General features: G+C 43.6%; 2 protein-coding genes and 1 pseudogene across 2 annotated transcripts; 2 read left to right on the forward strand and 1 right to left on the reverse strand.

The window, feature by feature from the left end:
• The first annotated feature begins 20,113 nt into the window (after positions 1–20,113).
• On the forward strand, positions 20,114–44,126 carry PLAT (plasminogen activator, tissue type). The gene is made up of 14 exons (XM_044225307.1): positions 20,114–20,207; positions 31,235–31,332; positions 32,060–32,102; positions 33,989–34,126; positions 34,496–34,606; positions 34,978–35,152; positions 35,825–35,916; positions 37,122–37,296; positions 37,957–38,042; positions 39,240–39,435; positions 39,550–39,686; positions 39,850–39,990; positions 41,490–41,656; positions 43,207–44,126. Exons 2-14 carry the CDS (start codon positions 31,270–31,272, stop codon positions 43,363–43,365), a joined length of 1,683 nt encoding a protein of 560 aa, XP_044081242.1. The 5' UTR covers positions 20,114–20,207; positions 31,235–31,269; the 3' UTR covers positions 43,366–44,126.
• A 2,759-nt stretch (positions 44,127–46,885) lies between these two features.
• AP3M2 (adaptor related protein complex 3 subunit mu 2) lies at positions 46,886–66,527 on the reverse strand. The gene is made up of 9 exons (XM_044225308.1): positions 66,480–66,527; positions 63,804–64,146; positions 60,510–60,681; positions 55,792–55,929; positions 53,432–53,517; positions 52,655–52,788; positions 50,920–51,127; positions 50,506–50,650; positions 46,886–49,166 (listed from the first exon to the last, which is right to left on the reverse strand). The coding sequence occupies exons 2-9, from the start codon at positions 64,074–64,076 to the stop codon at positions 49,066–49,068; spliced, it is 1,257 nt and encodes a 418-aa protein (XP_044081243.1). The 5' UTR covers positions 64,077–64,146; positions 66,480–66,527; the 3' UTR covers positions 46,886–49,065.
• Positions 66,528–131,671: 65,144 nt separating this feature from the next.
• LOC122890828 lies at positions 131,672–131,790 on the forward strand (annotated as a pseudogene).
• Positions 131,791–144,179: the final 12,389 nt, after the last annotated feature.

Here is a 144,179-nt window from a genome sequence, read left to right on the forward strand (position 1 = left end):
ATACTCAGGTTGAGTATTCTAGGCAATATTTTGTGGGTGCTTTTGTGTGCTTTTTGCATTAAATTAGGAGGCACATACCCAGACTGTCACACAATTTGGGAGGGTGATTTCAACTGCTTGATTAAAGTGGTGATCACCAGGGGCGCCTGGCCTGCTCAGTCTGTGGAGCATGTGACTCTTGATCTGTAAACACTGTAAGTTCAAGCTTCACGTTGGGTGCAGAGATTACTTAAAATAAAATCTTTTAAAAAATAATAAGGGGACGCCTGGGTGGCTCAGTTGGTTAAGCGGCTGCCTTCGGCTCAGGTCATGATCCCAGCATCCTGGGATAGAGTCACATCAGGCTCCTTGCTCGGCAGGGAGCCTGCTTCTCCCTCTGCCTCTAGCCTGCCACTCTGTCTGCCTGTGCTCGCCCTCTGTCTCTAACAAATAAATAAAATAAAAAAAAAAATAATAATAATAAGGTGGTGCCCACCAGATCTCTCCGTTGTAAAGGTATATTTCTCTTTATGTTTATGATTCATAATTATTCTGTGACCAGGACTTTGCTGCCATGAAAATATTCTGTTCACTAAAAATCTTTCCCTTAATGGTTTTAGCAACTATTGATGATCATGATCATTGACTGAATAAATGATTACATTTGGGGGTACAAATTGGTAACTTTAAGAAAATGACTTTAATATTAGAGAATACATAAGCCAAGACCCTCATTAGAATTAAATGTTTTGGGGCACCTGGGAGGCTCAGTTAAGCATCTGCCTTCAGCTCAGGTCTTGATCCCAGGGTTCTGGGATCTGAGCCCCACATCCGGTTCCTTGTTCAGTGGTGAGCCTGCTTCTCCCTCTCCTATTCTTTCCCTCCCTTCCTCCTCCCCCGCCCATCAAAAAAAAAAAAAGAATTAAATACTTTACCATGCTTTATCCTAAACTAACAAAAACAATGCATTTTTTGTTGAAGAATTGCTAGTAATGGCTTAAAACTCAAATCACGTGTGGTTCTTATATCTCTTTGAGAATCTGTTCTGTAATTGGTAATCTTCTACTCCTGAGTTTCTTTACCCCCATTATCAGCAAAGCTTTCATTCAGCAGCAGAATAAGCACAAGTATAATCATAAAACATAGCTATAAAATCACCTGAAGTTATGCTTTGCTACAGACACAGCATGCAAGCGTTAGCATTATAATTAAACTCAAGTGGGACAATGGAAATGCCCAGATGGGCTTCCTGGGCTTTCTCAGGAAAAAGGTGCAGCATTTGGGTTAAGAATAAATCAGCTATGTTCTCTAGAGCACAGAACTTATGAAAGTCTCCAAGGAGGATCTAATAATTAAGGAAAACTCTATAGGAGCATCTGGGTCGCTCGGTTGGTTAAGCATCTGCCTTCAGCTGATCCCTGGGTCCTGGGATAGAGCCCTTTGTTGCGGGGGGGGGGGGGGGGGGAGCTGGTGTCCCTATTTCGTGGGGGACTGCTTCTCCCTCTCCTTCTGCCCCTCCCCCTGCTTGTGCTCACTCTCTATGTCAAATAAATAAATAAAATTTAAAAAACGAAAAAGAAAAACTCTATAAAGCCCTCATACATCACTTCACTCTCTCCTCAAGGAAAAATATGTACAAATCCAATTTTCTTATTTCTTACTGTCCAGTTGTTTGTTAAAGAGTATTGGTTGATTATCAGAATTGAGCCACTTAATTGATATCTGCTGTTATGTTCACCAGGAATTTTTGGCAATACAAACATAAATCATGTATCCCATTCAGACTTGTAGAGGAGATGAGTCAGAGCACGGTAAGGAGACTGAAAGGTACACTTGAATGAACCCAGCTGTAACTTATTTATTTGGGGGACTCCTAATTACTCCAGACTCACCCTTGTCCTTTTCTAAGTTGCATTACAGTGTGCTTAACATTTCCTCAAACATTCAAGTTCACTCATAGAAATGAAAAAAAAAAGATGGAGGATTTTAAGAAAGTGCTGTAAGAACATGGCAAAGGAATTCTGAAGGTAAACAAAAGCTAAAACTTGCAACTTTAGCATAAAAATTAACCAGAACCATACACCCCAAATCTTACCGGTTTGAAATCCCGTAACTAAGTGAACAACTCATGAACAATTAATACCGTGAAGTCATCTATGTCGCAATATAGTGAGAGGGGTTATTAGTAAGGGTGAAGGCCAGCTCCGCCTGGAGAGAGTCAACTATCTAAAATGGGATTCAGGTTAAACTTTACATGCACTTTCAGCAATAATGACCTCAAGTCTAATTTAACAGAAAAAGAAGGTGGAGGGCTTTCAAAATAGGATATATTCTTTTTTAATAAATAAAACTGCCAAAAATTCCTAGTAGACATAACAGCATGCATCAATTAGTCGCTTAATTCTGATAATCAACCAGTACTCCTTAACCGACCATTGGATACATTTATAGAAGAAATAATGCTTATGTAAGTTAGAAATAAGAACATCGGAATTGTGGGGCGCCTGGGTATCTCAGTGGGTTAAGCCTCTGCCTTCTGCTTAGATCATGATCTCACGTGTCCTGCGATCAAGCCCCGCATTGGGCTGTCTGTTCAGCAGAGAACTTGCTTCCCCCCGCACCCCCTGCCTGCCTCTCTGCCTACTTGTGATCTCCGTCTGTCAAATAAAAAGATAAAATCTTTAAAAAAGAAAAAGAAAAAAAAAGAAAGAAAATCGGATTTGTAAGCACAACTTTATTAAGGAAAAGTAGGTTAGAAGGCTGAAGGTGAGCTGGGGATCAGGCAGTCTCCCATAGGTAGCAGGGAGCCAATGAATGTTCTGGGGGAAGGTGACAGTCTGAAGAAGGCTTTATTGGGAGATGAGCGAGAACAACTGTCTGGGCAATGACAGCAGCTCATTTGGGGCATCCTGGATGTGCAAGGCTCTGTGCAGGCCTGGTGGATATTCTTTCTCTGAACCTCACAGCCATTTTGCAAAGTGAATATTGTTCCCATTTCACAAACGAGGAACAGCCACAGAGAGCGTACACTTCACCCAAGGCAACAGTGCTGGCAAATTGGGAAACTAAGATTCAAAACAAGCGTGTTGACCCTGAAGCTGGCGTTCTTCCCTTTATCCCAGGCGATGGCCATGAGGAAAGCCTGTCTTCTGTGCTTAGGAGCTGAGCTGAGGACTGTGCTTAGGAGCTGAGCTGAGGACCAAGGACCGTAGGACTTCTGCTGTCTTTCCAGGGACAGGGGTGCAATAGAAAACTCTCTTCCCCCTGCCCAGCCTTTGCCACTTTACTAGCCGTGTGAACTTGGACAAGTCCCTTCACCTTCACTTTGAACCTCTAAAGGTTTGGCAAAGGAATCCAGAAACAGGACACAGGATATACGTAGCCTATGAAAGATGGGAATTTCAGTGGTGAGGTATTTGGCTCTGATTCTCAAATGTGTCACTTTAAAATTTTCTACTCTCACTTCCTTCTTACCTAGCCACCCTTCATTGTCACTAGAAGCAGGAAGGGGACAGATACAGGCAAGGGGAAAAACCGTGAAGGGGGAGAGTTTTGTGGGGGTTAAGAATGTCTCTGGACTCAGACTAGATCTGGATTCAGAATATATGAAGAACATTGCTTTTGAGGTTAAAGTCTGGGGTTAGACACCATTATTTTTTTAAAGATTTTATTTATTTATTTGACAGAGAGAGATCACAAGCAGATGGAGAGGCGGGCAGAGATGGAGATAGAGGGAAGCAGGCTCCCTGCTGAGCAGAGAGCCCGATGTGGGACTCGATCCCAGGACCCCGAGATCATGACCTGAGCCGAAGGCAGCGGCTTAACCCACTGAACCACCCAGGCACCCTAGACACCATTTTTAAGTGCAGTTGCCAAATCATGTACTGCTGTTTCTCAAACTCAAATGTGCATACGACTCACCTGGGGAATCTCATTAGACTAAAGATTCTGATTTATTAGGTCTGGGGAAGGGCCTGAGGTTCTCACACTTGGTGTCCATGCCTCTTGGGGTTGGAAGAAGTCAGGCTTCTCTAAAGGACAGACCTCCGTGAATGGCTTCAGAAGGTCTCATGGGGAGCAAGCGTGGAAAACCCAAATAAAAGACATTTGTACGAATGATATACTTTAATATTAATTGCTGAATTCAACACATATTTACTGAACACCTACCAAATAAATGCCTGGCGCATATGGTGGAGGAAAAAGAGACCTGCTCTGGTGAATGACCCTCACTTTCAGAGAGCGGACCCAAAGAACCAAAATGTTCAGCAACCAAGCAACCAAGTAAAGTCAGCACAGGAAGGAGATGAGCCAGGGATGATGGCGCAGCAGGAATCTCTGGAATTCCTCTCACTTCATGACCTCAGGCAATAGAGAACAGCAGCTGGGCTCTGCGCCCTTTCCAGGGCTCAGACACTGGAGTGAAGGCACGCCCTTTCCCCACCCTCCCCACCCCCAAACCAGGCTTTCAGCTGGCTCCAGGCCAGCCTTGTGGGAACCCTTTGGTGCCAGGAGGGAGCTGCTGCCCTCCCCACCTGACTCCCCATAGTGACTGGCCTGTGCCTGGGCTTCTCAAGAACCCATTTCCCCCACCCCTCAGGAGATCTCCCCCACCACCCAGGGGTTCCCTTGTTCCCCCATGAAGTCCTGTTCAACTCTGAGAAATCAGTGACTGTTCTCCAAACCCTTCCTGCTAGTAGGGGGAGGCCGTTGGCCATGGTGTAAGGGGGGAAAGTCTCTGCTGTGTGGGGAGCTCACAAGGGAGAGCAGTGGTGGGGAGAGCCAGGGGTCTGGTACCACAGACATCTGGGTTTGAAGCCTGACTCTGCTGCTTCAGGGAAGCAGAACACTTGAACTTTGGGCAAGTGTTCTTATCACAAACTAATCAGTCATACCAGATTATTAATAATTATGAGTTAATAACAGCGTGTTGGTAATATAATACTGACCTCACTGTGTTTGGCGAGGACAAAAGGAGATTATTTCTGTAAACTATCTAGAATAAAAGCTAGAACAGAGAAGTTTGCTCCTCTTCCACCTCTGCCCTGAGGACAAAGACCAAAGTCTTCAATGTGGCTCTGACTCTCAGAGCTGGCCCCCCACTCCTCTCTGGCTGGCCCCCCACTCCTTCTCTAGCATCATCACTGGCACCCTATTTCCCCCATCCCTAGTCACATGAACTGGTGTGGCCTACTAAACCCTTTGCTTTACCATGGGCCTCCCTTTCCAGTGAGGCATCCCCGCCCCCCCCCCACCCCAGCCCAGGTGGCAAAGTCATACTCCTCTTGTTCTACTCAGCAGCAATGCCTGGTTCACCAAAACTGTTCGAGTTAGCGTCTCCTCTGTGAGAGTGACATCTCCCTTCTCTGAGCTGAGCTGCACCAGGTGCTTCCTTCCATCCTGTTCCACGACATTTTCGTCCAGCCACCAGGCAGGCTGCAGCCCATGGGCCAAACCAACCCCCCACCTCCTTTTGTAAGTAAAGTTTTATCAGCCAACAGGGGTTTTTAGCACACGTAGTTCAGGTCCTTACCTATTGTCTATAGCTGCTTTCATGCTGAAATGACAACACCGTGTAGTTAGAACAGAGACTGCATGGCCTGTTAAGCCTAAAATTTTTATCATCCAGCCCTTTACAGAAAAATTCTGCTGACTTCTCTAGTATCTAGTACAACTACACTGGTTTAGTAAGTATCATTAAGGGATCTGCTGTCATTAGTGGTGTTGACTCCTGTGCAACTGGAAAGTCTGAGTATAACTTTTGACTCTCCAAAAACTTAGCTACTAATGTAGCCTACTGTTGACCAGAAGCCTTACCCATAACATAATAGTTGATTAATACCTAGTTTGTACATTATTATATACTGTGTTCTTACACTAAAGTAAGCTAGGAAAAAAGAAAACGTTATTAAGAAAATCTTAAGAAGGAGGGGCGCCTGGGTGGCTCAGTTAGTTAAGTGTCTGCCTTCAGCTCAGGTCATGATCCCAGGGTCCTGGGTTCGAGCCCCACATCAGGCTCCCTGCTCAGCGGGGAATCTGCTTCTCCCTCTCCCTCTGTTCTCCTTGCTCGCTATCGCTCTCTCTGTCAACTAAATAAATAATTTTTTTTAAAAAGCAAATCATAGGAAAGAAAATATATTTATAGTACTGTACTATATTTATAAAACAAACCAACAAACCCTGAGTCTCGATAGACCCACACGGTACAAACACATGTTGTACGAGGATCGGCTGTCTAAACTTGTGTCCCCTCACCAGACTGTGACCTGATGGCAGAGTCACTTGGCTCTCGAACCCCAGCACACTGGAGCACACTGCCTGACACACAGCGAAGGATCCAGTAAATGTTTGAAAAGTGAAAGACTGAGCTCGTCAATCAGTGAATGCCTGTGTCTTCTTCTATCTCCCTGATCCCTAGGTGGAGTGAGGACCCACCATATGGTTTGAATTTAGAGGCGCAGGATTTGTTTGACTGAGAGGAAGTTTCCCAGATCTCAGTATGTGTATCAGAATGAAATGGTAAAATGAAGTAGCTTTAGGGATCTGGGTTAGGAAACGTTCAATCACATGAAAAAGATTCAGCTTCTCTGTAAAAAGCTCTGAGCATGGCCCCTAGGATACCCCAGAAATATCAAACAGACAGTCTAGACAGAAGAACGTGGAAACCCGAAGCGGTGTGCACCTGCTTCTGTCTCACCTGTCCGAGGAAGAGTTAGTCAGACTTTATAAAGAGGGAAAGCAAGTGATCCAATGGGGCAGCCATCAAGTGATAATGACTTTGTGCATTCTATTGGCTGGGGCTTTTTAGACCTATATTTGTGGAGGGTTATACAGAGCCTTTCCTCAGATAGGCAGCATCTTTTACCCTGTGATCGTATTTAACTTTGCCTAATTTCATTTCTTTGGGGCAGTAAGATTTATTTCCTGGTGTTCTGCAGGGAGAGGCTGGGCAGAGGCACCCTGGTGTCTCAGGTCAGCCACCAATGGGTAGAGTACTGGTGGATTGAGAGCAGTGAAAGCGCCCAAGGTAGGCTAAACCAAGTGAAATCTAGGGCTTTTTCTAATTCTGTAATTCTGCCAATCTTATTTGGTTACCTTGGATTTGGGAGTACAAAACTCCCTTCACCTCCATAGACTCAGGTAAAGGATCTCAGTTCAGAGAGAGACTAGTATCTGTTCTCAAGGAGTAGCATGTTGTATCAACTGCCTTTATCTTTTTTTTTTTTCTTTTTTAAAGATTTTTATTTATTTGAGAGGGAGAGAGAGAGAGAGAGAGAGAGCATGAGCAGGCAGAGGGCCAGAGGGAGATGGAGAAGCCAGCTTGCTGAGTGGGGAGCCCAATGTGGGGCTCGATCCCAGGCCCCTGGGGTTAATGACCTGAGCTGAAGGCTTAACCTACTGAACCACCCAGGCACCTCCTGCCTTTGTCTTCTTGCACCCCTTTCTGCTTTGTCTGGTAACAGACCTCACTCTCCAGGCTGCAGAGACAGATAGAGGACCCCGGCCAGGCCAGTGCCAGAATCTTCCTTAGATAATGGACTGTAAGAATTTGAGCCGGAACTATTACGCCCACGTACCCTGGAGACAGGGAGCACCTGTCAGAGAGGAGCTGTCATGCAGAGAGAGGAGAGGAGAGACGGCAAGCAAAGACCAGGGTGCATTGCCCATCAGGCCCGCTGACCCCCCAATAAATCTCCTGTGCTCAAGGTGGCTTGGGGTAGGTGGGTTTAGCTCACCAGCACAGGCAGCTGGCTTGCGCAGGCCCAAAGTGCTGCCTTGTTAATGACCTTTCCGTTCTCTCTGGGACAGTCCTGTTGGGGAGCTTCTGTCGTCACGGCGGTTGCACAGGCAAACGCTGGAGTCCCACTGGACTGAATGCTGTCACTCACCAGCTGTGAAACACTGGGCAGGTTACTGCCGCTCTGGGGGCTTCAGGATTCTCATCTGCAAATTGGGGACAGTCACAGCACCAACCTCACGGGATTGAATAAATACATGTGACGTGTCTGGGCCCAGAAAGGGCTACGTAAGAGATAGTAGCTATTCGCATGCAGCACAGTGACCTCATCCTCCTTTTACTAACATTTAGAAAACACATTTTAAAATGATAGCCAGATCAAGGGAGCCAGGGGTGGCGAAATATTTGACAACTGACCGAGAAGGGGGGCAGGACCCCAGAGGAAGGGGTCACCTCACTGGCCTGCAGGGCCACAACAGGTCATACAGGATCACAGAATGGCACATTTGCGAGTGGCAGAGTCACTCTGGGATCTAAAACCTCAGGAAAAGAAAAATGCAGCTTCCTGGGTTCCCAGAAGTGTCCTTTCCCAAGGGGTGTGCTGATATCAGCTGCGGGGTCCAGAGCCTTCCTGGCATCTATTAGAGCTCGGAGATGTCAGAGCGTGATACATGGTCCCCTTTCGGTCCCGATGGCGTCAGGACATTCCTAAACGATCGTGTCTGACTTTGTGTCCAACTCGAGCCGGACAGAACCACTTCAGATATATATATATTTTTACTGCTTCATCTTGCATTATTTATAGAAATTCAGCATTCAGGCCCCATTTCCTGTTTAGGACCTGCAAAGTGCTTAAAGGAAATGATACATGTTAGCCTTTTGTGGCCCTCTGCTCCCTACACGCTGACCCTCCAGATAGTTAACCCCACCTACGTGGCTGCCTGACCCTGGGGTGGCCTGAACAAAGTGCCCCGAGCCGGGTTGCGGGGGGAGTGTGCAGAAGTAGCTCTCCTTCCTGCCCCAACTTCCCTTCCACCCACCCGCCTTTGTGCTCTGTCCTCTTCACGAAGCTACTTCACAGGGAATCATCTTCCGTCTTATGCGGCCTCCAGGCTGGCTCAGTCCCTAGAGCATGTGACTCTTGATCCAGAGTCATGAGTTCGAGCTCCACCATGGGCATAGAGCTTACTTCAGGGGGAAAAAATTTGACTTCTGTTTACATAACAGTGTTTCGCCAATTTTCATTCAACCCTCCAAAACTCCTCTGAAAATGGGCAGTGTTGGATTTCATTCCCATTTACAGATGGGGAAACTGGCTCCAGGAACTCAGGGTGCTTGACCTCTGGAACGTACCGGGGCTGTAACAGGCCGTCAGAGCCTCTGGACGGCTACAATCCAGACGTGAGCCTGTTCATCCCACTGTTTCCTGTTGTCTCTCTCAGCTAGAGGGCGGCTTCCCAGCCTGGCCCCGTGGCAGCAGGCAGGGCTGTTGCCTGAGCAGAGGCCAAGAGGCCCGGCCACCATGGTGAGGCTTATGTCCAATGGGAGGTCTCATCTACAGGGACAACTTTAATTACTCTGGCAAGGGCATGCCTCTGGCATCTCTAGGGATGGAAAAAGAGTGATCCGTCCCCAGGCTCGACAGGGTGGAGGCAGGTGGGAAGGGGGAAGCGCCCCTGCAGCTGCAGCTCCCGGGTCTTGAGCCCCTCTCCCCTGACCAGGGGGCTGTGGTGGGCTCGGATGAGGGGTTCCTGGGGGGCGCCCCCTAGATGCTGGGATCTGAGCTATGCAGGGCAGGTCACAGGACTATTCCCATTAGTGAAGGAGACAAGCAGGGGAAAATGTAATAGGCAGTCTTAGGAACATTCTGTGGAGACAAGAGCCCGACCCACGGCCCCGCCTTGAGGACTTGAAGAGCTCAGGGGTGGCGTGTGCTACAGGAAGCCACGAGGCCTGCAAGCTACCACAACAGGATCCCTCTGACCAACGTGCCAGGAGAGTCTGTTTCTGATGTGGTGTGGGTTCTCCTGCTTGCAGGACAGACAAAAACATCAACAAACTCAATCATCGTTTTGAGATGCCTCTTATGGGAGGCCGATGCTGGGTTCTCTGCTTGGCCGTTGACAGGGGCCAGAAAGGAGGACGGCAGCTCTGCCACGTGGCGTCAGGGCTGAAGCCCAGATTTTATTCTGGTTGACCTTATTGGGCTCCCTCATGAGCGAGCAGTTCTGTGGCCACAGGCAAGTCCTCTCCGGGCCTCAGTTTCTTGCTCTGTGAATCAGGTGTAATACCTTCTCTGTCTCTCTCCCAGGATGTCACATGTTTGAAGAACAGACGTGAGAGCGTATATGAAAGAGCTTTGTAGCACACAGAGCACTAGGCCAGATCAGTTATTATCACAACAACATGGCGGCTCAAGCCAGGCTCCCATGGGAGATTTTGGCTACTCCTTGTTTGAAGTCTCCTTCCTCTCACTATCTTTTCTCCAAATAGGTACCAGCTCTGGGTATGAGAGCCGTGATATGGTGACATGGAGGGCGGCATGATCGTCGCCACCCTTCAGAAATAATTCGTACCTCCCTTTATGACTCAGATTACCTCCCACTTCCCCAGCGACCACCTTCCTTCTCCTCTTCGTGTTACCTGCCCCCACAGCCTTGCGGTTCGCCACCTCCTGCTCCTCGGATCTCCTGGCTCTTTGGCGCCAGTCCTCCCTGTCCCTGAGCACTTTGCCTTCAGCCAGCCTGGACACAGAGCCCCACGGCTCAGGGCCTACCAGCTGCTAGAAATTCTTATCTTAGAAAATCTTACTCTAATTCCAAGGTTCACACCTTGGCACTCTCAATGCTCTCTAAGGAGAGACTTTCCTATTCCCTTGGTTTCTAGTATTATTTCAAAGCAGTTGCTTTTCAGATCTTTAGCTATTACCTCTCCTATGCTGTTAACCTTTTGGGGAGTCTGGTTTTCTTAAGTTGGAATCACAGGGCACCTGGACGGCTCAGTCGGTTCAGCGTCAGACTCCTGATTTCGGCCCAGGTCATGACTCAGGGGCGTGAGATGGAGCCCTACATCAGGCTCCATGCTCAGCCCATGGGGTCTGCTTAGGATTCTTTCCCTCACCCTCTGCCCCTCTCCCACCCGCTCACGTGTGCACTCTCTCGTTCTGTAAAATAAATAAACCTTAAAAAAAAAGTTGGCTTGATAGTGTTTTCTAGCCTGATGTACACATTCTTTTTTTTTTTTTTAAAGATTTTATTTATTTATTTGACAGAGAGAGACCACAAGTAGGCGGAGAGGCAGGCAGAGAGAGAGAGAGGGAAGCAGGCTCCCCGCTGAGCAGAGAGCCCGATGCGGGACTCAATCCCAGGACCCTGAGATCATGACCCGAGCCGGAGGCAGCGGCTCAACCCACTGAGCCACCCAGGCGCCCCTGATGTACACATTCTTCACATTCCAAGGTAATTTCTATATTAGCCCAAACACATGAAACTGTAACTTGGTGGGTCTGTGACCCTGACCCTGTTACAGCTGTGATGGTCATGACAGGTAAGTACAGATTTATTTATTTGTTTTCGAGAAAGAGAGAGAAAGAGAGAGAGAGAGTAGAGAGGAGGGGCAGAGGGAGAGAGAGAGAGCAAATCCCAAGCAGACTCCCTGCTGAGTGCAGAGCGCGACAGGGGGCACGAGCCCACAACCCTGAGATCACAGCCCCGAGATCATGACCTGAGCCGAAACCAAGAGTCAGATGCCCAACTGACTGCGCCACCCAGGCGCCCCCACAAAGTCTTTCTTTTTAACTGGAGGTCAAGTCAGAATATTCAGATCAACAGGAGCTTTGTTGAGTGCCCTGAGTTCTGGCAACTTCCCTCAGTTTCTAATAAAAGCTGCGGACTGAGCCACCTCATCCCTGAACCAACACAGTGAGATAGGACAAGTGACATTTGGAATGTGTGTGACTAAAGGCATCAATCTAAAATCAAACAGGAAACCCTGTATCCCACAGATAAAGGCTGGGGGAAAATTTTGATCTTAGATTTGCACAGATTGGTACAAATCTGTCACAGGGATTAAAAAAAAAAAAACTGTACATTTCAGTCAGTCATGATTTCAAAAAGCGTCTTATAAAACATGCATCATTTCCCTGAGGTGGAGTCTGGAGACGCAGAGAGCTGTGGAAAGCTACACCAGAACTTTATTCACTGGGCAAAAATGTTTGACTCAGGAAGAAGGCCACCAGGGCACAGTGCTGTGATGGCGCAGCGGGAAGGTGGGTCCAGTGTAAACAGTATGTTCCTGCTGCCCCAAACACGTGCTGTTCCCCAGCTGGTGACCAGAACTGATGCAGAGCCTACCCTGTGTAATCATCCCGCCTCCCCTATCACCGATGATCTCATCGCAGAGGTGAGGGTTGGGCAGCTCTCTCCGAGGAGCCTGTCCCCACCACACATGGCAAAGACCTCACACTTTGGGGTCAGCCTGGGGGCAGAAGGGATGGAGGGATCTGTGACCATTTGGTTTTGGTTATTGCTTTTTGTTTCAGAACAAAAAGAAATGACAGGAAAGGCTGAGAGGAGACAGATCAAAGACTTCCAGGAGGCTAAACCAGCACTCCAACATTGGCCCCTGGGGCAGCCACTTCTCGGTGTCCTCAAGTATAAAGTAAGGGATTAGAGTAGCTCAAGTCATTCGAAATTAAGCTGAACACAGACACCCTTAAAATCATAAGATTTGGGGGACACCTGGGTGGCTCAGTGGGTTAAAGCCTCTGCCTTCAGCTCAGGTCATGATCTCAGGGTCCTGGGATCGAGCCCCGCATCTGGCTCTCTGCTCAGCAGGGAGCCTGCTTCCTCCTCTCTCTCTGCCTGCCTCTCTGCCTACTTGTGATCTCTGTCTGCCAAATAAATAATAAATAAAATCTAAAAAAAAAAAAATCACAAGATTTTGACAGAATACTTACAGCTATTGATGAAATAAGATATGCCTAGATATAAGCAGACGGCAGTGGATGGTTTCACAGACCAATTAGTCTCTGGAAAATACCCCATAAAACTAAGTTCTTCTGTATACATAAATATAATATTAAGATACAATTTTATAATATCAGAAATGGCTGTATTTTGCATTTTCAAGTAAATATTCTTTTAATTAACGAACTTTTTTTTAAGAGAAGTTTTAGGTTCACAGAAAAATTGAGCAGGAAGTACAGAATTTTCCCATATACCCTCTCTTCCCTGACACAGTCTCCCCCACCATTAATTTGTGTTTAATGTGATTTTTTTTTTTGAGAGAGAGAGTGAGAGCGAGAGCGAGAGAGAAAGAGAGAGAGGCAGTAGTGGGGGTGGAGGAGCAGAGGAAAAGGGAGAGAGATAATCTTAAACAGGCCCCACACCCAGCACAGAGCCTAATAATGCAGGGCTCGATCTCACGACCCTGAGATCCTGACCTGAGCCAAAATCAAGAGTCAGACACTTAACTGACTGAACCACCATGGTGCCCCTGCAAAACTGCTTTTAAAAGAAAAAAATATTATTAGCATTGGCTTTTTTTCACAGGAGTGCCACTAATATTGCTTAGAAGAGAGTACAGAGTTGCAAAAAATGTTTACAAAATGGCTTATTAAATCACCAATTTGGGCCACCTGGGTGGTTCAGTTGGTTAAACGTCCACCTTTAGCTCAGATCATGTTCCCGGGGTCCTGCCATTGAGCCCCGCATCGGGTTCCCTGCTCAGAGGGAAGCCTGCTTCTCTCTCTCTCCCACTCCTCCTGCTTGTGTTTGCTCTCTCCCTGTGTCTGTGTCAAAAAAACAAAACAAAAACCAACACCTGAAATCACCAATTTTATGTCACTTTTCTCAAAGTGTTTTCTTTTCTGTGTTACCCTACTTGAGCCAAATAATACTCCCATGAGTTTATTGCTCTCAAAGAAGCTAAAGCAGAGGGCAAACTGGCCCAGAGTCATCCAACTAATTTTGGAGAAAAGAGACAAACTTCCTGATTTAGAGCCGCAGGCCCTGGCCAGCAGCCCTCACCAGGGAGCCAGTGCAGGTGGATAGCTGCTTGTTTACCCATTCTAGAAGTCTGAAACTGGAGGTCATGTCTCAGAGGTGAAAGAGGTAGCTCAGAACCAAGGACAGGAAGTTGTTCTAGAGAATCAGGAGGGAGAAACTCAATCCGCTCCAAAAGGGAATTGACTGAAAGTGAGATGTATTGAAGAAGATTTAGAACAAATGCATGGGTGGGCGCCTGGGTGGCTCGGTGGGTTAAAGCCTCTGCCTTTGGCTCAGGTCATGATCCCAGAGTCCTGGGATCGAGCCCGCATCAGGCTCTCTGCTCAGCAGGGAGCCTGCTTCCTCCTCTCTCTGATTGCCTCTCTGCCCACTTGTGTCTCTGTCAAATAAATAAATAAAATCTTAAAAAAAAAAAAAGAACAAATGCATGGGTAACTTTGTAACAGGTTAAGGAGGATTCCTAATCTTCCAACACGTTGTCCTAGACAAGCCTGTCCTTCCGCTGCCTGTGTCAGAGAGACTAGACACAGTCACACTAGCTTGGGTGCACTGTGGAGTCAGCGAGTCTCTTTTTATTAAAACAATTTAAAAGTACCAGGAGAGGAACTGACCAAAAAATCACCAAAAAGTACAACACTCAAACATTTGATTTTCTCTTCCAGTCTTTATTAGTACATACATGAGGTGTTCACCTGGTTTATATTATAGTGCATAATACAATTTGTTTTCTACTTCTTTGGGGTAATTGATAATCAGCTTCAATTTTCTATATAATTGTATTATTAATCATCATAATGGCTATGTAATATTGCATTATACTAACATACTAGTACTTTATTTTTGGACATAAGCTATTCTTAGTTTTCAGATGCCAAAATAAAGTTTTATACCTACATTTTCTTCTTTAGGAATTTAAAAAAATTATTTCTTTGTGCTACATACAATTGACCCTTAAACAACGTGGGTTTGAACTGCATGGATCCACTTACATGTAGACTTTTTAAAAAATGCAGTACAGTACTGTAAATGTTTTTTCTCTTCCTTATGATTTTTTTTTTAAAGATTTTATTTATTTGACCTAGAGAGAGAGCGAGAAAGGGAACACAAGCAGGGGAAGTGGGAGAGGGAGAAGCAGGTCTCCCACTGATCAGGGAGCCCGATGCAAGACTCAATCCCAGGACCCTGGAATCATGAGCTGAGCTGAAGGCAGACTCTTAATGACTGAGCCACTTTGGTGCCCCTCCTTATGATTTTCTTAATAACATTCTTCGCTGGCTGACTTTATTGTAAGAATGGCGCCTGGGTGGCTCAGTGGGTTAAGCCGCTGCCTTCGGCTCAGGTCATGATCTCAGAGTCCTGGGATCGAGTCCCGCATCGGGCTCTCTGCTCAGCAGGGAGCCTGCTTCCTCCTCTCTCTCTCTGCCTGCCTCTCTGCCTACTTGTGATCTCTCTCTGTCAAATAAATAAATAAAATCTTTAAAAAAAAAAAAAGAATACAGCATATAATACATATTACACAGAAAATATGTGTTAAATCAATTGTTTGTTATCGGTAAGGCTTCTAGTCAACAGTAGGCTATTAGTAGCTATTTTGAGGGGGAGTCAAAAGGTATACAAGGATTTTCAACAGGGTGGGGGGGTTGGCACCCCTATTCAGAAGTAGAATTACTTCCCCAAGAAAATAACCCAATTTTTACCTTTTTATTTTTATTTATTTATTTTTAAGATTTTATTTATTTATTTGACAGAGAGGGAGAGACAGTGAGAGAGGGAATGCAAACAGGGAGAGTGGGAGGAGAAGAAGCAGGCTTCCCACTGAGCAGGGAGCCCAATGCCGGGCTCCATCCCAAGACACTGGGATCATGACCCAAGCGAAAGGCAGACGCTCAACAACTGAGCCACCTAGATGCCCCTGCCTTTTTATTTTGAAATAATTTCAAACTTATAGAAGAGTTGCAAGAATAGTACAAAGAAGTCCACTACCATCTCGTGAATTATTCTTTTTTTTAAAAAAAACATTTTATTTATTTATTTCACAAAGAGAGAGAGATCACAAGTAGGCAGAGAGGCAGGCAGAGAGAGAGGGGGAAGCCGGCTCCCCGTTGAGCAGAGAGCCCAATGCAGGGCTTGATCCCAGGACCCTGATATTATGACCTGAGCTGGAGGCAGAAGCCCAACCCACTGAGCCATCCAGGCACCCCTTGTGAATGATTCTTAACAAAACAACCATATTTAAAGGTACTTCTCAGGGCGCCTGGGTGGCTCAGTGGTTTAAAGCCTCTGCCTTCAGCTCAGGTTATGCTCCTGGGTTCCTGGGATTGAGCCCCGCATTAGGCTCTCTGCTCGGCAGGGAGCCTGCTCCCCCCTCTCTCTCTGCCTGCCTCTCTGCCTTCTTGTGATCTTTGTCTGTCAAATAAATAAATGAAATCTTTAAAAAAAAAAAAAAAGTACTTCTCAGGATGCCTGGGTGGCTCAGTTGGTTAAGTGTCTGCCTTCGGGTCAGGTCATGGTCCTGGGGTCCTGGGGTGGAGTCCTGTGTTGGGCGCCCTGCTCAGTGGAGAGTCTGATTCTCCCTCTGTCTGCTGCTCCCCTGCTTGTGCTCTCTCTTGTGCCCAAGTTTCGTACCGGAGAGACCACCAAGGAGCCAACACCTATGCGATCACACAAGGGTTTAATCAGCAAGCTTGGGGTTGGGCCCAAGTGTACTCAATGCAGCGGATAGGGACTTGGACCCCGAGCTCCCTTAAAGCAGGGGTATTTATATGTTATTTTAGGGGATTGCCAGTAGGGGGTGTGGACCCTGTGTCTCAAGGTCCAGTTTCTGTTATCATGCGGAATACCTGGTTGGCTACTACTAGGGCGTTCTGCGGTTTTTCTCTCGTAACTGACTCTTGTGCCATTTTGCGGTTTTTCCCGGAACTAAAGTTCAGCCCCTGGTAGCAGGGGCCTGAGGTGGCTGCCAGAGCTAAGATGGCTGCACTTGTCTTAAGGCTAAACTTGAGGCGGGTCGGCCTCATTTTTCTTGGCCTCCACACTCTCTCTCTGTCAAAAAAATAAATAAAATCTTAAAAAAAAAGAAGAAAGAAAGACAGACAGACAATTCTCAGGCTTTCAGTCTATTTGATGTTTCTTGGTGTTTATGTGGTATTCAGGTTACTGATACGGCTGAACAATCTGAGAGTCTCTAGTTGGGGTGAAGGCACAGTCAACGAATGTCATGTAGCACCACCTCACATCTGTTATGATATCAACCCCACTCCCCCCCTTTTATTTAAGATTTATTTATTTATTTGACAGAGATCACAAGTAGGCAGAGAGGCAGGCAGAGAGAGAGGGGGAAGCAGGCTCCCCGCCGAGCAGAGAGCCCAATGCGGGCCTCGATCCCAGGACCCTGGGATCATGACCCAAGCCAAAGGCAGAGGCTTTAACCCACTGAGCCACCCAGGCACCCCTCAACCCCACTCCCTAAAAACCTCGATGGCTGGGGTGCCTGGGAGGCTTAGTCGGTTAAGTGTCTGCCTTCAGCTCTGGTCCTGATCTCAGGGTCCTGGGATCGAGCCCCATATCGGGCTCCCTGCTTGACAGGGAGTCTGCTTCTCCTTCTCCCTCTGCCTCTGCTTGTGTTCTCTCTCTCTCTCTCTCTCTCTCTCTCAAACAAATAAAAAATAAGATATTAAAAAAACCACGCTGATGGCTAACAAAATTAAATCTCCCTAGATTGCGCACAAAATTTCTGTCTTCTGGTCCCAAACCATCTTGTCCTAAGGCTCTTGCCCATTTCTCTTTTCTTGGACTTTCCACAGACATCACATCATTTCTTAGTCAGACCGCTGGGGTCTCAGAGCCGACCTTGTTCTCATGCGCCATCCCTGCGCCCACTCCCGTGATAAGGGGTCCCCACTTGTGACTCACACAATCTTCAAGGGATGGGGGCCGCCAAGAAATTAGGCCAGCCTGAGAAAGCGCTATAGCAATATTTCCTTCCAGTTTCCCTGAGCCCATTTTGTCTCCGTGTTACTTGGGCCTGCGTCTTAACTTCTCTTCCTGGAAAGCAAAGGGCTTGGATAAAATTTTCCCAGGATGTGATTTCACCAAGATTTCTTTTTTCTTCTTTCCTCCTCCGCAGCAGTCCCTTGACTAGAATCAAGGCCCCCATTGTCATTGTATCAGTTTCTCTACACCTACCTCCTCCTGCCCAGGCTTCCCTGAAGAACAATCTCTTTTTTCATAGGAACACAAAGGCTCCAGTTCCTAGGTTCCTAGGGAAGTATAATCTGCTCTGTCATTTGGGTGTATTGTAGCAAAGCTGCAGGGTACCTCTTGGTGACCTGAAACCTCTCCTCTTAATCTCCTGGTCCCTCTTGGTGTACCCCTCTCTCTCTCAAGACCTCAGGCCTGCAGTTCCCTGGAGGCCAACAGACAGCTCTTCTCGGCTGGAGACTACTTTGAAGGCCTCGATTAAATTAGCATTTTAACTGGGGGCTAAAATTTCTTTTTTCTTTTTTTTTTTTTTTTAAGATTTTATTTATTTATTTGACAGAGAGAGATCACAAGTAGGCAGAGAGAGGAAGGGAAGCAGGCCCCCTGCTGAGCAGAGAGCCTGATGTGGGACTCGATCCCAGGACCCTGAGATCATGATCTGAGCCAAAGGCAGCGGCTTAACCCACTGAGCCACCCAGGCGCCCCAAAACCTACCGGAATGCATTTCTAAAGGTGGAATTGTAGGTACCCTGACAAGTGGTAGGAAAGGACTCTCCCTGTCCCCCCCCCTTGGATCACACCCTGTAATATACACCATGTAACATACATCAAGGTATACAGACCCTACCCCACTGCTCAAGCTTAGGAGCCAAAACCCAGACTCCAATCTCCATATGATCTAAGGATTTAAACGTAATTGTTGAGGAGCAAATCAGCCCCCACAGGAGTTCAGATGAAAGACCCCTCCATCCCTGCGGAAACATAAAGGGCAGAAAAGGCCTCTGGCCCTTATCACAGCAACCTATATTACAGGGAAATAGGACAGAGCCACTCTCTTATCTGGTGTCCTAGCTCTAATGCTCTGCAGCTAACCTGACACCCCCCCACACACAGCTAGATAAAAATATGGAAACACAGTTTGACTTCGGACACGCCTGCCTTACTTCCCCACCTCAAAGTCAGCTCACATCTCAGCTCTCCTCAGAATCTTTGGAAATCTGGCCTCTCCTACAAGAGCCGGTCCTCCCTCAATTTCTGCTGCCTGCCTCAGCCTTCTGATCCCTCTCCTGGCATCTCTTCCTTCTTTCTCTCACACTGCCTTGTCTAGGCCAGACCTCAACCAACACCACAGATGCCCCGTCTCGAGGCCTGAGATACACTGGGGAGCTTGTGTCCGGGGCCCTGCTCTAGTCCACGCACGGCACCTCCGATGCGCTAGCTCGGATCTAGAAAGCACTGGCTCAGGTCACGTCCTTCATTACTGGTACCGCTGATTCAAGCCTGCTCCTTTTCCTTATCAGTCATCTGCAGAATTCTAACAGGTCAAACAGGTTGTGCATTTCCAGGAGCATTTACATTTAAGAGCAAATTCCAGAACAGGGGAAACTCTCCCTCAGTCTAAGGGATGAAGAGCCAACATTAGAATTGCCTGTAAGGCTGTGCAGAGAAAGAGTTTAGACAGAGCATTGGCTCAGGGACCCCCTGCCTTTATTCCACAGCCCCACCCAGGGAATGCTGGAGCCGAGAAGTCCTCAGCCATCTTTGAGAGAGAAGTGAAATGATTTTCTCTATGTTTGTAGGGCGGGGGAGTGGCAGGGCTGGTGGCAGGGTCCAGATTCCAGGCTGGGGTACTTTCCACAGCAGAGGAGCCCGGCCCACCTTTATCAACCCCCACCCCATGCCCCAAGTGGCCCAATGCCCCTCTCCCCAGCCCTTCTGTGCCTGGAGGGAACTGGTCCACCTGTTCCGTCCTTTCTTCTACCCTCTTGTGTCTCTAGGGGCAGATTTACTGCTGGAGATTCCAGAAGAAGCCCTTGGGCCTCCTCTGTGTGCATTTGTTTAGAACTGTAAATTCCTTTTTCCATGATAAGCTTACAGCCAGTTGATCCTGGGGGTCTCATTTAGGTCATAGACCAGGGCCTTCAAGGAAGATGATTGTAAAGGTTCCATCGAACTCCCAAATTCCTGTGATTTGATGACATCAGGATTGTGAATAATCAAGCTGGCCCTAAGCCAGGTCGCGCTGCGCTGCTTCCATCAGAAACTTCCTCCCCCTCTTTACAAAAACAGGCCCGCCCCGTTGGGCTCCCTCCTGGCCCTGTCCACTGGGCATCCTCCTGCTGCAGAGAAACCCGCCCACCCATGGCCACTGACCCCACCCCCTGCCTTGAAATTTAAAGCAGGCCAGAGCCGTGCAGGGAGATTGGAGCTGAGGTCCTGCAAGAGCCCAGGGCTGAAGAGAAAGCTGTCTCGGAGGGAGGGAAGGAAGGCAAGCAGGGGCGGTAAGTTGAATTCTGTGCCTCTCTGTCTGTCCATGCCCTCCTGCCTCTCTTAAAAATCTTTCTGGCAAACGGCGCCAATAGAAGAATGCCTTAATGAGGGACTGACTTTGTAATTCAGGCAAAAAGCGGATTAGCAAGAATCCGAGTCCCAAGGGAGCCTGCTTTTTGTAGCTGCATTTCATTGGGATGGGCTGAAGGCTTTTGAAGGGGTGAGGGTGTTCGGGGAAGAGAGAATAGGAGGGATTATTTCTTGGAGAAAAATCTCAGCAGAGTAAAGGAGAACGTACAAAGAATTAGAGACAAATGCTCTGAAGAGACAATGGGATCCCCTCATGAATAATGGGCAAAAAAAGTGCCATCAGCTGCCTTCGGGACTTGTGGCTAGCAGAGCCTGGAGGGTCCACGGTGTCTGGCTGCGGCCCCCCCCCCTCAGTGAGCCTGTTAAGAAGCCGAGGCTGGAATGGGGGAGTGAGGCACAGGACTCGCCTCAGAGCAGAATTAAGTAGGTGGAAAGTGTTGGGAAAGAGAAGGCCTCTGCTCTCCCTCCACACATCCCCAGCCTCCATCTCCACTGGTCAGTTTTGGCCCAATGTGCAAGTGTGCGGTCCTCTTTAAGGACTTTGCAATTATGGCGGGGGAGAATAAAATGAATGGTTTTGCTTCCTAAGGTGCTCTGCGCGATGCCTATCAGGGCTTTCCAGATTTTCGCTGTTATTATCTTTATTTTCTTAACCTCCCTGGGAGGGAGGGCGGGAGGGAGCCAGAGAAGTAGGAAAACACGCTGAGCTCCCAGGTAACTAGCGACAAACTCAAATGCAGAGAAGTGTGGAAATGATTTACCCGGTGGTCAAGTCGGATTAATAACGGTGATCTCTTGCAGAGGAAAAGTGTGTGTGTGTGTGTGCATTTGCAATTCCATGAAGGAATTCTGCAAATACAACTAGTAAGCAGAGTCCCTTGAAGGTGACTTCCTCAGCAGTTCCTGCCCATGGGCAAGAAGACACGTCCTGGGATGTAGACGCTGACTTGTCCAGAATCAATATATGACGGTCAGCTTGAGGGCTTCCTGTGAGAGCAGAGCGAGGCTCGGGAACCAGCAGGGATTTGTGAATGTTGAAATAGAAAGAGCCCCATGCCACCCATTACTTTATTCTACCTAAAGTGTTCTCAGAGATGCTGACCTCAAACCTGGATCTCATCAAGAGTAAAGGGTAGCTCCCCTCTGCCCAGTGGCTTAGTCTCTGTCCAGACTCCCCAGGACCAGCTCAGTTTATTTTGGGATGCCTCCTATTAGATACTCCTGGAGTCTGGGCTACTCTTCAGTGGCTTCCTCCTGCAGAGGGACAGCAGCCAGGGGGTAGCTGAGGGACAGTAGTGACTTGGGTTACAGTAGAACCATGCTCAGTACAGTTCAGACTATAGTAACCAGTGGCCCGGCCGTACTCAGTGACCATACCCATCTAACACTTTTGTAAATGACTGGCTGGGACCACAGAGCATCGGGGGAAACTTTCTGTCCAGGGGAGCCCTGGTACTAATCTGCAAACAGCACCTTTTCTGGTTAGGGGGTTTTATAGCAACGGAAGGGGCCCTTTGACTAAGATCATCGTTTAGAAGGAGCAGCATTTCCAAAGCTTCTAAAATGTGTACCGGTTCTTTTTGATCGGACAGGTAAGCGGGCAACATGGTTCCCAAGAATGGTGGTGAACTTAGCTCCAATCCAAACTCAAAGTCCATGCACTTCTTTGAAATACTGAGTGCCGGTGCTGAGGAAGAATTTAGGTGTTGACTTGGAATGTTCAATCTCACTTGATTATTTGGCACCATGTGTCTGCGGTTTTAGAGTAAAATGTCTACTTTCTGTGAGGGAATTTCAGCTCTGCTCTGATAAGGTGGCTACGAGGGACAATGAGCGGCCAGAATATTCTCTTCATTTATTCTTTGGGTCATTAGCTTTGCACCGAGAAAAATTCTGTATAGAGTTTCAGGCTATAAGCCAACCAGCTCAAAAAACTGGTAGTCTCAAATCAAACCAGATAAAAGAATGAGGACAATTTAGACTCATGGGAAGTCAGAGCCAGAAAAAATCTTAGCAATCCTTCGCTCTAGTCCAACCCCAGGTCCATCCACATGGTCTCCTAATACTGGCTTCGTTGTCTACTTACACATAAGAATAGCCTATTTTTTTGACGATCTTTTGTCCATTCTCCTCCTTGAGAAATTGACTTCTGGGGAAGAGGGTAGAGTGACAGACAAGGCTCTTGATCGCCTGAAAAGTAACATGAGTGCCAGAAGGGAAAATGAACAAGGTGTTAGCCACACAAGAGGCATTTCATAAACATTTTTAAAAGGGACGACTTGGGCAAGTTTGGGTGCCTATTACCATTATCCAGGAAATACCAACTAGCTGTTCTTCCTATAAACTTAATGCAATTGCATGTTCTTCGCAGCTACCCAGCACCGTCTGTGTCAACAGTCACAATCCTCAGGGTGACTCTTGGCTAGCGGGCCCATGCGCAGGTGAGCACAGCTTGCCTATGGGATGCTCTGACACAGGCATCAGCGGCTTGGAGAGGTTGTCTGGGGACTGATCTAGAAAACCTGATTCTACCTTGAGCTCTCTGAAGTAACCCACTTCAAGGTCAGGCTGAACCTAGACACTGGGATACCTTCATATGCCAAGCCTTTTCTGTTTATTACATGGTCACAGATAGTCCATTAATTTGCAACCAGACGTTAGGGAATCGACACCGAACTCAGGCCACAAAGGATCCTGTATCCTTAGAACTTTCGGGCTTTCCAAACCACACTTCCTCCTAGGAAAGCCCTCGAAGGGAGAGCCTGGGATGTGTGAATCGAATTCCTTTGTCCAGTGGAAGGTGTTTGCTGAAGAGTAAAGGGCTCTGGCTGCTGGCTGCTATTACCCAGACCACAAGGCTTTGTAAACGACTGATCGTTTACAAAATGACCAGTTTACAGCATTTATTGACCATTTACAGCAATGGTCACCTCTTGGCCCTCTCCTTGACCAGCTCCTCACCTCACCAAGAGGAAGTAGATCTCCTTCCTCCACGTTCTACTAAGACCCCTTCTTCCTCTGCATTTCCGCCTTCTACCCCTACCTCCCTGCATATACCGCAGCGTTGATCTCACTGTACTATGATGACCTAATTACCTGTCTGTCCCATGCCTAAGCTATGAGTTTTTGAGGACAGAGCATATATGTCCTTATACCATGGAGCCTGTGCATGGGCCGTGGTGGTGCTCTGTAAACATTTGACTGTGAATACATAAAGTTGTTAGAGCTTTGCCCATGAATCCAAGAAAGGAGGAAATTAGACTGAGCTGGGGCTTGAAGGAGAGGGGCTGGGGTCGCGGATCTGACAGATGTTGCCCAAGGAGGACACGCAAAGCGGCCCTAGAGCCCCTTCGAGAGAGAGAGCATTGCATGAACAGCTTGATGTCAGCTGAAGCCTCTGCAGGTAGGGGGACAGGACAGTCAGCGGGGAAGCTGAGCCCAGTAACCTGCTATGAGTAATCTAAAAGGGAAAGGCTGCCCGCTGGTCAGCTGGATTCCTGCTGGCTTTTCACATTTTGTCCTGTTCATAGAAAAGAGAAACTTGCTTTTGTTTGCCTCATCGGAGCAACAGCAAGTGTCTGCCCTCTGGGCTGCAGAGAGAAAGGGAAGTTTTTTTTCTTCTCTTTTTCTGGGAAGCTCCGATTTCCTTATTTTTCTAGCCTCCTGTCTCTGGTTTTTAAACATCCATGTGGTCTGCTTCAGATGGGCCTTATCAGTAGCAGCGACCTGATTTCCCAGCGGTCTCAGGCGCTAATTCCAGTTTCCTCGGAGAGTCCGGCATAATCCTGATGTAAATAGGTCCTGGAGAGGCAAATTAAAAAAAAGAAAGAAAGAAAACATTAAAAATGAGGTGAAAGACACCACCTCATATATCCAGAAAATAATGATTCCTGTTCATGTAGATGAAAGGCGCGAACTTTTAGATCAGTTGTGAAGAATCTGGTTGCGGGTTATCACAAGATGTCCACATGATCGAGGAAGGAGATTTGGGTATTAATGCTTGACCACAGTGGGGAACCCCGTAGATGTTAGCATCTTTCTGTCTTGGTAGCTTTCGGTTGTTTTTCCAGGGAGAAGCTGTTCATGTCGGTGCCCCTGTTATTGAAGGACGCTCGTGACTGCCAGTACAGTTGACCTTACCGTGCTCTGGCCATTGTGTTATAGGGCCTTTGCCTGCTTCTTCTCTAATTCAGCAAGGTGGGAGTGATTGGCCCATTAAAAAATCCAGGAAACCATACACAACCTGTGTGTCATGGTTGTGTCATGGAACTTGAATTTAAGACTATGCCCCTTGCACTGTAACATGCTGTCCTTCCCAAATAGCAACTCTGAGTGCATGAAAAACATAACGGTCTAGCATCGGGACGCAGGAAGGAGGGTTGGAAATAGTGTCGGTTCGAGTCTTGACACCACCTCTCACCACGTATCTCGCCTTAGGGCCAAGGTCCTGATGCTTTTTGGAAGTTTGATTCTCTCATTCATAAAAACAAGAGAATACTATTATTCTATTATATATTATAGAATACTATTCTATAGTATTACATATATTATATATATATTAAGGTTCTGTTGACTGCCTGGCGAGTGGTAGGTGCTCCAATGCCCGTGGAGCAAGGGGCATTAACCCACACACAGTTCTCGCAAACACACCATAACATTGCTTTCCCGTGAGCCCAGGAAAAATGTGTACGCATTCGGTAACAATACAAGGAAAGCTTTTGATCAGTTTTCTGACTCATGGGTGTCGAAATCTGGAGGTAAACTAAAGAATTACCAAAGGATTGTGTATTTCATTGCTTTGCAATGATGTTGACTTTAGGGAGTGGGAGGAACATGAGGAACTACCTTCATGCTTAAAATGAGACATTGTTTTAGATCAACCTCAGATTGAGGGGTTTGTTTAAATTCAGACTTGGGGATTAACATTTTATTGCACTAATTGCATTAGCATTTGTCAGCTAAACCTTGTTTTTTTTTCTTCTCCGGGTAAAAAGTTTATTAGGAAAGGGTTTCTTTTGTTTTTATCCTTAAAGGAGGCAGGATGGACTTCTGGTTTCCTAGACCCACAAAGAGCTCTCCCCTATTTCCTCCAAACAACCAGGATTACCTGGCAAACTATGGACAGCGAGTAGACGACAGAGCTCAGTGCCAAGATTTGGAGTAGCCTGGTCAGTTTCACATAACTCAAGTCACAAGTCATCTCCCCGCCTATGGTTTGAAGATGTTTTGGAGAGAATTCTGCCCTGAGTAACTCATGAGATGGGTGGGAGCTAGCAGAGGATTCTGTTCTATTCACCTCATTGGAATGGATCATATTAGATAAGAAACAGGCTCTTCCTCTCTTGTCCGTTATGAAAGCAGGCTCTTCAAGAAGAGAGAAAATAAACTTTGACACACAGAAAGTTAAGGATTGAGAAGTTAAGAATTGTTCACATGATGGCAGTTTTTGAAAATGGTTTTTATTCTGAGAGCACAGCCTCTATAAAAAGCGGGACCTGTGTAAATGAGACAGGGGCTACGAGGCTAGTGGCTCCCGTCCCGTGTTCCATCTGGAACCTGCAAAGGTGAGCTTTTGGGGGGGTGGGTCCCCGCATATGGGGGCAGGACTCCTCTTGCCCTTTCACCCCCTCTATTGTCCCAGTGAGATGCCTTTGCTACTCCAAGGAGTTCTTCCTTGGGCCATTTCTTTTCTAATTTGTTGGCATCCATTCTGGGCCATGGTGGTTGGGGGGGGGTGGAAGGAGGGTGTTGTTTGTTTTAAAGCTATGAGTCACTTTAAAGTATTGGTATTCTTGGAGACCGACTTTTTCTTACTCAGATTTCCAGAGAGAAACTTTGCAAAGCAGTAATAATCTGAGAATCTCATTTACTAAAGATTAAGCTAGCAAACCTTGCACACGGTGTAAAATTTGATCATAGTATCAACTTACTTTTGTCTTTCCCTTGCAATTTCCCTGCTCCTCTAGCTCACTCATATTTCTGTCTTCTTCCTGCTGACAAGAGTAAAAACAGTCCCTGAGTTCTATACCAGCAGGGGCAATTGCATTGTTTGTCCCTAGAACCACAAAACTTGGTCGAGTGACTGTATTTGCACAGTTCTTCTATTGCAGATCAATTTCATGCATGTGGTCATGTTTAAATAAAAGTACTAATGCACATTTTTTAAGTGTTTCACAGTTTATACCCATTATATCCTTTGTTCTCACAATAGCAGAAACCACAGTGTGTCAACCCTGGAGGAAACCTCAAGAGTCCATCCCACTTGATTTTGCATCCCTGGGAGCTGATTTTTTTTTTTTAAAGATTTTATTTATTTATTTGAGAGACAGAGATCACAAGCAGGCAGAGAGGCAGGCAGAGAGAGGAGAGAGCAGGCTCCCCACTGAGCAGAGAGCCCGATTCAGGGCTCGATCCCAGGACTCTGGGATCATGACCTGAGTCAAAGGCAGAGGCTTTAACCCACTGAGCCACCCAAGTGCCCCTGGGAGCTGATTTTTGTGCCTCAAAATATAGATACGTTTGGGAAGGGCAATGTATCAACTTTTACTGTCAATGTAACCTTATGTGAATGAACATACCAGTCCCTTTCTGGAAGGCAGATTTTTAAGGGGGAAGATGGAGAAGGTAGGAGAGTGGAGAGAAAAGGGCAATCAATGCAAAGGGACACGAGGGGCCCCTGGGTGGCTCAGTCAGTTAAGTGTCTGACTCCTGACTGCAGTTCAGGTCATTGTCTTAGTTCATTATCTCAGGGTCATGAGATTGAGCCCCTCTCTGGGCTCCATGGGGCGTTTGCTTAAGATCCTCTTCCTCTGCCCCTCCCTCATCACTACTCCCCCACCACTTGGGCACATGCTCTCTCTCAAATGAATAGATCTATTTAAAAAAAAGGGACATGTAAAGGCACTGAGGACAACAGTTCATCTACTTTCCCCCAGGATTTCTAGCTATCCTGCCGCTGTTCCAGCGGCCTCACCCAATGCAGACCCAACACCTATGAATGGGTGCCCATCAGGCAGCCTTGCCCCATGTTACCGCTGCCAAAATAAATACCGAGTTCTGGCTAGTGTGACCACTGACTTCTCAGCCACAAGGGCACACTTCCTTGGCTCTGGCAGAGTAACCCCCTCCCTGGTTACCAGTCCATTGTTCCTGTTTTTTCCCCTAGAATAGTCATCACTCATGGTTATTCAGAGGGACCAGGGAAGGAGTCACTGTATTGCTGTTGCCAGCAAGACCCAGCACAGCTTCCAGACAGAAGGTCAGAGAAGCTCTGGAAGCAGATGAGGCTTTCGCATGCAGACATGCAGACTGTGTCCCTCACCAGGATTTCTGCCCGTGTATCCTTGAAATCCAGGCCATGCTTAATTTGCCAGGCCCGTGTCCTGGGTTTTGTTTTTGCTTTTGTCTTTTTTTGTTTGTTTTGTTTTGTTTTAGTTTTAGTTTTTTTTTTTTTTTTTTGTTTTTTTTTTTTTTTTGCACAGTCTTTGTCCATTTGCCAAGCTCTGTGCCTGCTGAATTCCATCCACCAGAGAGGGCGTCTTTTGCAAATCTGCAGAAATCATCTTCACGTGCTAACATGGACCTGACAGGCCTGGGGCCCTGGGACCTTGGGGTCCCCAGGCCTTACGCCATTGCAGAATCCATTACTCTCCCAGGACAATGTCTTCAGTGATTCAGGGAGTCCAGTCTAACAAAAGTGAGGCCTCCTGGTGGTTTTCTTTCTCCCTACCTCCCACTCCATCCATTCATCCTTCCTTCTTTCTCTTACTTCCTTGCTTTTTTAGTTCTCTGACTCTGGGAAACTATGAAATAGGCAAAAGGAAGAGAACACGGAAAAACAACAACAACAACAACAACAACAAGTCGTCTTTGTATTTGTAAAATGAGCCCAGAAGGATTTCTCACACTTACTCCATACATCTCGCCCCCCACCCTCCTCACCACGAACACAGGGCACTCCAGCCTCTGGTGGCAGCCCCTGTTCACAGTGTAGAAGCCTGTCCTGGCGCTGGCTGGCCCCGTGGTCCCAGAGTCTGAGTCCCTGTTTCTGGTATTCACTTTGTTTTTTTGTCCAGGCACTGCCCCCAGACCTCTACACCCACCTCTTTAATGAAGGCAAAACAAGGACACATTTTGTTCCTCCCCTCTTCCTTCTCCCTTGTCTTTGGACAGCACTGCTTGTCTGCTGGTGGGATGACTCATTTCTTTGTCATCCTCTCACCCCATTCAGCCCGTCCAGATGCTCTCATTGCCTCTGTGCAACGAGATGGAGCTAGTGTCTTGTTTGAGATTATCACTGGATCAGCTCAAGGCCCAGCAAGGTCCCCCCAAAGTGGGGGAAGATAAGGACTGACAGAACAGAGACTGTCTCAGACACTGCCGGGAGCAGAAGGCAAAAATAGACTCCTTGGCCCCTTATGCCCCTGAGTTGTCAAGGGTTTTCCCATGATGCAGCTGTGTGGGAGCCACAATGGAAGTCATACTAAGTCATGCTCCGCCTCCCCATCTGGTCCCCCTCCCCCATTTGTCCAGGGAATGCAAATGTGTCAATACTGCACTTCTCACTTGGCCATTTTCCAACATCTAGAGTTATGTTCCAGTTAGAAGGACCCAGATGTCTTTTTTTTTTTTTAAAGACCCCAAATTCTTGAAATAATAAAACTGTGTCTTGGTGGGCATCCAGAGGAAAAAATGAAAATAACCCCCTGGGAAAGGGCTGGTTGGTTTGACAGGCAGTGCTAACGAGGGTTAAGTTCCTTGTTGATGCATGGCTCATGTACTCATTCATTGCTTCAGAATTTCTTCATAAAGCCAAGATAATAAAGGATGAGACAATCTATATGCGTCTGTGAAACAGGATTAACATCCGGAAGAAAGAGAGGGGATGCATTTAACAAGGTCCATTTTTAAAAGTTAATAAGAAATGGGATGAAGGGGTGCCTGGGGGGCTCAGTGGGTTAAGCCTCCTCCTTCGCCTCAGGTCATGATCTTGGGGTCCTGGGATCGAGCCCCACATCGGGCTCTCTGCTCAGTGGGGAGCCTTCTTCCCTATCTCTTTCTACCTACCTTTCTGCCTACTTGTGATCTCTCTCTCTCTGTCAAATAAATAAATAAAATCTTAAAAAAAATAAAAAAGAAAAGAAATGGGATAAAATTAAGAAGGGAAATTTCCTCTTTCTTTTTAAGAAAGAGGAAAGCCAGAGCAGGTCCCATGGCCAGGATCAGAAGATTCCACCAAGGGCTCTTGTTGCCCATGGGCTCAACTCCCTACTGTTCTCTTCTGAAACTCTGAGAAGCCGGTGCTCGCTTCGGCAGCACATATACTGAAACTCTGAGAAGCCGGTAGTAGTAAGCTTCCTTCTCCCAAGGAGAAAAGGCCCTCAAAGAGCACATCCTATGAGGAGGGTCCTTGGCCCTCCAAATTAGAACTAAGGCAGATTAGATCCTGCCTTCTTTCTGTTTCCCTGACCATGGAGGAGGGGGCAGGGGCGGACTTGGTTGGTGAGCCAGGCCTCTGAGCCTCGCCTGCATTTTCTCCTTGGAATCCTGTTGACCAGCAACCCCCCCTCCCGCTGCTCCCTCCCCTCATCCCTGTCCCGGCTCCCTTTGTCCTCCTCTGCCTGTCCCCAGCAGCCCCAGAAGAAGCACTGGGGCATAAAGAATCCTCCCCCCACCCCCCTTTTTTACCCTTGCTCTGAAGGGGGCCTGTGGCCAGTGAGGGAACGGACACTTCCAACAGGGAAGTTCTTTGCAAAGAAACAAAGGAGCCAGAGACAGACCCCGATGAAAGTCTTGGAAGCCTCTGATCTAACAGGGCCCTGAGGATCCTGGCGATGGGGGAGGGGTGGGACCGAAAGTTGTTGTGACTGAAGGGAAATGAGTCAAGGAAGAAATGCCTGATTTAATTCTTGTGGACAAAAGAGTGAGTGGGCCTGCCAGACCACAAAATAACACCCCGACCAACTAACCTAGTTTAAGCTGTGGAGGGCATGATCACTGGGGAAAGACACATGGAAACTGGGAATTTGGGGTCTAGGAGGATCTGAGTCTTATGACCAAAGGCCAGATGGCTCGGTTCCTTTCTGCCTATCTGTACTTTGCCGGGCCTGCCTGTAAAATAAGAGACAGACATTCCAAGGGAGCAGCGGAGAGGGCAAGAGCCAGAGCAGAAGAGCATTTCTTGTGCTGGGCAAGGAGTTCTAAGTGTGAGAACTGAGGTAATGGGGGTAGGTTGGCTCTGTGAGGTGCTGGCCGTAGAGTCTTCCTCAGCTTTAAAAAGGGAGGAGAGTTGGGGGCACCTGGGTAGCTCAATCGGTTCAGTATCCGACTCTTGATCTCAGCTCAGGTCTTGATCTCAGGATCACGAGTTCAAGCCCCATGTTGGGCTCCATGCTGGGTCCAGAGCTTACTTTACACTCAAACACACACACACACAAAAGGGAAGAGATTCTGACACATGGTTCCCCATGGATGAACCCTGAGAACGGTATGCGAAGTGAAATGAGCCAGTCACAAAAGGACCCGTAGTCTATGATTCCACCCAGATGAGGAAGCGAGCGAGTTGTCATAAAGACAGAAAGTATCGTACTTTCTGGTGGTTGCCAGGGGAATGGGGGTTATTGTTTATTGGGCACAGAGTTTCAGTTTGGGAGGATAATAACGTTCTGCAGAGGGACGGTGGTGATGGTTGCCTAACAGTGTGAACACACTTAATGCCACTGACCTGTGCACATAACAGTGGTTAAGATGGTCCATTTTATGTATCTTACCACAGTAAGTACTATATATACAATTGAAAACATCTTCCAGACACCTGTGGCATTTCCTGCCATGGGAGTTGAGGCTGGAGGGACTGGCCATGATCGAGTCGTAGGTTCTCGACCTTTGCCACACTCCTTGATCTCTCGATCCCACTATGAAGTTTTTTTCCCCCCACTTCTTCTTCCAGAATTTAAGGTTCACTCTGAAGGAACCATAAATACAATGAAGAGAGAGCTGGTGTGCATTCTGCTGCTTTTTGGAGCAGCCCTCTCCTTGTCCAGCCAGGTAAGAGGTCTGTGCCTCGAGCCCGCCATGTACCCTCGTTGGACTCAGGAGCCCCCCGGGGGTTATGTCTGAGTGCAGGGGTGCAGCAGAATTCAGTAGGTATGGATCCTCTCTGTCTAGGATGCTCAGGATTCAGGGTCCGTAGGCAGCTCTTCGGACTAGGGTAAATAGTCCACGGCCACGAACTGCCTTCTTTGGAGCTGTTTTTAAAGAGTGTGTTTGCAGTCATCCATAAGACATCTTTAAAAAGGTGGTGCAGCAGCCATGAAGCTGGAAAGCCGCCCTATGCTGTTCACTATCCACTTGGGATGGAAAGTATACCCTGGACACACTCTCTAAAAATGCCCAGCAAGCAGGGGCATCACGGAGGGCACAATGAGTAACACCCACAGAGTGAGAGTTTAGAGGAGATAGTTGGGGATGGCGACATGGTGGGGAGGGAGGTGGCCTACCACTCCACTAACCACTTGCGGCTACAGTTAAATGCAATTAAAGATTCAGTTCAGTCGCACTAGCCCCATTTCAAGTGCTTAGTCGCCGCATGCGACGAATTAGAAAAGAAGGCAAGAAGTGGACATTGCACCTGGGGCCAGCTATACCTGAGGCGGAATCTTTGGCCTGGTGGCATCTGATTGGCGGGGGTGTGAGTGGTCTCTGGGTCAACCACGTTTAATCCTAAAACGCCCAGCATGTGCTGATCCTTTTTCCATCCCTGGTTGCTTTGCAGGAAATCCACACCCGATTCAGAAGAGGAGCCAGATCTTACAGAGGTGAGGTGAAAGGGGAGGTAGAAGGGGGAGTCTGTGGAAGCGGGAGCCAAAATCAGGGCTTAGGAGTTCAGGGTGTTGTAGGCTCTGTCGGGGTTTATCTTCCACCACGCCCAGCTTACTTGAGCTGCGTGAAGGTGAAATTTTGCAGGGTGATTCTGTGAAGATGTCTGTGTCACCCCCATCCCTTACTCATTCACTTAGTTAACGAAGGCCCGGTTCTGAGAGGACAGGAACAGACGTGCCCTCAAGGAGTCAGGCTGTTAGGGAGTCACAGAGCTGGCAGGGTTGGGGGGAGGGGCTGCCAGCTCAGTGGCCCGAAGCCCTGTTACACAGGTGAGAAGACAGAGCCAGAGATTGAATGATGGGCCCGAAGGCCACACCGTGGCCAGGATGCAGCTGCGCAGGTCCTCTGGTTTCCTTTTCTGGGCTGGGAGCTCCATCCTGCTGGCATCTTTGTTAACTGCCATCTCTGTGCATGCCTGCTTCCGGTTGGTAAAACCAGAGTAATGAGCCTGGGTTACCTCACACAAGTTGCACAGGTGTGGAAAGACTTTTCACTCTAAAGTTGACTCTAGAAACCTGAGGAACATCCCCCATGAGCACTAGGTAAGATTCCAAAAATAGAACATGCTCGCAGCCAGATTGTCTAGACTCTGGTTGGAAGAAATCTGGGCCCAGCTTCAAGTCTAAAGCTACCAACGTGGGGCCCTCTTCTCTCGTCCTTCATGACCTAGTTCCTTTGGGTCTGGAAGGCTTTGCAACACCTCTTTTAAAGTGGAAGTTTCCCCAGAGTGAAGTATGCTGTAATTTTTTTTTTTTTTTTTAAAGAAAAAGTGAGATAGAGCACAGACACACACATAGGAGTGGTGAGGTGGGGCAGAGGGAGAGAATGAGAGAGAATCTTCAGCAGGCTCCATGCCCAGTGCAACATAGGGTTTGAACCAAGACCCTGACATCATGACCTGAGCCAAAACCAGGAGTAAGACGCTTAACCGACTGAGCCGCCCTGGTGCCCGAACACTATACTCCATGCCTTCGTTGTTAGATAGCACAGCATTTCCAACAAGGGTATCCTGGCCCCAGCAGACCCCCAAAAGAAACAATAATATTATTTACAATGAGCATGTGTCACTGCTTTAGTTAATGAAAAGTTGAAGATTTCCTAAGTTGGCAGTCTGCTTTGCAAACAGAGAGAGACGAAGAGGCCAGGAATATCAATGCGAGGACTCAGACCGTTTTCATTACGTCACAAATACTAGTGAGAGCAGCACATTCCCTCCACACACTATGATGTCAATTTTCTTTTGGGCTAGCAATGCATCATTTGTGTGGTAATACTCAAATGGGTCAAAAACTCTGGTAGCCAATTATATACATGTACATATTTCTGATGAAAGAAAATGAAAAATTAGGGGCACCTGGATGGCTCAGTCAGTTGGGCATCTGCCTTTGGCTCAGGTCATGATTCTTGGGTCCTGGGATTGAGCCCCACATTGTGCTCCCTGCTGAGCAGAGAGCTTTTGCTGCTCCTCTCCACTCATGCTCTTCCTCTCTCTCTCTCTCTCTCTCTCTCTCTCTCTCTCTCTCGCTGATAAATAAATAAATAAAATATTCTTTAAAAATATAAAATAAAATGAAAAATTAAACTATCACTTAGTAAATGCATTTTGATAGGTAAATTCTTCCAAGATGAGGGTCCGTCCAAGGAAGAACGACAAACATAGTCTTTGGCAGTCGCCAAACATAGTCTGTGTGTTATCTTCCGGCTGGGATGACATGGGTTGTATGACTAGTGGTTGAGGAACTTTCTCAATAGGACCTGGGGTGGGGCGGTGGCAGCGTTTGGGCAGCTGTGCCGTCAAGAGGCCACCTGTCTCTCATTCCAGTAAGCTGCAGAGATGAGAAGACGCAGACACTCTACCTGCAGAACGAGTCATGGCTGCGCCCGGGCCTTCGGGGCAACCGCGTGGAGTACTGTCGCTGCGTGGGTGGCCGCCCACACTGCCACTCTGTGCCCGTCCGAAGTACGTAAGCGCTCGCAGCCCAAGCTTGGAGCTCCAGCTCTCCCACTGCCCCCCCACCACCACCACTGCGCATGCGTGCAGAACTTCAGCCATTGGTTCCCCACGGGCTCTGCCTTAGGCCCATGCGAAGGCACTGAGCCAACAAGTGAGACTGTGACCCGGGGCCCATGCCTTCTCCAGCCTGGCCTCAGCTTCCTCATCTATCCAATGGGGACAATGGGTGTAACTGCTTCACGGTTTGCAGAGAGGATGAAATGAGCTCCTTTTATAAACTGCCGAGAATAGTGCCCGACACGTGGAGCTCATTCCTATTATCCTTGGAACTGCTTTTTAAGGTGACCAGGGGCTTCCTTGTTTTGTCCCTGACAGGTTGCAGCGAACCCAGGTGCTTCAATGGCGGGGTATGCCGGCAGGCTCTCTACTTCTCAGATTTTGTCTGTCAGTGTCCTGAAGGGTTTATGGGGAAGCGCTGCGAAATAGGTGAGTGGTAGGTGGGCGGTGCGGGAAGAGGGACAAAATCCCAAGTCTTCCCAGAAAGGAGAGGCAGTGTGTGGTGATGTGGGGAGGAGGGAGGTGGTGGGGGGGCGGGGGGAGGGCAGGGAAGGATCCTGCAAGGGTTGGTTAGGAAACCAGAGTGTTGGGCCCAGTGGGCGGAGCCTTGGGAGCCAAGCTGGAGTCTGTCTGGTGGACCCGGCCAGCCCCGTGTACCACCCGTGCCCCAAAAGCTTCAGCAGCAAACCTGCCTCGCTGGTTTGGGGTGACAACAGAGCAGACGTGAAACCCCTTTGGAAAACTAAATGACAGAAGGGGGAACTCACATGGGAGGCATCATGTGTCCTGCTTTCAATCAGATGCCAGTGCCACCTGCTACAAGGACCAGGGTATCACCTATAGGGGCACATGGAGCACAGCAGAAAGCGGGGCCGAGTGTGTCAACTGGAATAGCAGCGTGCTGGCCTCGAAGCCGTACACTGGGAGGAGGCCCAACGCCGTCCAGCTGGGACTTGGCAATCACAATTACTGCAGGTGAGAGGGCCGCCTACGCTCCTGAGCTCGCTCCCCTCCCTGGGGAGGAGCTGCTGCATCCCGAAGCGACCTGGGGCCCATCCGCCACGGCTCTCCAGAGGAACAGAACCAATACACTCCCTACCAATATGGTGATTCATAGCAAGGGGTTGGCTCGCTGCGGGGGCTGGCATGTCTGAAATCTGTGGGCAGGCCAGCAGGCTGCAAACTCAGACGGGCTTCTCTGTTGCAGTCTGGAGGCCGAACTTCCACCCCAGCTTTCGCTCCTAAGGCCTTCCACAGATTGGAGGAGGCGACCCACATGATGGGGGTTAATCTCCTTCACTTCAACAGATTGCTGATATTAGCCACAGCTACAGAATCTCTTCAACACAGCACCTAGATTAATGTTCAATTAGATAAATGGGCATTTAGAGCCAAGTTAATCCATGAAACCAGATCATCCCAGGCCAGCCCTTGTCAACACGGTTTCTGTGCACAAGTCCTTAACCCATCCTTAGTCTCCAGATGGAGACAGTAGCCAAGTCCTACTTCCACCCAACCTGATCCAACTCTCCCGGGTACAACTGAAAGTGCACGGACCTTTTCCCCGGAAGAGGATGCAGAGTCCTTGGGTCTGAGAGGGAGGCTTCACTTTTCCCCTCCCATGGCCTTCCTTGGCTGCTTTTTCAGAAACCCCGACCGTGACTCGAGGCCCTGGTGCTATGTCTTCAAGGCAGGGAAGTACAGCAGTGAGTTCTGCAGCACACCAGCCTGCCCCAAGGGTAAGTGCGGCCTCCCCTTCCCCCCCAACCCCAGCGTCCTGGAAGTAGAGTCTCAGAGGATAAAACAACCGTGTTTCTACAGCTGAGGAGACAAAGGAGTAGGCTGCTGGCTCATCATTTTCATTGCAGAGGGAAGTCGGGAGATGTAGGTCTTCACCCAGGCCTGGCCTCTAATTAGCTAGTTGAACTTGAGCTGGTTTCTTTGCCTCTGACCCTCCATTTCCTCAGGTACAGAGAAGAAGGGGGCCCGGATTGGTGGTTTCTAGGCCTTTTGAGGGGGAATGGAGATTCTCCCCTTCATGACTGAGGGGCGTATTTTCCATTGCTCTCTCTCTTTTTAAGATGTTTAATATAAGAAGATTTTCCAAATTTAAAAATACTAAATTATAAAAAAGCACTATGCATTCTGTGGTGCTTTTACAAATAATGATATTGCAATAGTATAAAACACGTGTTTTAAAGTTCTAAATATTCATACACAATAATAATGTGCCTTCTGCCTACAGATAAGTCTGACATGTCTGTGAATTTGAGGACCCTTTACAGTAATTCTAAAGCATCTTCTCCCCTCCAAGGATCAGTAAATTGCGACTCACTGGTCTAGGTAGCCTTAAAGATCATGTTCATTATGTCGTTTAGAGTGGTACACTCTGCCAGTTTCAAGTGGGGAGAAAGGAGGGTAAAATGGGTCAAATAGGCAGCATCTGTAGGTCCATATGCTCTTCCTGCTCAAGGCCAACAAACCCTTCAGAGCACTGGCAGACAAAATCTGAGAAACTGGGGTCTGCTGACATGTCACTCCATTGAAGAGCTCCAGTTCACCACAACCTGTCAAGTATAAACAAGGAAACTCGCAATTACCTTCAAAGCAGCTCCAGCAATAATCACTACCAGTTGGGCATAGACCCTTCCTACCCAACATGAACAAACCCTCAAGGATCTCTCAACACAGCAATCTAGGAAGCCACATCCAACTGATGAAAGCTGGTCCACCAACCAAAAGCCATTTATCACCCCTATGTAAAAGGGCCAGGAGGAGGAGGAACGAGGAGAGGTGGGATGGTTATCTCCTCCCTCCTATGGGCAGGCTGGCTGCCTTCATCCTGTCAGGCCTGCCGCCCCTCTCAGGACCAGCTGCAAACCCTGACTTACCTGCTGTAGCATTTAATTGCTTTTGTTTCAGTTTGAGATTTCTTTTGTTCCAGAAAAAAATGAGGACTGCTACTTTGGAAAGGGGTTAGCATACCGTGGCACATACAGCCTCACTGCGTCTGGTACCTCCTGCCTCTCCTGGAATTCTGTAGCCCTAGCAGGCAAGGTCTACACAGCGTGGAAGAGCAATTCTCAGGCGCTGGGCCTGGGCAACCACAATTACTGCCGGTATGCAGCAAAGCATCCGTGGGGTTCATGTCTGGGCAGAAGGCAGGACTGGGGCATGGGATGGGAGAAGATTTCATACCTCAAGTTATAGGAAAGACCCAGTGGGTGGGAAGGAACCAGGGATATGATCTAGTCACACTCATTCACTCGCCAGCATGACATCTTTTTTTTTTTTTTTAAATATTTTATTTATTTGTTTGACAGAGATCACAAGTAGGCAGAGAGGCAGGCAGAGAGAGGAGGAAGCAGGCTCCCTGCTAAGCAAAGAGCCCGATGCGGGGCTTGATCCCAGGACCCCGAGACCATGACCTGAGCCCAAGGCAGAGGCTTTAGCCCACTGAGCCACCCAGGCGCCCCATAACATCTTTTATCTGCTCGGTTCTTATATGGTGCCTTTCTCCCAGTGAATCATAAGAGTGTCCTCACACATAGCTTACAGTTCCTTCCAACATCCCTGTCAGAGGAGAATGTTGTGATAGAAAATGTGATAGAAAAACAAAACTAAAGTTGTTTTCCTCTGGTGAGATCTCTGACAGAGCCAAGTTCGGAAGTCAGGCCCCCCTTTCCAGCTCATTGTTTGGCTATTGGTTTACTGAGCCTCCTTCCTCTCTCACATAACTTGTGATGTGAATGAAAACCTTGAACTCTCTTATCCTCTAGGAACCCAGATGGGGATGCCAAGCCTTGGTGTCATGTGCTGAAGGACCGCAAGGTGACGTGGGAATACTGCGACGTCCCCCAGTGCTGTAAGGACTGGCCCTTGGCCACCTGCCACTGCCCAGCCCCCCTCTTGACCATTACCTCTGTCACTTCCTATGTCCTCACAGCTGTCTGCTTCAGACTGTGTCACTCCCAGATTTTCAGGAAGGCTTTGGTGGGGAGGGGCTTTCCATGACTGAAGCAACGCTCTGGGCAGGTGTTCATTCCCCATGCACGAGGGTGACACAAAGGGGCAAAGCGAAGGAGAAGAACTTTCCAGTTTCTCTTAGAATTCATTAGGCTCTGAACTTCTCTCTCAGGATGCCTTTATTAATGGTTGGTGATGAGGTCGTGGTGAGCATGGAGGAGGAGAGCTCACATTGATGGCTGCCTCCATAACAAAGTGCTCTGGTAGCATTCTCCCGACAAGTGGTCAGAGGTGGTCTTCCTCTCTTTAGTTTCCAGATGAGGAAACCAGCTCCCAATCATGTGGCTGCCGAAGCTCACTGGGCTCCAGGTGGCAGGGCCCGTGTCTGTCTGTTCCCATGTCTTCTGACCCCACAGCTTGTACTTCTGCTGTGAACTCTTCCAGCTTTTCTCACAGAGCCTGTTTCACACAGGGGAACTGGGTGGGTGGAGGGAGAGGAAGACTCAGAGGAAATTCAAGCTGGCACATTTTGCTAAAAAACCTTAGTTTAGAAGTTGTCTGAGAATAGATTATTATGACTCCATTCCTGTGAACACACATTTAGCCCGAATGTTGCTCAAGGAACGTATTACATAACTGGGCGGGTAAGTCGCAAACTACCAGCGGACTCACAGCGAAGGTCATGCCTGGAGAGTCCCCCGTGAGCAGCATCAGTAAGCTCGCTCGGAGCCTGGTGGGCTGGGAGTGTTAAGAAAGCTGCATGAGGAGGTAGGATCTCATCTAGGCCCTGACGGAGGGGCAAGGTGGGGGTAGATGGAAGAGAAATGGGGCAGGCATTCTCCAGGAGGGAGCCACAGGACCACATTATTAATGAAGCCAGGAGGTGGGTACGGGGGAAAACGGGCTAAGGAAGCATAGCAGAAAGATCCCACGGGGAGTCAGACAAATCTGGGTTCTAATCCGGAGGCTGTTGTGAGCTTGAGCAAAAATTTCCCAGCCTCTCAGGGTTCCAAGAGAAGAAACCGGGATAGGTGCTCAAGGAACTCACCTGAGGACTGTAGGTCTGATCTCCTTTCTCTGTCCTTTCCTCTCCCAGCCACCTGTGGTCTGAGACAGTACAAGCAGCCGCAGTTCCGCATCAAAGGAGGGCTCTACACAGACATCACCTCTCATCCGTGGCAGGCCGCCATCTTTGTCAAGAACAGGAGGTCACCGGGAGAGAGGTTTTTCTGTGGCGGAATACTGATCAGTTCCTGCTGGGTCCTGTCTGCTGCCCACTGCTTCCAGGAGAGGTAGGGACTTCCGAAAACCCAGTAGGTCTCCCTAGACTTTGAGGCCTTGAAACTGGGGCCCGTTAGAAGCAGCCCCCCAGCAAGCAGCGCATCCTAAGGCTGTTTCTCCATTAGGTACAATCCCCACCACCTCAGGGTGGTTTTGGGCAGGACATACCGCGAGGTCCCCGGAGAAGAGGAGCAGAAATTTGAGGTTGAGAAATACATCATTCATGAGGAATTTGATGATGACACTTACAACAATGATATTGGTGAGACGTCCTATTGTCCCTGCTCCAGACGACATGACAGCCACCCTGCCCCACCATGGGTGTCCCCACCTCTGCCTCCCATACCCTCGCCCTCTCCGTCTTCCTCCCTTCCTATCAGACGGAGCGTTCCACGAGGCTTATTCTCTTCCCGATCTCCTTCCAGTCCTTCTAAAACTGCAGTCGGACTCGCTACACTGTGCCCAGGAGAGCGACGCTGTCCGCGCCGTGTGTCTGCCTGAGGCCACCCTGCAGCTGCCCGACTGGACAGAGTGCGAGCTGTCTGGCTACGGCAAGCACGAGGCATGTAAGTGGAAGGAAGTCTCGGCTCCGTCCTGTCTGTCTGCAGGGCAGAGGGCCATGCAAATATTGAGAGGAAGAAGTCACGAGAATGTTCTAGCCCTGGCCCAGGCACTGGTGCTGTGTAAATGTAGGCATGTTCCCCGCAGACCAAGAAGCCACCGTCTGCCTTCCCCACCTCACGGGGTCACTATGCAGGTCAAGAAAGGAGTGAATACTACAAGTGCTTGGAAGGGCTTAAGATGGCAGGAAAGTTCCGATGAGAAGGGGAGGCTGGTGATTAGGGTGTGGGGCTCTTGGGACTCTCCGGTCCTGTAGGTCTGAGTCCACACCCTAGATTTGCACCTGGTAGCGGTGGGAGCCAGGACGTGGGTTTTCCTGTTACAGGGCTCCGAGCCTCGGCCCCCTCACTGGGAATATGGGGGTAGAATCACCTAGTGCCTTAGAGTATGAGAATTCAATGACAGTAGGTTAAGCCAGTGGTTTTCAGCCAGGGTCTTTGCCCCCCAGAACATAATGGCCCTGCCTGGAGGCATTTTTGATTGTTACGACTGAGGAAGGAGGTTTATACTAACATTTAGAGTTGAAGCAAAGGGCGCTGCAGAATACTTGCAATGCACAGCCCTCCTCAAAAAAATGATCTGGCCCCAAATGTCAATAGCACTGCTCCTGAGAAACCATGAGCGAAATAAACTCTATAAAATATCTAGGTTGGGGGATGCCTGGGTGGCTCGGTCAGTCAAGCGGCTGCCTGGGGCTCAGGTCATGATCCTAGGGTCCTGGGATCAAGCCCCGCATCAGGCTTCCTTCTTGGTGGTGAGCCTGCTTCTCCCTCTGCCTGCTGCTTCCCCTGCTTCCACATACACTCTGTCTCTGACAAATAAATAAATAAAATCTTTTTTTTTTTTAACATTTTATTCATTTATTTGAGAGAGATCACAAGGAGGCATAGAGGCAGGCAGTGAGAGAGAAGCAGGCTCCCTGCTGAGCAGAGAGCCTGATATGGGGCTCGAACCCAGGACCCCAAGATCATGACCTGAGCTAAAGGCAGAGTCTTAACCCACTGAGCCACCCAGGCACCCAACAAATAAAAATCTTTTTATAAAAAGTAAAATATTTGGTGGGCGCCTGGGTGGCTTAGTGGGTTAAGCTGCTGCCTTCGGCTCAGGTCATGATCTCAGGGTCCTGGGATCGAGTCCCGCATCGGGCTCTCTGCTCAGCAGGGAGCCTGCTTCCCTCTCTCTCTCTCTCTCTGACAGCCTCTCTCTCCGTCTACTTGTGATCTCTCTCTGTCAAATAAATAAATAGAATCTTTAAAAAAAAAAAAGTAAAATATTTGGTTTTGTCAGTCAAAGCAGTATTGATAACATTTCCTAGGCTTCAGCCCCATCCATCTGAAAGCTGGATCCAAACTAGCCATTATTAGAATAGTTGGCTTCCTCCTTCTGAAAGGTTTATAAGTAACTTTCCCTAGGACTGTAAGATATTTTCCCTTCTCTGTTTCAGCTTCTCCTTTCTATTCTGAGCGGCTGAAGGAGGCTCATGTCAGGCTGTACCCATCTCGCCGCTGCACTTCACAGCATCTGTTTAACAAAACCATCACCAACAACATGCTGTGCGCTGGAGACACACGGAGTGGTGGGAACCAGGCAAACCTGCACGATGCCTGCCAGGTAGATGCAGGGGTCTTGCCTCAATCGGGGCAGAGTGAGAGTGGGAAAGGGGAAGAGTGGCTCTTGGCCTACAGGTTCCAAGCAAGGAAAAAGAGCCAGAACGGTTGAGTTCTTCTTGGTGAGGCACTGGAGATTCTAGATGAGGGCTTCAAAGAAATAACACCATCAGAGTGAGATCAAAGTTACCCAAACCTAAGAAATCTAAATTGCAGGAAATTTCCCCAGTGTTTACCCCGGAAACTCCACCTGATTCAGGGTTTCCTGTAAGCCCAGGCAATTGATCGACTATTGAAGTGATGGGTAAAGCCACATAAATGAGGTGATGCTTGACTTCTGGAGGCTGGAGAGTTGGAGTCTGCCATGTAGGGGTGGGGGAGGAGGAGCTGCTGCTCACCCACAAGTACGACCCAGATGAGTTGTGAGACAGAAGTTTCAAAAACTCAAACCAGCCCTAAGAGGAGGCTTGTCGCCTGGGAAAGCAAACTATTTCAGGCTGTGTTGGCATTCTTCTCAGAGTTGGTACTTTGGTTTTGTGATAACCAGACACCCGTAAGGGACACACCAGCCTGTGGGATTAGGACCTAGATATAACCAAGGCACCATTATCGATGAGCCATTTCAAGCCTACAGTGTGCCAGGCTCTCCATCGAGGGGCTGGGGTTAGAGGGGGAAAAAAAGAAGGAAGCAGGGCTCTTGCACTGCAGACTTTGTGGGCTTTGTTCTTATAAGGTAAATTGCATCAGCATTTTCCCCAGTTCCTTGACAACCTTTGTCTCTTTTCGGATGGTTTCTTTAGAAACCTCAGCTGTACCCCTAGCTCAACAGTCATAAAAAGGTTGTATGCAAAGTGAAACCTTGATCTGCAAGCTTCAAGTCAAAAACAAAAAACAAGAAGTGATTTTGATTCAATAAGACAATAACAGCCAACCGTGACTAAGAGTTTTGCAAAATGTCATGCTTTCTCCCAATTAATTCCCAGAACGACTTCTTACAGTAGAGAGTAGGATCCCGATCTTCAAGATAAGAATACCAGAAGCACAGTTAGCCTGAGGCCACACAACTACTGGGTGGTAGAGTTAAAAGAAGGAGCGTTATGGCCTGAAAGGCTGAGCAATTATCTCAATTCTAGTTTGCAATGCAGATACAGCCTAATCGTGGACAGGATCTAGACAGTAGGAGAAGGAAAGGATAAGTGAATTGGGGGAAATCTGAGGGGGAGACGAAGCATGAGAGACTGGATTCTGAGAAACAAACTGAGGGTTTTGGAGGGGAGGAGGGGAGGGGGTTAGGTTAGCCTGGTGGTGGGTATTAAGGAGGGCACGAATTGCGTGGAGCACTGGGTGCGGTGCATAAACAGTGAATCTTGGAACACTGAAAATTTTTTTAAAAATCTTAAATTTTTTTGGAAAAAAAAGATCATTGATAAAAATTTCCCTCTCTGAACTAAATACTTTGAAGAAGATGACATTAGCACTACAAATATTAACCCTAACTTCCCCTCAATGAATCTGCATTTTTGGCAAACAACTAACCCGTTCTCTCTACTGCAGGGGGACTCAGGCGGCCCCTTGGTGTGTATGAAGGACAACCGCATGACTTTGGTTGGCATCATCAGTTGGGGCATTGGCTGCGGGCAGAAAGACGTTCCTGGCATATATACCAAGGTTACGAATTACCTAGACTGGATTCAAAACAATATGCGACCGTGACCAAGGACATCCAGTTCCCTGAAATCACAGGGAGACCCTGCTTCCTCTACTTCAGAAGACACACCCAGGCGAAGTGCTTCTATACAGAGCTGAGCCATCACACAGTACAAGCAGGTGGCGGGGCAGGGGGAACCCAGAGGAGAGGGAGAAGATAGGTTTTCATAGGTACTTCCCATTTTAGAAGTTTTCGGGGGTTAAGATCTGATTTCAGAAGATAGTTTGGCAGCTGAGAAGACAGATAAACGCCAACCCCTCCAGGAATACCATCATCTAAGGCAGAAGAGAGGGAGAAGAGAAGCCCAGCCTCCTAATCTGTCACCACGAGAAGCTTTGGAAATGGGACCACAAAGATAAAAGCATGTCTCAATAGTAAAAAAGTAACGAGATCCTTCAGGAAGGAAGGATTGCATTAGAAATGGAATGTCTATTTATAGTGACAAGGAAGCCCAATGGGGCCTCCTAATAAGGGATGGGCTGGCTGGCCAGATCGTGTTCCTCAACACCACCTTTTAAATCAAGTATTTGGCTTTTCCCTTTCTCCACTTTACAGATCTTGGAAGGAAATCTTTTTGTGTATAGTGTAAATCTTTTTTTCTATATAAACTTTATAATAAAACAGACTTGTATCATTTTAGTAACTGATAAACTAGGCTTTAGTATATTTATATCAACCCATTTTAGTTTTTATTTTGTTGCCACGCCCCTGTATTATACTGTGCGGAAATAATAAATTCAGATTATTTTTCACATATTTTCCCCAATCTGAGTGGGATAATTTTGTTATACTTCTGCAGAATCTTACAGGTCTTTTATTCTTGGTACTCACTGTCACATTTTAAAAAATCATCTCAAATATTTCCTTTCATTCATTGGACATATACAGAATACTTGCTGTATACAAGGCAACGTGCTAGGTGCTGGGGACAGTAAAAAGGGGGAGGAAAGCAGTTCTCAGTTTGACAGGAAAATAAGGTACTTAAAGAAATACCCAGGTACAACACAGATGGGTCATGAAAACTGGGTTTCAGTTGCAGGAAGTATGAGGGAATCTTAAGGAAAAACAGAGTTAGATAGGGCTTTCAAAAACTGTGCGAGCTTTGGACTCGTGGGGAGGTATGGGCAAGGCATCCTTGAGATCAGGAATGTTACTGCATAGAAATAGAAAGATACAGAGAGCAACGTGGGCTGTGGGAGTATGGGGAAGGATTTTGTACAGGTTGTCGGAAGTGAAGGTCATGAAGAATGTAGATAGGAACTTTGATTATAGTGCTTCGAAGGCCAAACTGAGTTTTGGACTTAATTCTGTAGGCAACACAGAGCCACTGGGGCTTGTGTGCAACCGAAGTAGTGAGCATGCGCTGGGGAAAATGAACCCCGAAGGGGTTGGAATGAAGGCAGGCTGGGTAGGCAGACTCCATGGACAGCACCCAGGGTAGTAGAAAGGGGAATGGGAGCATGACATTGTCAACACAGCAGCATCCCACCCTGTGTCAGCCGAAAAGCTAGTATTGGCCATTTTCTTCAGTCCATTTTCCTTTCCCGTTCATCTGAAAGAATTAACTCTGGGACCATGGGACGCCCGGCAGCCTCAGTTGGAGGAGCACACAACTCTTGATCTCAAGGTTGTGAGTTTGAGCCCTATATGGGGTACAGAGATCATTTAAATAAATAAAACTTAAAAAAAAAAAAAAGACCATGCACTCCCAGACCAGTCCATGCTAGTATGTTCCTTAAGGATGCTGCTTTCTGCTCCTCTTAGACTATTTCTTAGCTCAAGCTGTAGCTCCTATTCTTGGCTGCAAGCTGACCGGTTGTATCATCCCTGCTGGTCTGGGTCCAAGAAGAAATCTAAGGGTGCTTGCTGTTGGATATATGTCAGCAGTTTCCCAAAGAGGAGACAAAGTTGCAATTGCCTCTATCTCTTGAGAAGCTGTGAGAACAGCTCACTTTAGAGGTTCTTAGAAGAAAAGTATGTAGTTTTAGCTCACAGAGGAGACTCTCTAAAGCCCAAGAGTTTGATTTAGAGGGGAGTGAAACCCAAACTTCCCTGAAATACTCAAGCCCCCTCCTCCCCCACTCAGAACAGTTAAGCCCAAGGTCACAGATTCCTCCATCTTAAACCTCTCCCATGCGTTTTCCCACAGAAACGGTACATTTCATGGAAGACAGAAGTGTGCCCCGGCCATTTAGACAAGCCCTGCTTGAGGACAATAGGCAGGACTCCCAGAGAGCGCATCTCTGGCAGGAATTCAGTGGGTTTCATCCCCTCCCCTTTGCATGACAAGACTTTCTTCAGAGACCCGGATGAATGAAATAAACTGAAGCAGCAAGGCCTCCTGGGATAGAAATGCCAAGTTCCAGGCCCCAACATTCCTCCGGGTGAGGTCCTGGCAACCAGAGACTGGGTGGAGACAATGCTCACAGGCGGCCTCGGACCAAAGCTGCAGGGCAGAGTCCCAGCCCTGCAAACAGATTCCTGTGAGTTACACTAAAATACATTCAAAAGAACAACACATCATTACCTGGTGTGGGTTAGGAAATTTAGGATAAAATGTCCCAGAATTTGGCAGGCAAGGGAAAGGTGAAATTAAATAGTTCCTTATTCCCACCTGGTTAATAAAGCAAACAGACGCTAATAGATCTGAAGGACAAGAAAGATTCTTAGACAGCTGTGCAATACATTTTAGTGGGTAAAGGCTTAGAGGTACTTAGATGATGGAAACTGCTACCGTCCTAGAGCCTCGATCTTAGCTCTGGTTATCAAAAAGAGTGTCATAAATTTGGGGGTCCACGTTTAACTTCAAAAGTCGAAAACTCACACCATGCCCAGTACTTGGGATCCCCCAGCACTGGAGGAAAGTTTAAGAGTTTCAAATTTGATTCTCTCTTTTAAAATTCTACGATCAATAAATTAATTTCATTGCTAGCACTGAGTCTCCACCTACTGGTCACAAAGGAAAGTACATGTATTTTTATATAAAATTCACTAGGTCACACTGCAGTGCAACCAGAACAGTGCCAGCACTGTACCAAACACTGTAGTACATAACCAAAGCCAGTACAGTACCAAACACTGTAGTTCATAAACAGAAAAAAAGCCCTAATGTCTTTTCATGACCATGAGGGATTTACCAAAGGATATCATTACAGATACGGGCTAACAGCCAGTGTCCATACTTTACAGATTGCCCATGACTTAACTGCATTTCACGCCTGAACTGGCCAACCCAGGATCAAGAGCGTGGTGAAAGCACTAGAATAGCCATCGGCAGCTTTAATGGGGAAAAACGACTGATCTTCACCTTTGTTCTTACCACTTTATAAATGACATTAACATCAACATCCCCTATTTCCAGAAGTAACGAGAATCCTACCATAACTATGGTGTTAGGTCTACTGGTTTGAAAAGACAAAAGCAGTAAAATTCTCCTGAACTGACTTATTTCTCATTGCTTCTTCTGAGGCCTGCCTGGCATAACACTGCCATTAGTCCCAGTAACGAGACAGTCAGGACACAGAGGACTGGTAAAACTCAACTTTATTACGATTCAAACACAGGAGATACTTCCATGCATGTTAAACACATATAGAGTTGAACAGCTCAACCAAGATGCCCTGCTGGGCGGTTGCAGCAATGCCCCGCTAGGCTCGAGGTCTGCTACACGAGGGATACCTTACTCCATATGCTACAGCCTGTGGGTCCCATACCCTAGATATTTTACTTCTCCTCAAGTTCTTCCCTTGAAATTAGGATGAACTGTCCTGGAGGAAATATCACAGCTGGATGTATAACCCTAAAAACATCCAGGAACCAAGACTAATTGTTTTCCTATGACCTAGGAAACCTTCAAATCCTCCAGAGCTCTTAGAAGAAGTAATTCTGAGTATTCTGGAATCATAGGCAGAGCTGTTCCCCCTACCCTGCCAGGTGTGTATAAAGGACATAGTCATTTGGGACAAATTCTGGAGTGATGGGAGTACGAAACACACCTGTTTGTATACAACACAATTCATCCCAGAGGAAAACCACAAAGCAACATTACTGTGCAGGAAAAACAAGTTCAGGAAGTAGGGAGATAAAACTCGCAAAACAAAATTGCTGAAGGACTTGGAAACGGCTTCAGAGAAAAATGTAAGGTTTGGAGAGCACAGGTCTTTATTTTTCTCCATGCATGAAGCAGACACAATATCACCTTTTAGCTAGAACAATAATAATTTTTAAAACCTGTCTTTTATATAAATATTTAAATGGGATAGGCATATTGAACTCGAATAAAAATTACCCATAGGGAAAGTCTGAGGTACTCCCTCAGCCGCCATGTTTCTTAAACTGGGGTACACATGATCAACATGGCCCATCTTCCTTCAGTAACAGCTTTATTCAAAGGTTTAGAGGATATATATATATATATATATATATATATATATATATATATATGGCTTGTATACAAGATATATATATATATATCTTGAAACAAAGATGGGCCGTAGATTTAGATTACTAATAGCTCTATTATAGAATGGAGCACAGAAGACTCCAAGGAGATAACTTTACTGAGCAGCTTCCAGGATTAACCATGCCTCTCAATGGTAAGCATTCTTTTTACTTAGGGTTACTGATGCAAAAGTGTCAGACAGCAAGGCTTAGACTCCAGCACTAGCCCAGCACCAACAAGTGTAACTAAGGAGTCACTGGGTTACAGCTGTGATGCACTTTGTGAGGAAGTTGGTCATCTACACCCAACACTGTTGACACACAAAATCTGGCTGCCCTGGGATTATAGGATTGGCTTTTCTGCAACTGTCCTTGGGTAACAGGAAAAAGGCTGGTGAATTCTGCAGTGTAAAGTGAGTAAACCATTTTGGGTTAGGGAAAGGGGCATTTCAGGCAGCCTCTGCCAGGAAGAGGGCAGATCCCCTTCTCACAGAAGATGACAGACCAAGTGCTAAAGGCAAACAGTAGTTAGTACCTGAAAACTGGTCAGATATCATCATAGTCTTCAAGGGAAAATCTAAAGCTACTGGGGTTTCCCATGTCATTAGTGGACTCAAATTTAGGAAGCTTCCAGTTTACTTCTAGAAGTACTGATGACTTTATATAAATATATCAAAGTAGAGGGATCAGAAACCAACTCCACTCTTCCTTCCAACCCTCCTTCATGTGGGGCTTGACTGCTTTTTCTGCCCCTTTCACTTGAGCCTGTGTCCTCATAGTTCTTTGATACTGTTTCCTTTCTTCTCCCTAATAGATCAGATTCATTATTAACTGGCCTTTCTGTGACTAGCATTCATTTCCTTCTAAGCTTTCTTTCCTTCATTCTAATCTTTCTACCTGAAAAAACAAAAGAAGTCATTCACTGGCTTTAGATCAGTAAAGCCAAGCAAGCAACAAATCCTACTCTTTTTCTATGGTAACCATGTTTAAAATAGTTAGATATGGCATCAAGTGTCTCTACCTTCTGTCACATCTCTTCTTGCAGAACTGAATTGGCACCGATTGTGTTTCAGTTCTGTCCAGTTCTCCCTGGCGACCCTTCTCTCCCTTGATTAGCTCCATGGCACTGAAGGCTAAGGAAAAAAGGGAGTGTGGGTGGGTCCAGAAGGGGATACTGACCTAGGAGACAGGCTGATATTTTTTACTTTTAGACAAGTAAGAAATGAAAAAGCGTTCATGACTGTTCTTTTTGCAAAACTCTCCCTTCAGGTTCGAACTTGGAACTTTCCAGCTTTGGTCATGTATTTTATGCCCTTAAAGGGTTTGTACTTTTCTCCATACATATCCAGACGATTCACCTTGAGTCCTAGAAGGAAGGAAGATGGGCAATTATTCAAAAAGGAGCATGTAGCATGTCTGTTTAAATTCATTTTAATGGGGCGCCTGGGAGGCTCAGTTGTTAAGTGTCTGCCTTCCTGGGATTAAGCCCTGTATCGGGCTCCCTGCTCAGCGGGAAGCCTGCTTCTCCCTCTCCCTCTCCCACTCCCCCTTGCTTGTGTTCCCTCTCTCACTGTCTCTCTCTCTCTGTCAAATAAAATCTTAAAAATAAAACTCATTTTAATTCAGAGGAATCAGTGCAATAGAGATAGTTCTAACAATGAACCAGAAAAATAATAATAACTGCCCCTTATTTATTTCATTTTCCTGAAGCTCACAGATTTTTCACTCTTGGTTCAAACACCGATAATAAAAACTCCTCCAACAAAAAGGTATCCTATTTGGAAGACCTGTTTGTAAAGTGGCAAGGGCAGAAAGTTAAATGCAGACTGAAATGAGGATAAGGAAAAAATAAGACCCTTCTTCTCAAGTTACTGGATGGAATACATGAATTAATAATAATAAAATTCATGTATAATGAAATAAAATACAACTTAATGAATGAATGAATGCTTTCTAGTGTTCTCACAGTATAGTATAAAAGCAAAATACCTTTAATACTGCAGAGGGCTTTAAAATTTGTGAAGTGTTTTTATATGAAAGAGTTTATAATTGAAGTGAATGCTATCCACTTAAATTAGACAAATTCTGTTGGTAAAGAAAAACTTTATATAAAGCTGAAGTCATCTCCTATCTGCCTTACACACTTATTCTAAGGCAAATAATAGCATAGATGGAAAGTGCCTGGCACATAGGAAATGTCCTGTAGGCAGTAACTATCATCATCACCAGTTTGGACAGGTGCAGATCGCAGTGGGCTGATGTGGGTTCCACATGGTAATAAAAGCAAATGTGAAAGTCCTTCTGAATCTGGGGGAAAAGGAGGGGAAATTGTTCTTCTCGGTTACCAGCTGAGAATGCAGAAGCTTCCCATACTGCAAACCTTGGGAACCCCACACTGACAAGGCCAGGATGACTCAACTCCTGCTTGTCAACACTCCATCTACCCACACTGCTTCCTTCTCCACTGTGTCTTATACACTGGCAGTCAGATCACTTCAGCCAGCTTCAAAGTAAGGATGATGAACTTTCCCCAGAAATGCTAAAGAAGATTTTACTCAAGATTACCTGCCAGGAAATGAAAACAAACTCCATAAATAGGGACCCAGCAGAAGGATTTCTGAGATATGTGAACACAGGTCTGGAGGTGTCTCTGGAGAGAGCCACTTCTATTCTCATGAGGCAACATTAAGCCGTGAGTCACTCACCAGAAATGGCCAGCTGCTGGATCTTAAATTGCAGGTTAATTGTGGGGTTCTCATCCGGTTTGGAAGCTCCAGCCTGAAGACTCATGGTCCCCTTCAAACTTGGTAGCTTTTGGGGATTTATTTTTCCTACATCCCAAGACAGCATCTTCAAAGAAAAAGAAAGAAGTTACAGTGGAACTCTTCATTTGAGGTGGTTGAGCTCTAACCTCAGGGCATCTGTTCACAGTATTACAAGCTGCCTCTAAAGTGGTTTCCAAAACTATTTGTTGCCACAAATTATCTCAAGGAGAAAAAGGATGTCCCCTTGATTACACTTCCCTTTCGACAAGGTGTAACGTCTAGGTGGAGGGCTCCTGCAAAAATACTTCCATCTAGTATCAGCAATTCAAAACCTCTTGCTTATTCTCCTCCTACCTTGGTAACTGGGTCAAATGTATGTGTCCCCTGAGATGGAGCGAGGCTCATATTCAGGACCCCTTTGGGCATCTGGCTGGTGACCATCACTCCCTCTATGGTCTTCCCCATAGTCTGCTTCGGTCCCACTGTTATTTCGAAGCGTCCAAGTGAACTACTGTCCCGGAAACTGATGCTATGTTTGACATACACTGGAATTGCCACAAGACTGGAAAAGAGACCAAAAACCCATTTTGTTACTCTACTTGGAAAAATGGCGACATTTTCTTCTTTTATACTAAGCTTCCCCCAGCCCCCCATTGACAGCTTTTCCTTCCTTACCTAATTCTTTACTCATTAAAAAAAAAAAAAAACAACTCAGAAAAAACCCCAGTAATCTTTAATTTTTTTTCTTTTTGTAAAGCTAAGGCGTTAATAAGTAAACCAACTCTTCTAATGATTGAATAATATTAACAAAAACCAAAGAGTATACTAAGTCTACTATGGGAAAGGCATTAGAGATAAAAATCAGGAGTCACCATATCTCTATGTTTTACTTTATGACATATGACCAATAATTATTTGTATTTGGGAGAGCACTATTCATACCTCATGGACCTTTTATAGTATCTTCAGAGTGCTTTTACCAGACTTCCTCTGATCCTCACAAAAATCTTATGAGGTATGTATGGTAAGTTGTCATGATAGGACAGAACAGGAAATAGAGAAATCACAGAGTAATACCAAAGCAGTAATAGTCCTTAATAGCTATTAAACACTCCTGTATGCCAGCACTATGCTAAATGTTTTATTTCCATTATCTTGATTAATCCTCCCAGTAAGTATGAACTCTAGGTACTCTTCCTGTCCTGATTTTATACATAAATGATACTGTCCTTGTACTTCACTAAGATTAAGTTAACTTGCCCCAGGTCAACTGCAGATGGGGTTTAAATGTAGGCAGTCTGAGCCCAGAGCCTTTGTTCTCAAGCATGTACATTTTTTTCCTAAATTATTTATTTCAAATTCCAAATTGGTGGCTCTGAGGTGTTATGGCTCCCTTTTTTTTTTTTTTAAAATATTTTATTTATTTAACAGACAGAGATCACAAGTAGGCAGAGAAGCAGGCAGAGAGGTAGGAGGAAGCAAGATCCCTGCTGAGCGGAGAGCCCGATGTGGGGCTCGATCCCAGGACCCTGGGATCATGACCTGAGCCGAAGGCAGAGGCTTTAACCCACTGAGCCACCCAGGCGCCCCTGTTATGGCTCCCTTCAGTCTGTATACCTTCTACTACACGCCTTCTACTAAGGGCTTCTAAAGTCCTTTGACAAGATATTAAAGAGAACGTTCAAGACCAAAAATGACAGCCTTTAATGGTTTTTCATAGCCTTTTGGGTCAGGGGACTGAACACAGGTGTACTTAGATTCCAATTTGAAACGGTCGTCCTGTTTAGACATATAACCACCATAAAAACAGCAACAGAAAACTTAATCAGCACCGACTTTGTATAAAGCACTATTTACAGACTGTTTTATTTAATCTTCAAACAAGGTCCATTTTTTGTTTTCCACTTACAGATAAGAAAACAGACACAGAAAGGTTAAACAACTCACCTGAGGTTACCCAATTAGTAAGTACAGAAACTGGAATTTGAACCCAGGTAACTCTAGAGCCTGAGTCCTTAATCACTACAGGTACTGGTTCCACATATACACTTATACACAGATTCTATTCTTAATTATAAGGGTTGCTTACTTCTGTGCACTGACATGGTAAGAGAGCAGGCGGAAGTTTCCATCAGGAGGGATGAAGGAGAGGATACGCTCAGATTCCCAGCGCTTGAAACGAACACAAGGATGGAAGCTGACATCATCCAACAACCTGGGATTCTGTAGTCACCGGTCAAGGAAAAGCAAGAAGTAGGAATTAAATACCCATACTTCTTTTGGGAAAGTTATTCAGAGGCTGTCTTTATTTAAACGCACGTGTGCGCGTGCACATACAAACACACACACATGCACACAAATTCTGTATTTACTTAAAGAAAATTCAAGCCTGATATAAGCTTTGTGGTTGTGCTTAATTATTTTTTCTTAAGGCTCTGTGCCCAGTGTGGAGTCCAAAGCGGGGCTTAAACTCAACGAGCCTGAGATCAAGACTTCAGCTGAGATCGAGAGTTGGCTGCTTAACTGACTAAACCAACCAGGCACCCCATCCTTAAGTATTTCTTTTTCTTTTTTTTTTAAAATATTGTATTTATTTATTTGACAGAGAGAGACACGCCGAGAGAGGGAACACAAGCAGGGAGAGTGGAGAAGGGAGAAGCGGGCTTCCCACAGAGCAGGGAGCCTCATGCGGGACTTGATCCCAGGACCCTGGATCATGACCTAAGCTGAAGGCAAACCCTCAACGACTGAGTCCCCCAGATGCCCCATAAGTATTTCTAACTGTTCCATTCCATTCTCACCACTGTCTTTCCAGAAGCAGTTAATATTTCATCTCGAGATCTGAACCTATGGCTTAAGATTTTACCATGAAGGAAAGTGTAAGGTCTGGCATTCCAGTCAGCTTGACACAGGCATCAATGACCCCCTGGATCTCAGCAGTGATAGTGGAACCTGAGATAGGAACAAGACAAAAAGACCTTAAGAGGTTATTTAACGTTTCTCTGTCTTTCACAACCAACTTATTTCCTCCCAACTACCTTCTTTGACGTTCTCTCTTCCTCCCCAACTTTTGTCTTCTCCCTTCCTTCTTTCCTTCTATTCAATTCATCTACCAAATGCATTGGTCCATCCTTCTAAATATTTATCAACTGCATATCAAATATGAGACACTTTGATGAAGCAAGGGGGATAAAAGATTAATGAGACCTTTATTAGCTTGAAGAAGTCTTCCATCCAGTACAAGAATCAAACAGGATATCATTGTAACCAACAGTTCAGAAAACTTCATAGCAGAAACTGCTCTCCCTACTGTGTCATCAATCAAATGGATACTTTGAGTCTTTATCCTACAGGAGCTCTCTGTAGCATGTCATTGTTGACATCTCATTCTCCCTTTGTAAAATCCTCCTTTCTCCTAACCTCTCCTAGTTTTCTGCTTTTCTAGCTCCTGTTCCCCAGTGCTTTCTGAAAGTTTCCCCTCTTTGTACAGCTTTGAAATGCCCATGTTTTTCCACAACTCTGGACTCCTCTTTTCTTTCACTCAACATGGTTTCCTTGAGCTTCTCCCACAGGTTGTCTTTTTACTGTGCTGTTTTTGTTGTGCAGAAACTTTTTAGTTTGATGCAATCCTAACTGTCTATTTCTGCTTTTGGTGTCATATTCAAAAAAGCCACTGCCCAGACCAGTGTCAAGAAGCTCTTTCCCTATGTCTTCTTCTAGTAGTTTTATGATTTCACATTTTACATTTAAGGCTTTAATCCATTTTGAGTTTTGTTTTTTGTATTTTTTTGATGTGAGATAAAGGTCCAATTTTATTCTTCCACATGTGGATAGTCCACTTTCCCAGTTATCATTTAATGAAGAGACTATCCTTTCCCCGTGATGTAATCTCAGTTCTCCTGTCAAAGATCAGTTAACTGTAAATGTGTGGTTTTATTTCTGAACTCTCTATTCTATTTCATTGACCTATGAGGCTTTAACTCACTGAGCCACCCAGGCGCCCCTATGTACCTGTTTTTATGCCAGTATAATAGTTTTGATTATTGTAGCTCTGTGATATATTTTGATCTCAGGAAGTATGAAGTCTCCAGCTTTGTTGTTCTTGCTCAAGATTGCTTTGGCTAGGGCACCTGGGTGGCTCAGTGGGTTGGGCCTCTGCCTTTGGCTCAAGTCGTGATCTCGGGGTCCTGGAATCCAGCCACGTGATAGGCTCTCTGCTCAGCGGGGAGCCTGCTTCCCCCACCCCTCTGCCTGCCTCTTTGCCCACTTGTGATCTCTGTCAGGTAAATATATAAAATCTTTAAAAAAAAAAAGATTGCTTTGGCTATTTGGGGTCTTCCGTGGTTCTATATAAATTTCAGAATTATTTTTTCTATTTCTATAAAGAATGCCATTGGGATTTTGATGGGGATTACACTAAATCTATAGATTGTTTTGGATAATATTAACTTTAAAAAAATTTTTTTAAACGTTTATTTTTGTTTAAAAGGGAGGAAGGGGGAGGGGCACAGGGAGAAAGAGAGAATCTTAATTTTAAAAGATTTATTTGAGAGAGAGCGAGCTCAAGTGGGGGGTAGAGACAGAAGGAGAGGGAGAAGCAGACTCCATGCCAAGCAGGGAGTCTGCCGTGGGGCTCAATCCCAGGACCCTGCGATTATAACCTGAGCTGAAGGCAGATGCTTAACCGACTAAACCATCCAGGCACCCTTGAACATTTTAGTAATATTAATTCTTCCATATTCTTCCATAATTCTTCCATAACATATTTATTTTCATTTACTTCCATTTATTTGTGTCTTCTTTAATTTCCTTCACCGATGTTTTATAATTTTCTGAGTATGAGTTTGGTTAAGTTTATTCCTGTTTTATTCTTTTTGGTACTATTGTAAATGGGACTGTTTTCTTCATTTTCTTTTAGCATAGGTCACTGTTTATATTTAGAAATGTTACTGTTCTTTATGTTGATTGTGCACCTTGTGACTTTACAGTATTTATTAGTTCTAACAGCTTTTTGTTGAGTCTCTAGGGGTTCCCATGTAGATGATCATGTCATCTGCATCATAATATTTAAGTCTATTCCCAGCACCTAGCACAGTGCTTGACACAAAGCAGGCACTAAATTAAAATGAGTGATCTTGAATGAGGGATAATTCTGATACTAGCAAGCATTATATGAAGGATACCCTTTCCACTCTCTAGTTCTGAAAAGAGATTAAAAGCACCTACCTGATTTATCAATGATGGCATCAATCTCTTCGATCACATCAAAATAGGCCTCATTGTTGGTGTACTTCACCCCAGTCCTTCGCCAGGGTACCACTGACAGCTGTCCAGTAGGAAGCTGATCACCCACATTGGTGCTTCCTAAGATAATGAATATGACTGTAATTTAATTGCAACTGGATAATTAGATGTAACTAATTATCTAATAATCATAGAACACTTTCCTAGAAGTTTCTATGCTCCCATTATTCATGCACTCAATTGGGAGAATTTAAAAAAAAAAAAAAAAAAGTTAAGAGTTTTCTCAACTTCTATCTGGGTAACCCAGTCTATTCTAAAAACCTATTATCAACTGGTCTGCTTCTTTGAGCAGAATGAAGGTTAAAAGTTACCTGAGAAACAGATATCATATTTTGGTTTTAAAAGAAACATGAACTTGGTCTCTCAAATTTCACAATAGCTTGTAGCTTAAATAATGTACTGGTTTTCAGCAGGGATGGCGAGCTACATATTAATATAAAATTTTCATGGGTAAAAACAGTATTCTAGTTCAAGGTAGGTTTTTAAGCACATTTATGCTAGTTAAGAAAACGTATACATTTTACTACTACTAATACTGAATCTTAGGAAAGGAATACAAATTAGGTCTTTCCTTGTCTGTAAGAGTTGTAAATCAATCCTTGTTTCACCCCCAATAAGGATCAAAAATATTTTTTTAAACCAAAAGTTCTATGCTGAAATTCTGAAATATTATAACTAATTTAAAATCTATTTCCTTCTTTTGTAACCTGGATATTTTCAATCTAAAGAAAGAAACATTAAACACACACACATATTCAGCACATTTGCAGAATATTTCAGCTTTTCAAAAATGACTCCCAGGTACCTTTTTCCAGATTTAAGAGAGATTCAGGAAAATGACTCCGTAGTATTCAAAAATGATTCAGGCACTAACAAAGAGTTTAAGAGTTCAATGAACCCAAAATATTGAAAAACCCAACAAATGTGTTTTCTTAAAAAGAGGCACCATATATTAAAACATGATATAAGGGCGCCTGGGTGGCTCAGTGGGTTAAAGCCTCTGCCTTCAGCTCAGGTCATGATCCCGGGGTCCAGGGAGCCTGCTTCCTCCTCTCTCTCTGCCTGCCTCTCTGCCTACTTGTGATCTCTGTCTGTCAAATAAATAAATAAAATCTTTAAAAAACAAAAAACAAAAAACATGATATATCAAGTTATAGTAATTAAAGCAGTATATAAGGCAGGAAGCCTAAAAGCAAAGAATCCACAGTGCCTTAGTACAAGATAAAAATATTTTAAAACAGGGAAAAAGGTTAGGTTATTTAATAAATGGTGCTAGGAAAGTTGGTAGGCAATGTTGGGGAAATAAACATGGAGTCTTTCTTTACGCTGCATACCAACATAATTTCTAAATAGATTAAAGAATTATGTCCAAACATAAATCCATAAAAGAACTAGAAGAAAATACACTTTTTAAAAAGGAGAACTTACCTTCTCTGAGCTTAAAAAAACATTCCCCTATGTTTTCTTCTAACAATTATAAGGTTTGTATTTAATTCTTTGACCCTGCTGGAATTTATTTTGTGTACAGAATGGGTAGGGGAACTTCATTTTTTTCTATATCAAAGCTGACTGTCCTAACACAATATATTTACTGATTGGCCCCTGGCCCACTGATTTGATATATGACATCTATATATACCAAATTCCTACAAAAGCAAGGGTTTGTTTCTGAACTTTTTCTTCTTTTTAAAGATCTTATTTATTTTTTGACAGAGAGAGAGAGAGAGAAAGAAAGTACAGCAGAGGGAGAGGGAGAAGCAGACTCCTGGAGCTGAGCAGGGCCTGGTGTGGGCTCAATCCCAGGACCCTGGAATCATGACCTAAGCCGAAGGCAGACGCTTAATCAACTGAGCCACCCAGGCACCCTGTTTCTGAACTTTCTACCTCATCCCAATCATCTATTTGTCTATTACTGGGCCAATACTACGTTTTTCAAATTACCAAAATTTTGTAATATATCTTGTACCCATCTGATTTTCTCTACTGCTCTTGATCTTTTTAAAAAATATTTATTTTCAGGGCACCTAGGTGGTTCAGTGGGGTCAGGCTCTCTGCTTGGCAGGGAGCCTGCTTCCCCCCCCCCCCCCGCCCCGGGCCTGCCTCTCTGCCTACGTGTGATCTCTCTGCCAAATAAATAAATAAAATCTTTTAAAAAAAAAATTATTTTCAGATCTCCCGGGTGGCTCAGTCGGTTAAGCATCTGTCTTTGGTTTGGGTCACGATCTCAGGGGCCTGGGAGCAAGCCCCATATCAGGCTTCCTGCTCAGTGGGGAGCCTACTGCTCCCCTTGCTTGTGCTGTCTGTCAAATGAATAAATAAAATCTTTTTAAAAAATGAAATAAATATATTTATTTCATAATATTCATATTTATTTCATAATATTTCATAGAATTTCATAATATTTCCAATAAATAAATAAATATATTTATTTTTCAAAACTGTCTTGGCTTTTATAGCTTATCTATGAGTTTTTGTCTCCTGTACCATATGAACTTAATATAGCTTGATACTTGACAAGGCAAATCTGTCCAGGCTTTGTAATTCTTTTTCAAACTACTCCCAGGTTTTCTTGCATATTTATACTTCTTAAAAATTATCTTTTGTTTGTCAAATGCCATGCAAGCCCTTGTTTATATATTAAGCAAGACTCAAAATATAAAAGCTGAACAAAGCAGAATGACTAGTTTGGCTAAATCAGAATTAAATGTGGCTAAACAAACACACCATAAACAATGTTAAATGACAAGTGATAGACTGCAAAAAAAATCTACAAAAGAAAGGATCAAAAATACACAGAACTACAAACTACCATGTATATTTCCAAATTTTCTACATATATGATAGTTTAATGTCCTTAAATAAAAGGAATTCTTTTTCTTTCTTTTTTTTTTTTTTCAAGTAGGCTCCACACCCAGCATGGAACCCAAATCAGGGCTGAACTCACAACCCTGAGATCAAGACCTAATCTGAGATCAAGAGTCAGATGTTTAATGAACTAGGCCACCCAGGTGCCCTGAAAGGAATTCTTTTAATTTAGTAGGAAAAAAGAACCACATTCCAACAACAAAAGAAAAACTGGGCAAAGGACACACAACTAGGTAATTCAGAATAGAAGAACAGTCAATAAATACTCAAAGGGTTTTAACTTCCTTAGTAATAAAAAATGAGGGTGTACATAAGATATGACTAAACTGGGGCGCCTGGGTGGTTCAGTTAAGCATCTGCCTTTGGCTCAGGTCACGATGAGGGTGTACATAAGATATGACTAAACTGGGGCGCCTGGGTGGTTCAGTTAAGCATCTGCCTTTGGCTCAGGTCACGATCCCAGAATCCTGGAATCAAGCCCCACAACAGATTCCTACTCAGTGGGGAGCCTGCTTCTCCTTCTCCTGCTCCCCCTGCTTGTGTGCTCACTCTCTCTGTTAAATAAATATATAAAATATATTTTTAAAAAACATATGACTAAAAAAAAAAAAGATATGACTAAACCAACTGCCAAAGTTTTGAAAAAATTAATAACAGTAGGGTTGTCTAGGATGCACAGAAACTGCTACTGAAAGCATGAATTTTCGGAGCAATTTGGCACAATGCATTAAAGTTCTTAAAATGTGAACAACCTTTGATCTAGTACCTCCATTGCTAGTACTGAAAACAAATAACCCTACATGTACACAAAGATTTAAGTATAAGAATGTTAATTCCTTGTTATTTAAAAGAACAAAAAATCAGAAACATAAAAAACATAGACTGAGTAAAAACCTTAAGGTCTAGTCTATATGAAAGAAAATTACATATTTTTTAAGATTTTATTTATTTATTTGACAGAGAAAGATCACAAGTAGGCCAAGAGGCAGGCAGAGGGTGAGAGGGAAGCAGTCTCTGCGCTGAGCAAGGAGCCCAACGTGGAACTCGATCCCAGGACCCTGAGACCATGACCTGAGCCAAAGGCAGAGGTTTAACCCACTGAGCCACCCAGGTGCCCCTGAAAGAAAATTATAAAGTCACTAAAAATCATGTAGAATGTATCAAAATGGGATAATGTTCACAAAATACTGATAAAAGTCATAAAAAATATACAAGAGTTGTTTTTAAAACATTCTATGCATCTATTCATTATTCATCTATCTAGAAAAGATAAAAAATATGTCAAAACTGTGGCGTGATTAAGAGTTATTTCTGGAATGCGTGGGTGTCCCAGTCAGTTAAGCCTCTGCCTTTGGCTCAGGTCGTGACCAGGTTCCTGGGACTGATCCCCAACTAGGGCTCCTTGCTCAGCGGGGAGCCTGCTTCTCCCTCTGTCTGCTGCTCCCCCTGCTCATGCTCTCTTTCTGACAAATAAATAAATAAAATCTTTTAAAAAAAAGTTATTTTCAAGTTCTTTGTGCTTTCCTGTATCTCTGACATTTCTGTAATCAGAAAGAAAACCTCTTTTTAAAGAGCACACTTTATTCTGTCACTGAAATCAGGGTACTTTTTACCTAACAAAGACATTATTTTACATCATAATCAGACTATAATGAGCAAAATTAAAGCATCTGGACATCTAAGAGCCCCAAAGACAAGCACTCAAAAACAATGCGCAACACTGGAGGGAGCCACACCCAGGACGGCAGCTCTGTGGGTTTCCCCTTTCTCCATACCTGTTATTGTGTTGACGACAGTCCGAAGGATCGTGGGAGGCTTTATCAGCTCTTTGAGGATGTTTGACTCGGTGGCCAATGGAAACCCATTATCAAGCATCTCCTCTAGTACCTCATAAACCACGACCACATTGTCTTTGATCACGGGCTCTGAACAGACTCCAAAATAATCCTGATGAAAAGATCATACATATATCAAATAAATCATTCAGAGACTGATAAGGAGAAATAATTCAGAGACTGTGATAAGGAGAAAGAATCTTCCTAGAGAATAAGGATCTAGTACTATGCATGTGTTTACACAGTGCTTCTGGCATATTCTACATTAGGGGAATGAAGCACAACATATTTCTCTTAAGCAGCCCAATTTGGTAGAAAGAACACTGGACTGGCTTATAGTAGCAGTGTCATTACTAACTTCTTTTAAAAATTAAGAGTAAGTCATTTAACCTTTTGGGGTTAGTTTCTTCAACTAGACAAAACATATAGAATACAAAACTGAATCTAGACTATCATACATGCTTAGGAAGAAGAATCTGAAAGAACTAGACAAAACAGTAATACTTGATATGACACAGATTGGACCCCAAAATCTTTTTAACCCTTTCCATTGTGCTATTCCTTAACATTCATGCAGCAAATACAAACTGAGAGGGGAAATAAAATGAAATGAGGGAGATGAACTAGCACACTAGAAAATCTCTTTGAATCATCTCTACACTAAGATGCTAGGATTCTAAAAATGCTTTGTCCTTTTACTAACAAAGCCTTCGATACTCAATGATCCAGGTTGTGGAAAAAACGCTGGATTCTAAATCAGAAGACCTGTGTGGTAACCTTATTGTCACTTACTAGAAAAGTTATGCTAATTCAGGTCTTGATTTCTCTTAATAGTATAAACAGTATAATACCACTGGACGCACAGGGATGTTTTAAGAACTATGCATGATTGATTACGTGATAGTATTTGCGAAAGTGCTTTGTAAACTATAAAGTACTTTGAAAAATGTGATGCATGATGATAAAAAGAAAGAAATGCTTGTAGTCATTTGATATGCCCCTTCTAGCAACATCAGTCACATCTTTTCAGGACCTCTGAGATGGTCATATAACCCTCCTTGAATTCATCCACTGAATGGAAATTCACCCTTTTGAAAAAGCCCACTCTATTCATGGAAAGCTCTGATTATTAGAAAGTTCTTTCTTTTGCTAAGCTGAAATTTGCTTCCTAGATCTGCCTTACAGAACAAATTTTCATAACTGCCCCACAGTCACTTGAAGACAGCTATAAACTTTCACTCCAATTTTTTTTCTCCCAGCCAACCAGTTTGATCCTTCCACTATTCATGCTGTGATATGGTTTCTAGATCATTCCACCACTTGCCATTTCTTTGAATATGCTCTAGTTTTCCAATATGGTCCTAAAATCATGACATCCATAACTGAACAGACTACAGATGTGATCTAATTTACATCAGATAACAGCAAATATCAGAGACATTCCAATATTCAAGAACACTTAAGAGTCAGGAATGTGTTTCTAAGACAAGATTTCTTCTTTAAAAACGAGAATTTAAGAGGATGGGGGAAGTAACACATTCCCTTCCCAAGAGTGCTTTCCTTTTGAAAAATAAAACACCTCACGAGGTTTTATAAATCAGACATAATTGAACTGAGTCATTGGAAAGAAGACCTGTAAGTATGACAAACTGCTATAGCAACAGTGTTTGCAATTCTACAGTTGGAACTCTTCCAACATATTCTAGTACTAAAAAAAAATAATGCAGCCAGAGAGAAAAGACATTAAAATCAGGAGATGTCCACTTACTTTTAACAAATCTCTCAAAAATGACAAGCTATGAAGTTCCAGACTTCCAAACTAGTGAGTTTACAGTTATCCCAAATTCCTCTGTGGTTTCCACTAGATTAAGCAACTTTTCTCATTTCCTGTCTCATAATAAATTACCTAATATTGCTGTGGCGGTATGAAGCAAATGCTGGGTTTCACCAATGGGACTATTCATCTCAGAATGGGGTAAAGTATCATATGTGGAAATCATAATAAGCCCCAAGGAGAGTAGTTTATAAGGTCATAATACTGGGTTCTTCTACTTCTAGTTCCTCTACATATTGGGATTTATAATTCTCAAGTTTTTACTGTGGGAAGAAACTAGTATGCCACATGAGAACTAGAAACCCAGAATCGGGCTACCACCAGGTATTGGTGGGAAAAAAAATTATGAAATGTATTTTAACTTTCTTGGGACAAAAGCTGTTCTAGACATGTGATACAGATATGACTGCAAATGAAAGGGCTCTTTGACTTGTTTTTTAATTTCATCATCATATCAGAGTCATCATTCTCTTCTTCTTCTCTAATTCCACAATTTTTGCATTCATATGATCAATTCCAGACTTCACATGACACAGAAGTTCAACCAAGGAGCCCTTGCTTCTCACATATTGTCTGAGTTATGCAAATAACTGTAACAGAATTTGAACAATTATTTTAGGGGGAAGGATCCCACTGTTTGCATTCACAGTCTGGGCAGCCTAAAATCCTGTGCTGTAAATGGTGCTGACATCCTGGTATAATTCACTTATACTTCCCCTACACCCTGCTCCCCCAAGATCTTCAAATCTATTCCTGAAAGAAAAACAAAGTGAAAACAGTGTCTCGTAAAATGTCACTTAAATTCTTAAAGGAACATTAGATTTTCTGATCTTTGTTTTCAATGAGAGTTACTCACTAGTACTGACACGCTGTGGATAAGCACTCCAAACCCAAGGTGAAGTTTGGGTTCACATATTACTCCCACAAGGAGAGGAAAACAAGCATTACTTAGCTTTTTCCTAACTTTTGAAAATAAACATATTTTTACACACTCATCACTTTTTTGATGCAATTCAAAGCAATGTAGTTGATGAAGGCTAGCGTCAAATCCACTAAAAAACAATCAAACAAACAACAAAAAACAAACCCCAAAACTAAATTCCTCTCATTTATGGACAAAAAGGAGGGCAATTCCAACCTCCATAATTAAAATGACTGTATAAAATCATACCAAGTAGAGTGGCTTTCTTATACAACAGGTTCAAAAGTATTCAATTTGTCATTTCAGATGCAGCCAATTCAATAAACAGAAACAAGAATCTTACCAGATGGGAAAGGAAGTGAGCAATGCCAGTTTTGATTTTTTTAAGAAGTTCCTTAATTGAAGCTGAATACAATGGAAAAAGAACCATAAAGACACTTTATAATTTACATGTACGAGCCTCCTCACATTCACGCACCTGAAACGTGTCCACTACTCGGTGAAGGAACTCAATAACAAATAGAGGTGGAACCTCTGTCTGGATCACAGCCACAAAAAAGATCTTGTGACGGTAAACACTTAAGAGATAGTGGTGAGGGGTAGGGATAACTGGAGGTACGTTTTCTGCCTCAGTCGCTCTCTCTTGAGCCTCAAAAAAGTAATCACAAACAGAACGGCTGACCACACTTTTCCAGTGTTTTTCCAGGAAAATATCTCCAGAGGAGTTGATCAAGAAGAGGCTATGAATCATGGTGGAGATTGTCAGTGAGACAGAAAAGTCTTCTTCGGTCTGCAAGTCTCAGAACTGCCAATTTTCAACCCTAAAAATAAAAGAAGGTATGGTCAATTCCACTCAATCAAAACACTGTACAGGGGCGCCTGGGTGACTCAGTGGGTTAAGCCTCTGCCTGCGGCTCAGATCATGATCTCAGGGTCCTGGGATCGAGCCCTGAATCGGGTTCTCTGCTCAGCTGGAAGTCTGCTTCCCCCTCTCCCTCTGCCTGTCTCTCTGCCTACTTGTGATCTCGCGCTCTCTCTCTCTGTCAAATAAATAAATAATCTTAAAAAACAAAACAAAACTGTGCCAACTTTCAAGAGCAGACTCCAGTCTTCTACTGTAAGAGCCTGAAGTATCCCTCCCAAGAATTCTTTTTTTTTTTTTTTTTGGTAAGATTTTATTTATTTGATATAGAGAGAGAGACAGCAAGAGAGGGAACACAAGCAGGAGAAGAAAGAGAGGGAGAAACAGGCTTCTTGCTGAGCAGTGACCCGAAGTGGGGCTCGATCCCAGAACCCTGGGATCATGACCTGAGGAAGGCAGATGCTTAACCAATTGAGCCACCCAGGTGCCCCTCTCCCTAGAATTTCTAAGGATAAATATCAGCCATCCTGTTTGCCAATCATCTACTGCCTCGTTATCTTTACTACTGCCTTAATTATAACCAACTAAAATTCAACTTAATTTTTGGATGTTTGTTTTCTCAACTAGACTGTAAGCTTCTTGAAAGACCAGGCCTTAACGTTTTTTTGTTGCCTCATTGCAGTGCTCCCAACACAGAAGAAAAGTTTCAAAGAATACTGGTAAGTTTCATATCTTTAGCCACAACTCACACATACATAAGAAATGCTTATAGCTGTCCAGTCTCATATGGTAGCCATTTAGCTAAATGCTGCCACTGAGCACTTGAATTATGTCTGGTCTGAACTAAGATGTGCTATAAGTACACACCAGACTTTGAAGGTCTTGTATGAAAAATGGAATTTTAGATACCAATAATTTAATATTAACTATTAATATTGATTAAATATTGATTAGTATTGGTTAAATAAATACTAATATTGATATTTTGATATATCAGGTTAAATAAAATAAAAATAAAAATAATTTAACTTTTTTGGGGTTTTGGGGGGGTCTTTTTGTATTTTTAAAGATTTTATTTATTTGACAGAGAGAGAGAGAGTTCACAAGCAGGCAGAGAGAGAAGGGGAAGCAGGCTCCCTGCTGACCAGAGAGCCCGTTGCCTTACTGGATTCCAGGACTCTTAGATCATGACCTGAGCCCAAGGCAGAGGCTTTAACCCACTGAGCCACCCAGGTGCCCCATAACCTTTTTTGTTTTTGTTTAAAGATTTTATTTATTTGACAGCCAGCGAGCGAAGAGAACACAAGCCGGGGAACCGCAGGCAGAGGAAGAAGCAGGCTCTCTGCTGAGCAAGGAGCCCTATGTGGGACTCAATCCCAGGACCCTGGGATCATGACCTGAACTGAAGGCAGAGGCTTAACTCACTGAGCCACCCAGATGCCCCTAATTTAACCTTTTTTTAAAAAGTGTGGTTACTAGAAAAATGTCAAATTACACAGCTGGTTTGCTTTTCATGTCTATTGGACAGCGCTGGCCCACGGACGGAAAGCCATCACCACGGTCTTCATTCAGTCAGACCCCGTTCTCGAGTACTTGTTATGAACAAGGTTCTGCATTGAATGCCCTAAAAAAATCCACCTGGGGGATACCCAAGGTCTCTCAGGCGGCAGCATATCTACGGCGCCCGTCCCCAGTATGTGGTGGCCGCGCTGGACCGCAGCTGTGGCCATTCCACCAGCTGGCTGCGGACTGGCCCAGGTGGTCAAACGGCAAAGGCCTGTTGTACCCAGTGCCCCAGGGCAAGCTTAATCCTCCGCCCGCAGATGAGGCAGCAGGAGGGAGGCGAGAGAGGAGTAACTAGGCCGGGAAGGAGGAGAGGCGGCTGCTAAAGTGGGTTATTTTTGCGCTGGCCTCAGCCCAGCTGCCTTCGAGCAAAAGATGATGGAGACCGTTTAGGGCGGGGGTAGCCAGGGGGGCGAATTTAAGGTGTGCACACGTTCAAGCGATGAGAGAGGTCGCCCGACTGCACAAGTGCGTTGCCATGGCGACAGTGTCCCCTACTCCCCCAGCCACCGGGACGGAGCGGGTCCCCTCCTCAGGCAGGTACTCGGTCCCTCAGCTCACCGCATCCCGTATCTCGGAGGGTCAATCCCACAGCAACCCCTAACTCCGAGCCTGCCCCGTGCGCCCCGCCCGAACCCTCGCGCGTCCCCGTCCCCAGCCCCCAGCCCCCAGCCGGGTACGTGCACGCGCTGCCCCCAAATCCCAACCCCGGTCGCCAGCTCTCCTCACCAAGCCTCATTCTTCGCAGCGCCCACCGTCTCGACGCGCAGACAGGCCCCGCCCCTCGGCCGCCTCCCGCACGCGCGCCGGAGGCCGCTCACCTGCTGATTGGCTGGCCCGTGGGCCTCACGCCAGCACCACCCACGACCGAGATCTTAAAGCCTCTGATTGGAGGTCGGTGATCTGCTCCTCCCTTCTGATTGATTGCTGTCCGCCAGTCACATTCTTCTCGACTTTGAGCCACCAATTGGCTCTTGTTGAGGCTTCGATAATCTCCAATTGGTGCAGCTCTGTGGCTCCGAGCCCTGATTGGCTGCGTGAACAATCTGAGGGAGCCCTGGCCCTTCGTCACCCAGTCACAAAGGGGTGGCTGCTGCTGCTATCTACGTAACCCTGGAATGCACCTGGAGGGGGATGCTAAAAAGTGTGAGTTCCAGGACACAATTTGTCAAATAGCGTATCATGGATACTAAATCATGAGCAGTGGGGCGCCTGGGTGGCTCACTTGTTAAGTGTCTGCCTTCGGCTCCCGTCATGATCCCAGGATCCTGGGATGGAGCGCTGCATGGGGCTCCCTGTTGGGGGTGGGGGGGCGGGGAGTCTGCTTCTCCCTCTCCCACTCCCTCTGCTTGTGTTCCCCTCTCTTTATGTGTTTCTTTCAAATAAAATTTTTTTTAAAAAATCTCTTTAAAAAGAAATAAATCATGAGCAATAATAACTACTTTCCATTAGGTAAATGCATTTAAAAAGAGACACGATACCTTTTCATTGATGTGCATTGGGGGGAGTAAAGGTGACTGGCTGTATAGCCTCTTATTGAGAGCTCTGGACTTGGATTCAGGAGGCCTCTTCCAGCCCGGACTAGATCACCACCTGCTTGACCTTGGACAAGGCACTTAACCTTTCAGAATCTCAGTTCCCAGATCTGAAAATAAGGTAGTTGGGCAGGTCTCTGGGAAAAAAAAAAAAAAAAAAAAGGCGTTCTAACGACTTTGATAATAAATTTTAAGTGATTCAAATCGTGATCCAGAGAGTCACAAAGTAGAAGTCAGACAAGGTTCCCCTTTAGCTAAACTAAAAATTAATTATTAAATAAGATGAGGTGTGGGAAGGTGCCTGGCACATTGCTTGTGTTCGATAAAATGGCAAACTGGTGTTAATGGTAATAATGCTGATCTTGACCCTGCTCAGGCTTTGGTTTTCGCTTTGCTGAAAGGGAAGTATGAGTGGCGGCTCCTCCATAAGGAAGGCCCTGATAAACGTACATTAAAGGTGGTATGGATTGTTCTTTGACATACTTGCTAAGGACAGACAGTTGACTAATTTTTGAATAAGCAAAAGGACAAGTCCAAAATTAAAATGGCTGAATGATGTGGGATCGTATAAGCTTAGGAATTCTGGTGCCAGACTGCCTGGGTTTTAATCCTGATCCAACACTTGCCAGCTCTGTGACCTTGCGAAAGTACCTTGAGTTCTCTAAATTTCAAGTTTCTCCCTTCTCAAATAAGAGCACTCAGAGTATGGGCTACACAGAGTTGTGAGGATTGAGTTAGGAAAGTGTTAGTGATTGTTATTACCTAAGAAGCAGCACAAGATGCAATTGCACATGGTTACTAAGCAATGCGTGTGGAAAGTGCAGCAATGCAGGCACTGCTGTGGGCCTTTCTCATTCATCACATTAACGTTTACTGAAAAACTCCTATGTATCAAGCCCGGGGCTGGGTACTGGGGATGCTGCAATGACTACCATCACAGGCATAGTGTCTGTTGTCACAGATGCTAGCTGAAAAGACAAATGAGAATCAAGTAATTACAAAGCAGGGTGATGAGCAAGGAGCACATGGTGGTGGGGTGGGGGGGCGATTTGCTGGTGGAGGGGGCTGACCTAGAGTCAGGGAAGTCCTAAATTGAAACTTGAGATGAACGTAGATTCTGCAAACATAAGGGTGGAAGGACAGAGAGAAGATTACATTTGGAAAGCTCTAGAGATGAGAGAATTATGTATAGCTGAGCTAGAACTAGAGAAAGAATGCAGGGAGATGAGAGTAAGAAGATACATGGGAGCCAGGTAGTTGTGAGCTTAATAACTGTATATATTGCTTATAAAATGATATATAATAATGTATACTATAATTATAATTATGTAATTATAATGTATAAGAATAATTATATACAAAGCATATATATATGCATATACACATAAAAACACTGTGTTGCATGGACTGTCCATCTATTCCATAAATATTTCGTGAGCTCTACTATGTACCATCACTGTTCTGGTGTCTGGATACAAAACACCAGTGAACATAAAACAAGAATCCTTGCTCTAGGGGAGCTTGCATTATAGTGGGAGAAGACAAATAATGATCAATAAATGTAATAAATAAAGTATATAGTATGTTAGAGGGTGGTATGTGCCATGTGTGCCGTGGAAAAAAAACTAGAAGGGAGATCAGGAGTGTCAGAGAACTGAGGAAAGTTATAGTTTTTAAAAGGGTAGTGAGAGTATATCTCACTGAGAATAGACATTTGAGCAAGGACTTGAATAATGAGTTAGCTATAGGGATATCTGGGGGAAGAGCATTCCAGTAAAGGGAATAGGCAGTGCAAAGGCCTTAAGACCAGAGCATGGTTGAGGAGTCCCAGAGGAGCTAGGATGATACTGGAGTAGAATGAGCAAGCGGTAAAGTAGGAGATGAGATTAAAAAATGGAGGCTGAGGACTGACTACATAGGATCTTAAAATCCATCATAAAGATTTTGGCTTATAGTGGTCATGAAATGGGAAGCCAATGGAGGTTCTGAGAAAGGAGTGACAGCATCTGATTTATCAATCTGTTGGCCTGAGAAGAGACTGCGAACAGGCCAAGGTGGAAGGAAATCAGTCATGAGGTTCCTGTAATAATCTAGGTGAGAGATGATGGGGCTTGGTCCAGGATGCAACCACAGATGTTGGTTGGAGGAGTCTGATTCTGTCTACAACTCAAAAGAGGAGCCAGCTGGATTTCCAGGTGGATGGGATGTGAGGAGTGAGAACAAGAGAAAAGTGAAGGGTGACTGAGTCTGAGCATCTGGAAGGACAGTTTCAGGAACTGAGATTAAAAGGACTTTGGGCAGAGAAGTTTTGAATGAAAAAACTTAGGAGGTCAGCCTTGGACATAATTAAAGTTAAGATATCTATTAGCCGTCAAGTGGCCATGTTGAGAAGGCAGCTGAGTCTGGGCTTCAGGAGAGAGGTCTGAGCTGGAGATGCACATTTGGGAGTTAGCAGATATGGATATTAAAGCCACGACTCCAGCTGAGATGACTAAGGGAGTGAGCATGGGGAAGAGGACTAGAATTCAGGGGCACTCCAAATTTAAAGATTTACAGAAGAGAGGAAGATCCAGATTCATACAGTCTTCACAACTACCCTAAAATAAATCACTGTTATCCCCTTTTTATAGATGAAAAAACTGCAGTGAGTGCTTAAGTAACCTGCCAAAGGTCAAGTAAGTAGGTAAGTAACACAGTTGGAGTTCAGGCACACAGGAAGATCTAAGTGGTCTGGTCTGGCACAGACTGCATAACTCTTCCCTCTTTTAGAAGCTGGGGCCCGGAGACCCAGTGAAGAAATGTTAAGCAGGAGAGTGAACGGGTTTCAGATTTGCATTTTGGAGAGACCAGGGATGGGTTGAAGAAGGCCAAGCTTGTGGATAGGGAGATAATTTCGACTACTGCAGTAATCCACATGAGAGCTGCTAGTGACTACAACCAGCTTGGGGCATTGGGGAAATTAGTGGACAAATTCCAGAGGTGTTTTGGTGGTAAAATGAAGGGAATTAATTAGAAAGTAAGTAGTAAGGAAGAAAGGGGGATCCAGGATTATTCATAGGGTTCTGATTTGGGCAGCTGTATGGATGGAAGTATCATTTGTTGAGATGGGGATCCCTGGAAGAGAACCACATTGACAGGAGGGAGAGGCGACATGAATTCATTCCTAGCAATGCCAAGGGTCATAACCAAAGTCAATACTCAAATATTTTTTAATTTAATCAAACATCATAGAATTTGGGAGCTCACAGGGTACCTTGTAATGATGTTAAGAGGGGCCACAGGAAACCACTACCAAATGTCAAGTCCATTTTATGCATAAAAATCTCTGGGAAAAGATTTTCTAAACCTTCCACTGACAAACCATTCTAGTGTTTAACAGCTCTCACTGCTGAGAAGTTTGTCTTTTTCTTTTTCTTTTTAAGATTTTATTCATTTAGGGACGCCTGGGTGGCTCAGGTGGTTAAGCGGCTGCCTTCGTCTCAGGTCATGATCCCAGCGTCTTGGGATCGAGTCCCAACCACGTCGGGCTCCTTGCTCGGCGGGGAGCCTGTTTCTCCCTCTGCCTCTGCCTGCCACTCTGTCTGCCTGTGCTTGCTCTCTCCCTCTCTCTCTCTCTGACAAATAAATAAAATAAAATCTTTTTTTTTAAAGATTTTATTCATTTATTTGAAAGAGAGAGCACGAGTGGGGAGTGAGAGAAGCAGACCCCTGGCTGAACAACCTCCCCAGTGAGGGACTTGATGTGGGACTCTCTGCTGGGCTCGATCCCAGGGCCCAGCAATCATGACCTGAATTAAAGGCAAATGCTTAGCCAACTGAGCCACCGAGGTGCCCCTAAGTAGTTTCTCTACTGTGAGAAGCCAATCTCAGCTATCAGGGTTCCCTGAAAATTATTTACTTATTAGTAATATTTTGGTCCAGGACAAGAGAGGCTTTGCTCCCTGAGAAAGACATTTTTAAGGGCTCTGCAGTGAGGCCCCAAAGCCCCTCTCTAGCTTTGCCACTCCTTCCTCCTATCCATGAATGCTCCCCTTGGCTCAAACCTCACGACTGGTCATGCATGGAAGAAACAAAATGCCTTCTCTCTGTGTCTTTGTTCTCACTGATCCCTCTTCTTGGCATGTATTTGTCTCTTACTCATCCTATTTGCAGAAATTCTCTCCAGCCCTCAAGGCCCCAGCCATATGTTTTCTCCTCTAGGAAGTCTGTCCTAAGCTGGATGCCCCCACACTAGAAGTAATTTCTCCCTCTTCTGTGACTAAATAGCATTTCACAGCTCCTTTAGGTAACCTATAGTGCTTTTAACACTGTGCCACACATTCATGTATGCAATCTGATCACCGCAACTGGATTGTAAACTGTTTGAAAAGCAGTGTGTATATCCAACGCCTAATATATATTCATTCATCTATTTAACTAATATTTATGGGTGCCTACCATATCCTGGACACTAAGGGTACAAAGAATTAAAACATGTCTTCAAGGAGCTTATAATCCAATGTGGGAAAAAACTCTAAAGAAAAATCCAGGTGCTTTAAAAAAATTAAAAACAGCTCCTTTAAGCCTGGTCATTAAAGATGAAGAAGCCTGTCCTTCTGGAGAGGAGAGCCTAAAGTTAAGACCCCTAACCCTCAAACAAGAGACTCACCTTCCCCTTAGGGGCTCCTGCTACTGGCTGTCCCCACCATGCTGGACTTGGGAGATTAGTATTCCTTTAACTCTTTAACACCAGTGTAGACACACTAGTTTTTGTTGAATTTCCTATAGCAGAGCAAAGACCAGGGTGGACACTCATACAAAGCTTATATAAAGACTTGGGGATAATAAAGGGAAAATGAATAAACAGCATCATACACAAATAAAAACATAACTTAAAAGATGTGATGTGTTGAAGGTATCCTGGGATGTACACTTGCTTCTAGGTGGCAGAACTTCTCTGTAACTCCTCTTAAATAGGAACCCAAGCAAAGTCATCCTAAGGTCCTGAAATCCAAACCCTGCCTGATAAGAAGACAGCAGCATCCCTCTTCCAGCATCCTCAGTTCTAGTCTCCTGAGGGAAGTAATCATTGAACCAAATGGCTTCTTCCCTAGATGCTATACCCAGGAATATCCAAACGTGAATATCCCTAGATGCTCTACCCAGGGCATAACATCATTCTGTGGCTAGATGCTAGCCATAAGAGCTAGCCATAGGATCTAGCAGGAGCTAGATTCTCCTTCATTCTCTCTCTACACTCCTTGTCTAGATCACCTCATGACTGTAAGTACTCTTTCAATTATTTAATTTGGGTTTTGTATCTCCAACTTCAACCTCTTCATAAACCTCCAGACCCACATATCCAATCACCCACTTGACCTCTCCACTCAGGTGCCTCACAGACATCTTAACAGAGGAGCTCTTGAGTTTTCTTCCCAAATCTGTTCCTTCTTCCAGCCCTACTCCACCTCCAGCTTTCCCCACCTCAGTAAACGACATCACTATCCATTCAACTACTCATACCAACACCCACAAGTCATCCTGAGGTCCTCCATTACCCTCATCCCTGCATCTGATCCAGAAACAAACCCTGTTGATTCCCTCACCAAGTATATCAGGAACCCATCCTCTCTCCAACTCTACTGTCACAGCCCCAATTCTAGGCCACCAATGCCTCCTGCCTGAAAGACTATAAACCACCTGCACACTGGTCTCCCAGTTCCACTCTCACCCCTTTCAGTTCATTTTTATATACAGCAGCAAAAGTAAATTAAAAAAAAGTATTAATGGTTATGTGCAGCTCAGATCCTTCAATGCTTTTTTATAGCATTTAATTCAAATGCCTTTATCACCTTGCCATAGACTGTTTGTGTTCCCTCAAAATTCAAATGTTAAGTCCTAATGCCTGATGGGATGGTATCTGGAAGTGGGGCCTGTGGGATGTGACTAGGTCATGAGAGTAAAGTCCTCATGAATGGGTCTCTTATAATAGACCTCATGGAGGAACCCCAGATTCCTCACCAAGTAGGGATACAGAAAAGATGGCGGTCTATGAACCATGAGGAAAGTCCTCACCAGGCACCAAATCTGCTGGTGCCTTGATCTTGCATATACATCCTGGGATGGTGTATGTATAGACTACTATAGATGGAACTAGTAAGGGTTCAAAAAAAAAAAAAAGTTCATTCAGTAAAGCTGAATTCCTAGTCTACGACGTTCTTATTCTCTATTGGAGCCAGTGGGGATTGTTGGGTCGGTGGTTCCGGGAATGCAGGAGGAACAATAGAAATGACCTGGCGTCAGGCCGCCATCTTCCAGTCCCCTCCTCACCCCCTTCCTTAACCCTAGACTCTCCCACCAAAAGGGTGTACGCCCAGGTCACGGCTCCATAGGTAACCCGATACCCATGCAGGAAACAGGAGTATCAGGAGCCCTCATTCCATACCTTCAGATCACCAAATATGGATGTGAGCCCATGCCCTGACTTGGCCCAATAAAAGACCTCCCCCCCCTCAACTCCCTCCCAGTGCGACTTCCCCCACTCCCCTTTCCGGAGGCAAGGAACCTCACCCAAGGGTGCCTACCTCCTCCCAGCGCGACTTTCCTGGCTCCCCTTCTCCTGAGCCCTGAAACTTCGCCAGAGAGTGGCCTTTAATAAATCTTGCCTTGCGCCTACCTCGCCTGGTGTCGTGTTTATCTAGCCCATAAAACTTTACAGGGATCACATTCAAGAGCTGGAATGTCAGCTTCATGTCAAGGATTCAGGCTTCTCTTAGTTTGTGATTCCTCCATTCCTAGGGTGGGGCTTTCACCTTCATGCTCACAACATTGTCGTCGTGGCTCCAAGCATCGGGCTATATTCCAGGAGAAAAGGAAGAGAAAGACAAAAAGCAAATGTCTGTGAACCAATGAGGAGTCAGTTGCCTTTGATGCGCTTTTCCAGGAGATCCTGCTTTTGCTCTGTTGTTCAGTATTGAGCTAAAGGAGGTCCCGGGAATACTTTTAACTGGGCATGTTACTACCCCCAACTCCATTAAGATGGGGACTCTGTTAATAAGGAAGACAGGAAAATGGAAAATGAGTAGACAACTAACAGGCTGTCCACAGCCAGTGGGAGTGAATAGAGTAGCTACAGTCCTTGAATAGGTTGGATATTTTAAAGTCTGGAACTCAAAGACTTAGGGAAGATCAACTAGAAAACAGGAAAGCTCCGCAAAGTAACTTTTATGTAATCTCCACAAGATAGATTAAAATAAGAAATGACAAAACATGTCCATAGTAACAAGAAGGTCTGGTAAATGATGGCCAGGAAAGGGGCAATGTGGTCAGCTCTGATCTGAAAGGACTATAGGATGGCAACAGGTCACAGGGTAAATAGCCACAAACTGACCATATGACCTTGTGCAGGTTATCTAGATAAATTCCTCAGGTCAAAATGTTACCTGTAGGGGCGCCTAGGTGGCTCAGTGGGTTAGGCCTCTGCCTTCGGCTCAGGTCATGATCTCAGGGTCCTGGGATCGAGTCCCACATCGGGCTCTCCGCTCAGCAGGGAGTCTGCTTCCCCCTCTCTCTCTGCCTGCCTCTCTGCCTGCTTGTGATCTCTGTCTGTCAAATAAGTAAATAAAATCTTTAAAAAAAAAGTTACCTGTAAAATGAGATGATTGAACTAAATTGTCTTCAATATCTTTTCCAAGTCAGGGTCCCTGGTGGTTCAGTGGGTTATGTGTCTTCCTTCAGCTCAGGTCATGATCTCAGGGTCCTGGGATCAAGCCCTGCATCAGCCTCCCTGCCCAGTCCCATTTCTACTTCTGCTTCTTCCCCTACTTGTGCTCTCTCTCGCTCTCTCAAATGAATAAAATCTTTAAAAAAAAAAAATTCTCCAAATTTCTACTAGTAATGGTCTTTTTTTCTTTCTTTCTTTAGCAGTGAAATATTTTAGACAAATGAAAGCTTACATAGAAAAGATAGAATGACACAGGGATCAGAATCTTGGAGTTCGACTTGGCCTTGTCTTAATTCCCATGATGACCACTAAACTCTAGAGAGTATATTTCTACATAGTTCCCTGTGTGACTCTAAGAAAATAAAATGATGTATTCATTGGTGTAAGTCAGCCTACAGATACAGCCATGAGTATTCTTTTCTGAAAGGGAAAACCGCTTTTATTTCTTAATAACAATTTTCAACACTTTAAAAAACCCATTAAGTTACATAATGAGGTTTCAAATCATGACACTATTGTGACTCTCATTTGAAATCACTAGGGAAATAATCAAATCTCACAGGAAAATTGGCAGAATTTCCTCCAAAATTTATTCAGTCGTGTTGGGGGAAAAAAGAAGCCTGGATTGTAAAGAGAAGTTTACAGAGTAACATATTTATTATTTTCTAGGTCGTTATTTAGATAAAAATTATTCTCAGAGGGGGGGAAAAAAAAACCTTCACTTTGCAAATACTTGTTTCCTGTGTGCCAGACTTGGCTGCTTCCTGTTTACCAAAAGTAATTGTTGGTAATTCAAAGCAAAGACCAGAAAACTGTACTTCTTGTCAGTCACCTGCTGAACTTCCTTCCCTTTCACTTGTTATACTTTTAACATTCCCAAAGTTTTAAAAAATACTCTTTTTAGAACTTTAATTTTTCGAAAAGTAACAGTAGAAAGGCACTGTGAACTCCGAAGCAGGTATCCTCAAATTTCCTCCTCTACTATCTACCCTTCGCAGGATAAGATTTTATGAAAAGTGACTATTTTTCTGATCCACATTGACTCCTAAGGTTATCTTTGTCTCCAAAATAGCCCAACCATCCCGGTTTTTTCCTTTCCATAGAGATTCCCCACACTGGTGTCTGTAAGCTGTTGCATTTTTCTCTCCACTGCTTCCATCCTCCTTCTTGATCCTGTTTTTCTCTCTCACCAGTGTAACCTTTCCCATTCCCAGCTAGGGCTGGAAAACACCATCTGTTCCAAGAACCCCCGGTGCAGAGGACACGTTCGGGGGCACTATTTCTTGAACCCCAAATCCCAGGCGCATAGCCAGCCAGACTTTTTCTTTTTTTTCCCTCATTTTAAATTTTTTTTATAAAGCTCCTCCACAGAAAAAAATAAAGTCAATTGTATTTAGGGCTTCATGAAAGGTGATGCAGATCTTTAAAACGTATTTTAATCATACGTTTCATTAAGAAACTTGAGGAAAAAAAAAATACAGGCTATTGTCTCCATCACCGTGTCGCCCTGATATCGGCCGGAAGGGTGTCCGCTGCCTGCGTCCGACGTCCCCAAACCGAAGCCCTCGTCGAACGAAGCGACTAGTCTCTGTTCTGGTGAACAGGCCGAATTGGTCAACTTTTCGGCGCTAACGACGGGGACGGACCCGGCAATGAGCTCCTCGCTACAGAAGGTGGTGCTATTGGGTCTGAGGGGAGAAGCGGCCGGCCGGGGAACTCCGCGAGCGGCGTCGCGGAGCAGGAAGCCCGGGATTTCTGAAGTGAATTCCCCGACTTTGAACCCTCCGCTGGAGAGCGAGACTCCTGCGGACTCAGAGAGTCAGAGGTAAAGGCAGCGACGCTCCGGCAGAAGGGAGCCCGGGAGGAAAGACATCAGAGCTAAGCAGGGGCGGGGGTGCGACTCGGGGCCGGACTCTCGCATCCAGGGGCGCCTTCTGGGGACGGGGCGCGGAGAAAAGTTGTCGGGCGGAGAGAAAGGGTGGCGAGGAAAACCAAATGTCTTTCATCCCCCGGAGACAAAGAGGTGCCTTCTTTTGACAACAGCTGCCAGTGCCCCACACACCATACGGCGGGGCCGGAGGGGGAGGGGAGCCGGCGACAAGAGCGTCTGAGGCGGGGACCGGCTCCGACTTTCAATAACGGGGTGGTTGTCATGGTGACGAGCCCTCCGTCTGAAGGGGGCGGCTGAAAGGACCCATTGTTCTGGAGCGGGGCTGCCCGGCCGGTGCCTGTTTCTCAGGGACACCTTTGAACACCTCCCCGCGTTCCCGGGAGGCCGGCGGCCCGGTAGGCGGCAGGGTCTCCCCGCGGAGCTTGCGCGCGCGGCCCGCCGCATACCACAGAGGACGACGCCGCCGCGGCTGCATGCGCGCCGCGACAGAAGCAAGCCGCCGCTTGCACGTCGCCTCGCTGCCGCCCACGCAGGTCCGCCCCAGAAGTCGGCGTGGTACCGGCGCGCTCGCCGCCGCCCGGCCGCACACGCCCCGACACTCAGCGGGTGACGCGGCCGGCTCCCGTCGGGGGCCCGCGGAGCCCGACGGACGCGAGGCTTCCCAGGCGTGCGGGAGGATGCAGCCGCGGCTCCGCAGACACTTGTCGCGGCCTGGAGCCGGGGGCGGGGCCGGGGGGCGCGGGAAGGCTCCCCCTCCTCCCCCACGATCACTTTTCAGTTGTGCTCGAGGAAAACAAAATCACTGCAACGACGAAGTTACCGGCAGCCGCGCAATCTTCCTTATTCGGGCAAACAGAAAGAAACCTGAAGTCCATGCCGGGGGCGGGTTAAATTGTGGGGGGCACGCTCCCTCTGATGAGATGTTAAGCTGCCGTTAAAAAATATAAGGCAACTGTGTGTGCAGAGATACGGGAATTTTCGGGAATCCTCTAATCAAGCAAGGGGCCGAGCAGCGTGAGCAGCGTGTGTCCGCACGCAGACGCACGTGCTGGTGTGTACGTGTGTGCTTGCGTCCGTCCGAGCGGTTACTGCTTAGGACGGCAGCTGTGGGACCAGCGGACGTAGTGCGGAGATGAAGAAAACTTCCTTTTTAGAAAGCCATATTGTCTTTGGTACGTTTTGCAATTTGCCCTATACCATGTATTACCTCTTAAAGCGCGCGCGCGCGCACACACACACACACACACACACACACACACAGTTCTAAGGAGAACGTAAACTTGTATCTGCTTGAATACTGTCTAACGCGGTTTGGAACTCTTCATAAGTCATCTGAATACCTTTATCCAATGCTTTAATAAATGCTAATTTTCAAAGTATATATATACAAACAATACAGATATATACCATTAACTCGCAGAGATGTAAAGGGAAGTCCCAGTGGCAAGTCCAATATAAAAACATACACCGAGGGCCAACTGATACTGGAGGATCCTGCTGTGTAATTCATCTATTATATGGAATTAATCACAGGGCTTCCAAATTAATGACATTACATTAGGGTGATTTTCCTAACTACAACGTGATTCATAATCAGTGAAATGGACTACTGATAGTCTTCCCACACAGATAAAAATAAAAATTACTTAGCAGTGACTTCACCCAACAATGAAAACCAGGCAACATCTATTGAGCCTGTACTATGTGCCTTACTAACACTGTGTTAGGGGTTTGATAGGTATTATACCTTTTAATTGTCCAAACAAACCATTTGCTTCTTTTACAAATGAAGAAACGTGTAAAATGTTTTGTTTCTCCATTTTCTCTAATATCATACACCTAAGAAGACTGCAGAACCTCAATTTGAATTTACATCTTACTCTAAAGCCTATGTTCTTAGCATTTACTTCACGTTTCTTCTTAAATTATTGTGACAATAATATAGGCTCAATATGACCTTCTAATCCTGTGGTTTCACAAATTGAATAAACAGTATCTAAATATTAAGAGTTAGACTGTGTTTGAGGGAAATTTGTTGTAAACGGAGTTGTGGACCGGTAAATTTTTAACTCATACTATGGTTTGGTTGTATCGTGTAAATAGGAAGACTTTGTTTTGTGAATAATGTCTCTATATGGGTGCCCATAAATAAAGTTTAATTGGAATAAAGCCACCTTCGTTCGTTCATGTATTGTTTGTGGCAGCTTTTGCACTGCCATGCAGAGTTGAATACTTGTAAGATAGACTGTATGGCCCACAAAGACTAATCGATCTATAGTTTGTTTGGCCCCTTACAGAAACTGTATACTGATTCTTGATCTGGAGTTAAGATCATGCACTTAGAAAGGCAAAAAGGAGTTTTATAATTTAAAAATGCCATCTCTATTCTAAAAGTGTTCTTTTTATATTTGCCCAAGTATTCCTCTCCTGTTCCAAACTGTACATTCAGGGCTGTCTGAAAGGGCTTCAGAATTGAGAAATTTCTTTCCGTTCTTACAAGATAAAGATGATATATGTATGGCCTTGGGTTTTAGTCAGCCAGGATGCTTTTTTCCCTTGTGATAGGTAGCTCACAGATGAGCACACCTTGCTTTGCTTTGGAGCCTGTTCTTAACTGAAGACCTTCCAGGAAGAGAAAAAAAGCCAAGGCTATATGATACTTTGCCAAAATGAAGCAATTATTATGAGTTGAAATACATAGCTTGTGATATCATGTACAGTAGTTGGAGCCAGCTTAGAGGGATGATTGCCACCCTCTTCCTTAGATTTCAAAGACCTGTGTTCCCTTTCCTCTTTTAAAGTTTTAGTGATTTCCAAAAGTCAGGGAGAAGGTTGTATAAATTTGGAGGAGATAGCACGAGGGAGAAGAGCACTGTACCGTCCTCGGGGACAATTGCCACTAATCGTAAAATATAACTTTTAGGAAAATTGGTTTGGGAGGATATGAATCCCAGTTACCCCTTCCTCTCCATTACTGTTCCCATCACCTTCTAGCGCAGTGCACTGGCAGTTTCTCCCTTGTTGCACAACCAGCAATTCCTAGATTTATGCCTCTGGACAACATCTGCTTATAAGAGCCAAAAGCTGTAGGTGTATTTAGGCAGCAACCTGGAGAACTTTTTTGAGTTTGAAATTTTGTTTCTTTAAGCTGGGAAGAACTCTAAGTTCCTCCACCCAGTTAACAACTGACCTGTGTTGGCTTGTTTAAAGCGCTCATGGAGTTGGCCATAGTACAGAACTCTTATGAAGCACCAGACTTACCAGTAGGGACAGAACCTTTCCTATGTAATTATGGTAGAACTATCACCCTACTCAACATCACTGAGAGGCAGGCAAACACTAATTCCAGCTAATAAAAATTAAATCCTGACTATAGAATCTACGCTAAGGGTGCGTGGGTTTTCGTTGTACATTTATTTCAAATTTTCTATATATTTGGAAGTTTTTCTAATCAGATGTTGGGAAAATCAGGTTCTAACTTGAAGGCTCCAATTTCTCTAAGCTTCTGAGGAACAAAACAAGACCAATATTTGAGAAAATACTAGAATTTTTCATTTGAAAACACCCGCAGCCCCATAAAACTAAAACAAAAACACCTTAAGATCATAAGAATACTATGAATAATAAGAACACAGAATGGAATTCAGAGTCTAAATAATTTCAGTGGTCCTTTCTTAAACTTGAAAACACTTTAGGGAAAATATTTGGACATTTTCTATGAAACGATTCTCAGTATTATTCTTAAATTATTAGAGAATGGTAATAACACTAGCTGTGTGTGAGAGTGGAATGTTCTTTTTTCCCCTTTATATTAAATTTTACATTGGCATTACTTGTGACTCCCAGATTGCCCTCTTTGTAGGCATCCCTCTACCAAAAGTTCCTAAAAGGCCTTGACCCAATGTATATGTCAAAGTCTCAAAGTCTTCTTTTCCCTTTTCTCTCATCTCAGTAAGCATCTGTGGGCATCTCTTACCACAGCTGCCAAACTACCCACTAACTTCTACTTAGTCCATCCTTAGCCCTCTCAGCACCTCCCCCATCCTAAAAGAAGTCTTTTGATTAAGTGCATAAGGAGTTAAGCTTATCTTACCAAATTAGGAAAAAAGAGGGGGAAAACTATGAAGAGAAACTGAAAAAAACAGTAAAAATGGAAATTAATAAAGTTGAAAACTGACCAAGAAAAAAGAGAAAGCAAAAATGGAAAAGAATAAGAAAGAGATAATTATGGATATAGAAGAGTTTTTTTAATGTTTTCTTCATAGAATTATGAATCATGTGGCAGCATATTTGAAGATTTATATGACATGTATAATTTCTAGGCAGAATACAAATGACAAAGAGTGACCCAAGAAAAGGCGGAAATTCGAATGAAATTGGAAAGATAATTAAACATCTTTCTATTAGAAGAAGACGAAAACAAAAACTATTCTTAATATCTTCAGAGACATGAGATGGATCTATGGGAATGAGAACAGAACAATATGAGAAAAGAGAAGAAAAGAAGAAAAGCCAAGAAAGAACTCTTAGGAACTCAAATTATGGCTATCTTAACTTGAAAATTCAATAAAACATTTAGGAGAGTAAGTCTAGAAATCTCCCAGAAAGTATAGAAAAAAGACAGAAGTTGAGAAAGCAGACAAAAAATATAAGAAAAACACTAGACCAATGCAGAAAGTCTACTTTATTAACAAGAATACTATAGAGAATTGTGAAAATGGAGAGAAGGAAAAGTTTTGTTTTGTTTTGTTTTGTTTTTAAATCTAGTGAAATTCCCGGTTCTGAAGGGCCTGAGTACCTAAATTTAAAGGACTGACTGAGTACCCAGGTCAAAGAATGAAGCCACCCACAGAAGGAAAAAGAAATATCTAAAACCTGTATGGATTTAAATAAAATGGAGGAAGACAAGGAGGAGGGGGAGAGGAGAAGGAGGAGGAGAAGAAGAACAGGAAGAAGAGGGAGAAGAAGAAGAAAAGAAAAAAGGAAGAGGTAAAAGAAGAGAAGTGATAGATAACCTGGTACATTTGACCAGAGGGATATAATGGAGAGGGCCTATATAGTCTAACGGAGAGTGAAAAGAAGAATGATTTGGGTACATAGGAACCTGAGCAAAAAACCAAAAAGTAACCAGAAAAAAAACAGAATGTTGTGTAAGAAAAGAAATCTCATCACATTATATTATTCAGTTTATTAGTGATAAAGGGTTAATATCCAGATATATAAGAAACTTCTATAACTCAACAACAAAAAACAACCTAATTAAAAAATGGAGGGGTTGGGGTGCCTGGGTGGCTCAGTTGTTAAGCGTCTGACTTCGGCTCAGGTCATGATCCCAGGATCCTGTGATTGAGTTCTGCATCGGGCTCCCTGCTTGGCTGGAGGCCTGCTTCTCCCTCTCCCACTCCTCCTGCTTGTGTTCCCCTCTTGCTGTGTCTCTCTTACTTGCTGTGTCAAGTAAATAAATAAAATCTTTATAAAAATAAAAAAAGTAATTAAATAAAATCTCTTTTTTAAAAAAGGGAGGGGTGCCTGGGTAGTTCAGTTGGTTTAGCATACAACTTTTTTCTCCTTTTTAAAGATTTTATTTATTTATTTGGCAGAGAGAGAACAAGCAGGGAGAGCTTCAGGCAGAGGGAAGGGAGAAACAGGCTCCGCAACGAGCAGGGAGCCCAATGTAGGGCTCAATCCCAAGACCCCGAGATCATGACCCAAGCCAAAGACAGATGCCCAACCAATTGAGCCGCCCAGGTGCCCCAGGCATCCAACTCTTGATCTTGGCTTGGGTCTTGACCTGAGGATGATGAGTATAAGACCTGTGTTTAAAACCAATTTTTTTTAAGGCGCAAGAGACTTAAATAGACATTTCTCCAAAGATGACATAAAACTGGCCAACAAGCATATGAAAGATGCTCAATGTTCCTAATCATTTGGCAAATGCAAATTGAAACCACAGTGATGTACCCCCTCACACCCTTTAAGATGGCTACTATAAAAAACAACAATATAGAATAAGTGTTGGTAAGGATATAGGGCAATTAGAACAGTTTTGCACAATTGGTGGGAATGCAAAATGGTGTGGCCATTATGGAAAACAGTATAGTAATTCCTCAATAAAATTAAAACTATAGAAATATCTTATGATCCAGCAATTTCACTTCTCGGTTATATTGAAAAGAATTGGAATCAGAGACTTCAAGAGATATTTGTACACCCATGCTTATAGCAATGTTACTCATGCAATAGCAGAAAGGTGGAAGCAACCTAAGTGTCCATAAACAAATAAATAGACGAATAAAACGTGGTACAGACAGATAATGGAATATTAGCCTTAAAAAGGAAGGTTTTTTTTTTTTTAAAGATTTTATTTATTTATTTGACTAAGAGAGACACAGCAAGAGAGGGAACACGAGCAGGGGGCGTGGGAGAGGGAGAAGCATGCTCCCCGCTGAGCAGGGAGCCCAGCATGGGATTTGATCCCAGGACCCCAGAATCATGACCCTCTGAGCCAAAGGCAGATGCTTAAAAACTAAGCCACCCAGACACCCCAAAAAGGAAGGTTCTCTTGACATAAGTGACAACATGGGTGAAAATCAGTCACAAAAGGATAAATACCATATGATTCCAATGAAGCAGGTGTCTAGAGTAGTCAAATTTATAGAGACAGAAAATAGAATGGCAATTCAGGGGCTAGAAGAAGAGGAAAATGAAGAACATTGTTTAATGGATATAGAGTTTCAGTTTTGCAAGAAGAAAAAGTTCTGAAGAATGATTACACAACGATGTGAGTATACTTAACATTATTAAACTGTACACTTAAGGAGTAAGATGGTAAATTTCACATTATGTGTATTTTACGACAATTTAAAAATGTTTAATTCAAAATAGATCAAAGACCTTAATGTAAGAACTAAAACTATCAAACTCATAGAAGGAAACAGGTGTAAATCTGTGTGACCTTGGATTATACAATAGTTTCTTAGGTATGACACCAAAAATACAATCAAAGAAAAAATAGATAAATTAAACTTCATCCAAATTAAAAAGACACTATCAAGAAAGTGAAAAGACAGCTGACAAAATGGAAGAAAATATTTGCAAATCTTATATCAGATGAGGATTCAATATCTAGAATATATAAAGAACACTACAATTCCTCAAGAAAAAAGACAAGGGGCACCTGAGTGGCTCAGTGGGTTAAGCCTCTGCCTTCGACTTGGGTCATGATCTCAGGGTCCTGGGATCGAGCCCAACATCGGGCTCTCTCTTCGGCGGGGAGCCTGCTTCCCCCCTCTCTGCCTGCCTCTCTGCCTACTTGTGATCTCTCTCTCTCTCTCTCTCTCACTGTCAAATAAATAAATAAAATCTTAAAAAAAAAAAAAGAAAAAAGACAAGAAACCAACTTTAAAATATGCAAAGGATTTGAATAGACATCTCTCCAAAGAAAATATATAAATGGCCAATAAATAGATGAGAACACACTTAAGATCTTTGGTCAAAAGGAAAATACCAATCAAAACCACAAAGAGACACTACTTCATACTCACCAGGAAGGCTATAATAAACAAACAAACAAAAAATAACAAATGTTGGGGTGAATGTGGAGAACTCAGAAACTTCATATATTGCTGTTGAGAATGTAAAATGGTGAAACTGCTGTGGAAAACAACTGGGTGATTCCTTAATAAGCTAAGCATGGAGTTACCCTGTAATCCAGATGTTTCTCTCCTAAACATACATACCTTATATAGTGAAGAGAATTGAAAACAAGTTCACACAAAAACTTGTAAATGAATGTTCATAGCAGCATTATTCATAATTGCCCAAAAGTAAGAACAACTCAAATGTCCCATCAACTGATAGATAAACAAAATGTAGTTTATCCACACAATGGCATAAAAGGACAAGTAATGATACATTCTACAACAGGATGAACCTTGAAAGCATATGCTAAGTCAAAGAAGCCAGCAACAAAAATCACATATATGATTCAATTTATGGAAGTGTCCAGAATAGGTAAGGTAAGGTAAATTATAGAGACAGAAAGTATATTAACCTGGGATTGTGGTAAGGGAGAGTGTGAATGAGGAGTGATAGCTAATGAGTATGGAGTTTCTTTTTGGGTTGGTACAAAAGATTTAATATTAGATTGTGATGATGCGTAATATATTACGCATCTTTGCACACCTTTGTGAATATATTAAAACCCATTGATTGAATTGTATACTTTATCTGACTGAATGATATGTATGAAATGTAAGTTGTAAAGACATCTCAATAAAGCTATAAAAAATGAATCTCACGAAAAGGAACTATTATCTCTCCCTCATCCTTCTTTTCATTGCTATCATGATATTTGGATTCCTTTCCATTTTCCATAATCTTAGACTGCATTCTCTACATATTCTATTTTCTGTAATACAGAGTGAGTGTCTTTCTGCCTTTCCACTTTCTTCTTCCAACATCAATATGTGAGAACTGGTCGCTTGCTGTTTCCTCCTTTCTTAATCACCTGCAAACAGCAGGAGGGCAAGAAGGTTGAAAAGAGGCAAGGGCTAAAGCAGGAATACCAGGAAAAAACCTACTATGATAAGTAAGGTGAGAAATGACAAGGGTAGCCTCAGTAGAGATAGTGGAAGTAGTTAGATTCTCCATAAAATTGAAGATGGGGCCAACGAGATTTCCCAACAGATTGGTTATGATGTGTGAGAGAAACAGGAGTCAAGAATGACTTTAAAGTTATTGACTTGAGTACTTGGAAAGAATGAAATTATAACTGCTTACTAAAATGAAGAGTCTAGGGGAGCAGGTTTGGGTTGAGATATCAGGAAGTCCATTATCTTGGACGGACAATTCAATTCTTGGACATCTTGAGATGTCTCCAAGTAGAGCTGTTGGGTAGTGTGATATAATAAAGAATATATCTAGTTTTTGTCCTGGCACAAAGCTTCAAAACTTCTGAGGAAGTCCTGGAGTGGTAGGAATGTCTTGTTATGCTAATGAGGTGACTCCTGGTGGGCCCCTAGGTAACTTCAGGATGGAGGCTGGTCACCAGAAAATCCAACCTCGTGACTAGAGGGCCGGGACTCTGGGCCAGCATGATCTCAGCAAAGGGGAGGTGGGTTGGAGATTGATTTTAGTCTACCAGCCAGTGTGATTTAATCAACCATGCTTACATAATAAATCCCTAATGAAAACTCCGGACACTGAGACTTGGAGGAGTTTCCTGGCTGGTGAACAAATCGATGGGCCTGGAGGGCGATGCACCCTGACTGCATAAGGAGAGGACATAGAAACTCCCCACTGTCCCCAAGGCTGTACTCTATGTGTATCCTTTAGAATAAAACGAATTGTAAGCATAGCACTTCCAGTGGGTTCTGCGAGCCATTCTAGTGAACTATTGAACCTAGGGGGATCATTAGGAATCCCCAAATTTGTAGCCAGTCAGTCAGTAGTGTGGTGGTCTGTAGACACAGGTGGTTAGCATCAGAATTGAATTGTATTACAATACACCCAATTGATGTCAGACCAGGAAGGGTGGAAACAGTAAGCTGGTAGTTTGATATTCAACTCTGAGGATTCAGGGGAAGTCAGGGCCAGAGGGAAAACACTGTGAGCTTTGAGCAAATAGATCTCATTTTTAAAGGCTCAAGACTGGATGAAGCTATCTAAAGAGTGAGAGTGGATAGAAAAGAAAAGGGAAGACTTCTGAAGCCATGCCAACAAGGGAGGAAGATGTGGAGGAACCAGAATAGAAGACCGAGAAGTGCCCAGACAGGAAAACCAGACAAGTATGATCCTGAAGAAAAGAAATTGTGTTTAACATTGCTGATAAGTTGATAAGACTGAGAATTTTTCGTTAGACTTAACCATGTGGAGGTTATGAGAGGACAACATCAGAGAAACTTCAATGGAGTGATGGGGTTCAAGAAGGAATGGGAGGTGAGAAATTAGGATAACTCACTTAAATAATTTTATTGTAAAAAGAGGAAGAGAAATGAGGCCATATTTGGAGGAGGAGGTAGTGGAATAAGGAGACACTGGTTTGTTTTTAAATGGGTGAAGTAGCAGTAGGTTTACATGATGGAAATGATCCTGTAGAAAGGGAAAAAATTTATAGAGAAGAACAATCACTGGAGGGGCAAGCTAGGTAAGTAACAGGTGAGTTGGGACAGAACTTAGTACACACATGAAGAAGATTATCCATAGTAATCACATGTTTAGGTGACCCATCGTAACAGGAGAAAAAGTACAGTGCTCAGATGGCAGTAAGTATGTAGGTCTGCTGTTAGGAGCTTATGGAAACTTCTCTAACTGCTGTTGTCTCAGATTGGTTTGTTTAGAACAAACACTGAGACAAAGATGTTCATTGGGAATCAACACCTATGAATAGAAGTGGAGGGAGTGGAATCAGACAGAGGTAAAACATGAACTGGGAGAAGAACCCAACAAGACCTTGGCCATCTCAGTGGGGTGCTATTGAGGAAATATTGTCCTCCAAAGTTGTTCTGCATTGGGCTGTCCTCTAGATACCAACCTCCCCCAACTCACTCTAGAGCCTAGTATAGTAGGCTCTATACTGCTTCTCCCAGTAAAAGACTGTCATACAGATGGGGGCATGGTTGATGGGGCTCGAGCCCCCAAGGATGCTCTGAAACTACCTCTTCTAGTCCACTAGGTATTGTAACTGGTTTCAGGGAACTGCAAGCGCAGCTTGTAATGAATATACTGATTCAGTAGCGCTTATCTGTGGAAAGGAAGGATATGTGGGGTGCAGAGTGGGGTTGTGGCAGCCTATGTACAGGGAGAGCCAAAGGAAGATTGAGAAGATAAATGGTAGGTAGACCAAGCTGAGTTGATCAATTCAGATGTCAAGAATGGGCTCAAGAATCCATGCTTTGCTACTGGGTATTTACCCTAAAGATAAAAATGTACTGATCTGAAGGGGCACGTGCACCTGAATGTTTATAGCAGCAATGTACACAATAGCCAAACTATGGAAAGAACCTAGATGTCCATCAACAGATGAATGGATGAAGAAGATGCGGTATTAATATACAATGGAATATTATGTAGTCATCAAAAGAAACGAAATCTTGCCTTTTGCAACAACACGGATGGAACTAGAGGGTATTATGCTGAGCAAAATAAGTCAATCAGAGAAAGACAATTATCATATGATCTCCCTGATGTGAAGAATTTGAAAGGCAACATGGGGATTTGGGGATAAGGAAGGAAAAAATGAAAAAAGATGGGATCAGGAGGGAGACAAACCACAAGAGACTATTAATCTCACAAAACAAACTGAGGGTTGCTGCGGGAAAGGGATAGGGAGAGGGTGGTTGGGTTATGGACATTGGGGAGGGTATGTGCTATGGTGAGTGCTGTGAAGTGTATAAACCTGGCAATTCACAGACCTGTACCCCTGGGGCTAATCATACATTATATGTTAATTTAAAAATTAAAAAAAAAAAAAAAGAACCCATGCTTTGGCCAAGGTTAGGTCATTCCCGTTTCTCCATTGGTATGTCCTCCTCTTGTGTAAATTTGGCTTACCATTCACAGCCATGAACTGCTCATTATGTCACTTGGGGGCCCTTTGATGTGGAGAATAATTCCTGTGTGCTGTGTATCCTCTGTTTGGCCCCAGAAATCTACTCTCCACATCCCTCTGCCCTGCTGTCTACCACGGGAGGCTGACCTACATAATTTAGCCTCTTTCTTCCTTCTTCTGGGTTGAGTAGAGTCAACAGGTAATACCATCAAAAAAACAGAAACAGGAAGGAGAAGAAGGTAAGAGTTTTTCCCCCTCATTCTCCGTGATGTAGCCTTGGGCTGACCGTGTCCTTTGACAGAAGGTCACTGGTTCTCTCAAGGCACCTTCATCTACATGACTCTCTTTCAGGTTACAGTCAGACTTTTCCTCCTCTCATCCCTTTAGGCTGCATGCTTCGGGTTCCTGTCTAGTTTCTCATGTGGGTCTCCTATACCCTACCCACATTTAGGAAATTAATTCCTTTGTAAATAAATCCTTTAAATATTTAAGTATTAAGTGTTTCTTATCCCTAGCTGACCCACCCTCCAAATCCTGACCTGCTGCAGGAGCAGCTAGGAGTGAAGGATGAAGAGAACTGGATGCAGAATCTATCATCAGAAGAAGAGTAGTGTGGACCTTTCAGGGGCAGTGGTCAAACCAGCGAAACTAACTATGGTGGAAAATGATACCATCAGTTTGTATAACCAAAGAACACAGAGGCAATCTCTCTTGAGGCATAATTCATTTAAGGACTTAAGCATGGCCTCAAGACTTGATCTCTTACTTTATCTATTGCTTTTGCCTTCCTTGGTGTTGGTTTCAATCACAGCCATGCTCTTTTCTTTGTGGAGGCAAAGACCAGCTAGAGGCAATACTGTGCTCCTTTAGTCCATTAGCTAGGAATAGAAAAGAAAGCATCTCTTTCCTGACCAGTAAAGGTCCCAAGTCTTCTGCTTGTTGGGCTAGCTTGGGTCACATGCTCATTCCTGAACCAATCATAGTGACCAGGGGATGGTGTGATAGAATTATCCAGACCTGGTTCATCTGCCCAGTTCTATGGTGGAAGTTGGTGAAGGGCTAGCCCCCGTTGAACCACAGTTCAATACAAATGAATTTGGAGTGGAGGTGTGAATGGCAGTGTTTGAGAGCCTGCAGTGAGAAGCTGTTGAGCCCATTTACTCTGAGAGTAGTAGCACAGCATCACAGCACTCTTTCTACACTTGGTGGTCAGCCTGACAGGTGGTTAGATTAGTTGAAGGTGAGTGTGTGTATGTGTGTGTGGGGGCAATAGAAGGTTGTGGATTGCTTTGAAGCTTGCTCATATCTCCTGAGATGGAGAATAACTTGGAGCCTCCATGTCTGATTGGAGAGCTCATAAGCAATGATATGGAAAGTATGGGATTCAGAGAGCCATGTCTAGAGAGAACCAAGTGCATCTTCAGCCAAGCAAAGCAAAGCCTCAGCCTAGGAACTGATAAGCAGATACATGTGGGAGCTCATCCACTACCAGCCTCCACCAAGGTGCCCTCTTTGGGACCTAAGCAATTTAATCGTACATGCAGTTTCCTAATGCGCCATGCATTTGACCTTTTTGGAGCTCTGTGTCTTGCTTTTGGCTTTCCTTCAAGGACTCCTTCTCCTATATCATTGGTTTATTTTTGTTGTGTCAGTTTCATTTAAAAAAAAAAAACAACCAAGCTCATCTCTCCCAACCTCCACCATGTTAGCCCCGTTACGGAAGGGATGTCCACCTCTTGGCTGTCTCTATTAGAGCAGGACCAGCATTTTTGGTTATTACAGCCACCTTGTGAAGAAGAGAGGACTCTTTATGGCCCTAAGGTAGTTCATTCTGCCAGTATGTTCTCAAATTGTCCTACTAAATTTGCATTCTTGCAGAGCTATGAAAGATATTGTTCTTCCAGCTGCCTTCCACTTGCTCCTTCAAATTCTCAGTATCCCCTCATGGGTAGCTGTGAAGTGAAGATGTGCCAGGGTCTATAGGTCAAGAGTTAATGGGCCATCTGACCCTCCAGGAAAAAGAGTATCCAGTGTTCAGAGGCCAGGAAAATATAGGACCTGGGCTCACTTGGCCTGTACATGGGGGCTGTTAGCAGGGAAATAGCCATGGGCCAAGGAGAAGGTTATCTCTTCAGTCAGTAAGACCTGTTGAGCCAGAAGGTAATAAGCAGAAAGCCCAGCACTAGCCATGAGACTAGAGAAAGGAGACACAGATATAGAGAAATGAATTAGCCAAGTTGGGTCAGTCACAGAGAAAGCAAAGATGTGATGAAGTGTAGCTATGGACTAAGGTCAAGCAATTGGGAATACTATGGACACCAGGCTTTTAGAAAAGTTTATGTTTAACTGTCATATACCCATCAAGTAGGGGTAGGTTTTAAAGGAGCAGGCCCCACCAGACACAACATTGTAGACAACTAAAGTGATAACCAGCTTAGGCTAGAACCAAAAGTTCTAGGGCTATGTCGACTACCTTTGGGACCAAACTGCAGAGCCTAAGGGGGTCAGATGAGTATAGTCTGTTGGCCTCCATCAGAAGAGTCAACAAATGACCAGGAAGTGAGTGTTTGAGAGGGGTAGATAGGTAACAAGTAAATTTGGACACCAGAGAATTGGCTAAGGTGAACCCCTGAAGGTTGAGAGGTCCCTGGAAGCACATGAAGCTAGGAGGACAGAGGTAGAGATGATCTCAATAGGTGGCAGAATTTGTAGTTCCCAGATAAGACACTAGCTTAGGATAGTATATGACGGGCTTAAATGCTTGGTCCTAGCCTCAGCACTTTTTCTGCTGAGGCCTTCAGGTGCTCCCAGGGCTAAAGGCATGGTGTTGGAGCAGCAGACATTTTTCAGATGCTCAAAGGCTATAAAAATATGTGAGGGTGGGGGATAGAAAGGGTAGGGGGTGAGTCGGGTCCTCTAGGGAGAGAACTAAGTTTCAAAGAGGACTTCAGTCATTAGGACCCCTGCAAATAGATCAGTTGAATTCTGCAGGACTTAGTTCTCCCCCTCCTTAAAAAAGGGGGGGGGCGCCTGGGTGGCTCAGTGGGTTAAGCCTCTGCCTTCAGCTCAGGTCATGATCTCAGGGTCCTGGGATCAAGCCCCGCATTGGGTTCTCTGCTCAGCAGGAAACCTGCTTCCCGCTCTCTCTCTGCCTGCCTCTTTGCTTGCTTGTGATCTCTCGCTCTCTGTCAAATAAATAAATAAAATCTTAAAAAAAAAAAAAGGAATAGAGATTAAAGAGAGTGAAGAGGAATAGTAGGAAGAGCAAATAGAGCTAACCAAGTTAATTTCTAAGACCAGGCATGAGAATCCATGCTGTGGCTAAGACAAGGACCATTCCCAGTCTTCTACTGAAATGCCCTCCTCTGATATGCATTTGGTTTGTTGGGCATGAGCTACTCCTGGGCTAACTATGGTCATCTGGAGGCACTCTGGAATGACCCAAAAGGTCAGATTTTGGAGGGCCAAGTTGATTGTAGTTTGTCAGTCCTTCTCCAAACTTCCATGCCATGTAGATGTGGTCAAATACTTCTCACCAGCTCAGCTTTGCTCAGGCCCTGTGTTGACTTTATTTTCTAAAGAGAGCTTCCATAATAGCTCCCATTTTATTGAGATGCAATTCAGTACCATATAATCCACCTATTTAAGGTATATGGCAATACTGGGGTGCCCGGGAGACTCAGTGGGTTAAGCATCTAAATCTTGATTTTGGTTCAGGTCATGATCTCAGAGTTGTGAGATTGAGCTCTACATTGGGCTCCACACTGTGTATGGAGCCTACTTAAGATTCTCTCACTCTCTCTCTCTCTCTCCCCACCTTTGCCCTTGCCCCTACTCTCTCTCTTTCTCTTAAAAAAAAAAGAATTAAATCATACAGTAGTTTTAATACATTCAGAATTGTACAACAACACTACGTTAAATTTTGGAATATTTATCATTCCCTCCCCCAAAATCCCCACTTATCCAGAAATCATTTCTTCCTACCACCCAGCCCTAAGCAACCACTAATCTAATTTTTGTCTCTATAGATTTGCCTACACTGGACATTTCATATAAGTGGAATCAGAGTATGTATTTTTTAATGACCGGCTTCTTTCACTCTGCATGGTATTCTCAAGGTTCATCCATGTTGTGGCAAGTATCAGACCTTCATCTCTTTTTATGGCCAAATAATATCGCACATGAAAATACTACATTTTATTCATTCATTCATCAGCTGCTGGACATTTATTGTTTCCATATTTTTGCTATTATGAATAATGCTTCTGTGAACATTCTCGTATAAGTTTTTGTATAAACAACTTTTTCATTTTCTTGGGTATATACAGAAGAGTGGAATTGTTGAGCCATATGGTTATTCTATATTTTAACCTTTTGAGGAAATGCCAGACTGTCTGTTAAAGCAGATGTACTTTTTGCATGTCCATCAGCACTGTTCAAGTTTTTTCACATCCTTATCAACACCTTTTATTATCTTTTTTTTCTATTATAGCCATCCTACTGGGTACAAAGTAGTATCTTATTGTGGTTTCCATTGTATTTCTCTGACGACTAATGATGCTTAACATTCATATTGGTTATTTGTAAATCTTCTTTGAAGAAATGTCTATTCATATTCTTTTCCCATTTTTATTTATTTATTTATTTATTTATTTATTTATTTTTTAAAGATTTTATTTATTTATTTGACAGAGAGAGATCACGAGTAGGCAGAGAGGCAGGCAGAGAGAGAGAGGAGGAAGCAGGCTCCCTGCTCAGCAGAGAGCCCGATGTGGGACTCGATCCCAGGACCCTGAGATCCTGACCTGAGCCGAAGGCAGTGGCTTAACCCACTGAGCCACCCAGGTGCCCCTCTTTTCCCATTTTTTAAAAAAGATTTTAGTTAGTTATTTAAGAAACACAGAGAGAGAGGGCATGCACACAAGTGGAGGGAGGGAAAGAGGGAGAGAGAATCTCAAGCAGACTCTGCACTGAGCTTGGAGCCCCATGGAGAGCTGGATGTGGGGCTCCATCTCACAACCCTGATATCATGACCTGAGCCAAAATCTAGAGTTGGACACTTAGGTGACTGAGCCACCCAAGCGCCCCTCTCTGCCCATTTTTAATTGGCTATCTGTTATTATTGACTTGTAAGTGTTCCTTATATATTCTAGATACTGATCCTTTATCAAATATATGATTTGCAAATATTTTCTCCCATTCAGTCACTTGTTTTTTTCACTTTCTTAATGGTGTCCTTTGCAACATAACAATTTTTAATTTTGATAAGGACTAATTTATTTTTTCTTTTACTGTTTATTCTTTTTTTTTGAGGTTGTATTTAAGAAACCATTGCCTAATCCAAGACCATGAAGATTTATGCCTATGTTTGCTTCTAAGAGTATTATAGTTTTTGCTCTGACACTTATGTTTTGATCCATTTTTATATATATTGTGAGGTAAGGATCCAACTTTATTCTTTTACAATTAGATATCCAGTTTTCCTAGTATCATTTGTTGAAAAGATTATTCTATTTTTCCATCATTGCACTGTCTTGACACCCCTGTCAAAAGCCAACTCATCAAAAATATATGGGTTTATTTCTAGACTCTCCAATGAAAGTTTATCCTTATGCCAATACCACACTGTCTTGATTAGAGTAGCTTTATAATAAGTTTTTCAAGTGGGAAACACAAGTCTTCCAACTTTGTTCTTCCTTTTCAAGATTGTTTTGGCTATTTTAGGTCCTTCAATTCCATATATGTTTTAGCATCAGCTTGTCAATTTCTGCAAAGAGGTCAGCTGAAATTTTAAAGAGGTTACACGGGATCTGTACATCAATTTGGGACGTACTGCCATTTAAAAAATATCCAGTCTTCCGACCCATGAACATAAGATTTGTTTCCATTTACTTAGGTCTTTAATTTCTTTCAACGATGTTTTGTAATTTTCAGAGTATAAGTTTCACATTTCTTTTGTTAAATCTATCTCTAAGTATTTTATTTTCTCAATTTTGTTTTCAGATTATTCATTACAAGTATATAGAAATACAATTGATTTTTGTATGTATTGATTTTGTAACCTGCAAACTTATTGAACTCTCATTAGTTCTAAGAGTTTTTTAAAATTTATTTATTTATTTTAGAGAGAGTGTGGGAGTGGGAGATAACAGAAGGAGAGGGAGAGAGAGTCTTAAGCAGATTCTGAGCTAAGTGTGGGGCCCAGCATGGGGCTTAGTCTCACAATTTAAGGCAAAATGCTTAGGTTGGATGCTTAACTGACTGTACCACCCCGGTGCCCCCTATAGTTTTTAATGGATTCCTTAGGAATTTTTAAAAACTTTTTTGTTCTTCAGAACACCCTGTTAGTGTCAAGTAGTTCATTTTATTTTCTAATTTTTTTAGTTTAAATTCAATTAGCAAACATAAAGTATGTCATTAGTTTCAGATGTAGTGTTCAATAAATCATCAGTTATGTTTAACACCTGGCACTCATCATCTTTAGGATTTTTTATATTCAAGATCATTTCATCTACAAATAGAGTTAGTTTTCCTTCTTTCTTTCCAAACTGGACTTGTTTTATTTCATTTTTTTGACTAACTGTCAGCTTCCAGTACTATATTGAATAGAAGTGGCCAGAGGGGAGATTCTTGTCTTATTCCTGTTCTTGCAGGGGAAATATTCTTTCACCGTTAAGTATAAAGCTTGTTGTGGGTTTTTTGTAGATGTCCTGTATTAGCTTGAGGGCCTGTGTGCTTTTCTCCAATGTAATGTGTCACTACCCCATTAAGAGAAGTAGTGTCTAATTCTCCTCCCCTTAAATCTGGGCTGACTTCCTTGACTCACTTGTGGCCAACAGAATGAGGTAGAAGTGAAACCACTTGATCTTGGTAGTGAGGTCAGCAAAGGCCAAGCAGCTTCTGGCTCTTTAGAGTCCTTGCTCTACAGAATACTCACTTTTGGAATTCAGCCCTCATGCTGTGATAAGCCCAAGGGACATGGAGAGGTTCCAGTTGACAGTTCCAGCTAAGCCCAGCCTTTGAGTCTTCCCAGGACTGACACCAGACATGTAAGTGAATGATTCTAGCCCTCAGCCATATGAGTCACTGTCAATCATTTAAATCCTCCCACAAAGGTCCCATGCATGCTAGAGCATTGGGTCTTGTCTGAATACCTGGGCCACATAATCTACAAACATGATAAAATGGCTATTTTAAACCACAAATGTGGGGCCGTTTGTTACTGAACAACAGATTTCTAGAATAGGTCTCAAGCTTTCAAAAGCGAGCCTGTTCAGAGTGTTCTTTGCATCAGTAGATAGGAGTTGGGGATCTAAATCTGCAGTACAGCGGTCTAGGAGTTGTGGATGAGGGAATGGATGAAACTGCAAGTTTCTCAGAACCTCTCCGTAAGCAATCCAGCTGCAACACCAGCCTCCCATCCAGGTAGCCTCATGAAGGTGAAGCCCAGCTTTGAACCTCAGCCTAATTGACTCTTCTTGCCAGTCTCTATAGTTCCCAAGGCTCAACACTATTCTCCCTCAATTTCCAGTTGATTCTCGCATTATACTGGACTGTTCTCAGTTGGAACTACTGCCCAGGGCTTTGTCCTGGCCCTGGGTTACTGTAGACATTTAATACATCTTTTATAAATGAATGAACCGTGACTCTGAGGCTGAGGATGGCTTTATCCTTTCTGTCCCAGAACCCTTACGCATCAGGGCTCAAGTCTTCTGGATCAGATCTGAGTTTGCCACCCCTTGAACTTCGTGATTTGAATAACTGTTTGTATAGAATTTCTTTCCTGGCAAACTTCAGTTTTTACTTTTAAGGTCTTCGATTGATTGGATGAAGCTCATCAACATTATGGAGGCTAATCTCCTTTACATAAAGTCAGTCGATTGATCTACAAAATACCCTTACAGCAAAACCTAGATCAGTATTTGATTAAATAAGTGGGTTCTATAGGCTAGCTAACTTGACACATGAAACTAAGCATCTCAGACACGGATATCTTGGGGAGGGGTATTATTCTGCCTATACCAGTGAAAATAATGAAAATGATAGGAATGGCCATGCTCTTTCTGAGAATCTGAGGCAGGCCCTCAGGAAGGGAAGGCATTACACAAAGTCCTGATAATAATTGATATGGCAAAACACTCATAATTCAAGAGATAAAAATTGCTGATGTGGGGCAAAGCAATATGTTCAGTTTACATTTTTGGGTTGGAAAAGGGTTTCCAAGAGACACTATGGTAAATTTCTGAAAGGGGCTGTCACATAGAAGAGGGTTGTAGGGTAACAAGGGCTTGTGCCCTTGATTCTCATAAAGAGATCTGTGCCCAGGAGTTAGGGGGTGACAGGGCTCAGAATGAGCAAATTATGAGCAGGCTGGGGAGAATCCCTAAAGGTAGAAGCTGAAAAGCTTCTCTAGCTAGAAGGCCTGTGGGAAGGAAGAAGACTTTGATAGAATAAAAAGAATTTCCAGTGGCTTTCGAAAGTAATGCAAAGACTGGAATCCTGGAAAAGCCTGGAAGTTTGAACATAAAAGTGAAGGCAAGTCAAGGTTTCACATACTCATTTAGAAAAAGAATCAATTTTTTTTTTCAAACTGGGGCTGTCTAATGTTCAAGTCTGGCCACTCAACTTCAGGTATTTGTCAAAGGTACTTTCCATTAATTAAAGCTATCTGTGGCCACTTGGTCCCATAATCACGTGTGGGATTTTATGAAAGATTGCATGGATCAAGGTGCTACATGAAGGGCTGAAATAAATGCACCTGAGGGGAAGTTCAGGGTCTTCAAAAGGGCCCTGCAGGTGATAGCTCGACAAGGGGGAATGTAAACCACGGAGATGGCAATTAATGGATTGCAAGGCGCGTGGCCACAGTCCCTATGCACGGCTCGATGGAGTTTCAAAGTGCATCCCTATGAGTGAATGTTGGCTTTCTGTGCACAAGGAGCCACACCTCTTGGAACGTGGTTGCACAGGTTGAGTTGCTTTTGTGGAGTCCCTTGAAGCTTGCTGTGTTTCACTAGGAAACATCTTCTAAGCCCACAGAGTATCTGGCCTGCGTGTACAGGCAGATCCGCCCATCTTCCTGCCTTGTGCTATACCATCAGCTACTAAGGAACAGGACTTGATTCACATCTGAAGGAATCCATCTTTTATGAAGATTGGGAGCTAGATGAGAAATCCTCAATTTCATGAGATTCCCCAACCATCACAATGGAAATCCAAGTAGGCAGAGTTGGGGGGACATGACTAAGATGGGGAGATCATTTGTTGGGTTCTTACATTGGCTTAATTTTCCATTCATGCACAGGAATTATCTGCCAGCAGAAGGGTAAGGGTCGTAGCAAACCCACCTGTGGCCTTGCTCAGAGATGGGTGTAGCTCAGCGGGACATTTGCAGCTCTATCAGTGAGAGCCAAAAACTTTTACTCAAGAATTTTTTTCCCCTGGGCCACCTGGGTGGTTCATGATCTCGGGCTCCTGGGAGGGAGTCTGTATCAGGTGCCCTGCTCAGCAGGGAGCCTGCATCTCCCCTCTCCCTCCGGCCCTCGCCCCTGCTTGTGTTCTCTCTCTGTGTCTGTCTGAAATACATAAATAAAACCTTTTTTTAAAAAAAGTATTTTTTCCTGTTTATGTCCTTATTATAAAAACTGGGGAATATAGATAAGCACAAAGAAAAAGTGGAAATTCACCCACAATTACATCACCCAAAGACAGCAACTGCAAATATTTTCTTATATGATATGAAAGTTCTCTGGAAACAATTTAGATCACTTTAACATGAATGCAGAAATTACAATGGCTCTTAGACTCATCTCACAACTGTAGAGTGTCGATCTCAACCGGTGCCTCAAGACTCCCTCTGTTACTTCTGAGGGGTCTGGGATGTGTCTCACGAGAGCTCAGGAACAGGACAGCATGTGTTCTTCCTCCTCATGGAGATTCTGCTGCATTCCAGCTCTTAAGGAAGCTGCTTCAGCTACCGGTGTCCACCATGAGAGCATTATCTCCTGGTTCTTCCACTCACAACGGGCCCTGCTGTCCCTGCGCGCTAACATGGAGCAGAGAGAATAAAATTCCCCCACCCCTTGGGGTGACTGGTTACTGGATCCTGAAGAGGCATGGCTTGTATTCAGAGTCTCAAAGTCTATCCAGAAGGAACAGACACCACACCATTCCCTCATTTCTTTCATTCTAAGCTCCTCCTGTGCAAACAAACAGGAAGAGAAGCCCCAATAACTACAAGAATGTCTTCCTCTCTCAGGGAAGGGAAACAACATGAAATGCCCCCAGTATGTAATAGCAAGCATCTGTTTTGTGCTTCTGTGTGTCCGGCATGGCTTTAAGCCCTTTCTCCATACTAGTTCCTTCGCTCCACACAATCCTGTTAAGACTGGTATGATGTATGATACCTTCATTTGACAGATGAGAAAACTGAGGCACAGAAAGGTTAAGTAACTTGTCTGAGGGCTCGAAGCTTGTAAATCACAGAGCAGGACCTGAGCCTGACAGTCTGTCTGGAGTGTCTGTGATCTTAGGGGTCATGCCTACTAGTCCCCAATACAGCAGTCCAGTTTGACATTTACTAGGGTACCATATTAGAGGTGTGTATCCTTCTAGGTTTTTCTCAGTGCCTATATATACTTCCATAAAGACAAACTTCTCAACATTTCACCCAAGGCTGACATGACTCCAACTCCCTGCACAGCCTCTTTTGTCCTGTTCCCCATCACCCACCCCACTCTGAACCATGGAGGGAGCCTCCCCAAAGCTCTCATAGCCCTTCTGCCTCTGTAGATAGCTACTTTCCTTGCCTTCTGTATTGCTGGTGGATCCTGTCTCACTTTTGCCATCTTCTTCCAGGTGCTCTGTGATATTAGGCCTTCCCTGACTTCTCCAGGCAGCTGTATGCTCCTTCCTCCCTATACCCATGCCCCTAACCTCCCTGTCTTAGAGGCCCGACACATAGTATTAGAGTTCGTCGTGTGCTTGTCTGATTTCCTGTGGAGCTGGGAGCTCCTGGAAGGCACGTATGTTTTTTTATTACCATATCTCTAGCACCTAGGATAGCCTTAATTAACTCATTTTAATAAACTCATTAACTTTTACAAATGAGTGTTTATTGTACTTTTCAACAGTTGCTAGGAAGGCTAATTTCATTGCTTTTCTCAGTCGTCAATTCCAGTCTCTAACCTTCTACATAGGCCTTTCTTTTAAATCTATACAATCTCTTTTCTCTCTCCACAATTGTTAACAACCTCTGCTCCTTCTTCCTGGGTGGAATTTTGCAAAAACGGTGATAGGACATTGTAAATAGCCTTAAAAACACAGGTGGCAAGACACACTGATTGAGAAACAGTACCCAATTCCACTGCACCGTTTCAGAAGAAGGAATAATTTCCACTGTTTATGGAACATTAATTTTTTTTTAAATTTAAGCGAGAGAGAGAGCATGAGCTGCGGGGAGGGATAGAAGGAGAGGGAGAAGTAGACTCCCTGTCGAGCAGTGAGCCTGATGTGGGACTCAATCCCAGGACTCCGGGATCATGACCTGAGCCAAAGGCAGATGCTTAACCAACTGAGCCACCCAGGCGCCCCTAAAGCTAATTTTAAATCCTCATTGTTTTGAGGTTGGGGCCTTTGCACTTGCAGGATCTTTTAAATCCTACCGCACAAGCAACATCACAGAAACACTTCTGGCCAGAGCCAAAGAATTGTTACATCAAAATTGCAAATCTCTGAGATTTTGGCCAAGAGATACCCATTCTTTCTACAACATTCCTGTCTCGTTGTTTGAGTGAGAGGCAGGTTATTGCCTTACACTTTTTTTTTTTTGTTTCAGATTTTATTTATTTGACACACAGTGAGAGACACAACAAGAGAGGGAACACAAGCAGGGGGAGCAGCAGAGGGAGAGGAAGCAGGATCCCTGCTGAGCAGGGAGCCTGATGCAGGGTTCAATCCCAGAACCCTGGGATTATGACTTGAGTGGAAGGCAGACACTTAACGACTGAGACACCCAGATGCCCCCACATTTTTATCATTAAATATCATTTCACCTTTTAGAACCATGTATTTTTCCTTATGGGTGTTGTTTCCCTGGTCTGCATTCCTCTCGGGTGCTTTAGGTAAGGATATCCCAGCTCATCTGGGAGCTGCCCATCAGGATCTTTCCTGCTGGAGAATACCGGGGAGATGCCCCCGGGGAGTTCACATGCACAAAACGTTAGCAATAGCTCCTCACTCTTCAAAACTCCCCGGCAAGCAACAATACAAAGCAGGGTTCAACTTGCAAAATCAAGAGCAGCTGGAGGCCTCCTGGCTCGGTGCCAGCAAGGTCTAATGAGTAACTCCTCTAAATCAAGAGGGTACTCTTGATTAAGAATTATCTAGACCTAGAATGTCTAGTGAGTTATAAATCTTAAATACAAGATTCTGTGCAACACGATAATGACCAAAGTTCTTTGGCTTCATTCAGGTTTGTATTCAAACTTTACGCAACCTGACGTAAATCGCCTTGACATCCTTCACTCCCACACAGCTTCTTATCTCACCTTTGCTTCAGTTAGACCCAGGTGGTGATGTCGCCTGTGCCTCTGCTGTCACCCATCTTGGAGCTCTGCTCCCATCCTCCCCACTCTCTGGAATGTCTTTCTCCCCTGGGCATCCAGTTCCTCCTTAAAAGTCATTGTCTGAATTAATTGATATTTTCTGCTCTGACATCTTTGCCACCCCTTGTCTCTTCTTGTTAAGCCAAAATAATAAAAACCTGCCCACTTTATACCACACACAAACATGCTAATGGCTGCCATTTGCTGAGTGTTTGTCTATGCCAGATACTGTAGGAATATACACCTTCTAATTAATGACACAAAACCCTAACAAGTAAGTATATTTATTTTACATCTGAGAACACCGAGGCTCAGAAACATCGAATGATTCCCCAGGGTCACAAAATGAGTAAATATTAGAGCTGAGACTGGGTCCCACGACTAACTCAAAGCCCACACTTGATTTTTCTATGATTTTTATGTGTGATACATAAATTAATGTCTGTAAAATAGATTTTTGAATGTGGAAATGTCATGCTTGAATTGTCTTTATGACTTGTAGAGATTAAAGACACTCTTTGAAGAAAAGTTGCTCAAATGACCTCCTGTAACTGGGTCTGAGGCTTCTTCTCCATGGATGTATTTCTTCTTTGACCTCGCATTAGAAGGATATCCATTATATTGGGGTGAGGCTGCTCCCAGACTCTCTTGGTAGATAGAGCTAAGGAATGTATACGTGTATGCATGTAAGTAGGTATGTATTATATACATGCACATATATTCCATATTCACATTCATTTTATTATCCATCTCTCTATTGAGTTCTCATCAACACCTCCAATTTAACTGATTTTTTTCCCTTTCCACTTTGTAATTCCCTTTCCTGATCATGAGAAAACTGATTCATATTTTCTTCAATATCTTTTTTTTTAAAGATTCTATTTATTTATTTGACAGACAGAGATCACAAGTAGGCAGAGAAGCAGGCAGAGAGAGAGAGAGAGAGAGGAGGAAGCAGGCTCCCCGCTGAGCAGAGAGCCCGATGCGGGGCTCGATCCCAGGACCCCGGGATCATGACCTGAGCCGAAGGCAGAGGCTTTAACCCACTGAGCCACCCAGGCGCCCCTTCTACTTTGGGAATCCACCTGTCTGTGTTTACCTGTCTACTGTTACTAATGCCCCGCCATGTGCACATTTTTCTCACCCTGCCAGCACTCTGGCACCGCGCAGCCCCAGCCCCAGCTCCAGCCCCTTCACAGGTCCCACCTTGCATGGTTCCGACTAATTGTTTTTGGACTCAGTGATTCAGAAGACAAGAAAATAAGGCCAGTCAAGTCTCAACTTAACTTTTTGAACATCTGGGACGCGGTCGTAATACGCATGATACGTCCTCCTCTGCTGATTCTAGCACCTACGTCAGTCCTCCGTCAGTTTTGATTGATTTAGCTCCATATTATGGGTCACCTTTTCCTTCTCCTCTGCATGATTGGTAATTTTTTTAATTGAATGTCAGACATCATAAATTTTACCTTATTAGGTGGCAGGTATTTTTGTATTATTATAAACATTCTTGACCTTTGTTCTGGAATGTAGCTAGGTTGTTGGACACAGTTTGATCCTTTGCGGGTCTTTTATTTTTTTAAGATTGTTTATTTATTTGACCAAGAGAGCATGAGTGGGGTGGGGTGGCAGAGGGAGAAGCAGGCTCCTCGCCGAGCAGGGAGCCCGATGCAGGGCTTGATTCTGCGATCCTGAGATCATGACCTGTGCCGAAGGCAGACGCTTAACCGACTGAGACACCCAGGAGCCCTCAGCTCTAGCATTCATGATTTGTTAGGAGGGTCTGGAGCACTCAGTCTAGAGCTAATTAATTTCTGTTACTGAGGTCAGGCCCTTCTGATTACTCTATCCCATGCCTGTAACTCAGCAGGCCTCTGCTCTGGCTGGTGGAAACAGAGTTCTGGTGTGAACACCAGGCACTGTTACCATTCATCTTTGTGGATGGTTCTTTCCCTGACTTCAGATAGTTTCCTCCTTCACATGGGCTGCTCAGCAGTACTCAGCTGAAGACTCAGGGAGGATCCTCTGCACATCCCTGGCTGTCCCTCTGTGTAGCTCTCTCTTCTTTGGTAACTCTTGGCACCTCCACCCAACCTGGGGAATCTTCTGGGCTCTCGCAGTTGCTCCTCCCCGTGCCATGTCTGGGAAATCTCTCAAGGCAGTGACCCGAGGCAGTTGCTGCACTCACCTCACTCTTTCCCACTCTCACAGGGATGATTGCCTGTTGTCTAACGTCCAGTGGCCTAAAAACCACTGTTGCAGGGATTTTTGTCTGTTTCGGTTGCTGTTCTAATTTCACGCAGAAAGGTAAATCTGGTTCCTGTTATCCCATGGTGGGTGGAAATAGTAACAGCACTGAGTATTTCAGATGAGAAACCTGGGTTTAGTTCCTAAACTCTCAACCTTCAATATGTTTCTCAATTCAGATTCAATGCCAACAACCAGTGGGTGAAAGGGCCCCTAATGTTTCAAAGTTCATGAGATTAAGAAATGATCCTAAGAGATAAGGAAAGAATCTTGGACCTTGGCTAAAAAGTAGTGGTTAGGATTACTCCTGATTCTGGTTTCCAAAAATCAGTTCAACTTGCTTTTTAAAAATGCTTAGTGCTTCTTGCTGAATGTCCACAATAGACCTACAATTATGTTCAAGCATTTGGGGAGTGCACAGTCCTACCCATGAAGAACTTGCAGCATCTCAGGGTGAAAAAACACAATACATGTGTAAAATGAAATTGCAGGGCAGTATTGTTCATGTTGGAGTGACTAAGATAATGAGCAATAAAATACCATGGCCAAAATTGATCTTCTTCCTAACAGTGGACATTTTTTGAGTGTTCTCATGCTCTTTTCTTCGATTTTTTTTTTTTTAAGTCCAGGACAACTATAAAACACTTCCACACAAGTAGAGGAATATTCTCATTTTGCCTGGTTCATTTGCAAAGAAAAAAAATTACAGGCTGTGGCAGATACAGTAGACTAAGTCTCTCATACTTATCTCAACCTCCTTCTGGGGAGCCTCCTCATGTTGCAGAAAGAGAAAGGCTAACATGGCACTCCCCAGACTCCTATGCGGCTTTGGGGTCTGGTGTGATTTGGGTTCTGTCAATCTTGCCTTCATGCAAGAACTGAATCTGAACCAGAGATAAGCAGCAGAGGCCTTGATTTTGCTGGTGTGGCTCGAACACTCTGGAGCAGACCATTCTGGTGGTGGTGCTGACCCACAGATCACAGCTGAGGCAGATGGGCCTGGAAATAACAATCTGACAGCAGCTTCCTGAACTGACCTGAGCTGAGATTATGGTATTTTAAAGGAGTGGTTCTCAACTAGGGGCTGTTCTGTGCCCAAGGGTCATTTAATAAAATCTGGAGACATTTCTGATTGTCGCAACAGGGGGCGTCCATCAGCAATGAAGCAGGCAGAAGCCAGGGATGCTCTTTGATATTATTCAATACACAGGACAGCCCGGTCAACAAAGATTTATCCTGCCCCAAATGTCAACAGTCTGTGCTAGAGCCTGAGTTGTGGATGCTGGCATCCTGATTCCCAAAGCTCTCGATCAAGGCAAAGTCGCTGTTCCCTCCAAGGGTAACTTCATGTGTGTTTACTTTTCTGCTGAATTTGTTCCCAAGCCCCAAGTTTTTGTTTCTTCACTTTCTTCTGGGATCCTTTCCTTGCATACAACCTTCTCTTCTGGCTTAGGAACAATCTTCTCTGTCCCAGTCAGGAGCATCTTGATGTGACAGGAGGAGCTCAGGTAGGGGGAATCCAAGCAGAAGCTCTGTGAGTCCAGCAGTGCAGCCTGGGACTTATTCACCTGGATGAACTTGATGATCAGAGAAACGACATCTGAATCCTTACATTCAGTGTTACTCTCTGTGTTTTTATGTATGTGCAACAAAAATGCAGCATTCCTTTTGGGCCGCCAACTCCATGCCCAGCGCCACTGTTCGGGCTGGGCACACCTACCAGCCCCATCATTGGAACTGTGGAATGGCTCACATGAAGTTGGTTAGCTTCATCTCTAAGCTGTCCATGGGATCTTGTCCTGTCCCAGGGATCTTGTGCAGATTGAAGTAAGAAATCTACGTACAGCAGTTAAATAATGCTTATGCATAGTAATGTGATTTGTTTGTTAAATAAAATAAAAGCGAAGGCAGAAGTTTAGATGGATGGCATGTGTACTGTGAAATGACTGAAGACGTGTCTGAGGTGGGTGCAGGAATGGCAAGGCTAGACCACAGGAAGGAAATCGGCTCTACGGCTGTCCTGTGTGCTGAGGACAAGTGGCATGAAATGTAGGCAGGAAGGTGAGAACATGAGTGGAGAGTCTTGAAGATCTTCCTAAACAGGATGGTCTTTCACCTGTGGAACTTGGGGACCCTACTGGAGGCTGTTTGACAGACAGGTGATGTGAAGAAAGAGATGTTTTGGTAAGAGCATTCTGAGGGGGACTTTTTTTTGTTGTCATTCCTACCTTTATGCCAACCTGACACACCCATGAATCACTTCCCAACTGGCCCATAAATGGATGTTTTAAACACCTACAAGTATTCATGGCAGCCATCTTGCCTTTCTCTACTCTGAAATTCCCATCCAGCCCTAGACAGCTTCAGGGGTCCCTACAGTTGGGGAAGGAAGTTTGGAAAATGATTAATAAATGTTGGTCTTTAAAAAAATCATAGTTATTCTACAAGGTTCTATTTTAGTTTAAAAAAACATTGGCATCCCTTGACAGATTTCTTTTTTAAATGTCTCTGCTATATCTTTTTGTTTCCCCCTCAGCTATATCTTTATAGGTCCTGGATACTCCCTGGTCACTGGTAGTCTTTTAAACATTCATTAGTATTCTTAGACAATATCTTCCACTGCCACCCATCTGGTGTCACGTCCATAACAATAGGCGCCCCAGATGTTACAGTAACCATGAGCAGTGATTTCTTTATTACTGATGGGAAAAAGAATATCTTGGGCTTAATTAGAAATAGGATCACTTTAAATTTCTTTTACCTATATGAACAAGCCAGTGGCATTTGGAAATGAAGATGCTAGAAATATCTAGAAAATAAACAACAGAGTTCTTTGTAAGGGGATAAGAGGGGAGGAAAAGTTAAGGGACAATTCCGGGATCTCTGGCCTGGGTTGTTGGATTGATGGCATCATTGATTGAAACAAGGAAAAAAGAGAAGCAATTGGGGCCACTGACATAATTTACAGGACTCATGGCAAAATGACATTGCAGGGCCTCTAAATGTCAGAATGTCAAATTTCTAATTTATATTTAAAAACCCAGTGAGTAAAATTATGAACTTAAAGTACAAGGTTATAATACTTTGTATAAAAATTGAATAATGTGTGTGTGTGTGTGTGTGTGTGTGTGTGTATGTAAACTTTAATACCAAGAACCAATAATATCATAGGCAGGACTGAGACTCAGGGTGGCTGTCAACTTCTGAGCCAACTATCAACCTGTACATCAAGGGACTTGCTACCCTGTCCTGTGTTGGACTAAATAGACTTCTCCATGGTAAGACTAGTAATGACCTTCAGTTTATTTTTTTCTTTCTTCTTTTCATTTATTCATTTTAAGGACTTGGCTTCTTAGATATGTGATTGTTGCCATCTTGACCTGATTCCCTACTCAGATGTTATCATTTCAAGAACATAAATAGACGGGGAGCCTGGGCGGCTCAGTCATTATGCGTCAGCCTTCGGCTCAGGTCATGATCCCAGGGTCCTGGAATTGAGCCCTGCATTGGACTCCTTGCTCAGCAGGAAGCCTGCTTCTCCCTCTTCCACTCCCCCTGCTTGTGTTCCCTCTCTTACTGTCTCTCTCTCTATGTCAAATAAATGAATAAAATCTTAAAAAAAAAAAAAAGAAGAAGAAGAAGAACGTAAATAGACATAACTCTCAACTTAGGGTCTTATTGTCCAAATGCGAAAAACTATTCTTCCTTTCTTTCACTCTCTCAACTTGTCATGGTGAGCTTGATTTCCCACCTAACATCATACTCTCTTAGGTACAGGGACACACACGGGGTGGGTGCAAGCCCTCACAGACTCCTGGGGCCCTTACCTCAAGAGAGAGCACAGAGCTTCCAGGTCAGACCTCCTACCAACAAAGGACAAACATCCCTGGAACTCAAGTCAGGCATCTACCCCCAACCTTATTTTTTTTTTTTTTTTTTAGATTTTATTTATTTATTTGATAGAGAGACACAGCGAGAGAGGGAACACAAGCAGGAGGAGTGGGAGAAGGAGAAGCAGGCTTCCCATCAAGTAGATAGCCCAATGCGGGGCTGCATCCCAGGACCCTGGGATCACAGCTTGAGCTGAAGGCAGCTGCTTAATGATTGAGACACCCAGGTGCCCCAGGCATCTCCGTTTGTCATGAGGCCACAGTCCCAAACCCCAGCAGATGGGTGACCCTCAGGAATGCTGTTACTTCCATGCCAAGGTGTACTACCTACTGGGACAGGGATAGGCAAGCAACTTGCCCACCAAGTTGCCCTCTAAATGTGCCGCAACACTGCCAACCTGGGGCAGCAACAGCCAATGCCATGCCCTGTCCCAAGATACCACAGTGTGCCTATGCCCAATCCTCCTCGCATCCGGGCCAAGGATCCCACCAGTGGGGACAGAAGGTGGCAGCAGTCACAGGAGATGGGGAGGAGAGGCCCTTGGTACAAAGGGCAGGAGCAAGAGTCCCCCAGGGATGCAGGGAGGTAGCGTGAGGCAGGATGTGGGAGTGAACTCACATGCTCCACCGTCTCACAGGACTCCACTTACAAAGCATACATTCAGGGGCTCCTGGGGGGTGCCATTGGTTAAGCGCCAGACTCTTGGTTTCGGCTCAGGTTGTGATCTCAGTGTTGTGATCTCAGGGTCACGAGATTGAGCCCTGTGTCTAGTTCATGCTCAGCGTAGAGTCTGCTTCAGAGTCTCTCTCCCTCTCTCTCTGCCCTCCCACCCCAGCTCATGCTCTCTCTCTAAAATAAATAAATATTTAAAAAACCCGTAAGTTCAAAGATAAAGTTCTTTAAAATTTCAAAACAACTAATGGAGAGCATTAAACTCCAAGCACAGGGCCCTTCTGAGTTTGAGGCCCTGTGGGACTGTACTAGTTACAGACCTGTTGTTATGGACTCAGTGTTTTTGTTCACACCCCCACACCCCCCCCATCATTCACTGAAGCTTCAACTGCCCCCCCCATCATGTGACTGTTTTTGGAGATCGGGCATTTAGGAGATAATTAAGGTTAAGTGAGGTCATAAGGGTGGGGCCCGGTTTCCCACCCTTATATAAGAAGAAAATGCTCAGAGGCGGGGGAAAGGTCATGTGAACATGCAGTGAGAAAGTCACCATCGGTCAGCCAGATAGAAAACTCACCGGAACCCAGCCCTTTGCACCCTGATCTCAGACTTCCAGCCTCCAGAACTGTGAGAAAATAAATTTCTGTTGTTTCAGCAATCCAGTCTGTGGCATTTCTTTCGGGCAGTCTGGGCTGACTAACAAGCCTGTGAAGCCAGACCTGGGAGCGGGTTGTTTGAGAAAGACTGTGAATTCCGTTATGGACCTGTTGAGTTCTAAGGGACCAAAGTGAGTCGTTTGGCAGTTTCTCATTTATGGACTCACAGATCCAGCAGCCCAGCGCGAGGCTAGAAATACCAGTTTGGGAGTCACTGATACGTAAACAGCAATTAGAGCCATGGGAGGGGATGAGATCACCCAAACACAGCGTTTAGAGTGAGAGGAGGGTGAAGTTAAAACCAAGGTGGGCGTGCCAACATTTAGAAGGTGGCCAGAGGTGGGCAGATCACAGAGAAGACAGGGACCAAGAAGGCAAGATCAGAAAAAAGGAAGGAAATTCAAAAGTCGAGTATGGCATTCTGGAAGTGAAAAAAGGTTAGAAATTGGTCATCTTGTCAAATGCTATTAAGAATTCAAGAAGTTGGGAAAGTGTCCTATGGATCTAGCCACAGGGAGGTCTTAATTTAAGAACTAAGCAAAGAATGAAGGGGAAAAAGGAGACAAAAAAATACTCTTTTAAAAAAGATTTTATTTATTTATTTGAGAGAGAGACAGTGCAAAAGAGAGAGCACGAGCAGAGGACAGGGACCTAAGGAAAAGCAGATTCCCTACCACTTTCTGCTGAGTAGGAAGCCTGATGCGGGGCTCGACTCCAGAACCCTGGGATCATGTCCTATCCAAAGGCAGACACTTTAGCCAACTGAGTCACTCAGGCACTCCAAAAAAAACCATACTCCTAAATACAGAGAACAAACTGTTGGTTACCAGAGAGGAGGTCAGTGGAGGGATGGGTGAAACACATGAAGGGGATTAAGAGTACATTTATCTTGATGAGCACCGAGAAGTGTACAGAATTGTTGAATCATTATATTACACACCTGAAACTAATATAATACTGTAAGTTAATTACAACACAGTAATTAAAAAAACCTTAAAAAAAAAGATACGTAGAAGGATCAACAAGAAGTACCAGTCTTAGCTTAGGTTGGAGACCACTGATTTCTTCTTTGTCTTCTCTCTGTAATATATATGGTTTGTCTTAGTTGGCCTCTATAATTGTTTAGAAATCATAGATTATACTAGTGGCATGTGCTGAAGATAACTCTTCCATTATCTTCAGCTTCTTCTTCTGTGCCAGCATTGTACTCAGAATTTTTCATTATTATCTCATTTAATCTTCACAACAACTCTGTGATGTGGGTATGTCCCATCCATTAACCCCACTATATAGATGATGGATGGAGGCTTAAAGAGGTTTAACTAAGTGCCAATGTTGATCAGCTAATTAATTGCAGAGTAGGGTTCTCAACCCTAGGTTGGGCAGATTCTAGAGCTTCTGTTCTTAATGGTGGCACACCTTGCATTCATTAGAATTAAGTTCTGGTAGTACATACAACAGAATGGTGGGCTGGGGGAAGGAAATGGACAGATCTATCCAGTTTGGAAATCTGTCATTATTAACTGTATTATGCAATCTAGTTACATTTATTATTACTGATATCTTCAGACTTCTTTATCTGGAAAAAAATTAATCAGGTTAAAAAAATCTATTTTTTGCTCTTTACTGGTTTTATTTTATTTCATTTTTGTAAAGATTACTTATTTACTTATTTGATAGAGAGAGAGGATGAGCACAAGCAGGTTGAGGAACAGAAGGAGAACCAGACTCCCCACTGAGCAGGGAGCTGGATGTGGGACTTGATCTTGGGACTCTGAGATGATGACCTGAGCTGATGGTAGATGCTTAACCAACTGAGAAACCCAGGTGCCCCTCTTTACTGGATTTAAAGATACAAATTAAAATTACTTTCTTATAGTAGTTAGTTGCCCTTGTAATAAAGCCTATGTAAAATGCCTCCCTACCTTTTAAAAATCTAATGATAGGGGTACTTGGCTGGCTCAGTCCGGGGAGCGTATGCCTCTTGATCTTGGGATTGTAAGGTTGAGCCCCATGTTGGGTGTAGAGATTTCTTAAAAATAAAATCCTAAAAAAAAAATTTTAAAAATCCAAAGATAATTAATATCTTTAAACTTCAAATAATATTTTAACTCCAGTAATGCAGGCTTACATTATTACCATAGACCAACCAATTCATTCTATCTTGCTGTGTTGTTTTTTTTAACCCCATACAACAAATATCATTATCACTGTTGTCTAGCCAACTAGTGTTTAGAATTACCCACATCTCAGCTCTTCTTTTCAGGATTGTTTTTTGGTTTTTTGGGAGACATAGCCTTTGGAAATTCCTTTAGTGCAAAATAAATTTCTTTTTATTTATTCTTCTTGGAGTTTACTGGGAATTCCTGAATATGTGGATTACTGCCTTTCATCAGTTACAAAAATTCTCAGCCACTGTTACTTCGAATGTTGGTTCTCCCTCTTTCCATTATCTCCTTCTAGGACTAACTCTGTTAGGACAGATGGTAATTTCTCACTTTACCAATACATATCTCAATATTCCATAGCCTTTTATAGTCTTGATCACTTTTGTTCCTGGGCTACATTCTTTGAGATTCCCCCAGATTTATTCTCTAGGTCAGAATTAAAATTTTGTCCATTATGCCACTTAACTTTTCATATTTTTCCTGGATATTTTATTATAATTTTCAAAATACAATAAGGAGAATTTTACTCTAAACTCCCATATACTTACCCCAATTGTATATTTTACGATTAACATTTTACTGTACTTGCTTTATCACAGATCTATCCCATCTATCCCTCTATGTATCCATCAATCGAATTTTATATGTGTATCAAAGTAAGTTGCAGCATCAATAAATGAACTCCAAATTCTTCCACTTAGCTTTTATTTTCGATTCTTTCATTTTCTATTTCTCAAAGGTTCATCACCATCTGATCATTTCTGATGTTTCCTCGTTTATCACTCACCTTTCCATGTACGTCTTTTACTTCTCAAACATACTAGACATATTTACTTTATAGTCCATAAGGCCATATTTTAACAACTAAAAATACAGAATGCCTAGTTAAATTTGAATTTTAGGTAAACAACACTTTTTTTTTTAAAGATTTTATTTATTTATTTGACAGACAGAGATCACAGTAGGCAGAGAGGCAGGCAAAGAGGAGGAAGCAGGCTCCCCGCAGAGCAGAGAGCCTGATGTGGGGCTCGATCCCAGGACCCTGAGATCATGACCTGAGCCGAAGGCAGCGGCTTAACCCACTGAGCCACCCAGGCACCCCTAAACAACACATTTTTAATGTAAGTATGTCCCAAATACTGCACGGATATACTTATACTTAAAATTTACTTATTACTTACCAGATGTTCAAATTTAATTGAGTGCCCTGGTACTTTGTCTGACCATCACCTGATCATTCCCATATCTGAGGTCTTTATAGGACTGGCTCATTCATTTTGTTGACTCTTACCCATGATGGCTTGTTTCCTTGTGTGTTTTGTGATTTGGGGTTTTTCACTCAACTTCAAGTTTCACTGTCAGACTTCCTCTAGGCTTCAGCTGAGGATACATTCCTCCTTGCTTCTGCCAGGTGTCTGGGACACTATAGATCTGGTCTACTTTAAAATAAAAATTTCAGCTGATGGCTTTCTGGACCATGCAAAGAGTGAAAATTTGGGCCAGGAGCCCTCAGAAAAAAGCTAGTGGCCACAAAATGTCAATAGAGACTTTTTCCTTCTTTTTAAAAAATGTCTGTACAAAGCAATTTTGGTTGCTGTCTGCCTTTTCTAAGTGCACTCTCCTAGCTCAAAAAACTTACCGCTGCTAAGTCATGGTGTTATTTTTTCCGGTGTGAGGAGCTTACCATCCCGAACAGAGCCAGTGCTTCATACCAGGTGCCCCAGAGCAGAGGTTTTGAGTTATTATCTTCAGGGCTTAGTTCCTTCCTTTCTTCCATGGACTTCAAGGCTGATTTGTTCCTGACATCAAATGATTCCACTTGAAACCTTCAGATGCATCCCTCTATTTAAATGAGTGATTTAAAAAGTTTGGTTGGCTTTTTAGATGTTTTGTAGTCTCTCCAGTTACAGTTATTGCTGGAAGCCTGTGTTCTGTAGTCAGCAAACAATTTTTGGATCTTATAAAGTTAAAGAGTTGCTTCAGGTATTATTAAATCTGGAGATCTCAACCAGGCAGACCCTATATGATTATAAACATATGTAAAACAAAATAAGTAGAATTCCTTCTTACTTTAAAAAGCCAATCTTTTTCTAGGTATGCCACATGATATAAAGGTAATTAAAGTGGCCACATTAAAACAAACAGTGCAACTGGAATGACCTGCTCCACCAGGTCAGTGTACAAACGACATCATATTCTTTTAATATTCAAAGTAATCACCTTATTGGAGGGAGAACTAGAGCCACTGATTGTGATCAATGATCCCCATTTCCAATATTATAGAGCCTACTCTCCATTCCTGGGGTCCCCCAGGTACAGACTTTTTATTTCATATTCACACACTCTGCCTGTGTTTCATACTCACAGTCTCTGCCTTAATTTCTCAAACTCCTCCTAAGGGTCTGGATGGCTGGGAAGGAAGGAGAGTCCAGCCTCCCACCCCGTGGCAGTGCTCCTGGTTGCCCTGCCTGGGTTTTTGGTTCAGATTCTCCTTCCCTCTACTAAGCAACTGTCTGGGGACACTTGGTATCTTTTTGTGATGGAGGACGTCAGACTGGCCCAACTCAATACAGCTGAAATATTCTGACATTGTAGCTTAGATGGGATGGAATGAAGGTCCCAATTCTAGAATAGCTTGGAGGAATCTTGGTCTTTCTGCAAAATGTCCTTTCTCCTTAGCATCATAGTAAAGAATATTGGGAGGGGTAGTCTTTGTCAATATGTTAATAAGTGCCCATGCTGTATGCCTGTCCTGGGGCATTAAGTGCTTAATTAAGAAGATACATGCAGGGGTGCTTTGGTGGCTCACTCAGTTAGGCAACCCATTCTTGTCTTTGGCTAAGTCATGATCTCAGAGTTGTGAGAGTGTGCCCGTGCAGGGCTCTGCGCTCAGTGTGAAGTCTGCTTGGGATATTTTTCCCTCTTTATCTCCCTCCCCCATTACCCCTCCCCAAGTGCAAGTGCACTCTCTCTCTCTCTCAAATAAATTAATTAAATCTGGGGGGAAAAGGGGAAAAAAGAAGATGCATGCCAATGATTGTTTTAGGAAAAAAAAAAATTGCTCCCAAGAGCAATTGTGATCTCTCAAGGAGCCTTGTGATCTCCAATACTAGACATTAAAGCAGACTGAACATTTTTTTTTTACTTTATTTATTCATTTGACAGAGGGCAATCACAAGTAGTCAGAGAAGCAGGCAGAGAGAGAGGAAGAGAAGCAGGCTCCCCGCTGAGCAGAGAGCCTGATGCAGGGCTCGATCCCAGGACCCTGAGATCATGACCTGAGCTGAAAGCAGAGGCTTTCACCTACTGAGCCACCCAGGCGCCCCCGGATTGAACATTTTAATTGCTAGCTTATGCCTTTAAAAAATATACAATTTGGGGCACCTGCCTGGCTCATTCAGTAGAGAGCATGTGGCTCTTGATCTCAGGTTCATGAGTTCAAAAAGAAAAAAAGTACAAGTGTTTGCCTCACCAGAAAACCTCTGTAGGAGAGTGTATAGTTTTCCACATATAGATTCTTCACTGCAAGGAGAATAGTAACTGTACAGTAGTAAAACCAGATAATAACTACACCAGATGATCAGACTTAACTTCACAAACTAAACACCTGTATTTTCAAAAAAGAAAGATCTCAAATTATGTCTTTACCTTCCAACTTAAGAAATTAGAAAAAGGAGGGGCACCTGGGTGGTTCAGTCGTTAAGCATCTGCCTTCGGCTCAGGTCATGATCCCACAGTCCTGGGATCGAGCCCTAAGTCTCAGCAGGGAGTCTGCTTCTCCCTCTTTTTCTGCCCCTACCCTTCTCCCTTCCCCTGCTTGGGCACACACTCTCTCAAATAAATAAAAAATAAAAATTTTAAAACAACAATAATAATAATTAAAAAGAAATAAGAAAAAGGAGCAAAAACCCAAGGCAAAAAAGAGGAGGGAAATAATAAAGATTTCAGTGGAAATAAATGAAAGAGAGCATGGAAAACAATAAAGGAAATCAACCAGACTGAAGTTTGGTTCTTAAAACAGATCAATGAAAGTGATAAACTTTTAGCTAGAACGAAGAATTTGAGAAAGGGAGACAAGTCAAATTCCTAATATCAGAAATGAAAAAGGGAACACCACTCCAACTTCACAGGGGAAAAAAAGGAATTGAAAGGGAATACTATGAAAAATCATGTGTATCTAAATTAGGTAACTACATGAAATTGACAAACTCCTAGAAAGACAAAAAGAACCAACACTGGCCCAAGAAAAAAAACAGAAAATCTGAAAATGTCTATAAGAGGCTAAAGGATTGAGTTAGTAATTTAAAAACTTCCCACAAAGAAAAACCTAGGCCCAGACGACTGCATCAACATGTAAAGAATTGTATCAATCCTTTACAAACTCATGTCTTCCCCCTGTGAGACCAGGAACAAAACAAGGGTGTCTGCTTTTACCACATTTAATTTAACTTAATTTAATTTATTTATTTGAGAGAGAGAAAGAGAAGAGGGAGAAGGAGAAGCAGACTCCCCACTGAGCAGGCAGCCTGAATCAGGACTCAATCCCGGGATCCTGGGACCATGGCCTCAGCCAAAGACAGATGCTTAATTGGTTGAGTCACTCAGGTGCTGCTCACCCCCAACATTTATTAACATTGTACTGGAGGTTCTAACTCGGGCAATTAGACAAGAAAGAAATAAAAAGCACCCAGATTAGAGAGGAGGTAAAACAACAACAACAACAACAACAACAAAAAAAGATGACATGATCTTGCATATAGAAAATCCTAAGGAATCAGAAACTGTTAGAGCTGTAACTGAATTCAACAAGTTTGCAGGATACGAGATCTAACTATAAAAATCAGTTGTATTTTTATACATTCGCAATGAACATGGTAAACATGGTAAATATGAAATTAAGAAAGCAATTACATTTACAATAGCATCGAAAAGAATAAAATACTAGGTAAAAATTTAGTAAGAGAAGTGCAAGATGTACGTGGCAAACCATAAAATACTGTTGAAAGAAATTTTTTTAAACATTATTTATTTTATTTATTTTAGAGAGAGAGAGATCTTATTTTATTTATTGATTTATATTTAAGATTTTGTTAGTTTATTTGAGAGAGTGAGCATGGGGTGGGAGTGTCAGAGGGAGAAGCAGACTCCCTGCTGAGCAGGGAGCCCAATGCGGGACTTGCACCCGAGACTCGGATCATGACCTAAGCCGAAGGCAGTTGCTTAACCAACTGAGCCCCCAGGTGCCCCAATAAATCTTATTTTAGAGAGAGCACGCAAGTCGGGGCAGGAGCAAAGGGCGAGAAGGAGAGGCAGACTCTGTGCTGAGTGCAGGACCTGATGTGGGGCTCCATTCCACTACACTGAGATCATGACCTGAGCCAAACCAAGAGTTGGATGCTTAATAGACTGAGCCACCCAGGTGCCCCAAAATACTGTTGAAAGAAATTTAATAAAATCTCGGTAAATGAAAAGACTTCCCATGTTCACAGATGGAAAGACTTAATACTGTTAAGGTGGCAATATTTCCCCAATTGCTCTACAGATCCAACTCAATCCCTAGTAAAATTTCAGCTGGTTTCTTTGCAGGAACTGGCAAACTGATGCTAAAATTCACGTGGAAATCCAGAGACCAAGAAGGGCCAAAACCATCTTCAAAAAGAAGAACAAAGCTGGAAGATTCATAATTTCCACTTCAAAACTGATTACACAACTTCAGCAATCAAGATGTTATCATATTTGGGGCGCCTGGGTGGCTCAGTGGGTTAAGCCTCTGCCTTCAGCTCAGGTCATGATCTCAGAGTCCTGGGATCGAGCCCCGCATGGGGCTCTCTGCTCAGTAGGGAGCCTGCTTCCTCCTCTCTCTCTGCTTGCTTCTCTGCCTACATGTAATGTCTGTCTGTCAAATAAATAAACAAAATCTTTTAAAAGAAAGATGTTATCATATTAGTATACAGGTAGACATATAGATCTATTAAATAGAACTGAGAATTCAGAAATAAACCCTTTCATTTATGGTCATTTGAAGCCGGATGAAGATGGCAAAATAATTTAATGGAGAAAGAATAGTCTTTTCAACAAATGTCATTAGGAAAGCTGCATATCCACTTGCAAAAGGTTGAAGCTGGACCCCTATTTCACACTACGCACTCAATAACTCAATAACCCAAGTAACTCAAATAACTCAAAATGATTGAAGAACTACATGTAAAACTATAAAACTCTTAGAATGAAACACAGGAGTAAATCTTCACAACCTTGGGTTCAGCAATGGCTTCTTTTGAGACATCAAAGGCATAAGCAATGACAAAAAAACGAATGAAAATTTGGATTACATGAGAACAAAAACTTTCATGCTACAAATGATACCATAAAAGAAAGTGAAAAGACTACTTGGAAGTTGCTAAAAGAGCTCTTAAATGTTCTCAACTCTCTCTCTCTCTCACACACACACACACACACACACTAAATTACATGAGGTAATGGCTGGGTTAACTAATATTATTGTGGTAATCATTCCATAATATATACATGTATCAAACTATGCTGTATAGCTCAAACTTATACAGTGTTATATGCCACTTATATTTCAATAAAGCTGAATAAAGAAATGAAAAGACAACCCACAGAATGGGAGAAAACATTTGCAAATCACATTATCTGATAATGGACTTGCATCTAGAATAAACCTCTGTTAACTCAATAAAGGAAAGGCAACCCAGTTTTAAATTGGGCAAAGGATTCAAATAGATATTTCTCCAGCGAAAATATACAAATGGCCCTTAAGTACAGGAAACGCTGCTCAACATCATTACTCATCAGGGAAGTCAAAACCACAATAAGATTCCACCTTACACCCACTAGGGTGGTTATAATTTTAAAAATGGATAATAACAAGGTTTGGTGGAAAGACGGAGAAAATGCAAGCCTCATAGGTTGCTGGTGAGAATGTAAAATGGTATAGCTATTTTTGAAAAACTGTTTGGCAGTTCCTAAAAAATTTAAACACAGAGTTACCCTATGACTTAGTAATTTCTCTTGGGTATATGCACCCAAGAGAAATGAAAACATATGTCCACATAAAAACTTGTACACACATGTTCTAAGAAGAAGCATTATTCATAAGAGCCAAAAAGTGGAAACAATCCAAATGTCCATCAACTTATGAATGGAGAAATAAAATGTGATATATCCATACAATGGCATATTATTCAGCCATAAAGAGAAATCAAATACTGATACATGCTATGGCATGAATGAACCTTGAAAACACGATGCTAAGTGAAAGAAGCAAGTCACAAAAGATGACATATTATATGATTCCATTTATAAGAAATGTCAAGAATAAGAAAATTGATAGAGACATAAAATAGATGAGTAGCTATTTAGGACCAATGGTAAAATGGAGGCAGGTGGGGGGGGGTGAAGGGGAGATGGGGAATCACAGCTAATGGGTAGGATTTTTTTTAGGGGGAATGAAAACATTCTAAAATTAGATTGTGGTGGTAATTGTACAACCCTGCGGATAGAGTAAAAATCACTGAATTGGGGCGCCTGGGTGGCTCAGTGGGTTAAGCTGCTGCCTTAGGCTCGGGTCATGATCTCAGGGTCCTGGGATCGAGTCCCGCATTGGGCTCTCTGCTCAGCAGGGAGCCTGCTTCCTCCTCTCTCTCTCTCTGCCTGCCTCTCTGCCTACTTGTGATCTCTGTCAAATAAATAAATAAAATCTTTAAAAAAAAAACAACCACTGAATTGTATACTTTAAGTGGGCGAGTTTTACAGTATGTAAATTATGTCTCAACAAGGTTTTTTTTTTTAAAGAAATCAACTTCATCACTGAGGGGCAAGTAGAAGTCACACAGCTCCAGAGATGATCCCCTGAGTAGGATCCATCACTTTTGTAGTATTCTGGCTAGGAATGAGTGCCTGAAATCTAATCCCAAGAAGACAGAACATTAAGTGTGGACCATTCCAAGCGATAATTTATCTGTATTCTTAAAAATTGTTAGTGTCATGAAGGACAAATGAAGGCTGAGGCATTTACTTTATTAGAGACTAATGAGACCTACACTCTGTGATCCTGAACTGGATCCTACCTAGAGGGAAAAATGCTCTAAAGAACACATTAACAAAATTGGAACTGGTTTGCAGATTAAAATGTCATATCAAGGTTAAATTTCCAGAACTCCATAAATGCACTATAGTTAGGTAAGAAAACATCTTTGTTATAAGGACAAAACCTACAAGTAAGAGGCATGGTACATGCAACCTACTCTCCCACAGACAGATTAGAAATCAACATAAAAGAATATATATGAAGAAAAGCAAAGGAGTGATGATCACAGAAGACCAGTGGGGAAGAAAGGGATACAATTGGAGAAGGACATGAGGGGGGCCTTGCAGGAAGGGAGAGGGCAGGGGAGTACCGTTCTATGTTTTAGCCAGGGTGACAGAACACAACTATTTATATTATTATTATTGCCTTTGGAAGTAAGCTGTTTTGTGGATTTGTTACATTTTACAGTTAAAAAATAATTTAAAAGGAATAAATCTAAATTCCTATACAAATAATCTTAAAAGAAAGCCAAAACCAGAATAGTCTAATCAACCTGACATTTTCTAGGACTTGCTTCTGTCCCTCAGTATTAGGATTTTGGTAAATTTTCCCTATTAAATAATCTTGTTAAGGTCTGCCTATTAAATTAAAAAAATACGCATTAATTCTGGATGTGGGTAATAGGTAAATAGTTAATAGTTAAATTCTCTACATTTCTGAGGCTATTTTTCTTACGAATTAAAATAAATTCAAAAGTGCATGCCTTGGGCACCTAGGTGCTCAGTTGGTTAAGCATCTGGCTCTTAATTTTGGCTCAGATCATAATCTCAGGATTGTAAGATCAAGCCCTGCAACCAGATCCACCCTCAGGGGAGAGTCTGCTTGGGATTCTCTCTCCCTCTGTTCCTCCCCTCCCCCCCTCTCTTTATAATAATAAGTAAATCAATCTTAAAAAAATAAAAATAAAAGTGCATGCCTGATTCTGCATAAGAAAACATTTCCTAGGTTCATGGGTAAGGGTGATTTGTCAGAGAGTGCCAGGCTGAAAGTTAGGATTTTCTGGGGTTTGATACCTGACCACTTCTATGACCTGGATCTACATCATGGATTAGTTACTAGTTTTGTGATCACAGGCCATCTACTTAAACATTCTTTTTTAAAAATTTCCCTCTTTAAAGTAGGAAAGGGAATTTACTCAGTCATTTTGTTCAGAAATAATGTTCTTTCAGGGAAGTTACTAATATTGGAAGTCACTATGAAAAGAATGCCATATGTCCTAGGTTTAAAGAGCTTACCAACTTAAAGATATACCATTTACTTAAAGCTTTAAGCTTTTTTTAAAAAAAGATTTTATTTATTTACTTAAGACACACACACACACAGAGAGCATGAGTGGAGAGAGGGGCAGAGGGAGAGGGAGAAGCAAACTATCCACCAAGCAGGGAGACCCAATGTAGGGCTCCATCCCAGGACCCTGGGATCATGACCTGAGCCAAAGGCAGACGCTTAACAACTGAGCCACACAGATGCCCCAAAGCTTTAAGTTTTTTGAGGAAAAAGCGGGGGAAATAGAAGGAAGGAAGAAGAAAAAAGAAAATGAAGGAAGGAAAAAAGGAGAGAAAGGAAGAAAGAAAGAAAGAGGGAGAGAGGAAGGAAGGAAGGAAGGAAGGAAGAAAGAACCACACGTTGAATTAAAAATCTTCCCAAACATTATAGTATCAAAGAACTACAGTAATTAACCTCTTTCTGCCAGTATCATTTTGCCTTGGTCTGATTGCCTTCCAACACACTGAAGGACTGAGGCAGCCCTCTTCGTGAACATTACAGTTTTCTCATAGAGATCCTCAGTCTTGGTCCTGTGTGACTCGGAAGAGTTGGCAGTTGCTAGGAACTCTATTAAAGTGGCAGATACACAGTTATGCAAACCATGGGGGTAATACAGCAGATTAAACATATGCATCCAATTTTGCCCCCTCTTAAAATTTTATTGAAACTAGGGTAGAAAGACGCTTTTTGAAAAGACATGACAATGATTGGTGGAAGAGATAGGAAAGGAGAACAAAACTGGCAGCTAGGATGCTGGTGGGCATGATACTGATTTGGAAGGCCTTGGGAAGCTGGATTCCCAATTTTGCAGTGGGGGCGGTCAGAGGCAGGTCATATTACATCAAAGAATGCTGAAAAATTGGCAGTGCCAGATACCCCTGGAATTTGGGGGTAAGAGCATGGCTGAAACAAGGAAAACTGCTAAAAGGTGTTTGTGAAATTGTGACATTACCTAGATCCCCCCTCCAACTCCATACCACTAAGCAACTATTCCTCACCTACTGATAAAAGAAATTCAGCTTCGTCATCTAGAGAGAATGAAACAGAAACTCTCTTGTTTGAGGGAGGCCAGGTACATTGAAGGCATAGCGGGCAGGACTCTTTATTCTCAGATGGTTCAGAAAAATAACAATGTGTGTATATTTGGGGAGGGGGTAATAAAATGTTAAATGTGGCAAAATACTAATAATTGGTAAATCTGGAAAAATGTATATAGACATTTTCAGTAGTATTCTTGCAACTTTTATGGATGTTTGAAACTCAAAATAAAAAGTTTGTTTTGGGGATGCCTCGGTGGCTCAGTGGGTTAATTTAAGTCTCTGCCTTCAGCTCGGGTCATGATCTCAGGGTCCTGGGATCGAGCCTCCCATCGGGATCTCTGCTCAGAGGTGAGCCTGCTTCTTCCTCTCTCTCTCTGTCTGCTTCCCTGCCTACTTATGATCTCTGTCTGTCAAATAAATAAACAAAATCTTTTTTAAAAAAGTTTATTTTGTTAATTTTTTTTAAAGACAGACAATGCAAAGAACAACAGGCCCTTTCTGCCTCTACTGACTATCAAAATGCCAGTAGCCAGATATTTAACCTAGAGAAAGGGAATTTGAATACCCTTCTCCAGGGAATTTCCTCGAGCGGAAAGATAAATGGAGCTCTGTTAAGATATATGGAGCCTTCTTTCCCCAACAGCCCACTGAGACTGTCTTTATGAAGCTAAAGGTCTGTGAGCCCCAACCACATTGTCAGACTTTGCAATCACGTTTTTACTATTTCACACTGAGGGTGCCTGGGTGGCTCATGTGTTCAAGTGTCTGCCTTCAACTCAGGTCATGATCCTGGTTTGTGGAATCGGGTCCCCGCTCAGCAGGGAGCCTGCTGCCCCCTCTCCCTCTGCCTCTCCCCCTGCTTGTATTCTCTCTGTCTCTCTCTCTCTCAAATGAATAAATAAAATCTTCTTTAAAAAACCTTTAATTAAAAAAATCTTTAGTACTCCACACTTATTAATGTAGAAACAGCTAAAGAGGTAAGATAGCTACAGAAGGCAAACAGGAAAAACAAAGCCCAACTTAGCGAATCAGGCAGCAAGGAGAAAAATACCTGGGCCGGAGGGGGAGGTTAGGTGAGGGGACTAATATTAACATCCTTATGGAGATAAGATAGTGTCATATTCATAAACCAAGAAGGGGATGCTTTTAAAAGAAACAGTAGGAGAACAAAAAACAGCTGTTAGAAATTAAAGACATGTTAGTGAAAAGGAAAATGAAAAACTCAATAAAATATTGGAAAAATAAGTCTTGAAAATTTCCCAAAAGTTGAGAAAAAAGACAAAGTGATAGAAAGGTAGAGAGAAAAAGTGAGAAAATAAGAGGATCTGTCCAGTGGGTTTCAAACCCAAATAATAGGAAGTCTGGAAAAAGAGAAAATGGAGAGGCAGAAATCAGAAATTAAAGTAATTTGAGATAATTCCTCAAAACTGAAGAACAAATTTTTCAACTAAAAGCCCCACCAGGTGAATTTCAGAAATTTGGAAACCTGAAATTTTCTTTCATCAGTAGGAGGTGAGAAGCAGTTGCCCAATGGTGTAGAGTGGGGAGGGGTCTGGTATCTTGCAAAATTGATTAACAAGACTCATACTAAGGTATATCACTGTGAAATTTCAGAACAATGGGAACAAAGAGAACATTTTACAAACTTCTAGAGACAGAAAACTAAGACTCTTTAGTTTTAAAAAGAAAGGGGGTAGAATTTGGAGTCTGATGTTTTTGTTTTATTTTTCAAAGTTTACTTACATTAGTTCTTTTCTGTTCCAGTCCCTGCTTAATAACATAAGCACATTTAGATTCATTTTTTATAATTTATAGTCTATTTTGGGTTTCCTTTGCTGTCTGGGTGATTTTTAAAAATTTACATTAAGATGTGTTTTTCTTTATTTTCTTCATCATGATAAGTATACTGTTTAATCCCATCCCCTATTTCCCCCATCCTCCCATCCATCTTCCATCCGATAACCACCAGTTGTTCTCTAGAGTTAAGAGTCTGTTTCTTGGGTGCCTGGGTGGCTCAGTGGGTTAAAGCCTCTGCCTTTGGCTCAGGTCATGATCCCAGAGTCCTGGGATCAAGTCCCATGTCGGGCTCTCTGCTTGGCAGGGAGCCTGCTTCCCCCTCTCTCTCTGCTTCTCTCCCTGCCTACTTGTGATCTCTATCTGTCAAATAAATAAGTCAAATCTTAAAAAAATTTAAAACAAACAAAAGAGTCTGTTTCTTGGTTTGTCTCTTTTTTTTCCCTTTGCTTATTTGTTTTGTTTCTTAAATTCCACATACAAGTGAAATCACATGGTATTTCTCTTTCTCCGACTTATTTTTCTTAGCATTATACTATATAACCTTCATAAATGTAAATTTCACAAATGTCTCTTCATAAATATTGTTGCAAATGGCAAAATTTCATTGTTTTTTTTAAAAGATTTTATTTATTTATTTGACAGAGAGAGATCACAAGCAGGCGGAGAGGCAGGCAGAGAGAGAGGAGGAAGCAGGCTCCCCACCGAGCAGAGAGCCCCAAAAGGGACTTGATCCCAGGACCCCTGAGATCATGACCTGAGCTGAAGGCAGCGACCCAACCCACTGACCCACCCAGGCGCCCAAGATTTTGGTTTTTATGGCTGAATAATATTCCATTTTACACACGCGCACACACACACATATATATCTCACATCTTTTTATCCGTTCATCATTCGATGGACACTTGGGCTGCTTCCATATTTTGGCCATTGTAAATAATGCTGCTATAAACATAAAGGTGCATGTATCCTTTTGAATTAGTATTTCTATATTTTGGGGGGTAAATACCCAATACTGTGAGTCCTGGATCCTAGGGTATTTCTGTTTTAAATTTCTTGAGGAACCTCTATTCTGTTTTCCACAGTAGCTGTAATAATTTGCATTCTCACCAGTTAGTGTAAGAGGGTTTCCCTCTCACCACATCCTCACCAACAACTGTTGTATCTTGTGTTTTTTATTTTAGCCATTCTATAGAGCATTGCCTTCAAGATTCTGAGAGAAAATAATTTTCTTATATTTTACTTTATACCCAGTTCATTTATCAGTTATATATGAAGATAGACTAACATTATTTTCAGACTTAAAAATCCTCCCAGATTTGCTTCTTATGTACTCTTTCCTTAAGAAAGAAGCTCTCAAGGAAAAAAAAATAGCTAAGAACTAGGAAAGATATGAAAAAAAAGAAGATTCCATACAAGAGAGGGATAAAGGGAACCCAGAGAGGTACCAGAGAAAGAGGTTCTAGGATAACAGCTACGCCCTGGATGTGAGGGCAAACTCTCCAGTGTACCCAAAAGATAAACATATAGAAGGCTATAATTTCTGATATCCCTGTGGCCATTGTTCTATCTCTTTAATTTGAAGACAGAATGAGGGATGCCTGGATGGCTCAATTGGTTAAGCGGCTGCCTTCAGCTCAGGTCATGATCCCAGCGTCCTGGGATTGAGTCCCACATCAGGCTCCTTGCTTGGCAGGGAGCCTGCTTCTCCCTCTGCCTCTAGCCTGCCACTCTGTGTGCTTGGGCTCTGTCTCTCTCTCTCTCTCTAATAAATAAATAAAATCTTTTTTTTAAAAGCAGAGGCTTTAACCCACTGAGCCAACCAGACGCCCCCAAATAAAATCTTTTAAAAAAAAAGAGAAGAAGACAGAATGAATCTGGCACTGACTCCAAACTAACCTTGATTTGACTCAACCATATGCTAATGAATTACTGCTCTTGTCTCTGCCCAGCTGCCTGAATCAGATGAAGACACACAAATGTGGTCTGCTTTCATTCCACAAAAGTGGTCTGCTTTGATCTATTCATGAGGACTACAGGTGGTTCATCAACACAGAATCTGAAAATATAGAGCAACACACTTTGACATATTTCTGCCATGCATCCCAACAGTGGCCCTTTCTTTACACACCTAGGTTTCTAATTGTTACTGTTTTCAAAACAATGTATGTTTAGTTTAGAAATACATAGATGGGGGGCACCTGGGTGGCTCAGTGGGTTGGGCCGCTGCCTTCGGCTCAGGTCATGATCCCAGGGTCCTGGGTCGAGCCCCGCATCGGGCTCTCTGCTCTGCGGGGAGCCTGCTTCCCCCTCTCTCTCTGCCTGCCTCTCTGCCTACTTGTGATCTCTCTCTATCAAAAAAAAAAAAAAAAAGAAATACATAGATGGAAAACCATAAAGTAAAAAAATTATAAACCCAGGATAATGATTACTTGGAAATTGGAAATTGGGGAGGGGAAATGAAGGAAAAACATTAAAAGTACCAGTAATATTCTATTTATTAACCTGAACATGTTTAGGGCTCAGGGTGTGTGTGTGTGTGTGTGTGTGTGTGAGAGAGAGAGAGATGTAGATGTTCATTGTATTATTATTCTGCAAATTATACATATTTTATATTATTTATACATACATTATATCTGCACATTTGTTATATTCACAACAAAAATTTCTTTTAAAAGAGAGTAAGCAGAGGGTTGCTGGGGGGAGGCGGGGAGAGAGAGGGTGGTGGGATTATGGACATTGGGGGAGGTATGTGCTATGGTGAGTGCTGTGAAGTATGTAAACCTGGTGATTCACAGACCAGTACCCCTGAGGCTAATAATACATTATATGTTAATTAAAAAATAAAAAAATAAAAAAAATAAAAGAGAGTAAGCAAAATTACTGGTACTATGCTTAAAAGTTCTTTTTACTTAATCAAGAATTTATAAATTCTGGCAGATAATTTAAAGCAGTTTTTTTTTCCACAAGGAATTTTAATGGTCCCTCTAAAATCCATTTTTAAATGCTCAAGTAGTTCCATATGGTTGGAGGAAGGATGAATGTAACTGAGTGCAAGAGATGAATTTCTAGAAGCAGACAATGCCAAATCATGAAGGGCCTTGTATGTTAAAATAATCCTGGCCTGCAGCGATGTCTGTAACTAAAACTTAGATAAGGTTCACATATGTGAGGTTAGTGACTTCCCCATTCTCCCCAGCCTTTCTTCATCAATGTGTCTGGAACACATTAGGAGGTACTACGGAGTCCCAGCAACATGTAATGAGCAAACACACAGGAAATGTGCCAGGTTCTGAGAGCAGGTAAGTATTTTTTTGAGAAAGAGCTTTCAGCTTGCCAGTAGGCTTGGGCTGAGTTTGAACACCTGGTCATTAAATACCAAGATACCATGTAACCTAAGCTGCCTTACACGGACCAGGTGTTAGCTGGTCCAATTAGCTATTATACTGCACCTGCCCAGAGGTACTACATCAAAAAAGGGAATTAGTATGCATAATAAGGACTACGCCTGAACAGGTTTCAAGAGCAATGGTCGTATTTGCTGTACGTCTACTTATGCTACATTCTGGTTCCTCCTTGACTGTGGACACTACCGTGTCATCATGGGGAATTCCCTAAATCCAGTTGACTGAGGATGAACTATTTTCAGCCTGCTTTATTGATGGTGCTTGTGGTGTAGCCCCTCTCAGTTGTCCTAAAGGACAGAAAAGCAGAAAAATCTTCCCAGTGTGTACAACATTAGGTAATACATCTCCCTGTCTACAGTATCTAGGGGAGATAAGCCTGAATTAAGAACCTACATCAATTCACGGACAAAGGCTTGTGTCTTCAATGGATGATCAGTGACTTGGAATGATCATGATGTAGAGATTGCTGACTGTTGACAAAGAGGGAAGAGGTTCAAGGACAGACCTCTCAGAAGGGGCCAAGAGTATGCAAGCATTTGGGCTCAGGGTCAACATTCACAAAAGCCCTCTATGACGGAGAAGATTCATCATAATTAGTTTGGCAAGATGACTCACTTTGCGGATAACAGTCAACCTCCAATCAGTGCGTGCTCATGAATAAAGTGGCAGGCGTGTCAAGACAGAAGCTATGCAAAGTCTCATCAACATGGACTTCCCACCACCAAAGCCAGGCTGTAGCATGGGCTAATTGCTCCCGCCGAGCGCCCCATCTACGGGTAGCAACAATCCCCAGTGCCTAGTATGGGGGCTTCCCAGGGGAATCAGTTGCCACCTGGCAAGAGGTTGATTGCATACTGCTGGAACTCTTCAGTCATGAAAGGGGCAGGAAGGCACCCTCATGAGGATACTTATTCTGAATTTGGACTCATTTCCACTGTTTGCTATCCTTCTAGTACCCTGTCCATGGACTTGCGGAACACTACACTGTCATGGTACTCCCAGATATTATTTCTAACCAAGAAAATCAGTCTACACCAAAAGAAGAAAGGTCATGGGTGTATCTTCTCAGGATTCACTGATCTTAGCATGTATGTGTAAGGGTCTGCCCCTCCCAGAGGAACTTGCTTGTGGACCCTGAATGTAAGGGTGGGGCAGACTGAGTGGAGATATCCAATCAGTAAGCCCTATGTATATCCACTGGGAAAATTGGAATTCAATTGGCCACCTGTGTAGGGGCGGGGCTTAACCACCCCCATAAAGGTTACTCTGCCAGGCTGTCAAGGGGGGGCTGCTGCAGGAGAGCAGCGGCTGCTGCAGGAGGGATGGAGTCGGCAGAGAGCGGTGAAGTCGGCAGAGAGCGGTGAAGTCGGCGGAGAGTGGTGAAGCGGTGCGGAGAGCGGTGGAAGTCGGCGGAGAGCAGGGGAGTCAACGGTGAATAGAAGAGCTGTAACAGCTCTTGTAAGAGCTACAACCGCGTTTGCAGTCTCCAGCCTCCCGCCGGCCCCAAGCTGCCGCCTGCAGCCTCCAGCCTCCGGCGGCGGCCCCGAGCCGCCGCCTTCAGCCTCCAGCCTCCGGCGGCAGCCTCCAGCCTCCGGCTGCCCAGCAGTCCAGTTGTCAGCAGTCCAGTTGTCAGCAGTCCAGTTGTCAGCGGTCCAGTTGTCAGCGGTCCCTCGACGCCTGCGGTCCTGAGACATCTGCGGTCCAGTTGTCAGCGGTCCCTCGATGCCTGCGGTCCTGACACCTGCAGCCCCTAGATGCCAGCGGTCTGGAGGCGTAAGCAGCTCTGAGATGCCAACGGCCCCTAGACACCAGCAGCCTCGCTGCAAAATGCCTCGCCACCCCGAACCACAAGTGGCCTTGTCCGCAGTGGTGGCTTCCTCCGGGTGGAAGCCTGGTCAGAGTAGCATCGTGGGGAGCAGAGTCTGTGTCATCTGTGTTGTCCTCCTTGTCATTGTTGCTTCTTCGTCATTGGGAGTGGCCTCATCCAGGAAATGGTCTTGTCCAGAACAGCCTCTTCTTGGGAGCAGCCTTGTCTGGGGAGCAACTTCACTGAGCAGTGGCCTTGTCTTGGGAGTGGCCTCTTCTTGGGAACGGCTCCAATCATGGAGCGGCCTCATCTGCAGAGCAGCAGCGTCATCTAGAGCGGCCTCGTCCAGAGTGGCCTTCTTGGAAGTGACCTTGTTGGGTTCATCGTCACCGCCTTTTCGTAAGAGGTAGCTCTGACCGGTAGTTTGATTCCTGATGCTTGGCGCGAAATAAAGTTTTGCTTGACCTTCGCTTTGTATCAGTCTCGTTCCTTTGATCACGGACCCTAACATTTGGGGGCTCGTCCGGGATTAAACGACGAGAACTGAGCCAGCATCAGAATTTTTAGGGAAAGCCTCCGGAGGTATTGGGTTTCGAGGTATTGGGTTTCAAGGTATTGGGTTTCGAGGTATTGGGTTTCGAGGTATTGGGTTTCGAGGTATTGGGATCCTATCCGTCTGTCTGGTTGGAGCTCCAGGGTATAGCCCACCGGGGAGAAGCTGGACGCAGCCATGCTCCCCAGGGCTGGAGTGGATGCGGGGACGCCCCATCCCTCTGCTGATAGATCGACAAGGGGTTCGAGTCCCCCTGGGCGGTCGGGGGGTTCGAGTCCCCCTGCACCGTCGGGGGGTTCGAGTCCCCCTGGGCGGTCGGGGGGTTCGAGCCCCCTGCCTTCCCTTTGACAGTTGAGGGGTTCAAGTCCCCTTAGACGGTTGGGGATAAAGATAGCCCCCACCAGTGGCAAGCTCTGGGTAAATTAAAAAGTGCATAGAAATTAATGCACTCCATAAATTTGGTCAGGAGGACAAAGAGAAAAATCCGATTAGGAAATCCATTGAGCTATACAAAAACAAAAACAACACACCAAAGCTTATGGAATGCCATTAAAACAGTACTTAAAGGGAAATTATAGCAGTAAGCACCTGTTTTAAAGGATGAAGTTAAACTTCTACCTCATACAATATACAAAATTTTAAAAGGATCAGAAACCTATATTGTACTCTATAAGGCAACTGATATATGCTATAATATCGATGACCCTTGAAAACATTAGGCCAAATTAAAGAAGCCAGTGATAAAAGACTACATGTATGATCCTGCTTATATGTGAAATGTCCAGAAAACTCAGATCTATAGGAACAGAAAGTAAATTAATAGTTACTTAAGATAGGTTGCCAAGAGATGGGAGTGACCAATGTTTGAATGGGGTTTCATTTAGGATGGTGAAAATGTCCAGAACTTGATTGGACACAATTCATACTTTTAAAGTATACATTTCAATAAACCATTTAAAGGTTATAGGAACTCTAAAGGAACAACAAATAGAAAGGTAAATAACAAGATAATAGGAGAATATGAAAAAGCTCATGGAGCTCAGGAAAGGAAGTCCCCCCACCCCAGCAGCAGGCTCTGGACGAGGGCCACTGGGGTTGTGGTTATTTGTTTGTTTTTAGTTTTTTGTTGTCTATTGTGTTTTGTTATGGTTGAAGGAATGTGGCAAGAAGAGAGTAAGGGGACGCTAGCTTTCATCTCTCTGTTCCTCATAATAGATGTGGGGCTTCTCCCTCACTCATTTTGTGTGTTAAGGGCTATAATGAGCTACCTGGAGTTAGTCAAATGCCGGGTTAAGGTGTCCAATGCTGATGCTCATTAGAGCCGGGCATGGAAAATAAGTGCCTAGTGGGCCACTTTTGGTAAGCAGAACTGGTACTGTGGGATGAACCAACCTCGAGACAGAGACTTTAAGGAATATTCCCAAGCAGCTGCCGAAACTTCTTTTGTTTCGGGGAATTCCTTGCCTTCTCTGGCCCGATGTGGACTGCCTGGCCCCTCCCCCTTGCTGGCAGGGAAAGCATGGCATCTGAAGTGGAATGGGCCCAGGTGGAACATGAGGTCTGTTGGCGAAGGGATGGCTGGGCTGATGGTTAACTGTCTGTTTCAAGGGTTTAATGAGTAATTGCTAAAGTGGCTTCCGAAGTCTTTGATAACCTGAAACTGTGAAGGGTTGCTTGAATGACAAATGGAGTTAAATTTGTTGGACATCTAGATCCTAACCAAATGGGATGAAATGCTAGGGCGCTGTTTGCTGGAACTGGGTTTGTACTTTTGAAATCTGCTGGTGAACACATTCTGTGCTTAACTGATTGATAAATTTGCCATCTAAAGAATTCTGTTGTAACAACTCACCATTGGTTTATATTTAGTCTTAAGTAGAGGTTAAGGTATTTCTAAGAGTACAAAATTCTGTTAAGTGTAATTAAGACTGATGGAAATGAGAAAAGCAACTCTGTATGTAAAAAGTAGGAGATATGTAAAAGAGAGATAAACAGCCCTAAGGCCACTGTCAGAGCTAAATCCATTCGTAAAAGAATGGAAGGGGAGACTGATCACCTCCCATTAGCCAGGGATACCAAAAGGGGAGGATGTCCAACCTGTTTGAATCTGGAAAATGCCTGACTGTGTGAATGTATCTCTATGGCTCCACCGCTTCCACTATGGAGTCTGAATGGACTGCACCCTAAATCTTGCAGGGCTTCATATGGCATAACGGTCATCTACTCCATGGAGTAGCCCAGTCCAGGGTTTATACAGACAGACCTTAAATAAGACGCTCCTAAGTTCCCACGAGGGACACGAGCAGGACAGCATCCAGGGACAGCCCTGCTCCAATGGCAGAGCAGACCACAGCTGTTCTCTCTGGGCTCCTCCACCCAGAATCTGGGAGATGGAACAGGGGGAAATTCTGTGCAATGAATTTGGACTCTGCTTAGCACCTCTGTGTTGGCTCTCAGACCTAGAAAAACGAGAGCCTGAGGGTCCACTTTGAGTCTAGGAAGCCATCTTCCAAGAGGAAGAAAACTCTCTGAAGCTCCGTGAGCTGCTCGTCCCTCTTCTCTGATGTCTGGACTCGATGGGTCACACAAGGGCCTATGGGAGGAGCTCGGGAGTCAAGGCTTCAAATCTTGGCCATTGGAGGCTGCCAGGGACCTGACCCGATTGATACACGTGCAGCTGCTGGCACGTTTCTGAATATGCTGGCTCTCTGCAGCCTCTGCATCTTTGAACAACATGTCTATCTGTCTGAAACATCATTCTGTTCCAAGCACTTAGAAACCCTCCACTACCTCCTCCTTTGTACAGAATGGGTATGACCACAAGGCATCAGTAGCCCAAGAAGGCCGGGGGCCAATGTAACTATGAACGAGAGAGATATGGTAGCTAACCAAGCCTGGACAAATTAAGGTAACAGTAGGATATGAGAAAGTTCAGCTTCCTCCAGCAAGGGGAGGACGGTTCCATGTTATATAGGGTGTCGCGTACACTCATCTGAGAATATCGGGTAAGAACCTTATGATTGTCTACGGCCATACCACCCTGAAGGCGCCAGATCTCGTCTGATCTTGGAAGCTAAGAAGGGTCGGGCCTGGTTAGTACTTGGATGGAAGACTGCCAGGGAATACCGGTTGCTTTTGCTTTGATCTCCAAGAGGGAATTTCTTGGGACGGTGGGCTACTGCAGGCTGTGGATGCTACCTTCACGGAGATGGCACAACCTCTCTACGAACTGGCTAAGGGAGGACTCACTATGGTAGAGTGTGGACAGCTGAGGCAGAAGGAGCATTTCGGGAATTACAAAGAGCCTTACTGTGTGCCCCAGCATTGGTCATCCCAGATGTTACCAAGCCCTTCCACTTGTATGTGAAGGCAGGGCTGACTAAAGAAGTTTTGACTCAGACTCTAGGGCTTGGTGAAGGCCAGTGGTCTATCTTAGCAAGAAACTAGACCCAGTAGCAGCTGGGTTCCCTCCTTGCCTCCGCATAATTGCCGCAACAGCCCTCCTGGTTAAGGATGCGAGTAAATTAACTTTGTGCCAAAATCTTGTTATAACCACCACACACGCGATTAAGGGCCTTCTCCGGACTCCACCAGACCGATGGATGACGAACGCCCGAGTAACGGGGTATCAGGCCCTTTTCCTCAATGAACCAAAAGTGGCCTTCCGACCCCCAGCAGTGCTAAATCCAGCCACACTGCTGCCAGAAGAGCTAGCTGACCATCCACACGACTGTGGGGAGGTCTTAACCCAAGTCACAGGAATAAGGCCGGATCTCAGAGACACTCCCCTCCCGGATGCGGAAGTGACTCTGTTCACAGAAGGGAGTAGTTACATGGTCAGTGGAAAAGAGGTATGCGGGGGCTGCAATGGTTTCTCCTGGGCAGAGACTCTGGATGACAGCCGTGCCACATAGGATCTCGGTGGAAAAGCAAAGCTGATTGCATTCACCAAGGCACTACAGATGGCCGAGGCCACAGGCACTAACTGGAAACTACAGTGTGCCTACTGGCCCCAGAGCTCTGAGCAAGGAGAATGAACCAGACTCTCGAAAAGACCTTGACAAAGTTAATTCTGGAGGCTGGCGGTGGATAGAAAATCTCCTTCCTTTTACTCTCAGGGCACGATGTAATAAACAAGGTGACCCCATTTAAAATAATGTTTGGGAGCTCTGTCCTAGGCTACAGGAGGTTGCCCTAGCAGAAATGACTGATTAGTCTATACCCCAGTCACTGCAGGCATTACAGTCTGTCTTAAAAAGAAGGGATCCAAACTGCCTATACTGGAACAGAGACGGTGGAACCACATCCTTACCAACCCGGGGACTTGGTTTGGATACGTCGCTATCAAGTGGGGAATTTGGAGCCTCGTTGGAAGGGACCATTTACTGTTATCCTAACCACCCCCACGGCAGTAAAAGTGGAAGGCATCAGGGCCTGGGTTCATGCGGGTCATGTCAAACGAGCTGAGAGTAAGGATGCCCTCCAGAAATGGGAAATGCAGCCAAAAGACCCTGCTGACCATAGACTGAAACTAAGACTAAAGAAACTGTGAGTGTATTGTTGCTATACTAAAGAAAATTGGGGCGATAAAATGTTAGTCTTATATGTTCAATATAAGGTAGAACCATCTGAAAAGTCAAGAATTTGACTAATCTCCAAAGAAAAGGGGGGAATGTAAGGGTCTGCCCCTCCCAGAGGAACTTGCTTGTGGACCCTGAATGTAAGGGTGGGGCAGACTGAGTGGAGATATCCAATCAGTAAGCCCTATGTATATCCACTGGGAAAATTGGAATTCAATTGGCCACCTGTGTAGGGGCGGGGCTTAACCACCCCCATAAAGGTTACTCTGCCAGGCTGTCAAGGGGGGGCTGCTGCAGGAGAGCAGCGGCTGCTGCAGGAGGGATGGAGTCAGCAGAGAGCGGTGAAGTCGGCAGAGAGCGGTGAAGTCGGCAGAGAGCGGTGAAGTCGGCAGAGAGCGGTGAAGCAGTGCGGAGAGCGGTGGAAGTCAGCGGAGAGCAGGGGAGTCAACGGTGAATAGAAGAGCTGTAACAGCTCTTGTAAGAGCTACAACCGCGTTTGCAGTCTCCAGCCTCCCACCGGCCCCAAGCCGCCGCCTGCAGCCTCGAGCCGCCTGCAGCTTCCAGCTTCCGGCGGTCTAGCCTTCGGCGGCGGCCCCGAGCGCTGCCGCCTGCAGCCTCCAGCCTCCGGTGGCCCCGAGCGCCGCCGCCTTCAGCCTCCAGCCTCCGGCTGCCCAGCAGTCCAGTTGTCAGCGGTCCAGTTGTCAGCAGTCCAGTTGTCAGCGGTCCAGTTGTCAGCGGTCCCTCGACGCCTGCAGTCCTGAGACATCTGCGGTCCAGTTGTCAGCGGTCCCTCGACGCCTGCGGTCCTGAGACATCTGCGGTCCAGTTGTCAGCGGTCCCTCGATGCCTGCGGTCCTGAGACATCTGCGGTCCAGTTGTCAGCGGTCCCTCGACGCCTGCGGTCCTGATGCCTACAGACCCTAGATGCCAGCAGTTGGTCCTGACACCTGCAGCCCCTAGATGCCAGCGGTCTGGAGGCGTAAGCAGCCCTGAGATGCCAACGGCCCCTAGACACCAGCAGCCTCGCTGCAAAATGCCTCGCCACCCCGAACCACAAGTGGCCTTGTCCGCAGTGGTGGCTTCCTCCGGGTGGAAGCCTGGTCAGAGTAGCATCGTGGGGAGCAGAGTCTGTGTCATCTGTGTTGTCCTCCTTGTCATTGTTGCTTCTTCGTCATTGGGAGTGGCCTCATCCAGGAAATGGTCTTGTCCAGAACAGCCTCTTCTTGGGAGCGGCCTTGTCTGGGGAGCAACTTCACTGAGCAGTGGCCTTGTCTTGGGAGTGGCCTCTTCTTGGGAACGGCTCCAATCATGGAGCGGCCTCATCTGCAGAGCAGCAGCATCATCTAGAGCGGCCTCGTCCAGAGTGGCCTTCTTGGAAGTGACCTTGTTGGGTTCATCGTCACCGCCTTTTCGTAAGAGGTAGCTCTGACCGGTAGTTTGATTCCTGATGCTTGGCGCGAAATAAAGTTTTGCTTGACCTTCACTTTGTATCAGTCTCGTTCCTTTGATCACGGACCCTAACAGTATGCCATCACATAAGAGCAGCTGTCTAGCTGCCCATATAGAATGTTAAAATGGCCTATTGTTGACAGGTGGGAATGAAATTGTAATTGCCTATAGCTTCAGACAGACAGAGAAAAGAGCTTTGTAGTTGGAATGGCACTGCATATGCAGATGCATGAAGATATGAGAAAACCCAGCAGATCTGAGGTGTTGCAGGTAATTCAGGAAGGCAGAGAAGAGGGAAGGCAAAGAAAATGGGTTCAGCAGGTAAACATCATAACTCTTGTTGAGAAGCATTACTCTCTTTTGTGGGTGATAGGGACCCAAGGAAGGCTGCCATGTGAGACTGCCAAGGACCCGCTCAAATTCCAGTACAATTTACAATTTGCAGGAAACTTTCATAACCTCTTCCCCTCCAAAAGCCGGGCACTATTCCTTCCTCCTCTGAAGGACAATTCATTGCATAAGTGCTGGTGGTTTCCCCATATTTGTAAATTCCTTAATACTCTTCCCTCTGGGAGGTAGGGATTCACCTTCCCCTTGAAGGTTGGAGGTTGGAATGGGTGACTGGCTTCTAACAGTGCAGTATAGAATGCAACAATAGTAACTTTACAGTAGAGAAGTCCCCTTAACTAAGCCACTGAAGTTAACATCACCAGAAATATATCATATCAATATCATGTAACCCCTGATATGATGCAATGAGAAGGGGCGTATCATCTCTGTTTTTCCCAAAAACTGGATTAAGGGCATGGAGGAGCTTGCTGTAGGATCTTTGTAATTCTAATATAAATCAAAAATTACCTCAAAATAAAAAAAATTAAAATTATTTCAAAGTAAGAAGTAAAGTTTTTTTAAAAAAGTAAAAAATAAAAATTTTAAAAAACCTTTGCTTCCAAAAGGTTCTCACTAAAGAAAATTTTAAAGGATATATTTCAAGTGAGTGAAATAATCATATCCAGTAGGTCTGAGATTCAAGGAGAAATGATAAGCAAGGAAATTTTAAGTATTTGGGTAATTCTAAACAAACAGCCACTATCTAAACAATCATGTTTTGAGGGGTTAAAAAGTAGAGAAGATGTATATGAAAACAATACCAAATATATCAAAATGGGGGTATAACAGTTTAAATGTTCTATGATGCTTGTGTCTGTCATTCAAGAAGATCATCAGGATATTACCTTGGACGTTGACAAGTATACATATTAACATTTTTGACATTACCACTAAAAGGATATTTAGCATCCAAATCAGTAAAGTTTTATAAAAATCTAAAAAAAAAAATCCAAAATAAGGCAAAAAAGTAACTACAAAGAAATATAGAAAAGGTAGTATACATAGAAACTATAAAATAAAATAGTAAAAGTAAATATAAATAAATATAAACAGTCTAAATGCTCTAGTGAAAGAAAAAATATTAAAAACTATTTTTAAAAGTTAAGATATACGGTGGCTTTCAAGAGACATTTCTGACATAAGGATACAGAAAGTTGAAGGAAAAGAGTAGGTAAAGATATAGAAGGCAAATAGTAAACAAAGGAAGGCCAGTATCAGATTAATTAAGCTTTAAGGCAAAAAGTGCTACTGGACCTTACATATCACAGTACGTATGAGATTTAATTCCCTAGAATTATGTCACAATTCTAAATGTGTATGTACCTAGTTCCATAGGCTCAAAATAACATAGCCTCAAAATACATTTGTATTTTTATTTTTTTAAAAGATTTTATTTATTTATTTGTCAGAGAGAGAGAGAGAACACAAGCAGGCAGAGCGGCAGGCAGAGGTAGAGAGAGAAGCAGGCTCCCCACTGAGCAAGGAGCCCCATGCGGGACTCGATCCCAGGATCCTGGGATCATGACCTGAGCCGAAGGCAGCGGCTTAACCAACTGAGCCACCCAGGCATCCCACATTTGTATTTTTAAACTAGGAAAGAATTTTAAGGAAGAATAGACAAACCATCATCATAGTAGAAAATTTTACATTACATTCAATGATGGATAAATCAAGCAAGAGAAAAACAGCATAAAGAAACATTAATTTTTAAAAATATTTTATTTATTTATTTGACAAAGAGAGCACACAAGCAGGGGGAGTGGCAGAAGGAGAAGCAGGCTTCCTGCCAAGCAGGGAGCCTGATGTGGGGCTTGATCCCAGAACGCTGGGATCATGACCTGAGCTGAAGGCAGCTACTTAACAACTGAGCCACCGGCACCCCAAGAAACAAAAAAATGACCCCAAAAATGACAAAACTGAGAAGCTTCATCCAATAGTCATATGTATAGTATTGGTTTCCAAACTCACTTTTTTTTGCAAGCACAGTGAACTATTTGTGAAAGTGATCACATGCACTAGGTGATAAAGCAATTCTCAACAAATTTTAAAAGGAGAGGCACCTGGATGGCTCAGTTGGTTAAGCCTCTGCCTTCAACTCAGGTCATAATCCCAGTGTCCTGAGATCGAGCCCTTCATTGGGCTCCCTGCTCAGCAGGGAGACTGCTTCTCCCTCTCCCCCCACCCACCCCCTTTGTAATCTGTCTCTCTAATAAATAAATAAAATCTTTTAAAAAAATGTTAAAGAATTAATAGCATGGGGCACCTGGCTGGCTCAGTTGAAAGAGCATGCAACATTTTTAAAAAAAGATTTTATTTGGGGCACCTGGGTGGCTCAGTGGGTTAAGCCTCTGCCTTCAGCTCAGGTCATGATCTTAGGGTCCTGGGATGGAGCCCCACATCCGGCTCTCTGCTCAGCAGGGAGCCTGCTTCCCCCTCTCTCTATGCCTGCCTCTCTGCCTACTTGTGATCTCTGTCTGTCAAGTAAAATAAATAAAATCTTAAAAAATATTTTATTTCTATATTTTCTTATTTATTTGAGAGAGAATGAGAAAGAGAGAGAGGAATGTGGGTAGGGACAGAGGAAGAGGGACAAGAAGACTCTCCGCTAAGCAGGGAGGCTGATGCAGGACTCGATCCTAGGATCTCGAGATCATGACCTGAGCAGAAGTCAGGTGCTTAGCTGACTGAGCCACCCAGGTACCCTGAGCACAGAACCCTCGATCTCAGGGTTGTGGATTCGAGTCCCATTATGGGTGTAGAACTTACTTAGAAATAAAATCCTTAAAAGAATTACTATCATGCGAGTTATGTTCTACAATTAGAGTTTAATTAAGAATGAATAATAAAAGGGTGCCTGGGTGGCTCAGTGGGTTAAGCCTCTGTCTTTGGCTCAGGTCATGATCCTGGGGTCCTGGGATCAAGCCCCGCATCGTGCTCTCTGTTCAGCAGGGAGCCTGCTTCCTCTCCTCTCTCTGCCTGCTGCTCTGCATCCTTGTGATCTCTCTGTCTAATAAATAAATAAAATCTTTAAAAAAATGAATAATAAAAAAGATAATCAGAAAAACTTCCTGTATTTGGAAATTAACAAATAAGATTTTAAGTAACTCAGAAAAACATTCTGAATTTAAATGATGAAAATGATCAAAACTTACAGAAGTGTTAAACTTTTTTTTAAAAGACGTGTCCCTTTATTTTAGAGAGAGAGAAAGAGAGACCGTGCACACACATGTAGCAGGGAGAGGCAGAGGGATAGGGAGAGAGAGAATCTCAAGCAGACTCCTCATTGAGTGAGGAGCCTGATGCAGGGCTTGATCCCACAACCCCAAGATCAGGACATGAGCTGAAATCAAGAGTCAGCTGCTTAACCAACTGAGCCACTTAGGTGCCCCTAAGAAGTGTTAGATATTTATAATAGAAAAGAAGAAAGGTGAAAGTAAATGTGCCAAATACCCAAATTTTCAATTCATCCAATATTTCAATCCAAATATTCAAGAAGTTAAAGAGTGAAAGAATAACTCTAAAGAAAATAGAAAATATTTATGATAAAGATGAAAATCAAGAAAATAAAAAGTAAACAAAAAAAATAGAAAAGAGTAGCAATCCAGAAATTTTTTCTTTGAAAAGATTTATAACATTGATAAACTTCTGCCAATAGTATTTAAAGAAACAAAGGTAAGAAGGTAACCATAAATAATACTAAGAATAATAAAGAAAACAATTAGAGATGCTACAGAAATTACATGGATTGTAAAAGAATATTATAAACAACATCTTAAAATGAAAATAAAATGGACAAACACTTAGAAATATATATCAAAACTGATTAAAGATAGAAAATCACAATAATTTTACAACCATTGAGATAATGAATCAGTATGCAAACATCTTCCCACAAAGAAAACACGAGGTCTGGATCATTTTATAGGTGAATTTTTCCAAATGTTTAAAAACCAAATAATTCTGTTTTAGAAAATTATCTAGAGAATAGGAAAAGAAAGAGCTCTCCTTTCTCGTTTTATGAGGCCAGCATGACTCTGATACCAAAAGGAGCAAGAATAATACAAGAATAATACAAGACAGAATAATCATAGATCAGATTCACTCATGGACATAGTCACCCAAATCCTAAATGAATTATTGATGCATGTAATCCTGCTATGTATAAAAAATATGTATGACCTTGATGAAATCCCAACAGTTCATTTTTGCCTTTGCTTCCCTTGCCTTTGGCGATGTTCCTAGGAAGATGTTGCTGCGGCTGAGGTCCAAGAGGTTGCTGCCTGTGTTCTCAAGGATTTTGATGGATTCCTTTCTCACATTGAGGTCCTTAATCCATTTTGAGTTTATTTTTGTGTGTGGTGTAAGGAAATGGTCCAATTTCATTTTTCTGCACGTGGCTGTCCAATTTTCCCAACACCATTATTAAAGAGGCTGTCTTTTTTCCATTGGACATTCTTTCCTGCTTTGTCAAAGATTAGTTGACCATAGAGTTGAGGATCTATTTCTGGGCTCTCTATTCTGTTCCATTGATCTATGTGTCTGTTTTTGTGCCAGTACCATGCTGTCTTGATGATGACAGCTTTATAATAGAGCTTGAAGTCCAGAATTGTGATGCCACCAACTTTGGCTTTCTTTGTCAATATCCCTTTGGCTATTCGAGGTCTTTTCTAGTTCCATATAAATTTTAAAATTATTTGTTCCATTTCTTTGAAAAAGATGGATGGTACTTTGATAGGAATTGCATTAAATGTGTAGATTGCTTTAGGTAGCATAGACATTTTCACAATATTTATTCTTCCAATCCAGGAGCATGGAACATTTTACATTTCTTTGTGTTTTCCTCAATTTCTTTCATGAGTACTTTATAGTTTTCTGAGTATAGATTCTGTGCCTCTTTGGTTAGGTTTATTCCTAGGTATCTTATGGTTTGGGGTGCAATTGTAAATGGGATTGACTCCTTAATTTCTCTTTCTTCTGTCTTGTTGTTGGTGTAGAGAAATGCAACTGATTTCTGTGCATTGATCTTATATCCTGACACTTTACTGAATTCCTCTACAAGTTCTAGCAGTTTTGGAGTGGAGTCTTTTGGGTTTTCCACATAGAGTATCATATCATCTGCGAAGAGTGATAATTTGACTTCTTCTTTGCCGATTTGGATGCCTTTAATTTCCTTTTGTTGTCTGATTGCTGAGGCTAGGACTTCTAGTACTATGTTGAATAGCAGTGGTGATAATGGACATCCCTGCCGTGTTCCTGACTTTAGTGGAAAAGCTTTCAGTTTTTTTCCATTGAGAATGATATTTGCAGTGGGTTTTTCATAGATGGCTTTGATGATATTGAGGTATGTGCCCTCTATCCCTACACTTTGAAGAGTTTTGATCAGGAAGGGATGCTGTACTTTGTCAAATGCTTTTTCAGCATCTATTGACAGTATCATGTGATTCTTGTTCTTTCTTTTATTGATGTGTTGTATCACATTGACTGATTTGTGGATGTTGAACCAACCTTGCAGCCCTGGGATAAATCCCACTTGGTCGTGGTGAATAATCCTTTTAATGTACTGTTGAATCCTATTGGCTAGTATTTTGGTGAGAATTTTCGCATCTGTGTTCATCAAGGATATTGGTCTATAGCTCTCTTTTTTGATGGGATCCTTGTCTGGTTTTGGGATCAAGGTGATGTTGGCCTCATAAAATGAGTTTGGAAGTTTTCCTTCCATTTCTATTTTTTGGAACAGTTTCATGAGAATAGGAATTAGTTCTGGTGCAACCACTCTGGAAAACAGCATGGAGGTTCCTCAAAATGTTGAAAATAGAACTGCCCTATGACCCAGCAATTGCACTACTGGGTATTTACCCTAAAGATACAAACGTAGTGATCCAAAGGGGCGCATGCACCCGAATGTTTATAGCAGCAATGTCCACAATAGCCAAAGTATGGAAAGAACCTAGATGTCCATCAACAGATGAATGGATAAAGAAGATGTGGTATATATACACAATGGAATACTATGCAGCCATCAAAAGAAACGAAATCTTGCCATTTGCGACAACATGGATGGAACTAGAGCGTATCGTGCTTAGCGAAATAAGTCAAGCGGAGAAAGACAACTATCATATGATCTCCCTTATATGAGGAAGTAGTGATGCAACATGGGGGCTTAAGTGGGTAGGAGAAGAATCCATGAAACAAGATGGGATAGGGAGGGAGACAAACCATAAGTGACTCTTAATCTCACGAAACAAACTGTGGGTTGCTGGGGGGAGTGGGGTTGGGAGAAGGGGGGTAGGGTTATGGACATTGGGGAGGGTATGTGCTTTTGGGTAAATTGGAAGGGGTGGTGAACCATGAGAGACTATGGACTCTGAAAAACAATCTGAGGGGTTTGAAGTGGCAGAGGGGTGGGAGGTTGGGGTACCAGGTGGTGGGTATTATAGAGGGCACGGCTTGCATGGAGCACTGGGTGTGGTGAAAAAATAATGAATACTGTTTTTCTGAAAATAAATAAATTGGAAAAAAAAATATGTATGACCAAGTTGGGTCTGTCCCAGGAATGCCAAGTTGCTTTAATAACAGAAAAACAGTCCTTGCTACCCATTACCTGCAGAGATTAAAAGAGAAAATCAACAATCATGTCATTAGTCACAGGAAAGCAATTTGACAAAATCCAACATCTGGTAATGTTAAAAACTCTTAGCAATGTGAAAATAGAAGTTTTCTTATTCATAAAAAGCATTCTCAAAGACTACAGTAAATATCATCCTCAGTTTGAAAGCATTCCTTCTATAAGATCAGAACCAACTCTCACCACATAAATGGTGAGATCAGGGTACCAACTATCACCACATAAATGATAAAAGAAAGAATACATTTATGTAAATTAATAATATAAATTTATAAATTTATATAAGTTAATAATAGGATACAATTATGTAAATTAATAATAATAATTTATATGTAATTTATATTACATATAAATGTAATAATTTACATTTGTATAAATTAATAATAATTGTTCACCCATGTATATATAAAGAACAAAGAAAAATATAAGCAATGCAATAGAGGAATAGGCAAAAGGCTGCAATAAGAACTTGACAGAAAAGAAAATTCAAGCAGCCAATAACCATATTAAAAAATAACGTCTGTCTCACTAGAGGTCAGGGAAATGCAAATTAGAATACCATGATAATAATACTAATAAGTGCTTACTATGTAACACAGACTATTTTAGTGTAATAATGATAAATGTTTAAATTCTCTCAACAATCCCATGTGATAGTATTTTAGACATTTGTGCTATTAGTTGATAGGCCCTGACTGAGAAAACTCAGGAAGTCTTAAAGTCAGGCAATATAACTCCTGCAACTTTGTTCTTTTTCAAAGTTGTGTGACCATTCTACCTCTTTTTCATCTCAATAAGAATTTTAGAATCAGGGAGCACTGACTGGGTGGTGTATCAGTTGAGTGCCTGACTCTTGGTTTGACTGGGGCATGATTTCAGAATCTGCTTGCCAGTTTCTACAATTGACATCCTAACAATACTGAGTTTTCCAACCCAAGAACCCTGGGTTGGAAAACTCAGTATTGTTAGGATGCCAATTATTCCCAAATGGATTTATAGATTCAGTACAATCACAATCATAATCCCAATAGGGTTTATTTGTAGAAACTGGCAAGCAGATTCTCTGAGTCTGCTTGAAGTTCTCTCTGCCCTCCCTCTGCCCCTCCCACTCACGCTCTCTCTCTCTCTATAAATAAATAAATAAATAAATAAATAAATAAATAAATAAATATTTTTTAAAAATTTCCCGCAGGGCTCCTAGGTGGCTCAGTCAGTTAAAGCATCTGTCTTCAGCTCAGGCCACGATCTCAGGGGCCTGGGATCAAACCACATGTCAGGCTTCCTACCTGGCAGACAGTCTGCTTTTCCTCCTGTCCTTCCCCCAACTCATTCTCTCTCTCAAATAAATAAATAAAATCTTTAAAAAAATTTTCTCTCAGTAATATTTTTTAGCATCCGATGAGCATATCCTACATATCTTTTGTTTGATTTACCCCTAAATATTTCATAGTTACAAAGTTTTTTAATTTAAGTCATCTCTACACCCAATGTGGGGCTTGAACTCACAACCCCAAGATCAAAAAATCACATACTCTTCTGACTGAGCCAGCCAGGCACCCCTTAATATTACAAATTTTTGATGCTATTGTAAAAGATATTGTTCTTCAAATTTTCCTCTCTAATTGTTTGTTGCTGGTATATAGAAATACAGTTTATTTGTTTTTAATTGTGGCAAATAAGCATAACATAAAACTTATCATCTCAGCCATTTTAAAATGTATAAGTTCCTTGCTGTTAAGGACATTCATGTTGTCTTGCAATTACCACCAACATCTATTCAAGACTCTTCATTTTGCAAGACTGAAACTCTATACTCATTAAACAACAACTTCCTATTTCTTCCCCCCAGCCCCCAGTAACCACCATTCTACTTTCTATCTCTATGAATCTGACTACTCTAGGTACCTCATCTAGGTGGTATCATATGGTTTTTGTCTTTCTGGTTGGCTTATTTCACTTAGCATAATGTTTCAAGGTTTATCCATGTTGTAGCATGTGCCAGCATTTCCTTCCTTTTTAAGAGTAAATAATATTCCATTATAAGTTTATGCAACATTTGGTTTATTCATTCTCCCCTCAGTGGACATTTAGATTGCTTCCAGCTCTTGGCTCTTATAAATACCGCTGCTTTGAATATAGATGTGCAGCTATCTCTTCAAGACTCTGCTTTCGGGCGCCTGGGTGGCTCAGTGGGTTGAACCTCTGCCTTCGGCTCAGGTCATGATCTCAGAGTCCTGGGATCGAGTCCCGCATCGGGCTTTCTGCTCAGCGGGGAGCCTGCTTCCTCCTCTCCCTCTGCCTGCCTCTCTGCCTGCTTGTGATCTCTCTCTGTCAGATAAATAAAATAAAATCTTTAAAAAAAAAAAAAAGACTCTGTTTTCAATTCTTTTGGATATATCCCCAGATAGGGTATTGCTGGACCAGATGATATTTTTATTTTCAATTTTTTGAGGAACCAGCATACTACATTGTACAGTGGTAGTGAC

The sequence above is a fragment of the Neovison vison genome, chromosome 11 (assembly GCF_020171115.1).
Source record: "Neovison vison isolate M4711 chromosome 11, ASM_NN_V1, whole genome shotgun sequence".
NCBI classification, from domain to species: domain Eukaryota; kingdom Metazoa; phylum Chordata; class Mammalia; order Carnivora; family Mustelidae; genus Neogale; species Neogale vison.

Bases quoted from the DNA above. Each gene is read 5' to 3' on its own strand.
- PLAT (XM_044225307.1), top strand. From the start codon at position 31,270: ATGAAGAGAGAGCTGGTGTGCATTCTGCTGCTTTTTGGAGCAGCCCTC. The intron at 34,607-34,977 runs GTGAGTGGTAGG...GCTTTCAATCAG, and splicing joins GGGGAAGCGCTGCGAAATAG to ATGCCAGTGCCACCTGCTAC. The intron at 38,043-39,239 runs GTAAGGACTGGC...TTCCTCTCCCAG, and splicing joins CTGCGACGTCCCCCAGTGCT to CCACCTGTGGTCTGAGACAG.
- AP3M2 (XM_044225308.1), bottom strand. From the start codon at position 64,076: ATGATTCATAGCCTCTTCTTGATCAACTCCTCTGGAGATATTTTCCTG. The intron at 52,789-53,431 runs GTAAAATCTTAA...CGGTGACTACAG, and splicing joins ACCTTACACTTTCCTTCATG to AATCCCAGGTTGTTGGATGA. The intron at 50,651-50,919 runs GTAGGAGGAGAA...TTTTCTTTGAAG, and splicing joins CATTTGACCCAGTTACCAAG to ATGCTGTCTTGGGATGTAGG.